Source organism: Adiantum capillus-veneris, chromosome 17, assembly GCF_014529385.1.
Source record: "Adiantum capillus-veneris isolate H3 chromosome 17, ASM1452938v2, whole genome shotgun sequence".
NCBI lineage: Eukaryota > Viridiplantae > Streptophyta > Polypodiopsida > Polypodiales > Pteridaceae > Adiantum > Adiantum capillus-veneris.
Genome location: NC_140947.1, coordinates 135,564,099 through 135,708,277, shown reverse-complemented (window position 1 = coordinate 135,708,277; position 144,179 = coordinate 135,564,099). Strand labels below are relative to the sequence as shown.

The 144,179-nt window shown below is 42.9% G+C and overlaps 1 protein-coding gene across 3 annotated transcripts; it reads left to right on the top strand.

The window, feature by feature from the left end:
- Nucleotides 1-59,095: 59,095 nt before the first annotated feature.
- LOC147438137 (elicitor-responsive protein 3-like) lies at nucleotides 59,096-123,899 on the top strand. Of its 3 annotated transcripts, none has more exons than XM_086487471.1 (7): nucleotides 59,096-59,274; nucleotides 120,211-120,315; nucleotides 120,396-120,522; nucleotides 122,558-122,629; nucleotides 122,717-122,759; nucleotides 122,961-123,330; nucleotides 123,446-123,899. In XM_086487471.1, the coding sequence occupies exons 1-6, from the start codon at nucleotides 59,241-59,243 to the stop codon at nucleotides 123,327-123,329; spliced, it is 750 nt and encodes a 249-aa protein (XP_086343597.1). In that variant the 5' UTR covers nucleotides 59,096-59,240; the 3' UTR covers nucleotide 123,330; nucleotides 123,446-123,899. The 3 variants fall into 3 exon arrangements, with proteins under 3 accessions (XP_086343597.1, XP_086343598.1, XP_086343599.1); XM_086487472.1 differs by lacking the exon at nucleotides 59,096-59,274 and adding an exon at nucleotides 59,480-59,624; XM_086487473.1 differs by lacking the exon at nucleotides 59,096-59,274 and having other exon boundaries at nucleotides 120,192-120,315; nucleotides 122,961-123,123; nucleotides 123,285-123,330.
- Nucleotides 123,900-144,179: the final 20,280 nt, after the last annotated feature.

The window sequence follows — 144,179 nt, the reverse complement described above, 5'->3', positions numbered from 1 at the left end:
AATGTCTTGAATAATGATGTTGTTGTGAATGATTTTTATGATGTTGATGATATTGCGAATTCAATCAAGGAGATTGGAAGTGCATCCTTTTCCAAGGAAGTATAGTTTCTTGATGGTATTCTTGAAGATTTGTATTCCTTATGTGGTCTAAATTGTGATATCAATGTTGTGAATGGTGTTTATAATGACAAGGAGATGGTTTTAACCAATGATGATGCAAGTCTTGTGCAAGTTCATGATGATAATCTCGGGGAGTTACTATGTATAAAAAGTGTACATCACGTGCGTTCAAAGACTTTTTATAAAACTCCTTATATGTGGATTTTTTACAAATAAAATACACCCTTTTTGTATTCAATCTATAAATTTTCCCACCAATTCCATTTTAGGGTACCCTTCTGTATGTGAAAATGCGAGAAAAATAAAAATTTAATAACCCCTGCTGTACTCACGTGATAGTAACATAATTATTAATTGATCTCCCCGAGATGATAATCAAGTGGTTTTTTCTAAAGATGCTTCTATCTTTCTAAGCAATTTTGCAGATGAAGGAGGTATGGATAATCTCATTATCTGTCAATGGCTCTATTTGTTCATGTTGAACGACATCGATAATGAGCTTGCTGATTTTATTAGTTTTCAATGTGGGAAGATGTTGTATACATGTTTTATCCAAGAAGAGAAGAACTGGAAGGAAATTCAGGGAGCACAAGTCAAAAGTTTTCAGTTTGAGGGAGATAACAGCGACTGGAGAAATTTGCATCTAAAAAGTGGATTTCTTTATATTTTTGAGAGGGAATATGATCAAGCCATATTGATGGTGTTTTTTATGTGTGAAGGAGAGTCCAATTTGTCATTTTTATGCCTTGAACCGAATCAATTTGATGAAGAAGTAGATTAGTTTAGGTGTTTTTTGAATCAAGATTTTCAAAAAAATCATTTGTTTTGGCATACTCAGTCTAAATCAGGTCTCCACATGTTTCATCTACATGTAGAGATGTTGGAGATGCTCAAGAGATAGTGTCTAATGGCTACAAAGTTTGCATCCTACCTTGAATCTTTCTTCAGTCTTTCTAAAGATGAACCTGACTGTGAATCTGAACATGAACCTGAGCCTTATCTTGAACCTGAACCTGATCATGAACTTGAATCTCAACCTAAACCTGAAACAAAAACTAAATTTGTACTTGAAAGTGTACATGAATCTGAAATGAATGTGAAGGCCTGAAATACTTGAAGAAAAGGAGAGTTTGTTGCTTTGTAGAAGGAATTTGAAGCGGGATGGAAGAAGAAAAGATCAATTTGGATATTTTTGACTAACATGAGTCAAGAAGATCAGGGAATTCTAATTCTTGAGGAAGTGGAGTCCAGAGTTGATTCTAGAATTCCTTTACAAGTTTTGAAGGTATTAAAGAAGCAATGTTTGATGATTTGCAAGATTTTGTAAAACAATGATCAAGAAACGTTTTAAACCTAATTTTGCAAAATGCTTGTGGACTTCAGAGGGATTTCATATTTTGGATGTTTTTCTTGTTAAAGTTAGAGGTCGATTAGGTGCAAGATGACACGGCTAGACTTAGTTGTCAAGCATTATTGTTGTAGTGGCAGAGAGGAGTCCATGTAATGGACTATGTCTCTTTGAGTGATGATTGATATCTATAAGCAGTTTAGAGTAGTCTCAATTGCGGAGGTGGGTTTTGATAACAAACTCACTAAAATGAGCTTCAGTTTTGCAGAGTCAAGATTCTGAGACCTAGTCATGCTACAATGTATGAGGATTTGGATTCAAGCATCCAATGAGATCTGATTTCATTACCAAATAAAATGTGACGGAGGAATAGGTCACTTGCTGGATGTTCATGTGCACTCCCCAAGCAAGCAACATTGTTGGATGAAAGGGGACAACATTCACACAACCAAGTCTCCCACTAGAAAACTATTAAACCACTCATTACATGGAAAGCAATGTTGCCATCTAGTAACCAATGTGGAGAAAGTATGTTATCCACAAACATATAACACCATTTTAGATGAAATGGGAAAATCCCACAACTTTGGGACTAATTTCAACGCCTATGGATTCCTATTTCCCATTAAATTTGGAAAAATTTCATTTAATTTGGGAATGTGACAAAGAGATAGATTCTCAAGAAAATGATGGTGTTGAGAAACACCTTTTAAAATTTTTATTTTTATGTGGGTGTTTCAAAACACTTCATAAAAGAGATAGATTCTCAAGAAAATGGTGGTGTTGAGAAACACCTTTTAAAATTTTTATTTTTATGTGGGTGTTTCAAAACACTTCATAAAAGAGATAGATTCCCAAGAAAATGGTGGTGTTGAGAAACACCTTTTAGAATTTTTATTTTTATGTGGGTGTTTAAAAAGACTTCATAAAATCATACATAAGCTGGGGAAATAAAACAATGAGCAAGATATTGAAATGCTATTCAATTTCTCCTATTAAGCTAGCCTGTGCCTTCTCCATGACATTTGATGGGATCTTGATTGTTTCCGCAATTCTTCCACCCCTTGGAGTCCATGACCATCCAATTGTATCAACACACTCCCAGTGCTTTGGGTCAGCAAGATTGCAGCACCAAATCTTTTTCCAACAATCCTCATACTGTTCTTGGATTGTGGGATTTCGTTTTCGATGTTTTGGTGCCCAATACTGAATCAGAACTTTCTTGTAGTTAGGAGATGATTTGTCTACATCAACGTTTGACTCTGCCACTCCTAGCCATATCGGATATTCAGGATCTGCGGGTCTCACAAGAACAAGATCCTCTTTTCTTACATCAATTTGAGGCCTAAAGGCCTCTTGTGGCCTTGCACTTTGAGGACCAACATAGTGATCATTCAATTCTTCATATCCTTGAAACTCATCTTTGTCTTCCTCTATCTCTTGCATTCAATGACTCCCTATAGTCTTTGGCCAAAATGTTGTATATTCACCAATGTGTTTATTGGTTGGTTGTTCAAGCTCATTGATTATGTTTTGCCAATAAGTGATAACAGGCTCCATATATTTTGTGGAGTCATGGTCCTTTCCCTTTAATAGAGAACATCTTTTCCATAAGTCAAGATATGATTTAATCCCTTGAATAACAAGCGGACTATCTCTCACATAGTCTGCTATAGGCACCACATCTGGACAGCCTGTTGGTAATTTTGGTTTTCCCTGGTCATCTTTTTTCCACAACTCAATTCCTGACTCCTTTGGCATCCAATCGGGTGATTTGGGATGAATTTTGTACTGCATTACTGGGACTTCACCTTGCATATAGAAACGAAATTAAAGTGGCTTAGAGTGTCCGACTAGAGCATCTTGTCCGTCACACATGTACCCTTGCACAAAGGATTTAAAGTCGGGAACTTGTGTCATCAAAAATGGTGCTGGAGCTGAGCTTTCACATTTCTGAAAATGTTCCATCAGATGTGGAAAAGTGAATGTCATTCCTGTTCGCAATCTTTCTGAGAACCTACTAAACATTGCATCTATGTCCTCATGTGTATGACCCACCATTAAGAATCCCAAATGCACGGTTTTGAAAACTCCTTTTGCTACTAACAAGGATAAGTATGCAAACAAATATCGATTTTTATTCTCTCCTGCACAATTATCTAGCTGTAGCAAAAGATTCTCATGCAATTTTTGAAATACAGGAGTGGATATGGTATCCACAACACATTGAGAGGAAGTTGATTGTATGTGTACAATCTCTTCATTACTTCCTTGGATGGACAACGGTGGTGTCATTGTTGATGCATTCCTCTCACGCTCTTGCTTCATTTTGTTTTGGAGGTCTAGAGCTCTCCTTGAGTTCAATGCATTGAATAACGTTACATTGCTGCGTGGCATACCGTCATGGCATAAATCTCCTAGTCCATGGTTTTCTGTTCTTTCCAGATTCTGTAAGCATAATGCAAGGGAACCAATTGTAGCATTGGGATCTGAAGGCCATAGACCATTAAGTGAGAAGTGACCATACATTCCATGACCATGTCCATGTGTTATCATACCGGTTAATGATACTTGCAATTGATATGCATTTGCATAATCTTTTGAGTTCACACGCAACCTAGGTATTGCTGTCTTTTTTTGATCCATTTTATCATGTATAATGCATAAATACTTATCCTTTTGCAATTGGGAGAACTTACGCAAGGTGTAGTACACATTCCTACAACTTTGTTGTTGCAACATGTGAATTCGACGTTCATCCTTCAAACGTGCAATCATCTCGTCATCCTTTGTTGACTCTAGTTGAGACTTTATCCGACTACACACAACACATTTGGAGAACTCACTTGTTTTTGACAATGTCACATTAGCAAACTCTGTATTCCAAATCCTATTGAATGTCGTGCTAGACATTGGCTTGAGACTCATACTGTCAAGTGTTTTTTTGACATCATGTAAAATGTCTACTTGCTTGTACGTGTTTCGTATTGCAAGCAAAGTCTCCCTAGTACCATCTTCCATGGTTCTACTCTTATGTGGCATTCTCTCCGAGTTTTCATCAACAAAAGAGCGCATCAATGCCCTTCTCATTTCTGTATGGTCTCTTCCTTTTCTCATGACACCATCATTACCATGCACTGAGCGTCTAACCCCATTCTCAAAATGTTCACGGTAACGATAAAATGAAGTTTTTGGAATGCCATGAATTTTGTACCAAGCTCTACTGCAAACCTCGGTGCCATTAAAAGAAAACACATAGCATGTCTTTGTAGTTGTTTTGTTCTCACGCCATGCAGTCAACATTGTATCATACACATAGTTTGTTCTATTTTGCAAACTCTGTCCCCAAAATTAATTGCACATAGCCATGACCTTATCTCGATTGGCATATTGACAACACCTTTTGGAACAACAATCTATGGTTGAAACAAGCTGGACAGATGCTAGAGATGCTTGATTGGATCTCTTAGAAGCTTTCACTGACATTTTTGGCTTCCTATTTACAAAGCAATATTTCCGCTTTTTTGACATAGGCTCTACCAAATAAGCTGATTCAATGCATGTGTCTTGTAACGCATGCATAGCATGTAGATCCTCATAGCATAACAATTCTTTTCCATCCATAGTTGTCACTCTCTTGATAGGCCAACAAACTAGATTAATGCTGCATACACTAGCTTCTGCAGAAATAGTAGCCTCATCTGCATAGGATGTTTCGATACCAATACCAATGTTATCTTCACCTAGCTCACCAAAGTTTACAGAGTCAAACGGACACACATACATGACAACCCCTTCGGCTACTACATGTGTTTTGCTTTCATCCCAAAGTTGAACCCTCTTATCCTTCCAAACCTCTCTGTAGCTCATTCCATTACATTGTGCATCCAATGCTCCTTCTGTTTTGTTAGCCTCATGCATAGAAGCCCCTTTGTACTGCATCTCATTTATATGTTGCAACAACCCACTACTCCATTTCACAATACTATGAAAAGCATCTCCCACTGTCAATGCATCCATTGTTGGAAAAGGGATGAGTGCTTTCTTTTCAAAACACAAATCAACTAACACCGATACATTGCCTTCCCCAATAAGCATGCCAGAACAATATGCACTTGGATTTATTTCAAATACAGTCCCAATGGCAACCTTTTGTGTTGCTACAAACATGCACACTCTATCACCATGATTGAAATTAGCCATACCTGCAAGAAGATTTTCAAGAATAATTGTTAAACAAACCGCTTGCAGAGTATATTGATTTACGTAGCATAAAGCATAACAAGTATGTATGTGGGTGTTTCATGACAAGCACCCTGTGGCCTTAAGGTCATAGGGTTCCCTCTATGCTACTAAGAATCTCTTTGTGCTCTATGCTCTATGCTCTATCGTCTATGCTCTATGATCTATATTGACTTCCTATGGCCCCTAGACCACAAGGCGCCCTCATTGTTTCCAAAAAACCCTCATTGTTTTGCTATGGCCCTAGGGCCATAGCTCTCTATGCCGGTATAAAGCATATTTGCTCTATATTAGCTCCCTAAGGCCTGAAGGCCATAGGGTTGTCCTCAAGATCACCTCACGGAGTTTCATGTCAAGTATATATACATCCTATGGCACCCCATGACCCTAGGGCCATAAGATCTCCAAACGGAACATACGGCAATCTATGGCCCTTGAGCTTATACATTGCAACCCCATGACCCTAGGGCCATAGGATTGGCATATGAAACATACGGCAATGTATGGCCCTTGAGCTTATACATTGCAACCCCATGACCCTAGGGCTATAGGATTTCCAATGGAACATAAGGCAACGTATGGCCCTTGAGCTTATACATTGACACCCTATGGCCCTAGGGCCACAAGACTTCAAAACATACAAGAAGACAACCTATGGCCCTAAGGCCAAGGGTGTGAGCATTGACACCCTATGGCCCTAGGGCCACAAGACTTCAAATACAAAAACATACAAAAAGACAACCTATGGCCAAGATGTCAAAGGTGGCCAAGATATCAATGCAGCCCCATGGCCCTAGGGCCATAGGATCTCTATATGGAACATGCGGCCTTGAGCTTATACATTGCCACCCTATGGCCCTAGGGCCACAAGATCTCACAACATACAATAAGAGAACCTAAGGTCCCCAAGCTCAAGGGTGCGGGTGTAAGGGTGGCCAAGATATCAATGCAGCCCCATGGCCCTAGGGCCATAGGATCTCTATATGGAACATGTGGCACCCTATGGACCTTGAGCTTATACATTGCACCCCATTACCCTAGGGCCATAGGATTTCCAAATGGAACATGGGTAATGTATGGCCCTTGAGCTTATACATTGCCACCCCATTACCCAAGGGCCATAGGATTTCCGAATGGAACATAGGCAATGTATGGCCATTGAGCTTATACATTGCCACCCCATGGCCCTAGGGCCGTAGGATCTCCATATGGGACATGTGGCACGCTATGGCCCTTGAGCTTACATATTGCCACCCCATGACCCTAGGGCCATAGGATCTCCAGCTAGAAAGTAGGGCAACGTATGGCTCTTGAGCTTATACATTGTCGTGGACCTAGGGCCATAGGATCTCCAACTGGAACATAAGGCTATGTATTGGAGCTTATCCATTGTTGCCCCTAAACCTAGGGCCATAGGATTTCCAAATGGAATATAGGGAAACTTATGGCTCTTGAGCTTATACATTGCCACCCTATGGCCCTAGGTCCACAAGCTTTCACATTGCCACCGTAGGGCCACAAGGATCTCACAAGATAGAAGAAGAAAACCCTAGGACATAGGATTTTCACGCTTCGATTCCTTGACCTCTAACATTGTCGTCCTATGGTGTGAGCCTAGGGGTGGCTGAGGTGTCTTCATAATAATTTCGGCCATTCAAGGGATATCCGCAAGTGGCATAAATTTAAAAAATAATTTAAATTTTTTTAAAAAAAAATACGCTACGACAAACTTTGTCATAATGGTTTTTCAAATACACTTATTGATATCGGACAAAAAAATAGCGCACAATTTTCGGGATAATTTTTTTAAAATTTAGCTATTTTAGTGTATTTTTTACTATGCAGATTTTGATTCCGAAGTCAAATTTTGCTTCATGGGTGTCGTTCCACTCGTACTACAAAGATATGGACATTGACAAAGCCTAGCACCAACTTTTTTTTTTCCATACTCTTTTTTTAATTATTTGATAAAGCTCTTTCAATTTCGGAGCCGACGAGCTATGTCTCATTTTGAACAAAGCCTAGAACTCTAGTAATCTCGACTGCAAACCCGTGAGAACAGCCCCTACATTCAAAATTTGAATTTTGAATTTCTAACCTAACCTAACTAACCTTATCTCTCTCTTTCTCTCTCTACCACAATTTTTTCGCACTGTCGCTCTCTTTCTCTCTCTCGTTTCTTGCTCGAAACCTACACAGAAACCTGCACAGAGCTTGTCTTTCTCTGTCTCTCTCTCCCTCTCTCCCTACGCATACAGTTCTACGCCATCGTTGCGACGCGCACACAGATCTACGCGAAGCCATTGCCACAACCTTCAACAGAAGGACTGTTGTCGCGACCTCCCAAACACACATTTGTTACCATCATCGTCGCGGCCTCAACACACCTAAGTGACTGCTTGCTACTGCTGCAGCCGGTTTTCATCAAACACAGATTTACTCAGAGGTAACATGTAGAAACCCTAATCTTTTTGCTTAATTCGGTTTTAACTGTTCTTAATCTAATTACGTTTTAGCTAAGTTGTGAATCACCTCTCTCTAAAACAATAAACAAAAATCATTAATTACCATCTCTAAAACTGTAAAACTGTAGACTGTAGAACTATAAAACAGAAAAATCTCTAATTAGAGATCTAAAACTGTAATACAGAATACTCTAATTAGAGACCTAAAAATATAAAACAGAAGACACTAATTAGGGACCTAAATTTGTAAAACGAAAAACTCTTATTAGGGACTTAAATCTGTAAAACAGAAAACTCCTCATAAGTGACCTAATACTGTAAAATTGTAAAACTCTAACTGCAAAAATCTCTAATTACAAAAAACAATTATAAACCTGCAAATACAAAAGACAATAACTACAAAAATGCTGAAACTATGGATACCTGTAATTGGGTTGTGGGGAGTTGGGCACACGTTGTAAGAGGACGAGTAGAGCGCGCTGTTGTATGAGGATGGATAAGGGTTCAGTTGCAAGAGGATGGAAAAAAAAAAGAGGCAAAAAGGTGGGAAAGAAAGTGTACACTATATGTGTTTGTAAGATATGGTGTAATATAGTTTCTTTAAATTCATTTGTAGTCACTAAAATAAAACTAGACATCAAATCTTTAGAAGGGTAGACAGGGTGTGCCTACATAGGGTTTCACCTCATACTAAAGAGTAACATATGGCCCTAAGGCACCCAATGACCATAAGGCCATAGGGTGGTCTCACATCGTACTACAGGGTGACCAATGTCCCATCTGGCCATAGGGTGCCAATGTACAATCTCAAGGGTCATAGGGTTCCCTATGTTCCTATTGAAGATCCTATGGCCATAGGGCCATAGGATCTCCAAAACGTATATATGGCACTATGGCCATAGGATCACATGGTTCTCTATGTCCAATCTAGAGACCTTGTGGCCCAAGGGCCTTAGGGTGGCAATGTACAATCTCAAGGGCCATAGGGTTCCCTATGTTCCTTTTGGACATAGGGTGGCACTAGGGCCATAGAATCTCCAAAAGCAACATAAAGAACCCAGGGCCATAGGATCAAAGGGTGACCTATTGGAGACCTTGTGGCCCAAGGGCTATAGTGTGGGAATGTACAATCTCAAGGGCCATAGGCTTCCCTATGTTCCTTTTGGAGATCCTATGGTCCTCGGGCCATAGGATCTCCAAAATGAACATATGGCCCTACGGACATAGGATCACAGGGTTCCCTATGTTCCTTTTGGAGATCCTATGGTCCTCGGGCCATAGGATCTCCAAAATGACATATGGCCCTATGGACGTAGGATCACAGGCTTCCCTATGTTCCTTTTGAGATCCTATGGTCCGCAGGCCATAGGATCTCCAAAAAGAACATATGGCCCTACGGACATAGGATCACAGGGTTCCCTATGTTCCTTTTGGAGATCCTATGGTCCTCGGGCCATAGGATCTCCAAAATGAACATATGGCCCTACGGACATAGGATCACAGGGTGCCCTATGTTCCTTTTGGAGATCCTATGGTCCTCGGGCCATAGGATCTCCAAAATGAACATATGGCCCTACCGACATAGGATCCCATCAAGAGACACAGTGGCCCAAGGGCCATAGGATGGCAATGTACAATCTCAAGGTCCATATGTTCCTTTTAAAGATCCTATGGCCCTAGCGCCATAGAATCTCCAAAAGGAACATAAGGAACCTATGGCCATAGGATCAAAAGGTGCCCTATGTTCCATATTGAGACCTTGCGGCCCAAGGGGCATAGGGTGTATTTGTACAATCTCAAGGGCCATAGGGTTCCATATGTTTTTTTTGGAGATCCTATGGCCCTATATCCATAGGATCACAGGGTGCCCTATGTCCCATTTAAAGACCTTGTGGCCCAAGGGCCATAGGGTGACAATCTACAATCTGAAGGGCCATAGGATTCCCTATGTTCCCTAGGGTCACAAGGTGCCCTACGTTCCATCCGAAGACCCTATGGCCCAAGTGCCATAGGGTGGCAATGTACAATCGAAAGGGCCATATGATTCCCTATGTTCCTTTTGGAGATCCTATGGCCCTAGAGCCCTAGGTGCATGGGGCTGCCATGGTGCCCGTTAATATGCACCATGGTGTACCCTATGTACGTAGGCCACCCTGGGCCCTTGGATGCCCTCTGTCTCATCTAAAAGACCTTGTGGTCCAAGGGCCATAGGGTGACAATCTACAATCTCAAGGGCATAGGATTCCCTATGTTCCCTAGGGTCACAAGGTGCCCTACTTTCCATTTGAAACAATGAGGGCACCTTGTGGCCTTCGGGCCATAGGATCTCTATGTAGAGCATAGAGCAAAGAGCATAGAGAGCTTCTTACTACCATAGAGGGAACCTATGGCCTTCAGGCCACAGGGTGTCAATATAGAGATAACAGAGGTACTTACTAGCACAAAGGGGACCCTATGGCCTTCAGCCGACAAGGTCTCCTCAATATAAAGAAAATAGTATTTTTTACTGGCATAGAGAGCACCCTATGGACTTGGGTCCATAGGTTTCTTTAAAACATACTGCACCTTGTGTCCTTAGGGTCATAAGATGTGTAGAGCATAGAGAGGTTCTTACTAGAATACAGGGGACTCTATGGCCTGAAGGCCACAGGCTCCCAATATGGAGCATAGATCGGTTCTTACTAGCATAGAGAGACCAAATAGTGCTTTATACATGGGGCCATAAGGTGTCAAAACAATGAGGGTTTTTTCAAAACAATGAGGGCACCTTGTGGCCTTGGGGCCATAGGATGTCATTATAGAGCTAGAGCAAGAGCATAGAGCATAGTGCATAGAGAGCTTCTTACTACCATAGAGGGAACCCTATGGCTTTCAGGCCACAGGGTGTCAATATAGAGATAACAGAGGTTCTTAGCATAGAGGGGACCCTATGGCCTTCAGCCCACAAGGTCTCCTCAATATAGAGAAAGAGTGTTTTGTACTGGCATAGAGAGCACCCTATGGACCTGGGTCCATAGGTTGCCAAAAAAACTGTCATGAAGGTTTCTTTAAAACATACAGGGCACCTTGTGCCCTTAGGGTCATAAGATGTGTAGAGCATAGAGAGGTTCTTACTAGAATACAGGAACCTCTATGGCCTGAAGGCCACAGGGTCCCAATATGGAGCATAGATCAGTTCTTGCTAGCATAGAGAGACCAAATAGTGCTTTATACCTGGGAGCATAATGTGCCAAAACAATGAGGGTTTTACAAAACTATGAGGGCACCTTGTGGCCTTGGGGCCATAGGATGTCAATATAGAGCATAGAGCATAGAGAGCTTCTTATTGTCATAGAGGGAACCCTATGGCCTTCACGCCACAGGGTGTCAACGTAGAGAAAACAGAGGTTCTTACTAGCATAGAGGGGACCCTATGGCCTTCAGCCCACAAGGTCTTCTCAATGGCATAGAGAGAATCCTATGGCCCTGGGTCCATAGGTTGCCAAAAAACCCTCATGAAGGGTTTCTTCAAAACATATAGGATGTGTAGAACATAGAGAGTTACTTACTAGCATAGGGGGGACCCTATGGCCTTCAGGCCATAGGGTGCCAATATAGAGCATAGATCGGTTCTTACTAACATAGAGAGACCAAATAGTGCTTTATACATGTGGCATAGGGTTCCAAAAACAACAATGAGGGTTTTTCAAAACAATGAGGGCACCTTGTGGCCTTGGGGCCATAGGATGTCATATAGAGCATAGAGCATAGAGAGCTTCTTACTAGCATACAAGGAACCCTATGGCCTTCAGGCCACAGGGTGTCAACGTAGAGAAAATAGAGGTTCTCACTAGCATAGAGGGGAACCTATGGCCTTCAGCCCACAAAGTCTCCTCAATATAGAGCAAATAGTGTTTTTACTAGCATAGAGAGCACCCTATGGCCGTGGGTCCATAGGTTGCCAAAAACCATCATGAAGGGTTTCTTAAAAACATAGAGGGCACCTTGTGCCCTTGGGGTCATAGTATGTGTAGAGCATAGAGAGGTTCTTACTAACATACAGGGGACCCTATGGCCTCAGGTCAAAGGGTGCCAATATAGAGAATAGATCGGTTCTTACTAGCACAGAGCGGACCCTATGGCCTTCAGGCCAAAGGGTGCCAATATAGAACAAAGATCAGTTCTTACTAGCATAGAGAGACCAAATAGTGCTTTATACCTGGGGCCATAGGGTACCAAAACAATGAGGGTTGTTCAATGGCATAGATAAACACCCTATGGCCCTGGGTCCATAGGTTGCCAAAAAACCCTCCTGAAGGGTTTCTTCAAAACATAGAGGGCAACTTGTGTCCTTGGGATCATCGGATGTGTAGAGCATAGAGAGGTTCTTACTAGCATACAGGGGACCCTATGGCCTTCAGGCCATAGGATGCCAATATAGAGCATAGATGGTTCTTACTAGCAAAGATCGGACCCTATGGCCTTCAGGCCAAAGGGTGCCAATATAGAGCATGGAGCGGCTCTTACTAGAATATAGGGGACCATATGGCTTTCAAGTCACATACTGCCAATATAGAGAAAATAGTGTTTTTACTAGCATATAGAACATCCTGACCTAGGGGGATTGGTTGTCAAAAATCCATCATAGAAGGGTTCCTATGGCCTTCAGCCCACAAGGTCTTCTCAATATAGAGCGAATAGTATTTTTCATTGGCATACAGAGCACCCTTGGGGCCCTTGAGGCCAACCCTATGGCCTTCAGGCCTTAGGGAGCTAATATAGAGCATGGTGCTTTTATCGGCATAGAGAGCTATGGCCTTGGGGCCATAGCAAAACAATGAGGTGTTTTTGGAAATGATGAGGGCACCTTGTGGTCTTGGGGCCATAGGAATTCAATATAGATCATAGAGCATAGACGATAGAGCATAGAGCACAAAGAGATTCTTAGTAGCATAGAGGGAACCCTATGACCTTCAGGCCACAGGGTGCCATTATAGAGTAAACAGAGGTTCTTACTAGCATAGAGGGGACCCTATGGACTTCATCCCACAAGGTCTCCTCAATATAGAGCAAATAGTGGTTTTTACTTGCATGGAGAGCACCATATGGCCCTGGGGTCATAGGTTACCCGAAAACCCTCATGAAGCGTTTCTTTAAAACATTGTGGCCACCTTGTGGCCATAGGATGCCAATGTAGAGCATAGAGAGGTTCTTACTAGCATGCAGGGGACCCTATGGCCTTCAGGCCACATGATGCCATATGGTGTTGGTGTAGAGGCTCTAAAGGGGTATTTAGGCCATTCAAGGAATACTTCTTTGAGGGTCCTCTAATGTCATAAGGGAACATGTGATCAGACTACCATAGAGTGGCCTAGGTACACTTGTAGAACCATTTTGTTAGCACCCTTTGGACCTAGGACCACATGGTTTAACGTAGAGGTGACTCTATGGCCCTAGGTCCATATGGATGTAATAATATCCATCTTGTCTAAATATATGTCATTCTTTTTACAGAAAATGTCTCAGAAGAGAAAGTCAAAGTCAGTTGATGCAACAGACTCAACACCAAGTTCTTCGTATCTAGATTTTCACTTACCAAATGGTGGAAGTGATGATAAAGTCCACTTGTTCTTTCAAGATAAAGAGCAATTGCCCTTCAAGGACTGTGGTATTGTCAAGGACATAAAGAAAGATTGTTCAGATCTTGAAATGTCTCCATGCCTTGGAGTAAAACTACTCAATGGTGACTCCTACTTGTTGGAGCCTGTGGCATTTGCTCAAAAATTGATGAAGGTTGATTATGAAGGAGTGACAATGACAAAAGCAGGGTGGGTGGAGCTTCAAGACAACACTCCAAGTGAGAACTTTATAGACTTATATATTGAGGGCTTTAAGAAAGTCAAACAATATTTAGGTAAATTGAGCAGCACAAAGAAGAATAAGAAGCGAAAGAATGAAGACACAGGTACAGTAAATCAATCTAAGACACTCAAGGAGAGTCAGACTCCCTCACTTGGAGAAAATAGTGGAAATGTGGCGAAAGAAAATCTTTCAGTTATACCCTTACAGACTCAAGAAGCAGGAGATTCTAGTGGACTTGCAACCCTAACAGTTGGAACCCCCTCAGTGGCAGTGGTTGTGGACTCAGCATCCTTAGCTGTGTTGGACTCTATTATACAGCCCAAAGAAAAAGATCTTGATAAAGAAGTTGCCAAAACTTCTAAGAGTGGGCTAGATGGATACGTCGGAATTGACCACTATTTTAAATTGGTGTACAATTTATCCAATTGATCCCAGTTGAGCAATGCAACCTTGCACCAGATGGCTATAGATGCAGACCATTGTCAGATGTATATGTGAAATATCTCTTGAAGCAATTTGCAGGGCACTCTAGGCCAGTCTCCAGTGCAGCAGACTTGATGCCGTATAACCCAATTACAAAAATGCCTTTACAAACAGCTGAAGTGCATGGAGACAAGCTATCAACATACCACTACTGGATTCTAGCTGGTCAGCATTCCATCATAGCGGCTAGAGCTTTTTTGCGTAACAACAGCACTAAGTATGCTTTGAGAAAAGAGTTCTACAAGTTTAGAACTGCAAGGATAGTGGTAGACGCTCCGAAAGAGGTTGCTGTACGAATTTCCAGAATGGAGAACATGGAGAGAATAACAGCAATGAAACACCAGCCTTATGTGGAGGTCTTGAAGCATGGCCGTAGTCAATGGCTTGCATATTCTAAACCAACAAAACCCAAGGCAGGTGTTCCTGTCGGTCATCCGAGTCGAGCAGGTTGGGATGTAAGTTCCACTTCCCTATGCTTGTTTTTGTTACAAATATGTCTTGAAATAAAGTTAATTTTCTTTTCTTTATTTTGAAGGCCTTTGTAAATGTGGCGAACATCGTGTTCAACCATAAATCATTTGCCAACAAAGAAGCACACATGGTCATGTACGATGATGAAATCTATGATCAGTGGATACACATCTTGGAGAAGCATCAGACATCAACTGCTCGTGGGCGACAACCAAGCATAACAACCTTTAGATGCCTAAATGGTTTAGAAGATAATGATGTCAAGCTACTACAACAAGAGCTGGCAGATGAGAAGATCTGCTTAGTGAAGCAACCAGGTCAAGCGGGCATGCTCGACCTCACTGCACGTGCAACGGTCTTAAAGAAGACCAGGGTTTTTGAGCCTCAAATGTTGATGGCATTTAAAGAGATAGATCCATCAGCAATAGCAGTTACTTCATGGGATCAATGTAAGTCTCATTATAACATTACAGATGAGATTTACAAATTTCTCTTCACGAGTTGTACGCAATGGCTAAATCTCCTACTACAAAAAGGAAAGGAGAAAGAGCCAATTCCTGAGATCACTAGGGGATATGTGCAGTGGATCATTGCACAAAAGAATGGGACTTCTAGTTTGGAATTCATTTTACCATGGACAATCAAGTGTGTTGGAAAGAATCTGGAAGGCATTGAGTTTCTCTGCAGTGAGAATAGCTCTAAAATTCGTGTTGGTGTTTGCATCATAGACACAACACACAAAAGTCTTACATCTAGTGGTTGGAGTGCTGCCCAATTTGGTAAAGTAATTGATGGAGTATGTGGGGTAGCACATCAACCATCAGAGTTTTTAATTGCCGGCTTAGTCAAGTATCAGCATGCTGCTTCCCTAGAGAAGGCAATTTCTGAAAAAGCTAAATGGTATGAAATGCACGTTCTACCTTTGAGCTCCTTAATGGGATTAGAGACCATCCAAACATGTGCTCTTCGTGAAGTAATTTTTGGGGTTTGGGCATTTTTCAGTCAAGGAGAGCAGTACACCAACTACTCTAGTGTTAAAGAGTCATTGTTGGAGCCAATGCATACTCTCTGCATCAATGACGACGAGTATGATGCTGTGACCACGGCCAAATCCTTTTTTATACGTCGTGAAATCAAATGCATCTATCTCAAAGAAGATGATCAAGTGATAGACATCTTCTCATTAGGCTATGGGACTAAAGAGGCACTACAACAACAGAGAAAGGTGATATCGGTTGCATGTAGTAGTGATCAAATGACGCAATTGGAATCTCTTTGCCATTCCATAGTGGAAGAAGACCTTGATCTTAGAAGGTGGGCAGGTGTGGATAACACAGAGAAAGTCAATGTCAAGGATTCAGAGGAAGAAGAAATTGAAGAACCATTGGATGCAAGTGCTGAGGCCATTCTAGAAATTCTACAGGAAACAGGTTAAGCTAGCTACCCATGATATTAGATTACTGATATTTAGATTATTATTGTTGTCATTTTATTTTATTTGTACCATCTCAAATCTACCATGATGTTAAAAACATTGATGTTTGGCTCGTTATTTTTCTCAATTTATTTTCTTTGAAAAAATGTGAACTTGTGAGTTTGAGTTTTTTCACAATAAATGAATTAGACTTAAGTGTATGATATTATATGGACATGTTTTGGTAAATAGAATTCTACATTTATATATGGTCATAAGATATATATTATGTAATACTTTAAAGTTAATTGATCATATGAGGTTTGGGAAGAATACACTATGACTTGAGGATCATAGAGTTCTTTGTAGACTTGAGGATCATAGAGTTCTTTGTAGACAAGACACCCTATGGCCCTAGGGCCATAGAATCCCCCAAAAGAAAATGGGATACCCTAAAACCTTACAGATGTAGGGTGATTACACTGAGTCTCTAAAAGGGCACATAAGCATCTGGGTTACTCTATAGCCTTAGGCCCATAGGGTGTCAACATAGAATCCCCCAAAAGAATTTGGCTACCCTACAATCTTACGGATATAGGGTGATTATATAGAGTCTTTAAAAGGGTACATAAGCATTTGGGCTAGTCTACAGCCTTAAGGCCATAGGGTGTCAACACAGCTATCCTACAATCTTATGTATATAGAGAGATTACATAAAGTCTCCAAACGGGCACATGAGTATTTGGGATATTCTAGAAGGAAACATAAGTTATCCAAGAGAATTTGGGATACCCTAAGGCCTTAGGGCCATAGGGTGGTGACATAGAATCTCCACAGGGGCACTTAAATCACCCCATGGATGCAAATCACCTAGCTCTTATGGACACATCTTATAAAACATCACATGACACCCTATAACCTTTAGACCATAGGTTGGTTATTCTAGGTCACCTAAAGACTCTTTAAGTGTTTCAAGAACATTTTTTGTTGGCCTTATATCTTGTGTCCATATCTAGGTGTCTATTGAGAATGAAATAAGCTAGAAAAAACTAAAAAGTATTTAGTCCTCAAAATTCCAAAATGAGAGTTTGAACAATTGATGTATGATCATTTTTTGTTGGGTGTAAGTCTTCTATTGTGAATTGATGGTGTAAGCGTTTGAAATAATCATCTTTGTATTGCAACTAACTAGATTAAACATATTCGCTTTGAAATAATTATCTTTGTATTGAAACTAACTAGATTAAACATATATTCAATATTTTTTGTAAATGCCAATGATTGCTTAGATAGTAAACATCGAGTATAAATGGTTATTGAAGAATTTGTCCTTTGGATTATGTGAAGATTTTTTCTTTGATTGTAACAAGATTTTATTCAAAGATATAAAGTGCGAGTATTTTGTTCCAAACTATGATTTTGTTTCTCTTCTAGATGATGCAGAGAATTGGAATTTATATCTTGAATTTTTTTCAATAGAGGGAAGCTAGGACTAGTAGAATTTTTTAGCTTGTCATGTAGCAATCGGAACATTGTATCAAGGTTTATTGCAAAGAAATGATTGTATAATGTATAACCATTGTTTAAGTTTGTGAATTAGAAGTAGAAGGCAATGCAAGTTCCAAAACATGTGCAATGCCATAAGGAGAATCCAACACAAATACTTTTGCCCCTCAGGATTGTAAATCAAAGTGCATGGTGAGCCGGACCTTCCATCCACCAACAGATCAATGCATTTGTGAATTACAGTACTTGCAAATTTGATTTAAATGTTTGAATGTTATGATGATATTTGAAGGCAAAGACCCCTTCAACTGTGTGGCAAAGCAACAAATGTATGATGTATGATAATGATTCAATTTTGTATATCGTGTTGCATATTTATCGCAGTATTAACTTACACATTTTGCTAGCATAGAGGACACCCTATGGCCCTAGGACCATAGAATGCCATCATATCCCATGTACAATTTCTCTTTTACCATAGAGGACATCTTATGGATCTAGGGTCATAAGACGCCAACATAGTGCATAAATGGCTTCTTATAAGTATACACGTAAACATAGTGCATAGAGGGAATTTTACTAGCATAAAGACCGCCCTATGGCCTTGGGACCATAGGGTGCCAACATAGAGCATAGAGGGCTTTTTATTAGAACCTTGTTGCCCTTGGGACACCATAGTGCCATAAAGTGGTTTTTGTATATATAGTAGAGAATTCTCACACACATGATACCTTGGTCACTATCTAGCCCTTGGACCATATGATAGTAGCATAGAGAACACCCTATAGCCCTAGAATTTCCTTCTATCCCTAGGCCATACACTGCCAACATATAGTATACATGGTTTCTTCATAGAGCAAACCTTTTAGCCCTACACTATAGAGTGTAAACCTAGACCTATAATGTATCTACTAGCATAGAAGGCACCCTATGACCCTGAGGCCAAAGAGTACCAATTTAGGGCATAAAGGGTCTTTTCCTAAGTTGAAGGGCACCTTGTGGGCCTAGGCAGCCCTATGGCCCCAGGGCCATAGGGTGTCAACATAGTCAAATGGGGTGTTAAACTTAGAGCATAGAGGGTTTCTTACTATCATGGAGGACACCCTATGTCCTTGGTGCCATAGGGTGCAAACATATAGCATGGAGGGTTTCTTGCTAGCATAGAGAGCACCCTATGGCCTTGGGGCCATATGATTCCAACAAAGAGCATAAACGGTTTTTTGATAGCATAGAGGATAGCTTATTTCCCTGGGGCCATATGATACAAAAATAAAAGAGTCTTAAGAAGGGCACCTAGGCCACTAAATCACCATGGGGCCATAAGGTGGTCTTTATGGGGAATGCTCCTAAAGGATTCCTTGGCTATCCGATGGCCTTTCGCTACCAACATAGAGTTTAGATGGTTTCTTACTAACATAGAGCTCACCTTGTGGCCTACTGTCTTTAGATTCTAATATAGAGTTCCAATGGTTTCATACTAGGCGTAAGGGGCACCCTATGGCCTTGGGGCCATAGAGTGTCAATGTAGAGCGTAGAGGTTTCCTTTCTAACATAGAGGGCACCATGTGGCCTAGGAGCCATTTGATACACCCTATGGCCCGAGGGTTGTAGGTTGCCAATGTAGACAAGGTTTCTTAGTAGCATTATAAAGGGTACCTTGTGGCCCTCAAGTCTCCATAGGGTGCCAACATAGAGCGTAGAAGGTTTTTCTTACTAGCATAGAGGACATCCTATGGCCTTGGGGCCATTGGGTTTCAATATTGAGCATAGAGGATTTCATACTAGCATAGAGGCTACCTTGTTGCCCTAGGTCCATAGGGTGCAAACATAGAGAATAGAGGATTTCTTACTATCATACAGGGTACCTTGTGCCCTAGGTCCATAGGGTGCAAACATAGAGCATAGAGGATTTGTTACTAGCACAGAGGGCACCCTATGGCCCAAAGGCCATAGAGTGACAACATGTAGCATAAAGGGTTTCTTACTAGCATAAGAGGTAGACCTTGTGGCCCTCGGGTCATAGGGTGCCAACATAAAGTTATATGGTTTCTTACTAGTGCTCATAGAGGGCATCTTGTGGCCCTATGACAACCCATGGCCTTAGAGCCGTAGGGTGACACATAAATAAAGTACCATATGGCTTTGAATCCATATATCTATTTATATGTTGAGACCTCCCAACAATCCTAACCCTATGGCCTTGAGGCCATAACGAGACATATTTTGGATTATCTTAAAGTCATAGAGATATCTACAAAGAGAACAGTATGGCCTGAAGGCCATAAGAAACTTAGTCAAGGAAATCATCCAATGCAAGAAGATCATGGAAATAGAAAATGAGACTTCTGCTCTAGAGCTTAAAGGCATAAATGTTTCTCCAAGTATACTTCTAGGGCCACCATCATGGACAAAGAACTAATGTAGCTAGATAAAGATTAGGAATCTCTAGACAATAAGGAGCATAAAAATAAATTCATTGTAGATGTTGTTGTCAGTTAGTAAATTTGCTATTTGCGATTAGTTTTTCTAAGAGTGTGACAAAAAAGAGTTATCAAAATGTAGATACTTTGGAATCTAAAATTAGGTGTTCTTTAAACTTGCAGTCCTTCAACAAGATATTGCGGCTGACAAAGTTTTACTCGAGATTGTTGGTATAGAGGATGCTAATGCCATTGACCCTACTGAGAAAGATTCTATCAATCTCCATGTCAACGAAAAGAGTTTCTGACGAGATGACAAGAATCTACAAGTCCTTTGAAGGTCAACTGCTACAACGACTGGAGATAAATTTAAAGAGTAATCCAATGGAAGAAGACAGTGAAAGTTCCAGAACATGTGCAAGGGAAGAAGAAGAATCTAATGAAAATATTCTAGTAGCCCAAGAGTTGGAATTGGATTGCATGACACCACAATGGAAGTAGAAAGGTTTTTTTTTTCTTTTTTTTTCTGAAAAGCTCTTTCAATTTCAGAGTATTAACTTACACATTTTGCTAGCATAGAGGACACCCTATGGCCCTAGGACCATAGCATGCCATCATATCCCATGTACAATTTCGCTTTTACCATAGAGGACATCTTATGGATCTAAGGTCATAAGACGCCAACATAGTGCATAAATGGCTTCTTATAAGTATACACGTAAACATAGTGAATAGAGGAATTTTACTAGCATAAAGATCGCCCTATGGCCTTGGGGCCATAGGGTGCCAACATAGAGCATAGAGAGCTTTTTATTAGCACCTTGTTACCCTTAGGACACACATGATACCTTGGTCACTATCTGGCCCTTGGACCATATGATAGTAGCATAGAGGACACCCTATAGCCCTAGGGTTTCCTTCTATCCCTAGGGCCATACACTGCCAACATATAGTATACATGGTTTCTTCATAGAGAAAACTTTTAGCCCTACGCAATAGAGTGGAAACCTGGACCATATAATGTATCCTACTAGCATAGAGGGCACCCTATGACCCTGAGGCCAAAGAGTACCAATTTAGGGCATAAAGGGTCTCTTCCTAGGTTGAAGGGCACCTTTTGGCGCTAGGGAGAACCCTATGGCCCTAGGGCCATAGGGTGTCAACATAGTCAAATGGGGTGTAAACTTAGAGCATAGAGGGTTTCTTACTATCATGGAGGACACCCTGTGTCCTTGGTGCCATAGGGTGCAAGCATATAGCATGGAGGGTTTCTTGATAGCATAGAGAGCCCCTATGGACTTGGGGCCATATGATTCCAACAAAGAGCATAAACGGTTTTTGATAGCATAGAGGATAGCTTATTTCCCTGGGGCCATATGATACAAAAATAAAAGAGTCTTAAGAAGGGCACCTAGGCCACTAAATCACCATGGGGCCATAAGGTGGTCTTTGTTGGGAATGCTCCTAAAGGGTTCCTTGGCTATCCTATGGCCTTTGGCTACCAACATAGAGTTTAGATGGTTTCTTACTAACATAGAGCTCACCTTGTGGCCTACGGTCTTTAGATGCTAATATAGAGTTTCAATGGTTTCATACTAGGCGTAAGGGCACCCTATGGCCTTGGGTCCATAGAGTGACAATGTAGAGCGCAGAGGTTTCCTTTCTAGCATAGAGGGCACCATGTGGCCTAGGAGCCATTTGATGCACCCTATGGCCCGAGGGCCGTAGGTTGCCAATGTAGACCGTAGAGGTTTTCTTTCTAGCATAGAGGGAACCTTGTGGCCTAGGGGCTATTTGGTGCTCCCTAGAGCATACAAGGTTTCTTAGTAGCATTATAAAGGGTACCTTGTGGCCCTCAAGTCTCCATAGGGTGCCAACATAGAGAGTAGAGGGTTTTTCTTACTAGCATAGAGGACATCCTATGGCCTTGGGGCCATAGGGTTTCAATATTGAGCATAGAGGATTTCTTACTAGCATAGAGGCTACCTTGTGGCCCTAGGTCCATAGGGTGCAAACATAGAGAATAGAGGATTTCTTACTATAGAGGGTACCTTGTGGCCCTAGGTCCATAGGGTGAAAACATAGAGCATAGAGGATTTGTTACTAGCACATAGGGCACCCTATGGCCCAAACGCCATAGAGTGATAACATGTAGCATAAAGGGTTTCTTACTAGCATACGAGGCAGACCTTGTGGCCCTCGGGTCATAGGGTGCCAACATAAAGCATATATGGTTTCTTACTAGTGCTCATAGAGGGCATCTTGTGGCCCTATGACAACCCATGGCCTTAGGGCCATAGGGTGACACATAAATAAAGTACCATATGGCTTTGAATCCATATATCTATTTATATGTTGAGACCTCCCAACAATCCTAACCCTATGGCCTTGAGGCCATAAAGAGACATATTTTGGATTATCTTAAAGTCATAGAGATATCTACAAAGAGAACAGTATGGCCTGAAGGCCATAAGAAACTTAGTCAAGTAAATCATCCAATGCAAGAAGATCATGGCAATAGAAAATGAGACTTCTGCTCTAGACTTAAAGGCATAAATGTTTCTCCAAGTATACTTCTAGGCGCCACCATCATGGACAAAGAACTAATGTAGCTAGATAAAGATTAGAAATCTCTAGACAATAAGGAACATAAAAATAAATTCATTGTAGATGTGTTGTCAGTTAGTAAATTTTCTATTTGCGATTAGTTTTTTCTAAGAGTGTGACAAAAAAGAGTTATCAAAATGTAGATACTTTGGAATCTAAAATTAGGTGTTCTTTAAACTTGCAGTCCTTCAACAAGATATTGCGGCTGACAAAGTTTTACTCAAGATTGTTGGTATAGAGGATGCTAATGCCATTGACCCTACTGAGAAAGATTCTATCAATCTCCATGTCAACCAAATAGTTTTCTGACGAAGATGACAAGAATCTACAAGTCTTTGAAGGTCGACTGCTACAACGACTGGAGATAAATTTAAAGAGTAATCCAATGGAAGAAGACAGTGAAAGTTCCAGAACATGTGCAAGGGAAGAAGAAGAATCCAATGAAAATATTCTAGTAGCCCAAGAGTTGGAATTGGATTGCATGACATCACAATGGAAGTAGAAGGCAATGGAAGTTCTAGAACATGTGCAACGCCAGAAGGAGAATCCAACACAAATATTTTAGCACCCCAGGATTTGGAAATCGAAGTGCATGGTGAGTCAGACCTTTCATCCACCAACAAACCAATGCTGACTATAATAGTGAGCTTGTGTGGATTGTTCCTGAGGAGATGCTGGCAAAAGTCCAAGAAAATGAAGAGCTTAAAGTTTGGACATGAGCATATTGTTCTTCGTCCAGGATGCATTGAGTTTTTAAAGGCTCTATTTAGCAATTTCAATGTAGGGATATGGTCAGCTGCTAATGACATGCATGTTATGGACATCATCAAGATTTTAGAAAAAGAAGCGAAAGAAAAATTTCCATTCTTTATGATCTGGGGGCAAAGCCAATGTCAACCATGCGTAGAATCAAGGATCACTCGCTTAGATAATCTAGGAGTAGAAGCACTTTTCAAACCGTTGGCTATTGCATCATCAAAATTTGGGCTTGATGCAAGAAGATTGCTTCTTGTAGATGATGAACCATTAAAGGGATGTGTGAATCCTGCAGTGAATTGTATTTTTCCACCATCATTTAATGTTGATGATGAGGAGGATAATATCCTCCTTGGGGAGCTGCTACCATATATCAAAGCTCTCAATCATGTTAATGACATTCGCACAGTTACAGGGTCTCATTTATATGGACAAGCACCCATTGCTCAAGGTCATGAGCTTTATAACCGTATACACAAGGTTGTTGCAGAGTGGGAGGAGAGAAATCTAATTTTTCTAGGAAAAACCTACTCCACGGGAAGGCTACCAGAAGTTTCTCGTCCTCTTCACGATGAGAAAGTTACAACATCTAGCACTAGTGGAATGTCCACTCGAAGTCAAGACAAGAAACTTTCAGCACGTGATCGAGAAAAAGTAAGGGTCTTAAAGAATATCAAATCATTATCAGCCTTGAAAGGTACAGAAGCAATCATGCTTGCCCAAAAATTGGGATACAAGGAGCCTGTGATCAAAGTACATGAAGCCAGGAATTATATAAAGCATCTAAAAATTCAGTATGATCTCAAATAGCCCTATATCAAGAAATGATGGAGCAATGTTTTGTAACATTTTGTCATTTACAAAGATCTTTATGTACTCAGAGACTTTGTTAGAGTGCTTAGGGTTTCAAGATATATGAAGATGTAAATGATGAATAGTTTTTTAAATTGTCTTTCAATACTATAAGTAACTTCTGAGTTTCATGTGCCAAATGCTCGTTTTTTAAAAAGCTTTTATGTTGTTTGCTTTGAAATTTGAGTTCATTGTGCCATCAAGGACAATATACATGCTCATAAGGTCAAATCTTGCTCTATAACCTTGGGGAATTTCACTTTATGGTCTTAACACCCTATGAATCTAAGGCCATAGGGTCATAGTTTGGCATGTGTTCTTGCATAGGACTTACTAAGTGTAACCACAAATTAGCACCCTATGTCCCTAAGGTCTTCAACACACTTAAGATCTCTATATTAACTTTTTTTTTTAATCATTTCAGAGCTTCTAAGAAAAAATGTTTTGCTATTAGATTATCACAAAATAGAGGAGCTCCCTTTCATATTACATCAAATATCACATTCAAACCAAGAGCAATGGTTTCATTATATACCAACATCTTTCAAACAGGACAAAAGAACGCTTATCTTGGATTTAGAGGGTGTGCTTCTTGCAACATTTGAACTTCAATCAAGGCCAACTTGGACCAAGTACATGTGCATTGTAGAAGATAACAATGAGGTGTATGCGGTGCGTCCAGATGCAGAGTATTTCTTAAGATTTTGCTTTGAGTTCTTTGAGGTTTGGATTTGGAGCTGTCATCGTTTACAAAAATCTCAACACATAATCAAGACCTGTTTTCCTACACAAAGTCACAAATTCAAGATGATTATGGATAACTTTCAACTTTCATGATCGGTTACAAAAGAGCCTATCACAAAAATCTTTCGACCATATGGAAGCTATTTGATTATTTAGATGGGGGCAACACTATAATATTTGATGATAGTCCATATCGAGTGATGTGGAATATGCAAGGAACTTATATGATTTTTCCAAAGTTTTGGAACCAACCTACTCAATTGCTTCAAAGTTTTTTAAAAGATGAAATTGTTCCATGGTTATGTGGATGGTTGTATGCTAAAGACAAGAGAGTATATATCATAAGAAATTTTGTAATGTTCCATCCTGATCCTGAGACTCACTATGTAATGCAATGTTATATGTCTCAAAGGACTCAAAATCTCAAGAGAAGGAGGCCATTTTAAGTGTACTAGTTAAGTATTCTAAATACCATCTACCAAGTATTTGGCAATGTGTACTTTTCAAAATTTAAACTTGATGGAATGTTGTGGGATATCTTGAAACATCTTTAAACTTTTTTTTTAATGAAGTGCATCCTATTGTCAGGAGACTTCTCTCATTCAAGTTCTTTGGTTTCATTGTTTGATGCTTCTATGGTATTGTTAACTTTTTCTTCTTATTAATTGTCTTTATTAAGTGATCCAAACAATCAGAATGTTCTTGACATTTGGTAGTGTTACAAAACGGTGTTTTTTGAACACCCTCAATCTTGGAGATATCATACTCTTTCTAGTTAGTACTTTATTGTACATGCAATAAAGACCATCATTTTTATGAAACTGTCAAGTTGGTGGTAATCTTTATGTTTATACTTTATACTATTTTGACATAATCAATGTATACAATTCGTATTATTCACATCAAATGGTGTTTTTAAACACCTCCTTTTTTTGAGACACCATCTCTAAAACCTTTGAGTGAAGTTTTAAAGCATGTACTTGATGTACAAAATCTTCATCTTAACATTGATTCTTTGGCACAAACTTATATTAGGAGTTTTTATATTGTAGTTTTATGTTAAGAAATAATTTGAAAGTTAGAATTATGATAGTTTATCTAAGTAAGAGCCTCATCTAACTTTGTATAGTTAAATAAAATACCAAATGGAATTATAGGTGCAATAGATGACATCTTATGGTCTTAGGGCCATAGGATACTCTATAGTATTGTTTAGATTTTTTAATTGTTTGTGAACATAGATCATAGAGGGTTTTTCTCACTACCATAGAGGATATCCTATGGCTTTGGGGCCACATGGTCTCAATATTGAGCGTAGAGGATTTCTTACTAGCATAGAGGGTACCTTGTGCCCTAGGTCCATAGGGTGCAAACACAGAGTATAGAGGAGTTCTTACTAGCACAGAGGGCACCCTATGGTCTAAGGCCATATGGTGACAACATATAGAATAAAGGGTTTCTAACTAGCATACGAGGCACACCTTGTGCGCCTTGGGACATAGAGTGCCAACATAGAGCATAGAGGGTTTCTTATTGGCATAAACAACATCTTGTGGCCCTAAGACAACCTACAGCCTTAGGGACATAGGGTGGCACATAAATAAAGTCCCATATGGCTTTGAAGGACTGGATCTCTTTATACGTTGGGACCAGCTAACAATCCTAACCCTATGGCCTTGAGGTCATAAAGAGACATATTAAAGTCATAGACATGTCTACAAACAGCACCATATGGCCTTAAGGCCATAGGTGCAATAGATGGCATCTCATGGTCTTATAGCCATAGGATACTATATAGTATTGTTTTGACTTTTTAAGTGTGAAATATTAGTTGAATGTTGTTTAAAGTATCGTGTATTTAAAACTTGATAGCATGCTACAAAACCATGACCAAGTATTTTGTTATACATGGATTAAGGTCACCAAATTATGACAAGAGTGTTTAATAGTATTTGCCTTTACATATTATCTTTTTTAATTGTTGTAATCAATCTATATGCTGCTTTAAAATCATATCAATATATTGGTTTTTTTGACACCTCATTTTTTGAGAAGCTACTTCTAGAAGCATTTGTTGAATTTTGAAAAGCACTGATGTCATACAAATCCTCTTTCCAAAAACTATATTGGAGGTTTATTCTTAAATTTTATAGTAGAGAAATTAAAATAGACTCATACAATCATGATAATTTATCTAAATTAAAGGCAACTAGAGCTTTAAATTCATTAAATAACACAATCCTAGCATACACATTTAGAATTTGGGAAACGGGATTTTCTCAAATTATCTAAAATAGTGTTATATCTGCAAGAGATATACTCAAGCCAAGCATGACATCACCGTCACTGGCATATACCACCATTGTAACTGCCTCTCTAACATGTATCAAAGCTGCATTTGCATCTCACATACATCTCCTTATTTTCTCATGCATCTAAAGCAACGTCATCTTATGTGCCTTGTGTGATCATAAGGCCAACATCTCAAGTATTGACACGAATGAGACCATTGTTTCACATGAGTCGTCATCGTGGACTCAGAACTATCACACATATCAACTACCATAAGTGAATGTCAAAGCTGGAGATCAACTTGTCCACTATCACCAAAATAATGGCAAATCAAAATCGCAATGGATACGATGCTATCAAATCATAAACAAGAGTTATGGCTCTACAACATGTACAAGGGCAATGTGCATAAACCAATGTCGAGGAGAAGTGCACCTACTAACTTGGACTGAAAGGAGATCCCTGCAGGGAGAAAATGCTCTTAGGAGAGCTCACCAACACTCGTAGTGCTCAAGACATCAATGCATAAAATCTCCCATCGTGGTGTAACCACATTGTGCTATGCAATCGTCACATTGATTCAAGTCTCAATTGCAAATATACCTAAAACCTATGCTTGGAACTTGCAGAGCGAGTGGGAGAATGACTCAACCACTACCAAAGCTCAAGTCTAGCTATTTGTAACTTGTAGCCACATGAGCATACATCTCATACGCACTCCTATAAGTGTGGGTGTGAACACTTGTCCGTGTCCCAAACAATTGTATGTCCATCAGTGTGGGAGTGAAGTTGACCATTATGTGAGAGAGGTACAAACCTAGGGAAATTTTGGCAAACTTTCCCTAGTACGAGGAGCATAAACTCAACTCAAAATGGCATAACAATGTAACAACATCATAACAAATTCCTTGTGCCTAAACTAATCATAAACAAATCAAAAAAATTGAGTATATAAATGTCAACGATGGCTCCACAAAAGCTTACAATGGTAATAACTGCATATAACATAATAACTACAAAGGTAATGACTGTGTCATAATAATCAACATCTAATTCTCCTAAATGATTTTCTCATGTTAAACTGATCATTTAATATGGGGAAGTGTCAGGGGAGAAAAAGCTAGAATATTGGTTAAGCTAGCAGACCGGCCACAGTAGGGATCCAAAGGAGGGAAAATAGGGATCCAAAGGGGGGGGCATCTGCAAAAGATCCATGTGAAACAATGGGCTAAAAAGACCCTAAGGTTCAGCCCATTAAGACTTCCAAAATGCTAAGGTTCCAAAATTCAAAGGTTATGTCCAAAGGTCAACCCTAGGGGAATTGGTTGCTTTGTGTGTGTAATCAAAAGTCTTTGCATATCCCTACATTGGGAGGGGGCGAGCCTTTCTTCTGGGATGAGAGAGTAAGCCACACACAACACCCACACAAGCTCCCTTTACACAAAGGAATGAGGGTAACATGTCAGCTCCCTAGCCAGATGCCCACAAGGTGTACCCAATTCCTATTGGATGGCCATTAGAGGGTGGACCAATGAGAATTAGGCTAGAGTAAATCAGTTTAATTAAAACACTTAATAAAATGAACCAATGAAAATTATGTCTCCTGGATGATTATTGGACAGCCCGTTGACACCCCCCGTGAAGGGGTCCAATAGGAATTGAGGCAACCCAATGGGCTAGTTAATTCCCATTGGTCAGAATGGGGAAAGGTCCAATGGGATTTAATTAATTTAAATCAATTAATTTTAATTGATTAAGCTCTCACAAAAGGGGAAAGGGGTACACATATCATAAGGCTATCACTTATGTGCTTAATAGCCATTGGCTTGACTTGGGGAGGTCCAATGGCGAGCCTGTGAAGAGTAAATAGCAAGAGGGGCTCGCCCAAGAGAGAGAGGGGGCTGATTTTTGCAAGCATTATCACACAACAACACAACACACACACACACTCACACACTCATGTGTGAAGAAGAGAAGACTATCTCTTCCCAAGCTTTTAATGGAGAGCTCATCACCTACTCCAAGCTTGTGAGATAGAAGCCTACATCAACACAATCTTGGCATGTGGATGCAAATCCAACCAAGAGCCAAGCTTCAATGCATGCTTCATCTCCTCTACCAAGCGAATTACTAAGCTAAGCTATGCTAATATGAGTGATTATGTGAGGACATGTACATCTTTTCGTTAAGATACTCCTTTTCCTCTCAATCTACTCTCATACCCTGCTAGCTCTCACCATCTTTCGAAGGTGTGTGAGGTCTTGGGTCTGAGAACGGGGATAATTAAAGTTGTGTTTGCTAAGTTTTGCTTAGTGCATGAAGCTTTCATCTTCATTGCACTAGCTAGTCTTGAAGGAACCAAAGAATTGTATTGTACAATGTCTCTCTTGATGGGAGAAACCATAATACAAAGCCTTTTGGAGGGGGGACCGGCTCCATGCAAAATCCGGTCCTCAACTGTTGTCAATAGCTTAATTTCTCTCTCTTTGAAGTATTGTTTATGCTATCTAATAGGTGTTATGCTTTTTGTTGCTCTCTCCACCCAACCCACTTGTTAATTCTCATTAGGAAATCTATTCTAATGAAATGCCCACTATGTTCATGCTAATTTCCGCTAACCACAAGTTTTTAGGCCTTAAATGTTTCATTGGTTATCAGAGCACAAGGTTTTCTCTTTTCTTGCTCAAGAATGGAGGTCTTCATGCTAGCTATAAATGGTTGGTATTATTAATTGCTTGTGAGTAAGTAGAAATAGGGATTTTTCAGCCTTGCAGTGCGCCTGCCTTCGTGTGCAGTTAACGGCGGGCATCACGTCGAGAGCTATGGTCCTTAATAGTGGAGTCCTACGGGGCTTGCCTACGGCTTAACCACTATTGAGCTATTAGAAGCTTGACAGGAGCCGGTGCTGTTTTGGTGACGAAAGACCCTCTCTTCTATTCCTTGCAATTAATGGTATTCGAACCACTTGTATAGTAGCTTGAGTGCTTTTTCTAAAGGGGTAAAGAGGAGTAGCAACTAGGGCTTGAAGTGCCAAAGTACACCTAAAAAGTTTACACCTAAAAGTTGTTAGAATGGCTGACAATAGTAAAGAGAGTGAAATTAATGTTGATAACTTTGATTTTGCTCATGAGCAAGCTACTAATGATGCTTCAATGCTTGTTAACTATCTTGTTTCTAGGCTTCAACAAGCCATGGGCAATCCATCTCTCCAAAGTGAAGTGCGACGGCAACTCCGTGCTCACGGGATTCTCCAAGCTCATCACCATGACAAGAGAACACCTAGGAAGCCTCCTTGTGAGACTCCCAAAAGAGGTCTCTCTCCGATTCGGGAAGAAGAAGAGAATCCATATGAAGGGCTCAAGAATTTACTTCTTGATGATGCATCTCCTTCCCAAAGGAGAACTCAAGAGCCTCCACCGAAGGAACAAGAAAGAAGTGAGTCTCCCGCCACCTCGGCGGAGATGGCTCCACGAAGATGGAGGGCTAAACGCTCTCCATCACCACCAAAGCGGAGAAGACCATCACACTCTTCTTCACGCCATAATTCAAAGAGGGATGATAAAAAGCAAGAGAAGAAAAAGGCGAGAAAGAGGACACCCTCTTCTCCATCTTCTTCATCCTCTTCCTCTTATGAAAGTGATGGTAAAGACGACGAAGATCAAGACAAGAAAAAGGCGAGAAAGACGTCACCCTCTTCTCCACCTTCTTCAAATTCTTCACCTTCTGAAGAAAGTGATGGTGCAACCTTTGAACCATAAAAAAGAAGAGGCCATAGGAAATCCTATGCCGCATGGAAGAGGTCATCCAAGCTAAAGAAATTCAAAGAGGGAGGGAAGAGAATCTCTTTCCTTACCTATGATGGTACCTTTGGTGCTACAGACAAAGTCTTGGCCTTTATCCAGCAATTCGATGCAGCGTTTGGAGATGAGGGCTTCACGGAGTCCTCTAAGCTACTCCATGTAGCTATGCACTTTCAAAAGTCCGCCAGGGAATGGTGGTCTAGCCTACAAGCCAACAGTGAAGCTCCACGAACATGGAAAGCTTTAAGAGCTTCCATTATGAAGCAATTTTTGGCCACCGATGCCAAAGACAAAGTACTCACCGAATGGCGAAGCTTAAAGCTCTCTCCCTATGAATCCATCCACAAATATGTAGACAAGTTTTGGGACCTACATCTCAAAGCCACTGTCTTTAAAAAGTTGGATTTTGGAGAGCAAAAGCAACAATTTTTGCGGGCTTAACCGAAGAAATGGCGGAGTATGTCAACTCCGAAAGGCCACGTACCATATCGGCGGTAATACACCATACTATGGTGGCCTCTCGAATCAATTTCCAAATGGGGGCTAAAAGAAATAATAAGCCCCCTGAAAATAAGGGTTCCAATGAGCCTAAGGGGAAGGACAATGTCCAAAAGTCTCATAAGGGCAACTCCAACAAAGCTAAAGAGAAGGGAGTTTACAAAGGTAAGAACAAACTCTCTCCTGAAGAGCTTGAGCATTATCGCAAGGATAACCGGTGTTTCAAGTGCGGCGAACAAGGGCATGCGTACAACGCTTGTCCCCAAAAGAACAACCGCCAAGATCCTTCTAGAGCTTCCTTGGTTGAAATCCAAGAGGAGGAGACTCACCAAACTCACCACAAAGGATCTCCTCTATGCCATGCTTGGGGAAAGGTAAGAGAACATGATGCTTTTATTCTCTTTGACCCTGGTTCTACTCACAATTTTATATCTATAGAGTTGGCTACCAAGCTAGGCATACAATCCTACGAGATGGGAGATGTCATACCTGCAGACAGTGCCTTCAAGGGGCAAGAAGCTTCAGTCACTCCCTTAATCGGGAAATTGAGGCTTCATGTCCGAGGCTATGTGGACAAAGAGGACTTCTTTATCTCTCCTCTCAAGCATGAGGATGTAATCCTAGGGGCACCATGGTTTGACCGCCTGGCTGCTGATGTTAAATTTCCTGAAAGGAGAATCTCCTTTAAGTTCAGGGAAAAAGACATGTATATAGATGCTAAGGAAATGGGTAACACTATCCCCATTGTACATACACCAGCTTTTAACAAGTCAATAAAGAGCTCTATTTCCGTGTACATGATTTTTGTTAAAGATTCTCAAAATGAACCTAATGCTTTAGCAAAAGAAAATAAAAGCAACCAAAAGGAATTAGAGTTATCCAATTTTCTCAAGGGGTTTCAAGATGTTTTTATTGATGACATCCCTTGTGAGCTACCTCCTAAACGAGGTAATGATGACCATGCAATTGAACTTCTTCCAGGAAGTTCACCGCCTAACAAACCTCCTTATAGAGTTTCTCAAGCTCAACAAGAGGAGATTATGCGGCAAGTGCATGAGTTAGTTGAGAAGGGCATGGTTAGGCCTAGCTCATCTCCATTTTTCTCACCAGTGCTATTAGTGCAAAAGAAAGACGGCACATATCGTATGTGTGTCGACTATAGAGCACTAAATAGGATCACTATCAAGAATAGGTTTCCCGTTCCACAGGTAGAAGACCTATTTGATAAGCTACAAGGATCGACCTACTTCAGTAGGATTGACCTAAAAAGTGGCTATCATCAAATAAGGATAGTTGATCAAGACATTGTAAAGACCGCATTTCGCACCACATTTGGTCTTTACGAATACATTGTCATGCCTTTTGGCTTGACCAATGCACCATCCACATTCAATTGCTTGATGGAGAAGCTGTTCAGGCCTCATCGAACCTTCATTGGAGTGTTCTTTGATGATATTATCATCTACTCTAATTCATTAGATGAACACAAGCAACACCTCCAGGTAATATTTCAAGTTTTAAGAGAGAATAAACTTTATGTTAATCGAAAGAAAAGTGAATTTTTCTTGCAAGAGATTCAATATTTAGGTCACATTATCTCTCAAGATGGCATCCAAATGGATCCATCAAAGTTAGAGGTAATAAAAGGATGGCCTAAACCAAGGAATCTTCATGAACTAAGAAGATTTATAGGTATGTGTGCATACTATAGATGCTTCATAGAAAAGTTCTCACAAATTGCGGGACCATTACATGGCCTAACAAAGAAAAGAGTTAGGTATACATGGTCTGCTAAGGAGAACAATGCTTTCGAAAAGCTTAAAGAAAAGCTTATCTCTCAACCTATGCTTACACTACCGGATCTCTCAAAACCATTTGAGGTCCAATGTGATGCTTGTGGTGATTGCCTTGGAGCTGTTTTGCTCCAAGAAGGGCACGCCATAGGCTATGAGAGTCGAAGGCTCGACCCTGTTGAGCAAGCTCTAGGCATATATGAAAAGGAACTCCTTGCAGTTCTACATGCCTTAGACTCATGGAAGCACTATTTATTGGGGACTCCTTTCATTCTGCGAACGGGTCACCAAAGTCTTAAGTACTTCATGACGCAGACCAAGCTCTCCCACAAACAAATGAGGTGGGAAAATTTCATTTTCATATTGCTCACATTGCTGGCAAGCATAATCAAGTAGCTGATGCACTCTCAAGACGACCGAGAGTGAATGCGGTTTCCATAGCAACTCACAATGATCTATCTTCAATGATAGATGAGTACGCTATTGATCCCGATTTTAGAGATGTGATTTCAGCCCTTGCATTAGGGAATAAAGAAGAACCATTTACTTTACAAGATGGTTATCTTCTCTATGGCAATAGACTATGCGTTACTAACTCACTATGTGAGAAAGTAATGTATGAATCTCATGCTCCACCATATGCGGGGCATAGAGGGATTCAGTCTACCTTAAAGGGAATTGAAACATATTTCTATTGGCCTACCATGAAAGTGAACATACAAGAGTATGTTTCTAAATGTGTGGTTTGCCAAAAGACAAAATTTGATAGAGGGAAGCAACTTGGATTGCTTCAACCCTTGCCAATTCCTAATTCACCATGGGAGAGCATATCCATTGATTTTATCTTTGGATTGTCTAAGTCTATCCATGGGAATATGGGAACATGGACGATAGTAGACAGGTTCAGTAAACAAGCTCATTTTATACCTGTCAAAAAGACTATCAAAGCCCATCAAATGGCAACCCTCTTCATTTCACAAATTTTCAAGTACCATGGCTTGCCAATGTCCATAGTGTCGGATAGAGATCCTAGAATGACTTGTAATTTCTGGAAGGGTCTCTTTGAGAATTTAGGGACAAGGCTAAACTTCTCTTCGGCCTATCATCCACAAACGGATGGCCAAAGTGAAATAGCTAACAAGCACAAAAGAGCCCAAGCCTTTAAAGAAAACGATTGGGTCTTGTTAAAGTTTCCCAAGGCTCGATTAAGGCACACGACGGGCAAGAATCCTACCGGCCACCAAAAGTACTATGCTAAACTAGCAAAAAGGTACTATGGTCCCTTCCAGATTCTTAGGCCAATCAATGAGATGGCCTATCAACTCAAGTTGCCCGATCATTGCTCATACACAATGCTTTCCATGTGAGCCTATTAAAGCCTTACAAAGGAGAGCCACCTCAAGAACCAACTATTGAAGACCCACCGGAGATCAAGGACCAAGAGGAGGTGCTGCAGCCCGAGTCCATTCTCCGACATGAAGACAAGGTACTAAGAGGCGGTAAGACTATCCGACGATATCTTATTAAGTTTAAGAATTATCCTTTTGAAGATGCTATATGGATGCAAGGCATACAATTAAAGGATAACCTAAACCTTGTCAATGCTTACAATGCTTCCCAAGAGTAAGCAAATGAACAAAATGTTAAAAATGAACAAATTTTTTGTCTTATAAGACTCTCTTTTTCTTTATTGTGCACAAAAATGAAGTGGTATGCATGCTTAGATCAAGTTTGCGGAGACGACGTCTCCCAAACACCAAGTAGAGCTTGTCACTCTACTATGGAAGACTGATAGGACTAATGTGCAGACATTCTTGCGGCAGCCTCAGGCTCTCAAGCGCCAAATGGACTAGTCATACATTGTGGAATGATGTCGTAGGGTAACATAGGGATCCTCTACCCGCTAAGAAAAGGACTCATGAATATGCGTTATCTTCTCTACACCATAGTCGAGGACGACTATGATTTCAAGAGATAGGTAATGTCATAATAATCAATATCTAATTCTCCTAAATGATTTTCTCATGTTAAACTGATCATTTAATATGGGGAAGTGCCAGGGGAGAAAAAGCTAGAATATTGGTTAAGCTAGCAGACCGGCCACAGTAGGGATCCAAAGGAGGGAAAATAGGGATCCAAAGGGGGGGCCATCTGCAAAAGATCCATGTGAAACAATGGGCTAAAAAGACCCTAAGGTTCAGCCCATTAAGACTTCCAAAATGCTAAGGTTCCAAAATTCAAAGGTTATGTCCAAAGGTCAACCCTAGGGGAATTGGATGCTTTGTGTGTGTAAACAAAAGTCTTTGCATATCCCTACATGGGAGGGGGCGAGCCTTTCTTCTAGGGGATGAGAGAGAAAGCCACACACACACACACACAAGCTCCCTTTACACAAAGGGAATGAGGGACACATGTCAGCTCCCTAGGCGAGATGCCCATAAGGTGTACCCAATTCCTATTGGATGGCCTTAGAGGTGGACCAATGAGAATTAGGCTAGAGTAAATCTAGTTTAATTAACTTAAAAACACTTAATAAAAAGAACCGATGAAAATTAAGTCTCCTAGATGATTATTGGACAACCCGTGAAGGGGTCCAATAGGAATTGAGCAACCCAATGGGCTAGTTAATTCCTATTGGTCAGAATGGGGAAAGGTCCAATGGGAATTTAATTCATTTAAATCACTTAATTTTAATTGATTAAGCTCTCACAAAAGGGGAAAGGGGGACACATATCATAAGGCTATCACTTATGCTGCTTAATAGCCATTGGCTTGACTTGGGGAGGTCCAATGGCAAGCCTGAAGAGTAAATAGCAAGAGGGCTCGCCCAAGAGAGAGAGGGGGCTAATTTTTGCAAGGCATTATCACACACACACACACACACACACACTCACACAATCTCATGTGTGAAGAAAGAGAAGACTATCTCTTCCCAAGCTTTAATGGAGAGCTCATCACCTACTCCAAGCTTGTGAGATAGAAGCCTACATCAACACACTCTTGGCATGTGGATGCAAATCCAACCAAGAGCCAAGCTTCAATGCATGCTCATCTCCTCTACCAAGCTAATTACTAAGCTAAGCTATGCTAATATGAGTGATTATGTGAGGACATGTACATCTTTCTCGTAAGATACTCCTTCTTCCTCTCAATCTACTCTCATACCCTGCTAGCTCTCACCATCTTCGAAGGTGTGTGAGGTCTTGGGTCTGAGAACGGGGATAATTAAAGTTGTGTTTGCTAAGTGTTTTGCTTAGTGCATGAAGCTTTCATCTTCATTGCACTAGCTAGTCTTGAAGGAACACAAAGAATTGTATTGTACAATGTCTCTCTTGATGGGAGAAACCATAATACAAAGCCTTTTGGAGGGGGGACCGGCTCCATGCAAATCCGGTCCTCAACTGTTGTCAATAGCTTAATTTCTCTCTCTTTTGAAGTATTGTTTATGCTATCTAACTAGGTGTTATGCTTTTTGTTGCTCTCTCCACCCAACCACTCTTGTAATTCTCATTAGGAATCTATTCTAATGAAATGCCCACTATGTTCATGCTAATTTCCGCTACACACAAGTTTTTAGGCCATTAAATGTTACAAACTGCATGTATATACACGACAAAGTTGCTACTAAACATAGAAAGACATGCACTCAAGTTGGCTCCATGTGATGCAAACACTATTTGGGGGGATCACGCTCTCAACAGGGCTCAAACCACACTGCTTAATGCCATATGCATAACATCCCACAACTGTGAACTACTACAAAAATCATAATCTACCAAATACCTTTGAACCCATAAAATACAACGGCTGCGCTGTCTCAGTTGAGACGAAGCGTCTCCAAAGAGAACGTTGTGGGTGCTTGTCCACATGCATGGGAGGATGCAGGCCTGTTACATGGCTCCTCTAAAACCGATCCAAACTACAATTACATGCGGCTCCCACTTGTGGCAGCTAGTGGCTTTGATAAGCACCCATGCAGGGAAAAATTTCTCGCTATTTAACACATGTAAATACAACAAACAACTAATTAACACCAGCACATAGCCACATGAACTTGCAAGATACGCTTTCAACGATGCTCCTCAACCACACACATAGTGCTGAATAGCACACTCTTGTGCTCCTCAGATGTGCACCTACTCTGCCAGCTTAGTAGATACAAAGAATTGGGGCTCATGTTGACCCACTTGCACTTCACCAGTTAGGACCCTTGCAGTTAATATACAATCTGTGTAATCCTCATGCTCTCACAATTATGACCTGCTTGGCCAAGGCTATAACAGTAGCACACATGATTGCTCTCAAAGCTATATGCACAATCTCACGACAAGATCTGGGGTACCAAGATGCAAACAATTCTGCACATGCCATCCCACACTCGCATCAGCCTCCACTCCATAGGATTGTATGGTCTCATTTTCTCTATTGATGAGACTAGACTATTACTCTGTAGTCATGTCTAGTCTGTGCCCTTGCTTGTCGAAGCAATTAGCATGCATTCATAGGCAGCTAGCTCCAAGACTACCCGTGAATTTACATACAACACAACAAACCCAATAGTAATCTACTCCATAAATCCTTTTGCAAGACAAATTGTATGCTCCTTGAACTTCTAAGGTCCTCTCTTGCAAATGCAAGTCTCTCATAAGTTCATAGCCAGATGCTTTCTCTCTAAATTTTCACACATATTTGCATGTACTTGCCTTTTTAGATCTGAGAAACACCAAAAGGAAAAGACAAGCTTCTCTCCAAGCACCCCCTTATTCTTCTATCTAGTAAAGAATAAGGTGTGTACAAATGATGGGCGATCAGATGCCTCTAGCATATCTGGCTGAGGTAAGAGGCATACAGCCTTTACCCATCACGTTTGTGGTTTTTGGGCATAGAACTCGAGCTAAGCTTAATTATGGGTTGAAGGGAAAACCATATCTATAAATTCCATTAAGCCCTTTCTCTAGCGTGCACGTGCTTCTACATTTATGGATTTTTTTGTGAGAACAAGTTGTTGTAGACGATATGATTCGGAGTCTGAAGGGTCAGCATTTGTACTGAATTTGTCAATATCTTTTTGAAGCACATCGTATTGAAACTATTTTCCAACAAAATCGCTTGCTTTATTTCGTACATAATAAGCAAGTAAGAGACATGAAGAGTGAAGATAGATAAGAATGTGCCGACTCTCATCTTGATGTAATCACAAAATTTTGTGTGTCGTCATAGCTACCCTTGTCAAAAGGGAACATATAGGCAAAGATCTCTTTCTCAATGGTCAGGATTTGATAGGTTGAAGTCACAAGTGGAAGGCCATTGGTTTGAAATAAGGGTGTCTTCTCAATAAGTTTGATTGGTGAAGATCACAGCTGAATTGATGCAAACTTGTCTGTGTCATTGGTTCTATATGCTCTGCATTGTTCAAGCTCTGAGGCATGCTCTAATATTGAAAGTATTTGCAGGCTCCATGATCGTGAAAGGTGAGCTCTCATGGTGATTTTTCATAATGTAGTCGACTGTGTCAAAGCTCCATGGATGAAGGCCAATGTGGCCGTAAGTGGCAAGATTACTAAAGCTAGTATGTACAATTGTGAAACACAGCAGCTTCACCCTTATATAAATATGTTCACTTTACACCCATTAACTTGATACAATGTAAAAATAGCTCCATATCCAAGCTCTTCATGAGAGAATCTACTAGCTTTTCATCATTATGGACCTTGATAAACTCCAAGTGCTTATCCATCAACACATCCCGAATGAGATGATACCTCACCTCAATGTGTTTTGACTTGGAGTGAAACACGAAATTCCTTGCCAAAGCAATGGCACTCTATCACAGTGCAAAATTGAAACCTGATGAATGTCTAACTCTCCCACTAAATGGGCCAACCATATAGCTTCCTTGCTGGCATCTACTGACGTTGCAATATAGTCAATCTCTGTAGTAGTGGAAGAAGACGTACAATCTTGGAGAGATGATCTCCAAGAAATGGCTCCTCCACAAACATGAAAATATAGCCAGATATTGCTCTCCTACTATCTTTGCAACCCACAAAATCTGCATCTATGTAACCAACAATAGATGCATTGCTATTACCAAAGCATAAACACCTTCTCACTAAAACCTTCAAGTATTTGAGGATATGTTTGACCACTATCCAATGTTGCTTGCCAGGATTAGCCATATACCAGCTAACCACCCCCACACCAAAAGCAATGCATGGCCTTGTAGCTACCATAGCATACATAAGACTGCCTACAACTGAAGCCTATGGCACACTTGCCATTTCTATTCTCTCAATATCTGATTTCTTGCTTTCTAAGTTTCAAATATGATGGTAGTGGGGAACTAACTGCCTTTCCCCCTTGCATATTGAAACAATGCAAGACCTTGTTGATATAATATTTCCAAGACAACTCAAGAATTCCCTTTTCCCTATCCCTCTTGATATGCATACCACTGAATGATTTGCTTTGCCCAAATCCTTCATAGCAAACTTTGTCAACATTTGCTTCATTTGTCTATCTCCTCACTAGACTTTCCTACAATGAGCATGTCATCTACATATAAAATGAGAATGAGTAAAGAACTATCAGTGAGTTTCTTTATATATAAGCAGTGATCCTCTTGACTCCTTCTAAGACCTTGGGACTACATAAAAGCATCAAAATTTTGATACCACTGCCTTGAACCTTGCTTTAAACCATAAAGTGCTTTCTTGAGGTGCAATTGAGTGGTGAGCAATTGGACACGGACTGCCAACTTATGAAATTGATCATCAAAATTTAAAAGATCATGTCACGTAGCGTACTCCTTTGCTACGAGAAAATTAATGGTATCCTCTAGAATTTCAAGCACACTCTAGGGAGGTGGAGTGGATACTTGTGGAGAAATCTCAAAATCGAAAAGCTGATTTTCAAGAAGCTCCATGTGCAATGCATCAAACACAGGATCCATGAAGTACTACATCCTAGAGCAATATAAATAAATACCTTGAAAAAATAACGCCTTGCAAAATCAAAGAATAACCGCCAAGGAAATCGATTAGCCTTGCTAAATCAATACTGTCAGATTGTAGGCAACGTCGATGTCAACCACAAACTTGCAAAAATATCGTTGTTGTATGGCATGGCCCAAGTTTGATCTTTGCCATTACTTGAATGCTCATCAGATGAGACCATGTATAATACGATGGAGATAAACATCCAATTTGTAAATAGCAAAAAGATTTGTTAGATTTTTACCCTCTTCATGTGGGCCACCCTTTGTTGAGGCCGCTTTGCGAGCTTAAAGCTTTGCCGATGAAGAAGATGGAAAAAGTGATTATGCTTGCAATTCTCTGAAATTTTTGAACTTTTTAAGAATCTTACTAAGCTTTTGCTTGCCTCCGTGACCTTCACTTGGTAGCTTGTTGAGCTTATGCTAAAAAAAAAAAGAAGGTTGGGGAGGGGGGGAGGGGGGGGCTGGGCACCCTCCTTAGGGGATTAATTTTCAAAGTTTTCTTTTCTTTGGGTGCTCCTCTTGGGTGCTTAAGTGAGAAAAATCTAATTTTACATGGCAATGGTGGCAGAACGCAGTGAGAGAGGGAGAATATTCGAGTAGCACCGCGCATAAGGGTCAAGAGAGAAAGCTACAGAAATAGGATTTCCCCCTCTCGTCGGTGCGATCAAGATGAGCCCACCCCCTTGTGGTTTTTTTGTGATCAAACCAGCCTCTACTTTGTTGTGGTCCAAGAAGATGCACTACAACGCTTGCATGTTGCATGCATGGTAGGCTATGCGACTCCTAAACCACGACAAGAGTTTGTCGCAAAGTTTCTTCTATTGGTGGTTATGTGGGACAAGAAAAAAGAATGGCAGTTGTGGCAGATTCCTATGGAAAAGTATATGGAAAAGCTACTTGTAAATGGCAATGCTGATCAAACCACTTTTGACGAGGTTAAGACTAAATGCCCTGAGAGAGAAAGCATTTTCTTCAATTCTAGTGTGCTAGTGTGTAAACCTCCAACCATTGATAGACTGTTTAGGGATTTTGTATCAGGTTATGCTCTCATGTATAGGGTGGCATAAACATGAATTCCAGTGTGGACTTCAAAAGGCATGACCTGCATAGTTGTCTTAATAAAGAACTTGAAGCAGTTTGGCTTGCTAGAAAATGTTACTACTGATAAAGTAAGGTTGAATTTTACAAATGTAAAGGTAGAACCATTCCTTATGTGCATCACTATTGTTATCTCCTTGCATGAGCCAATCATGGAGTGCAGGTTGCACCAATGAATATGTTCAAGTGCCATGCAAATGTGTTCAGAGGATACAAAGAGTGAATACCTGAATGACATCCAAGCTATTATTTCTTTGAGAGATTGTGATCAATGTGACTCAAAGATTGTATCACTAACAAAAATCAATTCTAAGCTGGAAAGGGAATCTGACTTGCATATCAGCTCAAGTCCAGAAATAAAACCCTCAAGGCCAAGTACCTCGTCCTATAATGATGTATCCTGGAGTGAAGAGGACACAAATGAGGATAAACCCAGTGATTCCACGCCAGAAGCAACCAAAATAAAAAATTAGACAAGAGGAGTAAGAGATATAAGAGGCGATGATATCGAGAGAATGTACGTGCTAGGATAAAAGAAAAGAGATCCACCGGGGAATGGCTCAGTTATGTGGGGGCATGTGATGCTCATCAAAAGTTGGTAGATAATTGGGGCGAATACCTTCACAGTGTCATGTGGTGTAGTCCACAACCCTTTGACGTTGCATAATTAGAGGTTGTAGAGAAGCTAAAATTAAGTCGTATTGTAAGGAGAAGCCAAAACCAAGAGTTAGCTCAGCAACAAAGGGAAGCAAAACTGAGATCACAATCCACGGCACAAGAAGATCCCACTGACTTACACCCTACACCTGAGAATTTCAAATCCTACACCATGAAGGAGTGTAAGGTTATGTACATGAACTCCTAAAGAACAACTACTGATTGAAGTAATGGATCTATGATGCTCTCACGATAGTTAAGGAAATAGAATTAGCAGACTCGGGTGAGGAGTTCAAACCTGTTTTCATTGCCAAGACCTTACTAAGACTGAAGAGGTTGTACTTAGAGAGATTCTCAAAGAATTCAAGGATATATTTTCTTGGACTTAAGATGATATGAAAGGTGTTCCACCTTCCGTGGCACAACATACAATTCCCATGATTAGCATTGCTAAACGAGTTCAGCAACAACCCTACCCACCAATGAATCCTAAGTATGCAAAGGTTGTTCAAGAAGAGATTGAAAAACTTATCATATACCCTATTGAGCACTCAGAATGGGTGTCTTTAATAGTCATTGTGCCAAAAAAGAATGGGAAACTCAAAGTATGTGTGGACCTCAACAAGGTTGATACAGCCCCTAGGAGATATCATTATCCCTTGCCACGTTCGAAATATGTGCTTGAAATATTTACAGGAAAGAAAGCTTATATCTTTTTAGATGGATACTCTAGTTATAATCAAATCCTGATTGCACTAGAGAACCAAGCTAAAATTGCTTTTATAATCGAATTTGGAGTGTTTGCATTTTCTATCATGGCCTTTAGCTTGACAAATGCCCCTACTACATTCCAACGGTTAATAATCACTGTGTTCAAAGAATTTTTTAGAAAGAGTTTTGTGAAGCTTTCCTAGACGAGCTTTGTGTTTATTCCTCTTGGGAGAAACATCTATCATGTTTAGGACAAGTGTTTGAAAAGTGCAAATTGTATCGCATCTAATTGAATCCTTTCAAATTCCAATTTTGGTGTAAGCATGGAGTCATTTTAGGGCATATAGTGTCCAAGAATGGGATTTCCACATATAAGAGCAAAATCAAAGCCATTGCCAATTTGTCACCACCTACAAACTATAAGGGAGTTCAAATATCCATGGGCCATCTTGGTTATTATCGATGGTTTATTTTAAAATTTGTTGAGATAGCTAGTCCATTGTATAAGCTTCTTATCGAGTTTCACTAGATCGAGGAGTGTGACCATGCAAAAAAGGCCCTGACAAGTGCCCCAATTCTACGAGTTCTTGATTGGAACGTAATTTTCCATGTGCATATTGATGCATCAAACTTTGCTATTGGGTGTGCTCTAACTCAACCAGGAGAACATAAATTAGACTACCCTATTAGCTTTGCAATTCTCCAATTAAATGATGCCGAGATGAACTACACCACTACAAACGAGAAGGTTTGGCTATGATTTATGCTATAAAGAAGTTTTGTTATTACCTTCTTGCTACCAATTTTGTGTTTTATGTGGATCATCAAACGTTGTTGTATCTACTAAACAAGCCATTTCCACGGGGAGAATTATGCGATGGTTGTTAATTCTACTCAAGTTTGATTTCACTATTTTTGTAAGGCTTGGCAAGAAACATGTTATGGCAGATCCCTGGGGGTTTCACTCTAGAAAACTTACCACACCACGTAAGTGCAAAGGGAGGGTTTTTTTTTACAAGTTACATAAGCGTATAAGTTAGAGGAAGACCCCCAATAATTTATCTCCCAAGCTTAAAAATAAGGGAGGGGGTATCATATTTATTGGTTGGAGGAGGGGGGGGGGGGGGGGAAGAAGTGAGGAAAGGAAAAAATAAGAGGAAGTTTTTGTGTTTCAAAATCATGGATTCCCAAAAAAGTATGCCCTTGAACTTTTTAGTCAATAGCTATAAAGATCCATGCAAGAACTAACACTGCTTTGTATCAGTTGCTTGTTGTGTGATTATAATTCATTTATTGAGAGATGAAATCTATAAAGAGTTTGTACATATGAAAACTTACACAAAGAACCTAGCACAACTTTATGAGCATGTTTTTTGAGTAATTAAGATGGGGCACAATTGGATGAGTATCTAGAGTGCAAGCTGAGCGGGTACATAATTTGAAAGTCAAACTAAGGTACATTGAGGGTACATCTAGTTCTCAACATAAGTGGTCCCTTAGTATGTTGCTAGTCACTATGCTACACTCTCTTTGACTAGTTTTAGTCAATTAGATCATGTTAGACCTAAATTTTATATGCAAGATAGGGGTATGATAATTTTTTGCATTGATGGTCGTATAAGCGTAGAAAGGGGGGTCATATTTCCTAGTATGAGTCCTATATAGGGGTTTTATCAAAGTTGTCCACTCGCAGGTGGCGTCCCATTTTATATATAGAGTGAATCCACCGGGGGCAGATCATTTGTATGACATACCCAATGGTGAATCCCCTGTTGGAGTTGATGATGAATTGCCATACACTTTCCTATTTATAGTCGAGACAATGCCTAAATGGATTGAAAAGATTGTCAACTTTTTAGTTAATGGGTTTCCTCCCAAGGTAGTATCTTGTGTAATGCCACATGAGTTTGATATGAATATGTAGGTGATTGCACTTGAAGAGATGCCCTCAGTTCGCATCTACTGAAAGCAGCATAACGTTTTGTGGTCTACTCATGTTGGGCATACCCCGCAATCAGTGCACTCCAAGAGATGACATTTTAGAGAGGAAGCTTGTCAAGGACTTGTTGTGCTCTGACATATTGACTAAGTATGTGTTCTGTTCAAGTAACCCACAATCACAAATATCAACATGTATCCTAATGCCCTGGTACAAATCCTTCTTCTTTGTACAAAGTTTAAGTGAGCTCACAAAAGAAAGACTCATTCTCTTCCTCTTGGTTATTGCTACTTTCTTGGATCCTTCTTCTTTGTAATGTAATGGAAATGGCCTATGAACATTGAGAATAGCAGAATTAAGAGAATTATAGTGAGCATTTTTAAGAGACTACTTTGAGAACATAGAGGGTGAACTTAATTAGCGGTAGCAACACAACCATTATACTTAATTAACTTGGCATGAACAATACTTTTGCAAGAAAGATAATTAGAGAACATGACAACATTTGAGGACCAGATTTATGTGGAGTCAATCCCCCCTCCAATAGGCTTTTGTATTATAGGTTCTCCCATAAAGAGAGACTTGGTACAATACAATCTTTGTGTTCCTTGTGACCTAGGTGATGCAATGAAGATGGAAAGCTTCAAGCATCACGAGCATAACATAAACTTTGTAAAAGCATTAACCATCCCCGGCCTCAGTCCCAAGGCCTCAAACACCTTTAAAGGTGGAGAGAGCTAGCGGGGAAAGGGTAGGGAAGAGGAAAAGGAAGTAACATACGAGAAAGAGATAGTTCCTCAGTTATTATCACTCTTCTTGCATATCATAGCATAATAGCATAATAATGATGATGAAGAAGTTGGCAAGCTTAAGCATTGAAGCATGTCTCTTGGTTGGATTTGCATTCCATAGCCAAGAGTGTTGGTGTAGGCTGTCAACTTTGCCACAAGCTTGGAGAATGAGATGGAGCTCTTGCACTTTGCCAAGTGAGAATCACCTTGTGAGTGTATGTGTGTGTGTGTGTGTGTGTGAGAGAGAGAGAGAGAGAGAGTATACCCCCCAAGCACACCCCTAGCTTCCTTGGTCAACCCCTCATTGTAGCTCAAGCTTCAATTTGATCGGATCCCTACAAGCTTAGCCAATCACATGCATAGTGCATATCAAGCAACCACGCTGTCCCCCTTTTCCCTTTGAGAGAGAGGACTTGATAAATGCATAAAAAATTAATTTAATTAGCTAAATTATCATTGGAAACCTTGAGAGGACAACCAATAGGCTTGAGGAATCTTGTTGCTTCTTTAGACAAGGCTTGCCTTGTGTGAGGGTGTGTGTTCTCTCTCATGCCCCTAAAATTAGGGCTCGTGCCCCCATGAGAGAGAACACACACCCCACAATGCAAGTAGGGATGTTGGTTGACTTTTGAAACACATTAAGCAGCTCAAGCACCTTAGTCATGGAGCACCTTAAGCACCTTAGCCATAAAGCACCTCAAGCACCTTAGTCCAGTAAGCACGACAAGCACCTCAAGCTTAGACCGGGTTCCCACCTCAAGCACAACTCTAGCTTGCCTAAGGTCTAAGGACTTTTACACTAACCATTGGAGGTCTTTAATGAAGCTAACCCTAAGGTCTTTCAAGCTCCATTAGCTAGCATTGCTCTTTCACAGACCATCTCTCATTTGGACCCATTAACTTTGGCCCCGTGTTGAGATAGATCTTTAAGCACATGTCTATATTCTAACTCTTGTTCACGTTCATTCTCCCACATTAAATGACCAGTTTAATATGAGAAAATCATTTGGGTTAGTTAGATATTAGATTTTATGACAATACCTCCCTCTTGCAATGATGGTCGTCCTCGACTATGAGGTAGAAGAGATAAAGCCTTAGTGATTAGTTGATGTTTCTTAGCGGGTAGAGGATCCCTTTTTACCCTACGACATCATTCCAAGATGGATGACTAATCCATTTGGGGCTTGGGAGACTTAGTTGTTACCATATACATGTGGTAGTGATGTGTGTGAACACACTAGGACCGCCGGGGCATTTTTTCCCTCTTTAGGAGGTTTTTTCCCCCGTGCATTGTATATACGCCCGTCACTCTAGGGCTATCTATCTTTCCATTGCACACTAAGCAACATACTCTCTATTGTATGCCTTGAGCTTCCTTCGTCTTCTCCAAGCTGTGTGTGTTTCTCTGCAACCCTAATTCCAACAATTGGTATCAGAGCAGGTCACGTCCTCCCGGGCTTAGTCGCCAGCTGCTCCAGCACCCGCCTGCTCACTTTCTTCGATTTCAGTGAGCTTTGGCAAGCGTTTGCAAGTCGACAAATATTTTGGGAAGGCTCAAAGAGCTTGGTCTGCTCAGAATTTGATTTGGGCTCATTTCGGCCTCCGTTTCCACTACAGGCAGTACTGCACAGGCTATTTCGTCATTTTGTGCAGAATTTCTGTGAGTGCCGTTTTCTGCATAACAGGTGCCTTATAGTCTTCTATGGTTTGTGCTATATAGCACAGGTTGTTCCCGCTCCGTTTCTCCTATTTTCGGGCAGTTTTCACATCAGGTGCAGCATTTACCATGGCTGACAACAACAACACAGATGTGTTCAAGATGTTTACTGCTGAGGACAGGTTGGATGGGGACAACTACCCTATGTGGGCTTATATGATGCAACCTGTTCTTGTGTCAAAGGGTGTCTGGAACATTGGGCAGGGCATTGATGTACGTCCTGGTTCTAAGGATGTAGGCGATATTAAGGATGTTGCAGGTCTTGCTGCAAGGATTGCAGCTGTTAGAGTTGTTTTGCCTACGGCAGAACAAGCTCATTGGGATGTTAAGGATGCGCAGGCTCATGCATTGATTGCGTTGTCTATGAAGCGCACCATTGTTCCTCACATCTGTTCAACAAAATCTGCAAAACAGGCTTGGGATATTTTAGCAGGTCTTTATGCAAGCCGCAATGAGGCTAAAATTGCTTTGCTGCGTAAAGAGCTGGAGTCGAAGATTATGCATGAGGAAAATGATATGGACACTTTCCTTGCTAGTGTCAAGGATATCAATGAGCAGCTTATTTCTGTAGGTGAAGTCATTTCAGACAGTTCCCTTGTGCAGACTGTTCTTGATGCCTTACCAGATTCCTACCAGACTTTTGCTAGTACTTGGAGATTGATGACCCAAGGAAATATTGAAGTTGTCAATTTTGATGCATTATGCGCATTGCTATTGCAAGAGTCACTTTCTAGAAAAAATAGGACTAGGCAGCGTGCAGTTGAATAGGATTTTATTGCTTCTCAAAGAAAGGGTGGTAACAGTAATGCAGCCACTTCTTATGGTTCTGCTACGAGTGGCAAAAATTATGTTCCTAGTACTTCTGCTGGCAGTACTTCGTCTGGCAATTCTGGTGATAAGGGTAAAAAGAAGATGCGTTGCCATTATTGTAAAGCCAATGATCACTTGATCAAGTCGTGTCCTAAGTTGAAGGCCAAAGAGGCTAAGAAGAAAGAGGGTGGTTCCACTGCAAATGCTGGTTCCACTACAAATGCAGCCATTGTTGAGTCTTCTGTGAAAGGAGACTGTGTTGCTAATGTTGATGCAGAATGGGCTTTTAGCGCAGAGTGCACTTACAATCTTGTTGTCCATGATGCATGCTTGTCAGTTGCTGCAGATTCACATGTGTGGTATTTTGACAGTGGTGCTACAAAGCACATTACCTCACATCGTGAATTGTTTACCTCTCTTGAGTCTGTCCCTCATGGGAATTCAGTCACTTGTGCCAACAACGCCTCTTATCTAGTTCAGGGAGTTGGAAAGATTGTGCTCACTGCTGCTAATGGCAGTTCCTTCACACTTGTTGATGCACTTTATGTACCTGGGATCAAGAAGAATCTCTTGTCTATATCCGCACTTGCTAGACTTGGACTTATAGTCAAATTTGTGGATGACAGATGTATAGTTCATGATCTCAGTTTTGGTGATGAAATTGTTGCATCTGGGCTTTTGTGCCGTGGGCTGTATAAGCTCACTTTGTATGACAAGTGCGGACAAAATTTTGCAAATGCTGTTGCAGATTCAAGGGCTATTTCAGATGCAAAACTTTGGCATGCACGTTTTGGTCATCTGAATTTTGCCAGTTTGCTGCGTTTGCAGAAATCGGATATGGTTGCTTCTTTGCCACCTCTTGAAGCACCTATCAAACATGTTTGTGAAAGCTGTATTTTGGGTAAGATGCAGCGTTCTAAATTTCCAAAGGATGGTTCAGTTCAGGCCACATGCAGATTGCAGCTTGCGCATAGTGATGTTTGTGGGCCCATGCAAACTCCGTCCTTGGGCAATTACCTGTACTTCGTGACTTTCATTGATGATTACTCTAGGCATGCATGGGTATTTCCGCTTAAAGCGAAGTCCGAAGTTTTTATGTGCTTCAAACAATTTCTGGCTATGGCTGAAAATGTCTCAAAATGTACTATGGGCACCCTCCGTTCCGATCGAGGGGGGGAGTATATGTCTCATGAATTTAATGCATTTATGGCTAGTCGTGGGATAAAACACCAATGTACAGTGCCTTATACACCTCAGCAAAATGGTGTTGCTGAGAGGAAAAACAGGTCACTGATGGAAATGGCACGATGTATGGTCAAAAGTCAAGCTTTGCCGCATTCTTTTTGGTTTGAGGCCATCATGTGTGCCACTTATGTACTTAACAGGTGTCCTACGAAAGCTTTGCAGTCTATTACTCCATATGAAGCATGGCATGATAGAAAGTCTTCTATTGAGTACATGCGTGTTTTTGGCTGTTTGGCATATGCTTTGGTGCCACAAGTGCAGCGCAGAAAATTGGATGATAAGGCTGTCAAATGTGTTTTTGTTGGTTATAGTGCTGAAAGCAAAGGTTACAGGTTGTATCATCTTCAAACAAAACGTATTCTAGTTTCTCGGGATGTAGTGTTTGTGGAAGATTCTGTTCAACCCTTGCTGTCATGTACTAGAGACAGTAATGTAAGCTCACAGGACATTTATCACACTTTGTTGCCTCTTTTTAGTGGTGGAAATACGAATGTAAGTTCCAATGAGGCAAATGTACAGCCTATGGGGGTTTCTGAAAATGTTTTAGATCGGCCTATTACTGATGCAGATGTACATGATGTACTTGATGAGGAAAGGGCTGAAAATGAGCAGGCTAGAGGTATGCCAAAATGGCTGGTGCACACTTTGCGTGACAGTAAATTGGATGCACCTTTGTCTAGTTGTACTCGTTCAGGCTCTCGCCATGCATCTTATGCATTAGATTGTTATGCTTTGGCTGTGTCTAGCTTACATGATGTTGAGGAGCCTCTGTCTTTTGATGAAGCACAGAATTCAGAAAATTGGATGGCTGCCATGCAATCAGAATATGATGCACTTATAGAAAATGACACATGGACTTTATGTGATTTTCCTCCTGGCAAAAAGGCCATTCGTACGAAGTGGGTTTACAAGTTGAAACGCAAGCCGGATGGTGAGATCGATCGCCATAAGGCTCGACTTGTTGCAAAGGGTTATGCACAGCAAAAAGGCATAGATTATGAAAAGACTTTTGCTCCCACTTGTCGTATGACTACTATGCATTTTCTATGTGCATTGGCAGCTCATTTTGGTTGGGATGTACATCAATCAAACATTGTTACTGCTTTCTTGAATGGTGACATATTTGAGGAAGTTTATGTAACGCAGCCTCGCGGTTTTGTCATAAAAGGACAAGAGGAAAAAGTGTGCAAATGTAACAAGGCTTTGTATGGGTTGAAGCAATCTCCTCGTGCTTGGTATGAGAAAGTTGACACTCATTTGGTCAAACAAGGCTTTCGTAACAGTCCAACAGAAAGCACATTGTATGTAAAGCGTGAGGGTGATGTACTTCTCATCGTGGTTCTTTATGTTGATGATTTGCTGATCACTAGACCAAATGAGAGACATATTGCTGAATTTAAGGCTGATTTGAATGCTACTTTCAAGATGAAAGATTTGGGGCTGTTGCATCATTACTTGGGTATACAGTTTAAGCAGTGTGATGGTGGTATTGCCTTGTGTCAGAAAAGTTACATAGAGACATTGCTATGCAAGTTTGGACTTGAGGATTGCAAACCTATTGCCACTCCCATGGAAACAGGTTTGAAGTTGAGTCTACATGATGCTGGCGATCCTGCTGATGTCACTCTTTACCAAACTGTTGTTGGCTGCCTCATTTATGTATGCAACACGAGGCCGGATATTCAGTTTGCAGTCTCACAAGTCAACAGATTTATGCATAGCCCAGGGTCTAAGCATTGGCAGGCTGTCAAGAGAATTTTCCGCTACCTTAGTGGCACTTTACATCTTGGCTTGTTTTATCCCAAGGGGGGATCACTGCCGCCAGACTTACATGCTTTTTCGGAATCAGATTGGGCTGGTTGTTTTGACACGCGAGTGTCCACAAGTGGTTTTTGTTTTGTGCTTGGCAGTTCATGTATATCATGGTTGAGCAAGAAGCAACCTATTGTGGCCACTTCGAGTTGTGAGGCTGAGTACATGGCAGTCTTCACAGCTACGTTGAGTGTGTATGGCTCAGATGCCTTATGGCTGATTTGGGTGTTGGACAGGACACTGCCAACACTATCTACACTGACAGTCAGAGCGCATTGGCAGTTGCGAGGAACCCAGTTTTTCATGCTCGCACAAAGCACATTGAGGTGCATTACCACTATGTCAGGGAGAGGCTCTCAGCAGGAGGGATCAGCTTGGCTTATGTGCCAACACAGGACAACCTTGCAGATCTTTTCACAAAGGCATTGTCTCATGAGAAGCTTGAAGCTTTCCGCAAAGCTTTGGGCTTACTCCCCTTTGTGGACTGATCGTGTCCTCAGGGCATGGCACTTCCCTTTACTCATGTGCCAGCTCTCGTTCACCGCATCACTCCAGGGGGGATTTGTTACCATATACATGTGGTAGTGATGTGTGTGAACACACTAGGACCGCCGGGGCATTTTTTCCCTCTTTAGGAGGTTTTTTTTCCCGTGCATTGTATCTACGCCCGTCACTCTAGGGCTATCTATTTTTCCATTGCACACTAAGCAACATACTCTCTATTGTGTGCCTTGAGCTTCCTTCGTCTTCTCCAAGCTGTGTGTGTTTCTCTGCAACCCTAATTCCAACATTAGCTGCCGCAAGCATGTCTGCTCTTTAGTCCATATCATAGTTTCAAAGTAGAGTGACAATTTCTACTTGGTGTTTGAGAGACCAGTCAACACAAACATGATTCTAAGCATGCATTCGTGACTTAAATTTGTGCACAAGAAAAAGATAATTAGTCTTATAAGACAAAAACATTGATCATTTGAAAGAAACATGTACATTTGCTTACTCTAATGTAGCATTGTAAGCATTAACAAGGTTCATACTATCCTTAAGGTGTATTCCTTGCATCCATCTAGCATCTTCAAAAGGACAATTTTGAATTTAATAAGATGCCATTGGATAATCTTACCATGTCATAGTACCTTGTCTTCATGCCGAAGGATAGCTTCGGGTTGTAGCACCTCTTCTTGGTTTTTGACTTCTGGTGGGTCTCAATAATTGGTTCTGTTGATGGCTCTTCTTTGTAGGGCTTAATTAGTCTCACATGAAAAGCATTGTGTATGAGACAATGGTTGGGAAACTTGAGTTGATAAGCCATGTCATTGACTGTCTTCAAGATTTGAAAAGGACCATAGTATCTTTTTGCTAGTTTAGCTTAATACTTTTGATGGCCCATAGGATTTTTGCATGTCGTTTGCCTCAATTGACCCTTGGAAAACTTAAGTAAGTCCCAATCATTTCCTTTGAATGTTAAGTCCCTTCTGTGCTTGTCAGCAGCAACCTTTTGCCTTTGTTGAGAGATGGATAGAGAAATTCAATCTGGTACCTAGATTTTCAAAGAGACCTTACTAGTCATTCTAGGATCTCTATCTGACACGATGGATGTTGGCAATCCATGGTGTTTGAAAATCTGGGATATAAAGAGGGTTGCCATTTGGTGTGCCTTAATAGTCTTTTTGACAGGAATAAAGTGTGCTTGCTTGCTAAACATGTCTACTATTGTCCATATTCCCGTATTCCCATGGATAGACTTGGGTAATCCAACGATAAAATTCTTGGATATACTCTCCCATGGTGAATTAGGGATTGGCAATGGCTGGAGTAATCTAGGCTGCTTCCCTCTATCATACTTGGTCTTTTGGCATACCGCACATTTTGAAACATACTCTTGTATGTCTACTTTCATGGTAGGCCAATAGAAGTACATCTCTACTGCTTAAATAGTAGGTTGAATGCCTCTATGTCCCGCATAGGGAGGAGCATGGGATTCATACATGAATTTCTCACAAAGGGAGTGGGTAACACATAGCCTATTGCCATGGAGAAGATAACCATCCTGCAAGGTGAATGGTTCTTCTTTCTTCCTCAAGGCAAGGGCTGACAATATGGTCTATTTAAAGTCAGGGTCAGTAGCATACTCATCTACCATAGTAGATAGATCACTGTAAGTTGCTATATACACCGCATTGACTCTTGGTCGTCTTGAAAGTGCATCGGTCACTTGATTATGCTTACTAGCAATGTGAGCAATATGAAAATAAAATTATGAAAGAAAATTTGCCCACCTCATTTGTTTGTCAAAGAGCTTGGTTTGCGTCATGAAGTATTTGAGACTTTGGTGGTCCATTCTCAGAATAAAAGGAGTCCCAATAGATAGTGCTTCCATGTGTCTAGAAAAATGTAGAACAACTAAAAGATCTTTTTCGTATATTCCCAAGACTCGTTCATCGGCATCGAGCCTTCGGATCTCATATGCTATGGCATGCCCTTCTTGAAGCAGTACTGCTCCAAGGAAATCACCACAAGCATCACATTGGACCTCAAATGATTTTGAGAGATTCGGAAGCATAAGGTCTGGTTGGGAGGTAAGCTTCTCTTTGAGCTTATCAAAAGCATTTTGCTCTTTAGCAGTCCATGAGTACTTAACGTTCTTTTTTGTTAAGTCATGTAATGGTCCTACTATTTGAGATAATTTTGCTATAAAGTGTCTAAAGGGATATCATCGATAAAAACATCTTGGAATCCATTTAGAAAATTATACAAGTCTAACTCTTCTTGATTCCTACCATTTTCATTTGATAAAACATTAGGACCTTTTATGGGTTGTTTGACAAAAATCATGTACGCAGAACTGAGCTTTTCATTGATTTGTCAAAAGCAAGAGAATTTACAAGGGGTATGGTACGACCACGCTCATTAGCATCTATGTACATGTTCTTTTCCCTATACTTGAAATACAATATTCTTTTGGGGAACTTTACATTAACAGTCATACGGTCAAACCATGGTGCCCCTAGGATGGCATCTTCATGTTTGAGAGGAGAGATGAAGAAATTTTCTTTGTCAACATAGCCTTGGACATGAAGCCTCAATTTCCCAATCGATGGACTAAATGTGGCTTTCTGCCCCTTGAAGGCTCCATCGGCTACAACAACATCTCCCATCTCATGAGCTTGAATGCCTAACTTGGTGGCCAACTCCATGGATATGAAATTGTGAGTAGAGCTAGGGTCAATCAAGATGAAGGCATCATGATCCCTTACCTTTCCCCAAGCATAGGAGAGAGGTGATCCTTTGCAATGGGCATCCTCTTTTGGAGCTTCGATCGTGGAAGCTCTATGAGTCTCATTGTAGGCATTTATTTTGGGGCTAGAAAGATAGCCATGTCCTTGCTCCCTGCACTTACATCATTTGTGGTCCTTACGAAAAGCTTCTAGATCTTCAGGAGAGAGTTTATTTTTACCTTTATAAACTCCCTTCTCCTTGGACCGATTGTTGTTATTGTTGTTGTTGTTGGAATTGCCTTGGGAAGAGTTTTGGGCATTGTTCTTCCCCTTTGCTTCATTTTGATCTTTGTTTTTCATGGGCTTGGCATTCCTTTTAAACCCTTGTTGGAAATTGATGCGCAAAGCAACCACAGTGTGCTGGATTACAAAGACAGTAGCCATGAGATGTAAATGCCAAAACTTATCCACATATGTGTGGATAGACTCATTGGAGAGCAGCTTCAAACTCCGCCATTCGGTAAGCACTTTGTCCTTTGCATCGCTTGCAAGTAATTGCTTCATGATGGAAACTTGTAGAGTTTTCCATGTCTTTGGGGCTTCGCCGTTGCCACGAAGGCTAGCCCACCATTGGCGAGCAAATTTTTGGAAGTGCATAGCTACATGTTGTAGCTTGGAGGACTCTGTGAAGCCCTCATCTCCAAAGGTCACATCCAATTGCTGGATGAAGGCCAATACTTTGTCGGTAGCACCAAAGGCGTCATCATAGGTGAGAAAAGAGATACTCTTTCCTCCCTTTTTCAACTTCTTGAGTTTTTGGGACCTTCTCCATGCAGGGTAGGATTTGCGATGTCCTCTCCTCTTGTATTCTCTAAGAGAATACTTGTTGCTTTCATCAGAAGAGGAGGAAGGTGAAGAAGAAGGAGAAGAGGGTGACCTCTTTCTTGCTTTTTTCCCTTTGTTTCCTCTCTTCCAAGGACTATGGGTTGAGGAAACTCTTTCTTGCCTTTTTCTTCCTTTGTTTACTCTCTTCCCTTTCGGAGTGACAAGGAGAAGAACTATGGGTTGATAGTTTCCTCTTGGGAGGAGTTGGTGATCGTCTAGACCACCAACTTCGTGGAGCCACATCTTCAGAGGAACTTAGTGATTCGCTTCTTTCTTGTTCTTTGGATTCCTCCTCTCTTATGGGAGAGAGTCTTCTTTTGGGAGTCTCATCAAGAGGCCTCCTAAGCTCTATCTCCTCTTGGAGAGGAAGGGAAATCCCATAAGCACGAAGTTGTTGAGAGTAACTTCGGCTTGCAAAGCAGGGTTGCCCATAGCTGGCTAAAACCTAGTAACAAGATAATTAACAAACATGGGGACATCATCATTAGCACCTTCATGTGCAAAATCAAAGTTGTCAATATTCATTCTACTCTCTTGATTATTGTCAGCCATGCTAATTAAACTTATGTATAAATTACTTTGTGCTTTGTTACCCTCAAAAACCTTACTCGCTACTCTTCTTTACCTTTGAAAATTAGTTCTCAAGCAGCCACACCTGTGGTTTAGAGACTGTTGATTGCAAAGACTAGTGGAGAGGGTCTAACATTGTTCGGTTGATTATGGTTCGTGTTGAGCTTGCTAATAGCTCAATAATGGTTAAGCCAAAGGCAAGCCCCGAGAGACTACATTATTAAGAATATAGTTCCCAATGGTGTACCCCAAACTAAGTTCTTTTCAACCAAGATAATAGATCCTGTCCCACTTACCCTATTGCAATGAACAGGTTCAACCTTTCATGGACAACTTAAGGATCTCTCTTCTTAAGTAAGAAAAAAGAAATCAAATAGTTGTGATACCAATGTAATGGAAATGGCCTATGAACATTGAGAAAAGCGGACTTAAGAGAATTATAGTGAGCATTTTTAAGAGACTACTTTGAGAACATAGAGGGTGAACTTAATTAGCAGTAGCAACATAACCATTATAATTAATGAACTTGGCATGAACAATACTTTTACAAGAGAGATAATTAGATAACATGACAACATTTGAGGACCGGATTTATGTAGATCCGGTCCCCCCTCCAATAGGATTTTGTATTATAGATTCTCCAATAAAGAGAGACTTGGTACAATACAATCTTTGTGTTCCTTGTGACCTAGGTAATGCAATGAAGATGGAAAGCTTCATGCATCATGAACATACCATAAACTTTGTAAAAGCATTAACCATCCCTGGCCTCAGTTCCAAGGCCTCAAACACCTTTGAAGGTGGAGAGAGCTAACGGAGAATGAGGGTAGGGAAGAGGAAAAGGAAGTAACATACGAGAAAGAGATAGTTCCTCAGTTATTATCACTCTTCTTGCATAGCATAGCAAAATATCATAATGATGATGATGAAGAAGTTGGCAAGCTTAAGCATATTGAAGCATGGCTCTTGGTGGGATTTGCATTCCATTGCCAAGAGTGTTGGTGTAGGCTCTCAACTTCTCCACAAGCTTGGAGAAGGAGATGGAGCTCTTGCACTTTGCCAAGTGAGAATCACCTTGTGAGTGAGTGTGTGTGTGAGAGAGAGTATACCCCCCAAGCACACCCTAGCTTCCTTGGTCGACCCCTCATGGTAGTTCAAGCTTCAATTTGATTGGACACCTACAAGCTTAGCCAATCACATGCATAGTGCATATCAAGCAACCATGTTGTCCCCCTTTCCCCTTTGAGGGAGAGGACTTGATAAATGCATAAACACTTAATTTAATTAGCTAAATTATCATTGGACCCCTTGAGAGGCCAACCAATAGGCTTTAGGCACCTTATGAGGGCAACATGGAGAGGAACTTGACATGTGTCCTTGTTGCTTCTTTAGACAAGGCTTGCCTTGTGTGAGGGTGTGTGTGTTCTCTCTCATGCCCCTACAATTAGGACTCACCTCCCCATGAGTAGGGATGTTGGTTGACTTTTGAAACACATTAAGCAGCTGAAGCACCTTAGTCATGGAGCACCTTAAGCACCTTAGTCATAAAGCACCGCAAACACCTTAGTCAGCAAGCACGACAAGCACCTCAAGCTTGGACTGTGTTCCCACCTCAAGCACAACCCTAGCTTGCCTAATGTCTATGGACTTTTACACTAACCATTGGAGGTCTTTAATGAAGCTAACCCTAAGGTCTTTCAAGCTCCATTAGCTAGCATTGCTCTTTGACATACCATCTCTCATTTCGACCCATTAACTTTGGCCCCGTGTCGAGATAGATCCATAAGCACATGTCTATATTCTAACTCTTGTTCACGTTCATTCTTCCACATCAAATGATCGGTTTAATATGAGAAAATCATTTAAGTTAGTTAGATATTAGATTTTATGACATTACAATGTTGAAGTGAGCTCACAAAAGAAAGACTCATTCTCTTTCTCATGGATATTGGTGTTTTCTTGGCGAATCCAGTAGTGCTTAAAGAGAAAACAAATCGAGTGTGTTAGTCAACATCACCTCTCTCTCTCTCTCTCTCTCTCTCTCTCTCTTCTTTACCATGATTCATACACACACAAAGAGGTATGTAGAGATTGCCTACCTTCTTTGTGCTTTTGGTCTAAAGGTCGCGTTGTTGCTCCTGTTGTTCAAATGGGGCTCGCTTTATTGATGGTTGCTTTGTTCGTGGGTCATTTTTAGTCGCGTGAGGTTTTCATGCTTGGGCTTAAAGGGTAAAGTGGCCAATAACGGGACACTCTCCAGATGTAAACCATACCCATCCCCACAAATCACACGGGCAAGAATTAGTAAGTGGACATCGTAGTCTTAATTGGCTTCATTTGATTAGCAATCTATGAGTTCGATACTCGAGCAAAACTAAACTTACATTGGAGTTGAATAGTCCCGTTCACTCTTACTCATTGTTTTTGCATCGATTTTTGTGAATGCATGCCCTCCATCTACAGTGTGTCCCAAGTGAGGATCACAACGAATGGTGGAAGATCTCAGTGTCACACATCTGCGAAACCCCAAGTTTCAGTCAAGCACAGCTCGTCATCGGCTCACCACCTTTGGGCAATTTGGGTGTCCCTAAGGCCTGTGTCAGACGCATCTGGATGGACAAGCTTAGTGATGAGGTGGGCGAATCACAATCGGCACTTCTTGCCTCGCCTGTCACACGCATCCGGTGGACACAGAAGCAGCGTCTGTGCTGGCAGCCAGGTCATGGGCATCTTCCTCTTGTTGGTGGGCGACCCCCCCAAGCCGCCCTTCCCTCGCCCGTATGAAGAAAAGCGCAAGTGATTGGCTGAGCTCGCTGCTTGGATACCACCTTGTGTGACTGCAACAAGCGGAAACGCCTTGAGCTGTGGAAAAAGTAGCCGCCCACAAGAAGCCAGCTCACACTTGTCCGCCGGACTTATGTGACGGGGGCCTAAGTTGGCCCCTTTACCCTATTCACATTCCACATTTGACCCGATCGTCCAATGTAGCGAAAGGGGACCCATCGTTGACTACTGAACAGATGCAACCCACGGCGACAGAGTACGAGCGCCAGTGCTTTTCTACGTTCCGCGTTCCTGCCTATCTCCTACAAGTCCAAGGCGGCCATCAATCGTGCACATTTTCAGCAGGACCTTCGCGCCATGTCCGTTCAAGGCCAACTCCTCGAAATCACAGGCAAGCATGTCTCAAGGAGTGTGCATGTGACACACACACACAGAGAGAGAGAGAGAGAGAGAGAGAGAGAGAGAGAGAGAGAGAGAGAGAGAGAGAGAGAGATTACTCTGCCGTCGCCATATATTTGTTCTGTACTTCTCCCCACAGATCTGCAAGCTCAGCACTGGAGTATGCACTATGATGGGCCAAAACAACAACGCCCCATGATTATTCTATGTTTTTGCAGAATTCAGTCTCTTTCTAACTCAAGGGAGACTCGAAAACATGTTTCATATTTTGCCATGCGTGCTCTATAGGTTAAAGCTATTGTTGTGCAGAGAAGGGGGATTGTCTTCTCAGCCTTATCCTAGGTATTCATTCGGATATACATCTTGGAAACAACTTGAAACTTTCATATATCCAAGCTACTTTTTGCTAGTAGGTTATTCATGTGTTTATGTTGAATCATGTGAGTCCTTTACTGTTCAAATTGTTGCATTGTAACTCGGTATGTGTTCAAGAGTTACCCTATTGGAGTGCTATTACCTGTAAACATGATCTTCGATCTCTATCATCTCTCGTCGTTAGAGGCGGGGTGTTCGAAAACCAGGTACAACCTGACTCCAACTGGCGGTGAGGGTCTCTCCCCTCTGGAGACGGGCCCACTCTATGGCCGAAGGAATGGGAGGACATTGTGCACGCGCTTAGGATATCAACAAGAGGGACCACCCCCCTTCCTCAAGCTTGAAGAGCCGGGAAGGATGCCATGAAGAAGAGGCCCTCATCATACAATTTCGAGATGAGGAAGCCCGTATGACATTCTTGAAGAAGCGTGTCGTAGTCCAAGACTTGGAGGGAGCTCCCATTTTTGTAATAGACTTGGACACTCCAAGTCGAGAATCTACCATGAACCACAAATAATCACTTCAAACAGCTCACATTTACAAATGATTCGACGATGGCCCGGCAGAGTTCCGTGCCTAGAGATATTGGCCCCAAAGACTGGCGCCCCTTTCGGTATTTCTTTTCACATTAATCTGCAACTCAAAGTACAAGCGAGCCTTCGGGTCTCACTCTCAGACTTTGCGTCCAGATGCTCTGTAGAGTGAGAGCCCAAAGACCCTTTTAAAGATTTTACAAGGGATGCTAAAAGCAAAGCCCAAAAGCTTCCAAAAGCTGTCCATAAAAACTGCCTCAAAAAAGTATTCACAAAAATAAAGCAACTTTTAAATATACTCTCAAGCTTGCGTGGAAGTGAAAAGCAACAATTGCATAAGATTCCAGCCTGAGCTTTGCGTAAGAAATTTTCCCAGCCTTGCGTAGCCAAAAACTGTGGCAAGTTGTCTACGCAAAAGGCTGTATGGATTTGGCCTTGTCCGTACCATTTCTACCAGCCACGTCCGTACCATTTCTGCCAGCTACGTCAGCACTCCTGTAGTCGCAGTTCAGCCGACCCTTGCAAGAGTATGTGTGTACCATGGGCAGCCAGGAGGTTATGTGTGTACCGGCAGCAGCCATGTCACCAGTTTATGACATACCCCCCTCTTAAAAGCATTGTAATTGCCCTCGATTACGCCAGCAAAACAGACAGAGGCCATAAACTGTCTTAGCAGACATTGACTGTTAGTACCGATGCACTAGGAACACATATCTAGCACATGTACCAATCGACAGTCACATCACAGGACATCTCTTGACATCACATGACAAATCACATTCAACATTCATTTGGATCTCAGACCATGATTTATCGGCAATGCAATTAGCAACCGCATCTAGATCCACTCAGGACCTCATAGATGCCCGATTGACTAATCCCTATTGCAACCATGTCTATCGAGATCACTCAGACCAAAATGCTGCTTATTTCGTCTATCAGTTCCTGCACTTAAATAAGTCAAGAACAAATCAGTTTCATATTATCCGGAATTCCATTTCATAAAGTCAAACAACAGAATACTATCATCTCTCAGTATCCCTGAAGCTCAAAGAGACATCAGTGACTCTAGTATTCAAAAATCAAGGCATCTGTTGACAAAGGAGCGGAGTAACTCCCCTCTTGTGCAACCCACTACACCATATCTCCGGCCAAGCTGAATTCTCGGTTCCATTTGGAATAGACTATGCTAAAGCTTCAAGGAAAAGTTTCACAATATGAGGAGTATCTGCTAGGTCGTCCTCCTCCATCCACTTCGCATCCAATGCACGATAGTTCTTGAATTTAACCAAGAACCGCCTTCTTACTTTACCCTTATTCTTTCTTCCTTATGTGCCAAAATCTGTTTAGGAACAAGGATCTCCTCGTTTTCTTCCACTTCGGTAACTCATCAGGCTCCCCATTTTCAGGTACATCACCTTTAAAAGGTTTCAAGAGACTCACATGAAATATTTTGAATCCTCCAAGTGTCAGGCAGTTTCAGTCGGAAGGAGACATCATTGATCTTTTCGGAGATCTGGAAAGGTCCGTAGTATCTCATACTAAGCTTTGGAAAAAGCCTCTCCTTTTCCTTTTTCTTTCTCAGGCGTGCCTTCTTAAAACGTAAGAGCACCCAATCATCCTCCTTCAATTTCAAATCGTGCTGATGGCGATCTGCTGCCGTTTTCTGTCGTTCTTGAGATTTCTGCCAAAGCCTTGTGGACCTTGGCAAAAGCCATATCTAAGTCGCGTGTGTATTCATCCGCTTCAAAAATCTTATCTTTCGTGCTTAGGAAGGGTGGAACCTTCGCAGCACCTTCAATAATCTCAAATGGCGCCTTCCCCGTCGAGGAGTGTATCGTGTTGTTGTAGGCAAATTCCACCAAAGGTAGATACTTTTCCCATTGAGTCTTCTGACCCGAGATATAAGACTTCAATAAATCTAAAACCACTGAATTGGCAATCTGAGATTGCCCGTCAGTCTGCGGGTGGAAAGATGACGAGAACTGCAACCGCGTGCCAATGTTCTCCCAAATTGCCTTCCAAAACAAACTCGTAACTCTGGGGTCCCTGTCGGAGACAATCGTCTCGGGCATGCCATGTAATCTGAAAATATGGGCCACAAACAATCTCGCTAAGTGATCCGGCTTGACTGTTTTCTTCACTGGAATGAAATGAGCTTGCTTGCTAAATTTGTCAATAACTGTCCAGACAACATCGTGACCACTCTGTGTTCTCGGGAGATCAACAATGAAATCCATTGTAATACTTTCCCATGGGCGGGTGGGTATGGGCAAAGGTTGTAACAATCCCTGTGCTTTATGCTTGTCAAACTTGACCTTCTAGCATACTAAGCAACTGCGCACAAACTCGTCCACATCCTTCCTGAGTCTCGGCCAAAAGAAGTATCTCTCTACCCCTTTCAAGGTGGTAGCATGCCACGGTGACCCGTAAAAGGCGGACAGTGGCATTCAGTTATAACCTTTTCCCTCAATGGCTGTGTAACACACAACATGGTTTTCCTCATCAAGTAGCCATCCTGAATGGAATATCCGCTACTGTCTCCCCATCCTGTATCCGTGTGAAAACGTATGCAAAATTTGTATCCGTGGCATACTGATCGACCATATCCTCCAAGCTCCTATGGTGTATTGCGGAAATAGCCAGAATCAACGGCTTCCGAGACAAAGCATCTGTCACCAAATTCTTCTGTCCTTGCACATGGACAATCTGGAAGTGAAACTGTGACAAGATGTTAGCCCACCGCATCTGCTTTTCCGATAGCTGCTTCTGTGACAAGAAGTAGCGTAAACTCTGATGGTCTGTGAAGATAGTAAAATCCTCTCCGAGCAGGTAGTGCCTCCAGTGAGTAAGAGCATGGATAACCGCCAAAACTTAAAAGCTCTCTCTCATAAATCTGTGCTGTCAATTATGGCCTTGAGAACAATCGGCTCTCGTAGGCAATGACATGGCCTTCTTGCATTAAGACCGCACCCAGACTACGACCGCAAGCATCACAATATACTTCAAATGACTTCTGCAAGTGCGGCAAAGTCAAAACTGGTCCCGTAGTCAATTTCTCTTTCAAAGTCTGAAAGGCAGTCACCTCTGTGGGTCCCCACGAGAAAGGGACTCCTGCCTGTGTCAAGATATGCGAAGGGGAAGCAACCTCTGCAAACTTTCTAATGAACTGCCTATAGTACGAACACAATCCCAAGAAGCTTCTAACTTCATGGACATTCTTCAAATCGGGCCAATCACGGATAGTCTCTATCTTGGCCGGATCCATGTGCACTCCCGCTGCTGAGACAATGTGTCCCAAAAAGTGTATCTTTGGTAGGAAAAATTCACTTTTCTTCCCATTAATCAGTAACTTGTGATCTCGTAATGCCCGAAAGACTTGAAGCAGATTTTGATCTCTATGTTCTGCCTCATCCTTGGAGAAAACAATGATGTCGTCAACGAAAGTGCCAACAAATAGTCTGTACTCTTGAAAAATCCTGTCCATCCTCCGGTGAAATGTTGCAGGAGCATTGGTTAAGCCAAAAGGCATCACCAAAAACTCAAATAACCCAAAAGTTGTCCGAAAGGCCGTCTTCTAGACGTCTCCGTGCGCGATTCGGATCTGATGATATCCACTCTTTAAATCAATCTTGCTAAAACACGAGGATCCTTGTAATCTGTCGAGTATATCATCGATCCTAGGAATCGGAAATCTGTTCTTGATGGTGATTTTGTTGAGAGCTCTATGCACATTTACCAAGATCCATCTTTCTTCAAAACCAACAACACTAGAGAGCAGTACGGTGAAGTACTAGGTTGGACAAGACCCTTTTCCAAGAGGTCTTTCACTTGGTTCATAATCTCTTCGTTCTGGGCTCGGCTCACACGATAAGGTGGCCGGTCCGGTGGTCTGCTTCTAGGTATCAAATCAATGGTATGATCTTCAAGACGAGTGGGTGGTAACTCGCCTGGGAGGCCCTCTGAGAAGCAATCGGCGTGAGAGTGGAGAAAATCTTGGCATTCTTTATCAAGTTCAGACATATTTGTCCTATTCTCATCACTCAACTCTTTCAAAAAGATCGAATAAACAAACAGACTGGATTTCATCAATTTAGAAATGGTCGAAGTTGATACAATAGGACAGACTCACCCTTAAGTTTTATATCGAGTACAATGGTTCTGCCCTTCTCTGTGGTCAATGTCGCTTTCCTCGCCCGATAGTCGACCACGGCGTTGTTCTTGTGGTACCAGGGAATTCCTAAGAGAACATCACAACTTCCAAAGGCATTATGTAAAAGTCCTCATGCCCCAAATACCTCTGCCAATGCAACCGAAGTCTGCGAATGACAAGTTGTAATGGCTACGTCTGTCACAAAGTGATGACGTGGCGGACAACAAAAACCCTAATTTCTGCCAGAAACCCTAAAATTCTTGCAAATCCTAAATTTTGCCAAAAACCCTAATTTCCGAAAATCGCGGAGGCGGATTATTAATTTTTTTTTTTTTTGGAAAATGATGAGCGACGCGAATTTTGCTTTTGCTTTTTAAAAAAAAAAAAAAGAGAAAAGACTCTCTAAGAGAGAGAGAGAACTGATGCTTTTGATTTTAAAAGCTTTTGGGGCTCTGCTTTTGGGCATCCCTTGTAACCTTTAAATTAGTGGTGAGGGCCTCACTTCTCAGAGCATCTGGACGCAGAGTCTGAGAGTGAAACCCTAACCGGTCTCTTGTACTTGGATGATTGATTAATATAAAAAGAAATACCGAAAGGGGCGCCAGTCTTTGGGGCCAATATCTCTAGGCACGGAACTCCGCCGGGCCAGTGCAAATCTATTGTGATCTGTGAATTGTTTTGAAGTGGTTATTTGGTGCTGTCGCGGTTGATTCTTGACTTGGAGTGTCCAAGTCTGTTACATTGGTATCAGAGCACGGCCGATTTCTCTTTTACGGGAAATCCGATCCCCGAATTTTTTTCCGCGGCACCTATGGCTTCAGGCAATGATCAGTCGACTCCCTCTGCATCTGGAGATGCGGGTTGGGATCACAACGAAGATTCAGACAGAGAGTATGGCCCGCCTCGGCCTACTCAGGCGGAGCAAAGAGAGATGGAGCGTCGTCAATTGATTGGTGATGCAACAAAGATGATGCTCAATTTTGCCAAGGACCCGAAGATGGCAAAATATATGAACCAGACCTCTTTGAAAGAGGTACAGATGGAGTGGCAGAGAACCACAACATGACTCCCGAAACCCGCTCTCAAGAAACCTTCTGCCTCCAAGAAATATACGGAGAAGGAACTGGAGAACGTGGTTGATGCACGGATTGCTCAGCTTTTCGACGTGCAAAAGAAAGACAAAAAGCACGGCAAAAAGCAGAACAAAGGTACTGACTTCCCGGGATATTTGGGTCGTCAGTCGACATTCGACAAAGCAAAGAAACGGAAGAAGCGTGTTCGATTTGAAGGAGTACCCAGTTCTTCTTCTTCTTCTTCTTCTGACAGTTCTTCTAGCTCCTCGGATTAGAGCGAAGAAGACAGAAAAAAGCAAAAAGCGAAGCAAGACACAAAGCTTCGGAACGGGCAAGAAAAAGGCAAAGAAGGCTACATCTCGCCCAGAGACTGACAATTCTACTGAGGACTCGTCTACAGACAGCTCAGATTCCGATGACGGAAAGTTTTATGCGAACAAGAAGAATTTTTACAAAGCCAACCAGTATGACTTTCTCGAAGATAAAAGCAAGAAAGTCCGAGAGTTTAAGGAAGGTGGCCACTCGATCAAGTTTGATACTTTTCAGGATACTCAGATGCTTCGAAGGCTTTGTCTTTTATACAGCATCGCTTTCGCGGGAGGACGTTATTCAGCGCACTCCAAGATTCGAAGAGCTGCCTCTTACTTTAAGGGGAATGCTCGTACTTGGTGGTCCACGCTTCTATTAAGCAAGACTGCCAGTTACATGGCTGAAATTCAAGAGGCTTTTTATTTCTTCTTGGTTGACTCAAGAGTTTGAGCAAGATATACGAGCTGCTTGGAACCATCTCCGGATGACCAAGAGAGATACAGTGAATTCTTATTGTGAAAGATTCTGGAGCTCTTTTCTACCCGCCTTTTCATTCAAGAAGATCTCGTTCAGAGAACAGATTGAGCGGTTTACCTTGAGTCTACCTACAGAGATCCGAGATCACTGCTTGGAACAGAAGTCAGCTTCTATTCAGGAGTTGATGAGTCATGCGAAGCGAGGCTTTGCCATTCACTCTGGCAGTCATACCTACCCCACAGATGAGGCCATGACACAACGAGCCGAACAGACTTCTAGGAATGAAAGTAGAATGAAAAAGAGCAACCCAGAGAAAAAAAAAGGATGCACGACCCAAGCTTACTCCTGAGGAGAGAGCTCGCTTCATCAGAGAGGGGAAGTGCTTTGGATGCGGGAAACATGGACATATTTCCGCGAAGTGCCCTGATAAGGCACAGAAAGAACAGAATGATAAAGACGATGACAGGTCTGAGAGTTCGAGAGCAGCTGAGGAATGTGGCAGAAAAGGCGAATAGAAAAGCAGAACTGGTACCACATGGCGTGGGACTTGCACCGAATCAAATGAATGAAAGTACAAACTTTGCCACTTTTTTTTGGGGCAAAGTGAAGGATCAGGAAGCTCTTTTGAAGGAGCCAAGGCCAACTTCTTTTCACTTGGAATTGGCGGCTTGATTTGGAACTACGCCCGACAGACTGACGCCACAGGCGGAGGTAGTTCCACTGGTACCCGGATGGGATGTTGCCATTACACCGAGCATTGGCAAACTTTGTTTGCAATGACAGGGGTGTTCAGGGCACGTGAGTGACGTTCTACTCGGGATCCCTTGGTACCACAAGAACTACGCCGTGGTTGACTACCGGGCCGAGAAAGGGACTTTGATAAATGAAGGGCTTAGAGATTGTACTTGATGAACTTCAGTTTTCTTACTCATTCTTTTGGGAGAACTGAACGATGGATAAAGGTTGACTATGTTTTGACTAGAAGAAAAGAACGCCAAGATTTTTTTTCTCCACGCTCATGCCGATTGCTTTTGAGAGGGCCTGAAGATCATACCATTGATCTGATATTTGGAAGCACGCCACCGAATTGGCCACCTTATCGTGTGAGCCGAGTACAGAATGAAAAGATTATGAACTCAGTGAAAGACCTCTTGGAAAAGGGTCTTGTCCAGCCTAGTACTTCACCGTATTGCTCTCCAGTGTTGTTGGTTTTGAAGAAAGACGGATCTTGGAGAATGTGCATCGATTATAGCACTCTCAACGAAATCACCATCAAGAACAGATTTCCGATTCCTAGGATCGATGATATACTCGACAGGTTACAGGGATCCTCGTCCTTTACCAGGATTGACTTGAAGAGTGGATATCATCAGATCAAGATAGCACCAGGAGATGTCTACAAGACAGCTTTCAGACGACTTTTGGGTTATTTGAGTTTTTGGTGATGCCTTTTGGCTTAACCAATGCTCCTGCGACATTTAACCGGATGATGAACAGGATTTTTCGAGAGTACAAGCTATTTGTTGGCACTTTCTTTGACGACATCATTGTTTTCTCCAAGAATGAGGCAGAACACAGAGATCATCTGCTTCAAGTCTTTCAGGCATTACGAGATCACACGTTAGTGATTAATGCAAAGAAAAGTGAATTTTTCCTACTAGAGATACACTTTTTGGGACACGTTGTGTCAGCAGCAGGAGTGCGAATGGACCCGGCCAAGATAGAGACTATCCGTGATTGGCCCGATTTGAGGAATGTCCATGAAGTTAGAAGCTTCTTGGGACTGTGTTCGTACTACAGGCGGTTCATACGAAAGTTTGCAGAGGTTGCTTCCCCTTTGCATACCTTGACACAGAAAGGAGTACCTTTTTCGTGGGGACCCACAGAGGTGACTGCCTTTCAGACATTGAAAGAGAAATTGACTACGTGACCTATTTTGACTTTGCCGGACTTGCAGAAGTCATTTGAAGTATATTGTGATGCTTGTGGTCGTAGTCTGGGTGCGGTCTTGATGCAAGAAGGCCATGTCATAGCTTACGAGAGTCGTTTGTTCTCTAGGCCGGAGATGACAGCACAGATTTATGGGAAAGAGCTTTTGGCGGTTATCCATGCTCTTACTCAGTGGCGGCATTACCTACTCGGAGCGGATTTTACTGTCTTTACAGACCATCAGAGTTTGCGCTACTTCTTGTCACAGAAGCAGCTTTCGGAAAAGCAGATGCGGTGGGTGAACATCTTGTCACAGTTCCACTTCCAGATTGTCCATGTGCAGGGTCAGAAGAATGTGGTGGCAGATGCTTTGTCTCGGAAACCGTTGGTTCTGGCTATTTCCGCGATACATCATAGGAGCTTCGAGGATATGGTCGATCAGTGTGCCACAGATACAGATTTTGCAGATATTTTCACATGGATACGGGATGGGGAGACAGTAGCTGGATACTCCCTTCGGGAAGGCTACTTGATGAAAAGGACTATGTTGTGCGTTACACAGCCGTTGAGGGAAAAGGTTATGACTGATTGCCACTGTCCACCTTTTACGGGTCATCGCGGCATTGCTAGCACCATGAGAGGGGTAGAGAGAGATTTCTTTTGGCGGAGACTGAAGAAGGATGTGGAAGAGTTTGTGCGCAGTTGCTTGGTATGCCAGAAGGTCAAGTTTGACAGGCATAAGGCACAGGGATTGTTACAGCCTTTACCCATACCCACCCGCCCCTGGGAAAATATTTAAATGGATTTCATTTTTTTTGATCTCCCGAGAATACAGAATGATCATGATGATTTTCCAATTACATGGCACGCCTGAGACGATTGTCTCTGACAGAGACCCCAGATTTATGAGTTTGTTTTGGAAGGCAATTTGGGAGAACATTGGTACGCGGTTGCAGTTCTCGTCATCGTTCCACTTGCAGACTGACGGGCAATCTGAGATTGCCAATTCAATGATTTTAGATTTATTGAAGTCTTGTATCTCGCATCAGAAGACTCAATGGGAAAAGAACTTACCTTTGGTGGAATTTGCCTACAATAACACGATACACTCTTCGACGGGGAAGACGCCATGTGAGATTGTTGAAACTGCGAAGGTTCCATCCTTCCTGAGCACGAAAAATTAGAAATTTGAAGCGGATGAATATTCGCGAGATTTGGATACGGCTTTTGCCAAGGTTCGCGAGACTTTGCAGGAGTCTCAAGAACGACAGAAAAAGGCAGCGGATCGCCATCGTCGCGACTGGAAACTGAAGGAGGATGATTGGGTGCTCTTACTTTTGAGAAGGCACGTCTAAGAAAGAAACAGGGAAAGGAGAGGCTTTCTCCAAAGCTTAGTATGTGATACTACGGACCTTTCCAGATTACTGACAAGATAATGGTCTCCTTCCGATTGAAACTGCGAGATACTTGGAGGATTCACAATGCATTGCATGTGAGTCTCTTGAAACCTGTTAAGGGTGATGTGCCTGATGATGGGGAGCCTGATAAGCAACCCGAAGTGGAAGAAAACGAGGAGATCCTTGTTCCTGAACAGATTTTGGCACATAAGGATACGAAGAATAAGGGTAAAGTCCGAAGGCGGTTCTTGGTTAAGTTCAAGAATTATCCTGCACTTGATGCGAAGTGGATGGAGGAGGAGGACCTAGCAGATACTCCTCAGATTGTGAAACTTTACCTCGATGCTTTTGGTTTAGCATAGTCTACTCCAAATGGAACCCAGAATTCAGCTTGGCCGGAGATCTGGTGCAGTGGGATGCACAAGAGGGGAGTCACTCCACTCCTTTGTCAACAGATGCCTTGATTTAGATACTAGAGTCACTGATGTCTCTTTGAGCTTCAGGGATACTGAGAGCTGACAGTATTTCTGCTGTATGACTTTATGAAATGGAATTGTTGATAATGATACTGATTTGTTCTTGACTTCTTGCGAGTGCAGGAACTGATAGATGAAATGACTGCAACATTTTGGTCCACTTGATCTCGAATAGACATGGTTGCAATAGGGGTTAGTCAATCGGACATCGATGAGGTCCCGATTGGACCTAGATGTGATTGCTAGCTACATTGCCGATAAATCATGGTTTAAGATCCGAATGAATGTTGAGTGTCATGTGATGTCTGGTGATGTCCTGTGATGTCGTGTGATGTGACTGTCGATTTTGTACATGTGCTAGATGTGCGTTCCTAGTACGTAGGTACTAACAGTCAGTGTCTGCTAAGACGGTTTATGGCTTTTGTCGGTTTTGCAGGCGTAATCGCGGTCGATTACAATGCTTTCAAGAGGGGGGTATGTCACAAAGTGATGATGTGGCGGACAGCAGAAACCCTAATTTCTGCCAGAAACCCTAAAATTCCTGCAAACCCTAAATTTTGCCAAAAACCCTAATTTCCGGAAATCGCGGAGGCGGATTATTATTATTATTATTATTATTATTTTTTTGTGGAAAATGATGAGCGACGCGAATTTTGCTTTTGCTTTTTTTTTTAAATAAAAAAAAGAGAAAAGACTCTCTAAGAGAGAGAGAGAACTGATGCTTTTGATTTTAAAAGCTTTTGGGGCTCTGCTTTTGGGCATCCCTTGTAACCTTTAAATTAGTGGTGAGGGCCTCACTTCTCAGAGCATCTGGACGCAGAGTCTGAGAGTGAAACCCTAACCGCTCTCTTGTACTTGGATGATTGATTAATATAAAAAGAAATACCGAAAGGGGCGCCAGTCTTTGGGGCCAATATCTCTAGGCACGGAACTCCGCCGGGCCAGTGCAAATCTATTGTGATCTGTGAATTGTTTTGAAGTGGTTATTTGGTGCTGTCGCGGTTGATTCTTGACTTGGAGTGTCCAAGTCTGTTACAACGTCCCTGTCGGGTGCCGCTAGAACTGTCTCTGCAAGTGGTCCCATCCGATCGGGAGTGATCTCGAGCCGCGCCGCCAATTCCGGTGAAATGAAGTTGGCCTTGGCTCCTCCATTAAAGAAGATCAGGGCTTCTTGGTCTTTCACTTTGCCCCAAGCTCGGCAAAGTTCTGTACTCTCGTCCATCGTGCTGGGAGCGGTACCCACGCAATCTGGAACCAGTCCTATTTTCGTCTTGCCTTCTCTTCCACGGTCCTCAGCTGCTCTCGAACTCTCAGGCCTCTCGTCGTCCTTGTCGTTTTGTTCTTTCTGTGCCTTTTTAGGGCACTTCACGGAGATATGCCCAGTTTCCCCGCATCCAAAGCACTTCCCCTCCTTTATGTAGCGAGCCCTCTCTTGAGGAGTAAGCTTGGGTCGTGCATCCGTGTCTTTCTTGGGTTGCTCTTTCTCTTTCTACTTTCATTTTTCGAAGTCTATTCTGCTCTTTCCGTCATGATCTCATCTGTGGGGTAGGTCAGATTGCCAGAGTGAATGTCAAAACCCCGTTTCGCATGACTCATCAACTCCTGAATGGAAGCTGACTTTTGTTTTAAGCAGTGATCTCGGATCTCTGTAGGTAGACCCAAGGTAAACCGCTCAATTTGTTCCTTGAACGAGATCTTCTTAAATGAAGAGGCGGGTAGAAAAGAGCTCCAGAATCTATCGCAATAAGCGTCCACTGTATCTTTCTTGGTCATCCATAGATGGTTCCAAGCAGTGCGTATATCGCGTTCATATTCTCGAGTCAACCAAGAAGAAATAAAAAGCCTTTTGAATTTCAGCCATTTAATTGGTGCTGTCTTGTTTAATAGAAGCGTGGACCACCAAGTTCGAGCATTCCCCTTAAAGTAAGAGGGAGCTCTCCGAATCTTAGAGTGCTCTGAGTAACGCCCTCCAGAGAAAGTGATGTCAAACTGCTGTATAAAAGACAGCCTTCGAAGCATCTCTATAACCAGAAAACGTGTCAAATTTAATTGACTGTCCACCTTCCTTAAACTCTCGGACTTTCTTGCTTTTGTCTTCCAAAAAGTCCTACTGGTTGGCTTTATAAAAATTCTTCTTCTTTACATAAAAGATGCTGACATCAGAGTCCGAACTTTTCGAAGACGAGTCCTTTGTAGAACTGTCAACCATAGGGCGAGATTTAGGCTTCTTTGCCTTTTTCTTGCCCTTTCCGAAGCTTTGCTTTTTGCTTCGCTGTAACAGACTTGGACACTCCAAGTCAAGAATCTACCGCGACAGCACCAAATAACCACTTCAAAACAGTTCACAGTTCACAATTGATTCAACACTGGCCCCGTGGAGTTCCGTGCCTAGAGATATTGGCCCCAAAGATTGGCGCCCCTCTCGGTATTTCTTTGTATTAATCTGAGTTCAAAGTACAAGAGTGCGGGCAGGCGCTCACACTCAGACTCTGCGTCGAGATGCTCTGAGTTGTGAGAGGCGTGCTCACATATTTAAAGGTACAAGGGTTGCCAAAAGCAAAGCCCCCAAAAGCTGAAAATCAAAAGCTCAAAAGCTTTGTAAAAATAAAGCAAAGCTTTTTTCTCTTTCTCTTTTATGCTTTATTAAAATAAAGCAAAAGAAGTATCTCTCTCACTTGCGTAGAAAAAGCAACTGTCCAAAAAGCACTGCTGCCGCAAAGTTGCTGTCTGTAAATTGTGTTGCAAATTGCGCTGATGTCCGTACAATCTGCCACGTGGCATCATTTTTCGGGTACAGCCAGCCACGTCAACGTTTCCGGATTGGGCAGCCAGTTAGGGTTAGGGTTTTACCACATATCACTTTGTGACATACCCCCCTCTTGTAATCGCCCTCGATTACGCCTGCAAAACAGACAAAGGCCATAAACCGTTTTAGCAGACACTGACTGTTAGTACCTACGCACTAGGAAACACACATCTAGCACATGTACTAATCGACAGTCACGTCACACGACATCACAAGACATCACATGACATTCAACATTCATTCGGATCTTAGACCATGATCTATCAGTGATGTAGCTAGCAATCGCATTTAGATCCAGTAGGGACCTCATAGATGTCCGATTGACTAACCCCTATTGCAACCATGTCTGTTCGAGATCAATTAGACCAAAATGCAGCAGTCATTTTGTCTATTAGTTCCTGCACTTACAAACAAGTCAAGAACAAATCAGTTTCTTATTCAGGAATTCCATTTCATAAAGTCATACAACAGAATATTGTCAGCTCTGAGTATCCCTGAAGCTCAAAGAGACATCAATGACTTTAGTATACAAAAATCAAGGCATCTGTTGACAAAGGAGCGGAGTAACTCCCCTCTTGTGCATCCCACTACACCAGATCTCTGGCCAAGCTGAATTCTAGGTTCCATTTGGAGTAGACTATGCTAAACCAAAAGCTTCGAGGTAAAGTTTCACAATCTGAGGAGTATCTGCTAGGTCCTCCTCCTCCATCCACTTCGCATCCAATGCAGGATAGTTCTTAACTTAACCAAGAACCGCCTTTGGACGTTACCTTTATTCTTTGTGTCCGTATGTGCCAAAATCTGTTCAGGAACAAGGATCTCCTCGTTTTCTTCCACTTCGGGTTGCTCATCAGGCTCCCCATCATCAGGCACATCACCTTTAAAAGGTTTCAAGAGACTCACATGGAATGCATTGTGAATCCTCCAAGTGTCAGGCAGTTTCAGTCGGAAGGAGACATCATTGATCTTTTCGGAGATTTGGAAAGGTCCGTAGTATCTCATACTAAGCTTTGGAAAAAGCCTCTCCTTTCCCTTTTTCTTTCTCAGGCATGCCTTCTCAAAATGTAAGAGCACCCAATCATCCTCCTTCAATTTCAAATCGCGACGATGGCGATCCGTTGCCTTTTTCTGTCGTTCTTGATATTTCTGCAAAGCCTCGCGGACCTTGGCAAAAGCCGTATCTAAGTCGCGCGTATACTCATCCGCTTCAAAAATCTTATCTTTCATGCTTAGGAAGGGTGGAACCTTTGCAGCACCTTCAACAATCTCAAATGGCGCCTGAAACCGGCCTGTTCAATCCAAAAAGGGCGGTAGACTTTACTTTAAACCTTGATTTAGCTTTCACCCATTATTAGTCGTCTATTTTACCTGGACTTTCAAGACACCACAAAGGGGAGAGGGATACAGGCTGCTAGATTGCACCTGTATGAGTAGACGGACACCAGATTGGCCCCTAACTTAGGCGCCCCTTTCGGTATTTCTTTATTGTTCAAAAGAGGGAATAAACGCAGTGGTTCCCTACAAGCTGCCCCGCACAAACTCGGCTGAATTCCCCTGTTCCAGCCCGATTTCGGCAGCATAACTGTACTAGAACCCTTCACGGTCAGTATTCCCACGCATTGGCCGACTTTCCCAACGCATACGGGCACTTTGCAAAACCTGGCGAGAATCTGCAGCACGCTGAATTCTCTGTTTTCAGCCCTGAAAATGCGCCAAATCACCTGTACAGCGGTCCCCTTGCGTCCCCGAACCTCTTGGGGGTATTAGGGTCCGTTTAGGGCCAAAACTCTAAACCTGCAAAAATACACAGCAGGCTGTAATTTACTGTTTCGGGCTCCGTTTCGCGTGCCGGTCGCATCCGTAGCAAGTCCTCGAGCTCCCGCACCTGTAGGGCTACTTGCCCTTTGAATCGGACGAGATTTCTGGCGTGAAACCTCTCCGAATTCACCTGTACCTGCGGGGGAATTAGCCGCTAGCTAATCCAGTACCTGTGCAAGAGGCTCTTGCCTCGGCAATCGCGCATGAACCCACACAACTGTACATTGGTCAAATGAAGAGCCCACTAGAGGGGCATAACATACTGCCAAAGGGGAGAGAGAGGGCAGTGCGTAGCGTGCAGGGCATCACTCCTGGCACCGCACTGTGCATAAGAGGGAAAGCAAGCACTCCATAGCTCTTAACCTGTGACAAATCTGAAAATGAGGCTCTCCCTCTCCTAAATTCAGCGCCACTTCTTGTTGCATGAGGCAAGTGCACCAGAAGGTGCCACTTGGCACATTTATAAGCATTTTCCTGTTTCGGGGTTGCCGTCTAAAAATATCCCAACCGGTTGCCCAGTTGACTTCACGGCAGAGTAAGAAAATGTTCCCCTTGTCATTCCGGAGGTAATGACGCCAACACATTTTCAGGTCCCAAAATAGCAGTTCCCTAAATTTTAGGAGATGCTGCCATTGTATCTTTCTAGGTCATCCGACCCTCTTTGTACACTGCGGCCACATCCAGAACTGAAATGTAGCCTCTGTAGCAAAGGATTCCACTTTGGCTAGTCAATGACCCCACTTGGCTAACCATAGTCCTTGTCCAACCTTAGTGCTCTCTTGCCCTCAGGCCTGGACTCCCTCTGGACAGTTCCACACTAGCTATGCAATGCAGGGCAGTTAGATTTCCCGAGGGGTGTTTCCAAAAAGTGAAAGTAAATAGATAATAAGAAAGAAATCAACAAAAAGGATAGATAGTAGTCACACGTTGGTGACATACCCCCCTCTTGAAATCTCAAACGTCCTCGTTTGCATCTATGTCGTACATGCTTACTGTCAACACTCATGTATTCAACACCTGTTGACACATATACGACACATACATGCTCATTGTCAACCCTGGTGTATTCAACACCTTGTTGACTCATGTATTGCCTGCGTGTGAACCCTGTCCCAATGACATAGTGGTAGCTTCGCACTCTGCCATTGCTTTGAGTCACTAACTTTCCAATGACAAAATGGTAGCTGCACATTTTGCCACTGTCTTATAGTACACGTTGGATCCCGTAACACTTTCGAGCATACCCAAACCGATAGTTTAAGAATGCAGTTACACATGTACTCTTTAATAGAAGCAATCACTGTATCCTTGACAAACTGACAAGAAATACTCACTTCTATAGCACTAACCAAACTTTTGGACATTCCATAAGAGCAATTGCCAAACTGACAATCTGTACAGCTCTAACATTCATGTAACAGGTATTTCATTTGAGCTCACTTTAAATACCTTGTACATCATTTGTTTCAGAAGCCATTGTCACACTGACAATCCATGTAGCTTTGAAACTCAAGGGGTCAAGGTAGGTTGCAAATCGAAGGCTTTAAGGTAAAGTGATAACACAGTTGGTGACTCTGCAAGTTCACCTTCTTCCATCCACTTAGCATCCATTGGTGGATAGTTTCTGAATTTTACCAAGTAACGCCTAGCAACCTTGCCTTTCACTTTCCTTTCTTTGTGTGCCAAAATCTGTTCCGGGACCAAGATCTCGTCAAGTTCCTCGACTTCCGGCTGATCTTCAGTTGGCATATCTTCTGGCACATCACCCACATAGGGTCTGAGAAGACTCACATGAAACGCATTGTGAATCTTCCAACTGTCAGGCAATTTCAGCCTATATGCAACATCACTGATTATGTCGCATACTTGAAAAGGCCCATAGTAACGCATGCTGAGCTTTGGAAACAGTCTTTCCTTGCCCTTCATCTTCTTTAACCTTGCCTTTTCAAAGCGTAAAAGCACCCAATCACCAAGTGAATATACCACTTCACGATGGTGACGATCAGCTGCTTTCTTTTGTTTTGCCTGAGTCCTTTCTAAGGCCACTTTGACCTTCTTGTACATTTCATCCATGTCCTGAACATACTTATCTGCTTCAAATATCTTGTCCTTTGTATGCAGTATGGGAGGAACTTTCTTGCCACCTTCAACTATCTCAAAGGGTGCCTTGCCAGTTGATGAATGCACTGTATTATTGTATGCATACTCCACCAATGGCAAATACTGCTCCCACTTTCCTTTATGCTCTGACACATAACACTTCAGCAGATCTAGGACAGTAGAATTTGCCTCTTCTGACTGCCCATCTGTTTGAGGATGAAATGACAAAGAGAATTTGAGCGTGGTGCCCATATTCTCAAACAAACCTCTCCAGAACAAACTTGTCATGCGTGGATCACGGTCGCTAACAATCGACTGTGGCATGCCATGATACTTGAAAATATTGCTCATAAACAAGCGTGCCATCTGATCTGGCTTTATCTTCTTCCTGACAGGAATAAAATGAGCCTGTTTACTGAATCTGCAAATAATGGTCCAAATACCATCGTTTCCTGTCTGCGTTCTGGGAAGATCAAAGATAAAATCCATAGCAATACTTTCCCATGGTTTATCTGGAATAGGTAGTGGTTGCAATAACCGTGGTGCCTTTTGCCTGTCAAACTTGACCTTTTGGCATATTAGGCATTCTCGCACAAAGGCATCCACATCCCTTCTCAATGTAGGCCAGTAGAAGAATGTCTCAACCGCTTTAACTGTAGCATCGATACCACGATGCCCTGCATACGGTGGGACATGACTCTCTTCCATAACTTTGCGTCGCAATGGCTTTGTGACACACAATCTGCCATGCATCATCATGAACCCGTCTTTAAGAAGATAGTGTTCATGACGTTGTCCTTGCATTAGCTGCTCGAAGACCCTTGCAAAATCTTCTTCATTTTCATACTGTTCTCTCATATCATCAAGTTCATGATGATAAGGAATTGACACAGCTGAAATTTGTGGCTTCCTTGACAAGGCATCAGCCACAACGTTCTTCTTGCCTTCCACATGCACAATCTGAAAATGAAACATGGACAAAATATTTGCCCATCGCATATGCTTCTCAGATAACTTTGTCTGTGTCAAGAAGTATCGCAAGGTCTGATGGTCCGTTTGGACAACAAAGTCTGCACCTAGCAGATAGTGTTTCCAACTTAAGAGCGCATGAATCACAACCAGTAACTCTTTCTCATAGACCTGCATGGTCATCTCTGGCCCTTGCAAAATTCTGCTCTCATAGGCTACTACCCTGCCATCTTGCATTAGCACTGCACCAATGCTACTACCGCAGGCATCACACTGGACCACAAATGACTTCCTAAGATCTGGCAACACAATGACGGGATCTGAACTCATCTTTTCCTTTAAGAGATTAAAAGCTGAAATCTCTTTCTATGTCCATCTAAAGGTGACTGCCTTCTTTTGAAGAGCATGTAAAGGTGAAGCAATCTCAGCGAAATTTCGGATAAACCTTCTGTAATAGGAGCATAGTCCCAAAAAGCTTCGGACATCATGCACCGTCTTCAAATTTGGCCATGACTTGATCGCTTCAACTTTTGCAGGATCCATTCTGACACCATCCTTTGAGACAATGTGTCCCAGAAAGTGAATCTCTTCCAGAAAAAACTCACTTTTCTTTGCATTGATGAGCAACCTATGACTGCGTAGCTCTTTGAACACAATGGCCAAGTGATGCCTATGCTCCTCTTCATTCTTTGAATAGACTATCATGTCATCAAAGAATGTACCAACAAACTGCTGGTGTGGACGGAAAATTCTGTCCATCATCCTATTGAACGTAGCAGGAGCATTTGTGAGACCAAAGGGCATCACTAAAAATTCGTAAAGGCCAAACGTCGTTCTAAAAGCAGTCTTGTGCACATCCTCTGATCTAATGCGGATCTGATGGTACCCACTCTTTAGATCTATCCTGCTAAACATAGCTGCTCCTTCTAATTTGTCCATAATATCATCAATTCTAGGTATAGGGAACCTATTCTTGATGGTATTCTTGTTCAGTGCACGGTAGTCGATGCACATACGCCATGAGCCATCCTTTTTCTGCACCAACAACACTGGAGAACAGAATGGAGATGAACTGGGCTGAATCAGCCCCTTTTCTAACAACTCCTGTACTTGGCCCGTTATCTCTTTCTGCTGAGCCGCACTAACCCTGTACGGAGGCTTATTTGGTGGGCTACTGCCTGGCACCAAATCTATCGCATGGTCCTCGGGTCTCTCTGGCGGTAATTGAGACGGTAATGAATCGGAAAAACAGTCACTATACTGTTGTAAAAACATTGACCTTTCTTTATCTAGCACAGATAAATTTGATTCATCACAATCTGACACTTCACGTGCAAAAACCAAGTACGCAGAAAGATGCTTTTTCATTACAGAAGTAATAGGAGAAGCTGATACAGTAGGAATAGACTCCCCTTTAAGCTTTACATCCAGAATGTGAGTCTTTCCCCTGCTCTGTACAGTGATCTTTTTGTTGTAGGCATCCATGATTCCCTGTACACGAAACAACCAAGGAATACCTAACAACACATCACATCCGTCCAGCGGCATGATGTAAAATTCTTCAACATCTACATAGGACTGGATATGTAGACGCAACTTTCCAATGATGGGTGTCACAGCCTCTGTATGGCCAGGACATGCCAAACCTGCCTCTGCTGTATACCCCATCTCTTCAGGTCTGATTCCCAACTTTGAAGCCAATTCTGGGGAAATGAAGTTGGCTTTGGCACCTGGATCAAAGAAGATAAGCACTGTTTGATCCCTGACCTTTCCCCATGCTCTGCAAACCTCACTTGCATCTGAATTTGACTTGTCGCCCACCATATCTCGCACTAGACCGGCCATGGGCTTCTTTTCTTTCCTGTCCTCCTTGTCTTCAGAATCAGCTGGCCTTTTCTTTGTAGGACAGTTGTAAGCAATGTGGCCAGGCTGCTCACATATAAAGCATTTGTTTTCTGTTCTCAGGACCTTCTTTTGCTCTTCTGACTTGCGAGGAAAACGTCTTTTCCATTTCTTTGCTGGTCCTTTTTTTGATTCAGCCGTAGCTTTGTCTTTCCCTGCGTTGGCTGACTCCTGAGTCCCTTTAGGAGCCTCATTGGGAACGTGCTTCTTGGCTGAATTTTTCTTGCCTGATCCTGCCTTGACGCCAGTGTTAAATTCACAATCTTCTCCCTTGAGCAAACCATTGCCAGTGTTTGCTACCTCGATGAGCTGCGTCAAAGTAGTGACTTTTGTCTTCGTACAGTACTTTCTCAATCCTTTAGGTAGGCCACAACAGTATTTTTCAATCTGTTCTGTCAATGGCACAAACCTATAGGAAGTTACTGGAAGTAGAGCTTTCCAAAACTTCCGATTGTAATCATCCAGATCTCTGCAAGTGGCAGTATTTAGCTGGTGCCATTCTGTCATGACATCTGCTTCAAAGTCATCAGATAACCATGCTGCTGCAAAAATCTGCTTGAAGTAAATCCATGTGGACGGAGCTTGCCCTTGAAGCAATAAAGTTGTCCACCATTGTCCCGCATTCCCTGTCAAGAAAGTGGCTGCCTTGCGGACCTTTGAAGCCTCTGTAAAGTTTCCCCCTGCATAGGCCTTGTCAAACTGCTGGAGGAATGAGAGAGCCTTCTTCCTGTCATCAAACCCTGTAAAGGTCGTGAATGTCACACCTTTGCCACCTTCTTTGTACGGAGTTGGCCTCTCCAGCGGCGTTAAATTGTCATATGGAAGTGACTGAAACATGGGAACACTATTAGGGTTCATCTGTGTTCCTTGGCCGCTATTAACTTGACCTGGAAATGCCATATTTGGCTGCTGATTTGTAATTCTAGCCATACCAAAATTTGCCTGTGGCATCCCAAATTGGCCCTGAGTGCTCTGAAACCCTGGTTGCATACCCATGACACTGTACATGGGGTTAGGTATCATCGTTTGAGCACCGCCAAACACTGTTCCTGGCGTATAAAACTGATTTCCAGGTGCATGACCAGCCATGCTCTGGAATACCGATCCACCTCCAAAATAGCCAGGCTGTACTGAAGGTGGTGGGAAGACCTGTTGCATAGCCTGTAGGTTGCTTCCCTGCCCATTAGAACCAGCTATAGGCTGCTGAAAGGTGGCTGGCTGAATTGGTAGAGCTTGGAATACTGGCATCTCAGCCACCTGTTCTTGCACCTTAGGCACAGGTTGTGGAGACTGCATGTTCTCCGTCAAGTGTACAGGTGTCTCCATTGACTGTGCAGTATGAATCACCTGTGCTCGAGCCTTAACAGGCTTTTGAATATGATCCAGTGACTCAACTTGCTGAGACGGAACAGGAGGTTGCAGAAAGGCTAAAAACCTCGGGTTTTGCATTACTTGTGTGAACATAGCCACAACAGTAGCCAACTGGGTCCTGAATATATCGTCATCTGTCTGTGGTGGTCTTGACGACTCACCCACTTCATGTGTCTGTTGACCCTGTGAAGAGGAAACCTCTTCAGTCACATCATCTGGTCTGTCAGCCATAATTGCTATTCCCTGTGTATAGTCTATGATCCCCTGTGTCTTCAAGCCCAAAACTGCCCAAGGCTCACTTCTATGGGAAAAAGTGATTTAATCCCGTCGATGGAACCATGAAACCGGCCTGTTCAATCCAAAAAGGGCGGTAGACTTTACTTTAAACCTTGATTTAGCTTTCACCCATTATTAGTCGTCTATTTTACCTGTACTTTCAAGACACCACAAAGGGGAGAGGGATACAGGCTGCTAGATTGCACCTGTATGAGTAGACGGACACCAGATTGGCCCCTAACTTAGGCGCCCCTTTCGGTATTTCTTTATTGTTCAAAAGAGGGAATAAACGCAGTGGTTCCCTACAAGCTGCCCCGCACAAACTCGGCTGAATTTCCACTGTTCCAGCCCGATTTCGGTAGCATAACTGTACTAGAACCCTTCACGGTCAGTATTCCCACGCATTGGCCGACTTTCCCAACGCATACGGGCACTTTGCAAAACCTGGCGAGAATCTGCAGCACGCTGAATTCTCTGTTTTCAGCCCTGAAAATGCGCCAAATCACCTGTACAGCGGTCCCCTTGCGTCCCCGAACCTCTTGGGGGTATTAGGGTCCGTTTAGGGCCAAAACTCTAAACCTGCAAAAATACACAGCAGGCTGTAATTTACTGTTTCGGGCTCCGTTTCGCGTGCCGGTCGCATCCGTAGCAAGTCCTCGAGCTCCCGCACCTGTAGGGCTACTTGCCCTTTGAATCGGACGAGATTTCTGGCGTGAAACCTCTCCGAATTCACCTGTACCTGCGGGGGAATTAGCCGCTAGCTAATCCAGTACCTGTGCAAGAGGCTCTTGCCTCGGCAATCGCGCATGAACCCACACTACTGTACATTGGTCAAATGAAGAGCCCACTAGAGGGGCATAACATACTGCCAAAGGGGAGAGAGAGGGCAGTGCGTAGCGTGCAGGGCATCACTCCTGGCACCGCACTGTGCATAAGAGGGAAAGCAAGCACTCCATAGCTCTTAACCTGTGACAAATCTGAAAATGAGGCTCTCCCTCTCCTAAATTCAGCGCCACTTCTTGTTGCATGAGGCAAGTGCACCAGAAGGTGCCTTTTGGCACATTTATAAGCATTTTCCCGTTTCGGGGTTGCCGTCTAAAAATATCCCAACCGGTTGCCCAGTTGACTTCACGGCAGAGTAAGAAAATGTTCCCCTTGTCATTCCGGAGGTAATGACGCCAACACATTTTCAGGTCCCAAAATAGCAGTTCCCTAAATTTTAGGAGATGCTGCCATTGTATCTTTCTAGGTCATCCAACCCTCTTTGTACACTGTGGCCACATCCAGAACTGAAATGTAGCCTCTGTAGCAAAGGATTCCACTTTGGCTAGTCAATGACCCCACTTGGCTAACCATAGTCCTTGTCCAACCTTAGTGCTCTCTTGCCCTCAGGCCTAGACTCCCTCTGGACAGTTCCACACTAGCTATGCAATGCAGGGCAGTTAGATTTCCCGAGGGGTGTTTCCAAAAAGTGAAAGTAAATAGATAATAAGAAAGAAATCAACAAAAAGGATAGATAGTAGTCACACGTTGGTGACAGCGCCTTCCCCGTCGAAGAGTGTATCGTGTTATTGTAGGCAAATTCCACCAAAGGTAGATACTTTTCCCATTGAGTCTTCTGATCCGAGATATAAGACATCAATAAATCTAAAACCACTGAATTGGCAATCTTAGATTGCTCGTCAGTCTGCGTGTGGAACGATGACGAGAACTGCAACCACGTGCCAATGTTCTCCCAAATTGCCTTCCAAAACAAACTCGTAAATTTGGGGTCCCTTTCGGAGACAATCGTCTCAGGCATGCCATGTAATCTGAAAATCTGGGCCACAAACAAGTCTCGTTAAGTGATCCGGCTTGATTGTTTCACTGGAATGAAATGAGCCTGCTTGTTAAATGTGTCAATAACAGTCCAGAGACCATCGTGACCACTCTGTGTTCTCGGGAGATCAAAAATGAAATCCATTGCAATACTTTCCCAGGGGCGGGTGGGTATGGGCAAAGGCTGTAACAATCCCTGTGCTTTATGCCTGTCAAACTTGACCTTTTGGCATACCAAGCAAGTGCGCATAAACTCTTCCACATCCTTCTTGAGTCTCGGCCAAAAGAAGTATCTCTCTACCCCTTTCATGGTGGTAGCGATGCCGCGGTGACCTGTAAAAGGTGGACAGTGGCATTCAATCATAACCTTTTCCCTCAACGGCTGTGTAACGCACAACATGGTTTTTCTCATCAAGTAACCATCCCGAATGGAATATCCCGCTACTGTCTCCCCATCCCGTATCCGTGTAAAAACGTCTGCAAAATCTATATCTGTGGCATACTGATCGGCCATATCCTCGAAGCTCCTATGATGTATTGCGGAAATAGCCAGAACCAACGGCTTTCGAGACAAAGCATCTGGCACCACATTTCTGTCCCTGAACATGGACAATCTGGAAGTGAAACTGTGACAAGATGTTCGCCCACCACATCTGCTTTTCCGATAGCTGCTTCTGTGACAAGAAGTAGCGCAAACTCTGATGGTCTGTAAAGACAGTAAAATCCGCTCCGAGTAGGTAATGCCGCCACTGAGCAAGAGCATGGATACCTGTCAAAAGCTCTTTCTCATAAATCTGTGCCGTCATTTCTGGCCTTGAGAACAATCGGCTCTCGTAAGCAATGACATGGCCTTCTTGCATTAAGACCGCACCCAGACTACGACCACAAGCATCACAATATACTTCAAAAGACTTCTGCAAGTTCGGCAAAGTCAAAACTAGTCCCGTAGTCAATGTCTCTTTCAATGTCTGAAAGGCAGTCACCTCTGTGGATCCCCACAAGAAAGGGACGTCAAGATATGCAAAGGGGAAGCAACCTCTACAAACTTTGGAATAAACCGCCTGTAGTACGAACACAGTCCCAAGAAGCTTCTAACTTCATGGACATTCTTCAAATCGGGCCAATCACGGATAGTCTCAATCTTGGCCAGATCCATTTGCACTCTTGCTGCTGACACAATTTGTCCCAAAAAGTGTATCTCTGGTAGGAAAAATTCACTTTTCTTTGCATTAATCACTAACTTGTGATCTCTTAATCCTGGAAGACCTGAAGCAGATGATCTCTATGTTCTGTCTCATTCTTGGAGAAAACAATGATATGGTCAAAGAAAGTGCCAACAAATAGCCTGTATTCTCGAAAAATCCAGTCCATCATCCGGTTAAATGTCGCAGGAGCATTGGTTAAGCCAAAAGGCATCACCAAAAACTCAAATAACCCAAAAGTCGTTCGAAATGTTGTCTTGTAGACGTCTCCCGACGCGATTCTAATATGATGATATCCACTCTTCAAATCAATCCTGCTAAAGCACGAGGATCCCTGTAATCTATCGAGTATATGATCGATCCTAGGAATCGGAAATCTATTCTTGATGGTGATTATGTTGTGTCACGTGACACATCCAACCTTATGTGTTCGTGGACAAGCTACAACATGATCAGGGTTCAGTCAGTCTAGATTAGAAGTGATTTGGCACTTTTGTGAGTCTATTCAAAGACCGTGCATGTCCAATCACTTAGTGTAGAGGCATATCCTCTGGTTGTACACAGCATGATCATAAGCATTCCCATCAAAATCCTTCAGGGGAATTTTCCAGTGCATTTAGCCTATTTTACCTATTTTTGATATTTTTCACTTATTATTTTTAAGTGACTTTTGTTGGAAAGTATGCAGGGCAATTTTGCTAAGTTTGTATATAAGCAAACTAGAGCTAGCACTATTTGACAGAAGAGGCAAGAGGAGCCAAGCTCAGCAGGCAACTTCTCAGCAAGACCCCTTGGTGGACCTTCCCTCCAAGCAGCAGACCTCCCCCATCCTAGCGTCACTTCATCAGCCATTGCCTGGCGTTTTTGCACCAGCACACCATCGCCAGAACCCCAAGCATACCTAGCGTTTTGCATCAACAAGGATCGCCAGCAGAGACTAGTTGACCTAGCGTTTTTGTCACCATCAGCCTAACGTTTTTGACAGAAGCAGCCCTGGCGTTTTCATCAAGATTTAGCCCTAAAGAGGTAGCAAATTCAGCCCGGAAGAGCATTAGTTTTCAGCCTAAAGACACCTCAGTTTTCAGCCCTAAACCTGCAGATTTTCAGCGACAAAGACCCACAGAAAACAGCCTCCAAATCAGCGTTTTTGGACAGCAGTAGAAAGATTGCAGAATTCAGCCCTTAGGTCGACTTCATCATCACCGTCGTCATCGTCGACATAGCCTAGACTTGCATCAGTCACATGCATTCAGTTTGTACCAGTTTGTGCAATCATAAGTAGACCACTCTCGTCGGTGAGAGTGGGGCCTTTGGAGGAGGGTTTTACAACGTCTCTGGTGTCGTATCTCTCTTCTCTCTCTATCTTTGAGTCTCATGCACTTTCACGCACAGTATCCATTCACTTTGTTTGTGTCCATTGCACTCTCTCATTAAGAATGGAAGGCTCTCCCTTCCATAAGAACAAAAGGAACCTTGAGCACAGTTCGGAGCACTCATCTTGAGCAAAGCGCAAACATTCATTCCGCTACACCTAACATTGGTATCAAAGCTTTGGCAGTGTTCTGTATCACTTTAGGAAAGAACCACAAGAATCACAAGAAATTTTTTTGCTTGTTGAGGTTGCACGAACCCAAGTTCGCTTGGGCGTGTCGATTCCTAATCGTGTTTTTGAAGAGTGACAGAATCCCAAGAAAGAAGGGCTTGTCCAGCCTCCCATTGTGTCTCTTTTCACTCATTGAGAGTGGACCATGCACTTAGCTACCGGCCAATCGACGTGAGGTGGGAAAAAGCAACCTTGGTGTGAGCGCAAGGCCGCCAAGGGGTGCGCTTGCAAAAAGGAGTAGAACTCGGGTGAAGAGAAGATCCTTCTTAAACGCGGTTTGCAAGCGAAAGAACCCAAGAACCCAAGACCCTCAAGAACCCAAGTTCCTCGTGAACTTAAGAACCCACGACCCCAAGAACCCACAAGAACCCACGACTTCAGAATGGTCATCACTCGAAGCGGAATGGATACTTCGCTTGGAGGCGATGAGCATGAGAGAGGCGAAGAAGAATTTTCCCCACCAGGAGGTTTTTCCGACCCTCCCCCTTCTCTATCTACGCCAAGGATTGCACTAACTCCTATGGAGGCCTTGGACCAGATGTTTTTGAAAGGAAGTTAGAACACGACGCAAGAAATGCAGAAAGAATGGCAGAAATGGAACGCAGACACGCAGAAAGAAGAGCAGAAAGAAAAGCAGAAATGGAGCACAGACACCAAGAAAGAATGGCAGCCGTCGTCAAAGGAAAGAGCGACCAACACATGAAAGAGTTCTTGCGACTCTTTTCTCAAGCTCAGGCACAGATGCAAGAGATTCGGGAAAAGGAGACTCTCTCAGTCTCTTCTTCTCCAAAGCGTGACACACAGGATTTGCATGATTATGAGAAGCATGATGAGTTGATTGAAAATGATGAGCATGATGATTTGGATGCCAATGATTTGCATGATGATTTGAATGACGATGATAATCATGATGATTTGAATGATGATGATAAGCATGATGATTTGCATGATCAAGATGTGATTTCTGACAAGCATCATGATTTGCATGATCAAGATGTGATTTCTCACAAGCATGATGAGTTGCATGAAGATAATGTGATTGTTCACAAGGATGATGTGTTAGTGGATGCTTTTTCTAGTGAAGCTAACATCATTGCAAAGACGATCAATCACGAAGACCCGATCTTGGCTTTCGAGCCTAGGTCCAAAGAACCCCCACAGGACGATTCGATCATTCAGGAAGAACCGATCTTGGCTCTCGAGCCTAGGTCCAAAGAACCCTCACAAGAAGTATTATATGTTCGCATGATTGATACGCACGCATTGTTCGAGTGTTTCTTTCGTGATCGTTTCTTGTATTTTAGTCAACGTCTTTATGTGATCCCTTTTTTTAGGCATGACATATTGTACGTTGAGCACGTTTCGCTCATAAATGAGCACAATGTATGCGGATTTTTCATGAAAAGGTGAAAAGTATGTATGTAAGGAAGTCACATTCCATGTCTCTTCCTTGGCATGACACATTTGAAGAAAGAGCACATAAAAGTATGTCATTATGTATGAGCACCAAGCATGGGCATTTCCGTTGTGAATTGCCACAGTTGATTGCTCTAGATCAGAAGAGAAAGATTCGATCTCATTGTTTGCATGTGTTTGATGAACGGTTTGTCAATCCGTCTATTTGTTCATCAACATTGCATGCACAGTCTTTGAGGAAGACAATATTTTTTCCATTCACTTTACATGGAATAGGTATGTTCATGGTTTGGTGTTGGAAATGGTTTCAGGAATTTTCAGCCATGGAGATTCTTGAAGAAGAAAGAAGCATGACTCTCGACGAAGTAGAAGCATTGAAGGAGCCACAAAAGACTTTGTGTCGCTTTCGGCACGGCCCAGAGAAGCAAGCGTTGCAGACCTTTATGAAGTTCAAGTACCGCACGACCCACACATCGGAGTGGGCCGGCGAAGAGTCCCTTCAAGGATTTCGGATGCTAGTGGCGATCTCCCTCGACGCCATACAGTTCGGTACCAATACCTCACTTTGAAAAGGAGGGGATGTCACGTGACACATCCAACCCCATGTGTCCGTGGACAAGCTTCAGCATGATTAGGGTTTAGTCAGTCGAGTCAGTCTAGATTAGAAGCGATCTGGCACTTTTGTGAGTCTATTCGTTGACCGTGCATGTCCAGTCACTTAGTGCATATCCTCTGGTTGCACACAGCATTCCCATCAGATTCCATCAGAATCCTTCAGGGGAATTTTCCAGTGCATTTAGCCTATTTTACCTATTTTTGACATTTTTCACTTATTATTTTTAAGTGACTTTTGTTGGAAAGTAGGTAGGGCAATTTTGCTAAGCTTGTATATAAGCAAACTAGAGCTAGCACTATTTGGTAGAAGAGGCAACAGGAGCCAAGCTCAGCAGACAACTTCTCAGCAAGACCCCTTGGTGGAACTTCCCTCCAAGCAGCAGATCTCCCCCATCCTAGCGTTACTTCATCAGCCATTGCCTGGCGTTTTTGCACTAGCACACCATCGCCAGAACCCCTAGCATACCTAGCGTTTTGCATCCACAAGGATCGCCACCAGAGAGCAGTTGACCTAGCATTTTTGTCACCATCAGCCTAGCGTTTTTGACAGAAGCAGCCTTGGAGTTTTCATCAAGATTTAGCCCTAAAGAGGTAGCAGATTCAGCCCGGAAGACCATTAGTTTTCAGCCTAAAGACACCTCAGTTTTCAACCCTAAATTTGCAGATTTTCAGCGAAAAAGACCCACAGAAAACAGCCTCCAAATCAGCGTTTTTGGATCCGCAGCAGATTTCAGCCCATAGCGTTTTTGGACAGCAGTAGAAAGATTGTAGAATTCAGCCCTTAGGTCGACTTCGTCATCACCAACATAGCCTAGACTTGTATCAGTCACATGCATTCAGTTTGTACCAGTTTGTGCAATCATAAGTAGACCACTCTCGCTGACAAGAGTGGGGCCTTCGGAGGAGGGTTTTACAACCTCTCTGGTGTCGTATCTTTCTTCTCTCTCTATCTCTGAGTCTCATGCACTTTCACGCACAGTGTCCATTCACTTTGTTTGTGTCCATTGCACTCTCTCATTAAGAATGGAAGGCTCTCCCTTCCATAAGAACAAAAGGAACCTTGAGCACAGTGCGGAGCACTCATCTTGAGCAAAGCGCAAACATTCATTTCGCTGCACCTAACATGTTGAGAGCTCTATAATCGATGCACATCTCCAAGATCCGTCTTTCTTCAAAACCAACAACACTAGAGAGCAATACGGTGAAGTACTAGGCTGGACAAGACCATTTTCCAAGAGGTCTTTCACTTGATTCATAATCTCTTTATTCTGTGCTTGGCTCACACAGTAAGGTGGCCGGTTCGGTGGTGTGCTTCCAGGAATCAGATTAATAGTATGATCTTCAGGACGAGCAGGTGGTAACTCGTCTGGCAGGCCCTTTGAGAAGCAATCGGCATGAGAGTGGAGAAAATCTTGGCGTTCTTTATCAAGTTTAGCATATTTGTCCTCTTCTCATCACTCAACTCTTTCATAAAGATCGAGTAAACAAACAGACTGGATTTCATTAATTTAGAAGTGGCCGAAGCCGATACAATAGGGACAGACTCGCCCTTCAGTTTAATGTCAAGTACAATGGTTTTGCCCTTCTCTGTAGTCAATGTCGCTTTCCTCGCTCGATAGTCGACCACGGCGTTGTTCTTGTGGTACCAGGGAATTCCCAAGAGAACATCACAACCTTCCAAAGGCATTATGTAAAAGTCCTCATGCCCCAAATACCCCTGACAATGCAACCGAAGTTTGCCAATGACAGGTGTAATGGCTACGTCCCTGTCGGGTTCCGCTAGAACAGCCTCCGCAAGTGGTCCCATCCGATCGGGAGTGATCTCGAGCCGCGCCGCCAATTCCGGTGAAATGAAGTTGGCCTTGGCTCCTCCATTAAAGAAGATCAGGGCCTGTTGGTCTTTCGCTTTGCCCCAAGCTAGGCAAAGTTCTGTACTCTCGTCCATTGTGTTGGGATCGGTACCCACACAATCTGGAACCAGTCCCGTTTTCATCTTGCCTTTTCTTCCACGTTCCTCAGCTGCTCTCGTAATCTCAGGCCTTTCGTCGTCCTTGTCATTCTGTTCTTTTTGTGCCTTTTTAGGGCACTTCGCGGAGATATGTCCAGGTTCCCCGCATCGGAAGCACTTCCCTCCCTGATGAAACGAGCTCTCTCCTGAGGAGTAAGCTTGGGTCGTGCATCCTTCTTTTCTGGGTTGCTCTTTCTCTTTCTACTTTCATTTGTAGAAGTGTGTTCTGCTCTTTGTGTCATGACCTCATCGGTGGGGTAGGTCAGACTGCCAGAGTGAATGGCAAAACCCCGTTTCGCATGACTCATCAACTCTTGAATAGAAGTTGACTTCTGTTCCAAGCAGTGATCTCGGATCTTTGTAGGTAGACCCAAGGTAAACGGCTCAATCTGTTCTCTGAACGAGATCTTCTTGAATGAAGAGGCTGGTAGAAAAGAGCTTCAGAATCCCTCGCAATAAGCGTCCACTGTATCTTTCTTGGTCATCCGTAGATGATTCCAAGCAGCTCGTATATCGCATTCATACTCTTGAGTCAGCCAAGAAGAAATAAAAGCTTCTTAAATTTCAGTCTTGTTTAAAAGAAGCGTGGACCACCAAGTTCGAGCATTCCCCTTAAAGTAAGAGGCAGCTCTCCGAATCTTATAGTGCTTTGAGTAGCGTCCTCCCGCGAAAGCGATGTCAAACTGCTGTACAAAAGACAAAGCCTTCGAAGCATCTCTATATGTCACAAAGTGATGATGTGGCGGATAGCAGAAACCCTAATTTCTGCCAGAAACCCTAAAATTCCTGCAAACCCTAATTTCTAGAAATCGCCGAGACTGTTTTTAAAAATAAAATAAAATAATATTATTTATAATGATGAGCGACGCGAATTTCGCTTTTGAAGAGAATGCTTTTTTTTAACCAAAAAAAAAGGAGAACTTGAGAGAGAAGAGCTTTTGAGCTCTTATGCTTTTTTATTTTAAAAGCTTTTGGGGCTCTGCTTTTGGGCATCCCTTGTACCTTTAAATACGTGGTGAGGGCTTCACTTCTGAGAGCATCTGGACGCAGAGTCTAGAGAGTGAAACCCTAGCCACTCTCTTGTACTTTGATCTGATTAATATAAAAAGAAATACCGAAAGGGGCGCCAATCTTTGGGGCCAATATCTCTAGGCACGGAACTCCGCCGGGCCAATGCAAATCTATTGTGATCTGTGAATTGTTTTGAAGTGGTTATTTGGTGCTGTCGCGGTTGATTCTTGACTTGGAGCGTCCAAGTCTGTTACAGTGGTATCAGAGCACGACTGATTTCTCTTCTACGGGAAATCCGATCCTCGATTTTTTTTTTTCCGCGGCATCTATGGCTTCAGGCAATGATCAGTCGACTCCCTCTGCATCTGTAGATGCGGGCAGGGATCACAACGAAGATTCCGGCACGGAGTATGGCCCGCCTAGGCCTACTCCAGCGGAGCAGCGAGAGATGGAGCATCGAAAATTGATTGATGATGCAACAAAGATGATGCTCAATTTTGCCAAGGACCCGAAGATGGAAAAATATATGAACCAGACCTCTTTGGAAGAGGTACAGACAGAGTGGTAGAGAACCACAACATCACTCCCGAAACCCGCTCTCAAGAAACCTTCTGCCTCCAAGAAATATACGAAGAAGGAACTGGAGAACGTGGTTGATGCACGGATTGCTCAGCTTTTCGACGTGCAAAAGAAAGGCAAAAAGGGCGGCAAAAAGCAGAAGAAAGGTACTGACTTCCCGGGATATTTGGGTTGTCAGCGACATTCGATAAAGCAAAGAAACTGAAGAAGCGCGTCAAGTTTGAAGGCCTACCCAGTTCTTCTTCTTCTTCTTCTGACAGTTCTTCTAGCTCTTCAGACTCGAGCGAAGAAGAAAGGAAAAGCAAAAAGCGAAGCAAGAAACAACGCTTCGGAAAGGGCAAGAAAAAGGCAAGGAAGTCTAAGTCTCGCCCAGTGAGTGACACTTCTACAGAGGACTCGTCTACGGACAGTTCAGAAACTGACAACGGAAACTTTTATGCGAACAAGAGGAATTTTTACAAAGCCAACCAGTATGACTTTCTCGAAGATAAAAGCAAGAAAGTCCGAGAGTTTAAGGAAGGTGGCCAAGCACTTAAGTTTGATACTTTTTCGGGATACTCTGATGCTTCGAAGGCTTTGTCTTTTATATAGCAGTTTGACATCGCTTTCGCGGGAGGACGCTATTCAGAGCACTCCAAGATTCGGAGAGCTGCCTCTTATTTTAAGGGGAATGCTCGCACTTGGTGGTCCACGCTTCTATTAAGCAAGACTGTGCCAGTTACATGGCTGAAATTCAAGAGGCTTTTTATTTCTTCTTCGTTGACTCAAGAGTTTGAGCGAGATATACGAGCTGCTTGGAACCATCTCCGGATGACCAAGAGCGATACAGTGAATTCTTACTGTGAAAGATTCTGGAACTCTTTTCTACCTGCCTCTTCATTCAAGAAGATCTCGTTCAGAGAACAGATTGAGCGGTTTACATTGGGTCTACCTACAGAGATCCGAGACCACTGCTTGGAACAGAAGTCAGCTTCTACTCAGGAGTTGATGAGTCATGCGAAGCGGGGCTTTGCAATTCACTCTGGCAATCTGACCTACCCCACAGATGAGGTCACGACACAACAAACCGGACAGACTTCTGGGAATGAAAGTAGAAAAAGAAAGAGCAACCCAGAGAAAAAGGATGCACGACCGAGACTTACTCCTCAGGAGCGGACTCGCTACATCAGGGAGGGGAAGTGCTTTGGATGCAGGGAAACTGGACATATCTCCGCGAAGTGCCCTAAAAAGGCACAGAAAGAACAGAATGACAAGGACGACGAAAGGCTTGAGAGTTCGAGAGCAGCTGAGGACCGTGTACGAAAAGGCAAGATGAAAACAGGACTGGTTCCAGATTGTGTGGGTACTGATCCCGACACCATGGATGAGAGTACAGAACTTTGCCGAGCTTGGGGCAAAGTGAAAGATCAAGAGGCCCTGATTTTCTTTGATGGAGGAGCCAAGGCCAACTTCATTTCACCGGAATTGGCGGCGCGGCTCGAGATTACTCCCGATCGGATGGGACCACTTGCAGAGGCAGTTCTAGCGGCACCCGGCAGGGACGTAGCCATTACACCTGTCATTGGCAAACTTCGGTTGCATTGTCAGGGGTATTTGGGGCATGAGGACTTCTTCATAATGCCTTTGGAGGGTTGTGATGTTCTCTTAGGGATTCCTTGGTGCCACAAGAACAACGCCGTGGTCGATTATCGGGCGAGAAAAGCGACTTTGACTACAGAAAAGGGCAGAACAATTGTACTTGATATTAAACTGAAGGGCGAGTCTGTCCCTGTTGTATCGGCTTCGGCCATTTCAAAATTAATGAAATCGAGTCTGTTTGTTTACTCGATCTTTATGAAAGAGTTGAGTGATGATGATAGGACAAATATGTCTAAACTTGATAAAGAACGCCAAGATTTCCTACACTCTCACGCCGATTGCTTCTCAGAAGGCCTGCCAGGAGAGTTACCACCTGCTCGTCTTGAAGATCATACCATTGATCTGATACCTGGTAGTACACCACCGAACCGGCCACCCGACCGTGTGAGCCGAGCACATAATGAAGAGATTATGAACCAAGTGAAAGACCTCTTGGAAAAGGGTCTTGTCCAACCTAGTACTTCACCGTATTGCTCTCCAGTGTTGTTGGTTTTGAAGAAAGACGGATCTTGGAGAATGTGCATCGATTATAGAGCTCTCAACAAAATCCCATCAAGAACAGATTTCCGATTCCTAGGATCGATGATATACTCGACAGGTTACAGGGATCCTCGTGCTTTAGCAGGATTGACTTGAAGAGTGGATATCATTAGATCAGAATAGCGCCGGGAGACGTCTACAAGACAGCTTTTCAGACGACTTTTGGGTTATTTGAGTTTTTGGTGATGCCTTTTGGCTTAACCAATGCTCCTGCGACATTTAACCGGATGATGGATAGGATTTTTCGAGAGTATAGGCTATTTGTTGGCACTTTCTTTGACGACATCATTGTTTTCTCCAAAAATGAGGCAGAACATAGAGATCATCTGCTTCAGGTCTTTCAAGCATTATGAGATCACAAGTTAGTGATTAATGCAAAGAAAAGTGAATTTTTCCTACCAGAGATACACTTTTTGGGACACATTGTGTCAGCAACAGGAGTGCAAATGGATCCGGCCAAGATAGAGACTATCCGTAATTGGCCCGACTTGAAGAATGTCCATGAAGTTAGAAGCTTCTTGGGACTGTGTTCGTACTACAGGCGGTTCATACGAAAGTTTGCAGAGGATGCTTCCCCTTTGCATATCTTTACGCAGAGAGGAGTACCTTTTTCGTGGGGACCCACAGAGGTGACTGCCTTTCAGACATTGAAAGAGAAATTGACTACGGGACCTATTTTGACTTTGCCGGACTTGCAGAAGTCATTCGAAGTATATTGTGATGCTTGTGGTCGTAGTCTGGGTGCGGTCTTGATGCAAGAAGGCCATGTCATAGCTTACGAGAGCCGTTTGTTCTCTAGGCCGGAGATGACAGCACAGATTTATGAGAAAGAGCTTTTGGCGGTTATCCATGCACTTACTCAGTGGCGGCATTACCTACTCGGAGCGGATTTCACTGTCTTTACAGACCATCAGAGTTTGCGCTACTTCTTGTCACAGAAGCAGCTTTCGGAAAAACAGATGCGGTGGGCGAACATCTTGTCACAGTTCCACTTCCAGATTGTCCATATGCAGGGACAGAAGAATGTGGTAGCAGATGCTTTGTCTCGGAAACCGTTGGTTCTGGCTATTTCCGCGATACATCATAGGAGCTTCAAGGATATGGTCGATCTGTATGCCACAGATACAGATTTTGCAGATATTTTCACACGGCTACGGGATGGGGAGATAGTAGCTGGATACTCCCTTCGGGAAGGCTACTTGATGAAAAAGACTATGTTGTGCGTTACACAGCCGTTGAGGGAGAAGGTTATGACTGAATGTCACTGTCCACCTTTTACGGGTCACCTCTGCATTACTACCACCATGAAAGGGGTAGAGAGATATTTCTTTTGGCCGAGACTCAAGAAAGATGTGGAAGAGTTTGTGCGCAGTTGCTTGGTATGCCAGAAGGTCAAGTTTGACAGGCATAAGGCACAGGGATTGTTACAACCTTTACCCATACCCACCCGCCCCTCGGAAAGTATAGCGATGGATTTCATTTTTGATCTCCCGAGAACACAGAGTGGTCACGATGGTATCTGGACTGTTATTGACAGATTTAGCAAACAGGCTCATTTCATTCCAGTGAAGAAAACAGTCAAGCCGGATCACTTAGCGAGACTGTTTGTGGCCCAGATTTTCAGATTACATGGCATGCCTGAGACAATTGTCTCCGACAGAGACCTCAGATTTACGAGTTTGTTTTGGAAGGCAATTTGGGAGAACATTGGCACGCGGTTGCAGTTCTCGTCATCGTTCCACCCGCAGACTGACGGGCAATCCGAGATTGCCAATTCAGTGGTTCTAGATTTATTGAAGTCTTATATCTCAGATCAGAAGACTCAATGGGAAAGATATTTACCTTTGGTGGAATTTGCCTACAATAACATGATACACTCTTCGACGGGGAAGGCGCCATTTGAGATTGTTGAAGGTGCTGCGAAGGTTCCACCCTTCCTGAGCACGAAAGATAAGATCTTTGAAGCAGATGAACGCGAGATCTGGATACGGCTTTTGCCAAGGTTCGTGAGACTTTGCAGAAGTCTCAAGAACGACAGAAAAAGGCAGCGGATCGCCATCGTCGCGACATGAAATTGAAGGAGGATGATTGGGTGCTCTTACGTTTTGAGAAGGCACGCCTACGAAAGAAAAAGGGAAAGGAGAGGCTTTTTCCAAAGCTTAGTATGCGATACTACGGCCCTTTCCAGATTACTGAAAAGATAAATGAAGTCTCCTTCCGACTGAAACTGCCAGATACTTGGAGGATTCACAATGCATTTCATGTGAATCTCTTGAAACCTTTTAAAGGTGATGTGCCTGATGATGGGGAGCCTGATGAGCAACCCGAAGTGGAAGAAAACGAGGAGATCCTTGTTCCTGAACAGATTTTGGCACATAAGGATACGAAGAATAAGGGTAAAGTCCGAAGGCGGTTCTTGGTTAAGTTTAAGAATTATCCTGCACTTGATGCGAAGTGGATGGAGGAGGAGGACCTAGCAGATACTCCTCAGATTGTGAAACTTTACCTCGATGCTTTTGGTTTAGCATAGTCTACTCCAAATGGAACCCAGAATTCAGCTTGGCCGGAGATCTGGTGCAGTGGGATGCACAAGAGGGGAGTCACTCCACTCCTTTGTCAACAGATGCCTTGATTTAGATACTAGAGTCACTGATGTCTCTTTGAGCTTCAGGGATACTGAGAGCTGACAGTATTCTGCTGTATGACTTTATGAAATGGAATTGTTGATAATGATACTGATTTGTTCTTGACTTCTTGCGAGTGCAGGAACTGATAGACGAAATGACTGCAGCATTTTGGTCTGATTGATCTCGAATAGACATGGTTGCAATAGGGGTTAGTCAATCGGACATCGTTGAGGTCCCGATTGGACCTAGATGTGATTGCTAGCTACATTGCCGATAAATCATGGTCTAAGATCCGAATGAATGTTGAATGTCATGTGATGTGACTGTCGATTTTGTACATGTGCTAGATGTGTGTTCCTAGTACGTAGGTACTAACAGTCAGTGTCTGCTAAGACAGTTTATGGCTTTTGTCGGTTTTGCAGGCGTAATCGCGATCGATTACAATGCTTTCAAGAGGGGGGTATGTCACAAAGTGATGACGTGGCGGATAGCAGAAACCCTAATTTCTGCCAGAAACCCTAAAATTCATGCAAACCCTAATTTCTGCCAAAAACCCTAATTTTCGGAAATCGCGGAGGTTGATTTTTTTTGATAATTTCTTTTATAATATTATAATGATGAGCGATGCGAATTTCGCTTTTGAAGAGAATGCTTTTTTTAAAACAAAAAAAAAGGAGAACTTGAGAGAGAAGAGCTTTTGAGCTCTTATGCTTTTTATTTTAAAAGCTTTTGGGGCTCTGCTTTTGGGCATCCCTTGTACCTTTAAATACGTGGTGAGGGCTTCACTTCTGAGAGCATCTGGACGCAGAGTCTGAGAGTGAAACCCTAGCCACTCTCTTGTACTTTGATCTGATTAATATAAAAAGAAATACCGAAAGGGGCGCCAGTCTTTGGGGCCAATATCTCTAGGCACGGAACTCCGCCGGGCCAGTGCAAATCTATTGTGATCTGTGAATTGTTTTGAAGTGGTTATTTGGTGCTGTCGCGGTTGATTCTTGACTTGGAGTGTCCAAGTCTGTTACACTATATCCCGAAAACATGTCAAATTTAATTGACTGTCCACCTTCCTTAAACCCTCGGACCTTCTTGCTTTTATCTTCTAGAAAGTCATATTGATTGGCTTTATAAAAATTCTTCTTTGTTGCATAAAAGTTGCTGTCGTCAAAGTTTGAATTGTCTGTAGACGAGTCCTCTGTAGAACTGTCACTCACTGGGCGAGATTTAGACTTCGTTGCCTTTTTCTTGCCCTTTCCGAAGCGTTGTTTCTTGCTTCGCTTTTTGCCTTTGTGGTCTTCTTCCTCGAGTCAGATGAGCTAGAAGAACTGTCAGAAGAAGAAGAAGAAGAAGAACTTCTTCAAATCGAACACGCTTCTCTGTTTCTTTGCCTTTTCAAATGTTGACTGATGACCCAAATAACCTGGGAAGGTAGTGCCTTTCTTCTGCTTTTTGCCGTGCTTTTTCGCTTTGTTTTGCGTGTCAAAAAGCTGAGCAATCCGTGCATCAACCACCTCTTCTAATTCCTTCTCTGAATACTTCTTGTGGACAGAAGGTTTCTGGAGAACGGGTTTTGGGGGTGGTGGTGTGGTTTTCTGCCCACTGCTGTCACAAGACGGGCACCACGTGCCAATAGAAAGGAACAGATTGAACAGACTTTTAGCACTTCAATAACAACTGTTCAATAACAACTGAACTGAGAGAGAGAGAGAGAGACGCCACGCGACACGGAGTGGCGGAATTCCACCCCAGAGAGTATTGGCGCCCCTTTCGGTATTTCTTTATATTACTGCTGATTCGTAAAGTACAACAGTCGGGGAGCACCTCCTCTGCAATCTGCGCGTTGAAGAGTGCCAGAGAGGGCCCCCAAGGCTCATATTTAAAGGCCCAAAGCCTAAAAGCATCAAATATGAAAAGCTGACCCTAAAACATCACTTTCCTAAAGTCACGGGATTTCCCTAAAAATCCGCCGCGAAATCTGGAACGTCCGTACAGGTGCCACATCATCATATTTTGATGTGCAAAGTCTTTTGAGTGTGTTCTGCTTTATTTTTAATGCCTTTATGTCACTTGGGCCCCATCGGACGGGGCCCCATAAGTTAGTGGGAACTCTTCTTTAAAAATAGGCCACTCGTCAAGACTTTGTAAGTCTGTAAAACTTCTTCTTCTTCTGCTGCTTCTTCGTAGGGATTCTGATTTTAGGGTTATGGTTTCGGACAGAATTAGGGTTTTTGATTTTAGGGTTAGGGTTTCGGCAAAATTAGGGTTTCGGGCAAAATTAGGGTTTTTGATTTTAGGGTTAGGGTTTCAGCAGAATTAGGGTTTCGACATGTCAGCAATTTGTTACATCTCCCCTTCTTGAAAGAGAGTAATCGTCCTCGATTACAGCATATCTGCAAAACAACTCAAGTTAGCTCAAAAATTTCTGAGGGACAATCTGTTTGCTCTTTTTATTAAGGAGTTAGCTTCTCCTTTCGGCTGTTTTGATCAAGGAGTTAGCTTCTTCTTTTTGCTCTTTTGATCAAGGAGTTAGCTTCTCCTTTCGTCCAGATCGAAACTCTTGATATTCCGGCGTAGTAAAATTAGCCATCACACCCAGGCCGTACTGATCTTCCACGGGTGTTTTGATGCACTAAAATTACATAGCTAGGCAATCTCATCCAATTAGGAATATTCAGTAATTGGCACATCACAATGTAACACAAATACTTACATATGCATGTTACAAGACACAACAAACAACGCCGATGAGCACTCCCCCGAGACAAACGGTCTGCGGTATGAAGCTACTCAATGACTACCTTTGGAATTGGAGCTGATCTCTTGAGACAGCTAATTCCAATGTTGGAAGATTTCAGCTACTAATGTGGGAAGATTTCAGAAAAAAGACTGGACAGGAATTAGAGACTAGACTGAAATGTGGATACTGAAATAAGAATCAGACTTATGTACTGGAAATAAGGATCAGATTCAGATTCAGATTCAGAAGAGTGGACGAGAAGTAAGTATAACTGAAATATATGCCATGATTGGGATTATAGATCAAGATTACAACGAATATGATTACAGAGTGAAAGTACAGCCGACAATATTGCCAATGATTCTCAAGTACAAGTATAGCCAAGGCGCTAACCCAAATGATAATAATTGCCAACCCGATTACAATGTAATGGGGCCTATTTATACACTTCGGGTTTACTGTAGTAATTATCATAGTAATTACTAAGTAATTTGCTGCCCATCTTCTAAGAAGACGTTCCCACATAGTGACTATCCAGCTGTCTACATCCTTCCCTTCTTTCTTGAATTTTGGCAAGATTCCAAAATTTCTGAAAAATTCCCTTGTCTGATTCTGATGTGAGACTGAAAAATCCATTGTCTGGTTCTGATGTTGGGATGCCAGCTGGACCATTGATAGAATGGCCATTCAAAGATTACGAGTAGGAGTTCAAGAAGGACCAAGGATTGGACTTGACCAATGATAGAATGGCCATACAAAGATCAAGAGAGGCAGCTAAAAAGGCCAAGGTGGAGCTGTTAGCAGGCCAAGGTAGTTATACGAACGAGACCTCAGCTTGCTAACTAGGTACACGAAGGATCCTCTTTGTGGCCAACTTCTTAGAGGGACTATGGCCGTCTAGGCCATGGAAGTTTGAGGCAATAACAGGTCTGTGATGCCCTTAGATGTTCTGGGCCGCACGCACGCTACACTGATGAATTCAACGAGTTTACCGGCGCGGGTAATCTTTTGAAATTTCATCGTGATGGGGATAGATCATTGCAATTATTGATCTTCAACGAGGAATTTCTAGTAAGTGCGAGTCATCAGCTCGATTTTCTTGGCTCTGTACTTCTGACACAACTCCTTCGGCTTCAGTTCCTTTTTCCAACTCGTGGTATTGTTGGTCTGAATTTGGATTCTGCCACTGGCCCCTTCTATGGTCAAAGTTTGGTTTGCATAGTCATGAACAGCATGTGCCGTTCTTAACCATGGGCGCCCTAGTAGCATCTGCACATCCAGGACTAGGAAATTGGTTTTGAATTTCTCCCTCCCAACTCTTATCTGCATGTTTTCAATCATATCCGTCGCCTGTACGACTTTATGATCTGCCATTCTTACTTTGAATGGTGTTGGTTTCATATTAGTGATACCCATTCTTTGCTGAAGATGGGCTCCCATTATGTTGACTCCTGCCCCTCCATCCAGGATAACGCTTGAGAGAGGTTCCCACTGCTTCCTGACCTTGTAGTCTACCTGAATAAGTGGAACTTCATCATCCCGGACAGCCGTCAGGTCCACTGTTTTGGCCTCTGCCTCAGTCTTCCTGCGTTGTCTGATAAAGTTAGCCACTTCAGGCAAGGTCTTTCTTATATCCTCCAGCTCTACAGTCAGCTTCTGGATTCTATCACAAATTTTCACATGAATTTCTTCTCTCTCTTGGTCAGACCGATTGTTAGAGCTTGAAGAACTGGTATCTTCACACTGCCATTCTTCTTTTACAGTGCTTCTACTCTTTCCATCCACTCCCATTTCATCAGCTAGTCCATGTACCACAGCCAGCATGGTCTCTGTCATGGCCGGTACTGACTGATCTTTATCAGTTGATTGGGCTGGTATCCTCTGAATGACTCTAGCTTCGGAACTTTCTGGCTGCTCTGGCAGCTTCTTAGCTAAATCCTCCGTGATTTTAGCTGCTAGTTCTCGCTGCTCTTGCCACTCATCTACCACCTTTTCTTTACCTTTGGCCTTCCAAACTTCCCTTTGTTGAGCCCACTTGCTGCTGTTAGGATTGACTGGTACTTCTAAAATGTCTGGGATTTCTTCAATGACTACTCCCTTGCTCCTGGTAACCACTCTGACTGGGACTGGCTTTGGTGCCTTAGCCTCAGTAGTAGTCGTTACAGGTGCATTTGGACATTGGGCTGCAAAATGACCATACTTCCCACAAGTATAGCAGTTCATGCTCCTGTTCTGGAAGTTGCCTCTTCCTCTTCCTCTGCCCATTCCTGGTTGGTATCTGCCACGTCCTTGACCAGTACCACTGGTACCTGGTCTCTCCTCTTGAGCTACTTTGACTGGTTCTACCTTCAGTGGTTCAGTGTAGGCAACCACTGACAAATCCTTTCCTTTCTTAAAATGGTGAATTCTGATGTCACAATTATTCTATAGGTGACCAAAGGCCTTGCAAGTAGGTATATTGTGGACATTCAGTGGAGATATGGTCCTTGGATTTGCATCTTGAACACCAAGTCTCCATCTTTCGGACCGGCTGTCTTGTGTGGCTAATTTCTGCAATCTGCCTAGCCATCTCTTCAATTTTCTTGGTCCATGATCCCTTCTTTGATTTCTCTTTTGCTCGTTCATTGGAGCTGCTCTCGGAGCTACTGGACATTTTACTGGAATCAGAAGTTTCAGTAGCAGAGCTACTGCTACTAGTCCTTCGCTTCTTGTGGCTCTTCTCCTTCTTAGCCTGCTGTTCCAGCTTTAATGCCCTTTGGACCAGATCATTGAATTTTTTTGTAGGGGTTGGTACTTCTTGTTCCCTAAGCTTCTTGCTTCTGAACCCATTCAAGAACCATGCCCTCAATCTCTTCTCAGATGGCGGTTCTTGCAACTGCCTGGTTAGCTCTTTTTATCTTTTCCACATAGGTGCGGACTGACAAATTCCTCTGTTTGATCTTATCTAATTCACAGAGAATATCTTCGTCTCCTCTATTGTCGGAATATTCCAACCTGAAGGCCTTAAGCAATTTGTTATATGATCTCAGCTGGCATGCATGGTAATGGTAATACCATTTCCTCGCTGCCTCCTTCAAGGTTTGTGGAAAATATTCCCCCCAATCATCTTCATCAATGTTTTTTAGTTCAGCATACTGCTCGAAAGCTTGTATGTGAACATCTGGATTATCCTTTTTTCCCCCTTTGAATATTGGAAAGGAAATCTTCAGGGAAGCTGTGTAATCATTTCGATTACTATTGATCCTGCCACTTCTCTTCTTGGCTTCAAAATGACGCTTGGGAGCCTTCTTGCAATTGTCAGTGTCAGCATCCCAATCAATCTCTGTTTCTGTCTCAGTATTAGTGTCTTCTCTGGTTTGTCTGCTAGAAGTACGGTGACTTCCCTTACTGCCCTTGGTATCCTCATCTCTCTGGCGAAACTGAGAATTCTTGGAACTCTTTGCCTTCCGTGCTTCCCGTTCTGCCTGTCGGCGTCGAGAATGACTGGAGTGCTGTGAGTCCTGCGCCTCATCAGCCTGACTATGCTCCTCTTGAGCCTCAGTGTCAGTCATTTTCTCTTGCTTAAGGTCAGACTCTCTTCCTGACTCCTCAGGAATGGGGTCCACACGAATGGTAGATTTCCGGCCACGATTGGATTTTGGTGCCATTGCTGAAAACTTCAACTGGGAGAAGAGTCTTTCAGTCAACGAGCTTCAGCTCGAGCCACCGTGATCGCCAAAATGGAATTGGAGCTGATCTCTTGAGACAGCTAATTCCAGTGTTGGAAGATTTCAACTACTAATGTGGGAAGATTTCAGACAAAAGACTGGACAGGAATCAGAGACTAGACTGAAATGTGGATACTGAAATAAGAATCAAACTTATGTACTGGAAAGAAGGATCAGATTCAGATTCAGATTCAGAAGAGTGGACGAGAAGTAAGTATAACTGAAATATATGCCATGATTGGGATTATAGATCAAGATTACAACGAATATGATTACAGAGAGAAAGTACAGCCGACAATACTGCCAATGATTCTCAAGTACAAGTATAGCCAAGGCGCTAACCCAAATGATAATAATTGCCAACCCGATTACAATGTAATGGGCTCTATTTATACACTTCGGGTTTACTGTAGTAATTACTAAGTAATTCGTTGCCCATCTTCTAAGAAGACGTTCCCACATAGTGACTATCTGTTGGGGTATAAAGCCCAATGTGGTCGCCCAGGTAAGTGGGCGGGCCGCTAGGTATACACACATATTCTTTTGTAAAAACCTAATAAGAACTCACTATGCTCTACACATTACAGTAGAGCGAGTTCACCATATCGTCGTACTCTTCTTCTCGCACTCTCTCTCGCGTCGCACTTCCGCTCGTACTCCTTCAACTGGTATCAGAGCTCAGATCGAGGCTCGGGACAGCACTGCAGGAGGCTAGAGTCACCAGCTCAGATTGGAGTGAAATTCGAAAGGCGAAGACACGGCCCCAAATCTCGTGGGACGTTTCGAAGGGCTTGGTGTTGTCAGAATTTCATTCTGAGGTCATCTCGGCCACCGTTCGGCTTCGACAAAGGTCTGCGTAAGCCATTTTCGACTACGTGGTCTCGACGGGTGCAGATCCGACTCTGCAAATTTGGGGGTTTCGGCCTACGACTGCAGGTGCTGAGGATATAGACACTCCCAGAGTGTTGATTTGTGGCTGTCTACACATCGAAGGACGGCTCACAGTTCTTGGAGGCGTGTCACATACGACACGGGCACATCTACACACAGACTGTAGGCGACATCCACTAGTTCATCAGGTAGCTTGTGTTTGCTGCTTGATATTCCAGATTTCATCCTGACATTGCAGGTACTTCCACATGGGATGTATTGTCAGAGATGATGTATGTCTGTTGAGGGTTTGCTGGCTGTGAGTCACGCAGCAAACAACCGCCGCAGCGGTTACAGCATACAGTGGGAAATTTGTGGATGTATGACTTTGTGGGAAGTCTATGTACTGTCAGATTTACTGCAGCCTTTGTTGAGGGTCGAGTGAGGTTTTATTGAGCTGGGGGATTCTCGAATGTTGAGATCCTTTCGGTGATACAGGTCTTGGAGCGATCCCTCGAGCACCCTTAGATGGGCAGCTAGGATGTATTGACTGTGAGTTAGAGAGTTGGGATTGCATCTTTGCTTTACTTCCGTTGAGGCATTGTCGCAGTCTATGCTTACAGGACAGTGACAGGACAGTGAGAGACAGTACAGGTGCAGGATAGGTTTACCCGCAGCTTACTGTGTCAGAGAGACAGTGTTTTTGAGCTGTTTTTTGGTCTGTTTTTAGTACACCAGAGCCATTTTACAAAGGAGACTCTGCCGAAATTTATGCAAAATCTGAAGCTTTCTTGCTTCATTTGACAGGTTGATATTGGTTCAGAGGTCAGTTTACAGGGGAAACTCTGCCGAATTTTTCCCAGGAAAGTAAACTACTGTAAAGCGTAGCTATGGCTGGATCACAGGACACTGCTCTTTACAATATCAAGAAGTTGGATGGAACCAATTTCCCATTGTGGAAGAAGCAGATTTGGCACGTGTTGGTACAAAAGAAGCAGATAAAACCTATAAAGCTCAAGGAGATAAAACCAAAAGATATGGACGAAGATGAATGGAGCGAAATGGATGAATTGACACTTTCTACCATTATGCTGACTTTGGCAGAAAGCGTTTACTTCAATGTAGCAGACGAGATGTCGGCTTATCAAGCATGTTTAAAGCTGAGTGATCTTTATGAGAAGCAGAGTGCAGCTTCACAGGTATACTGGCTTAAGAAGCTTGTTGACTTGAAGATGAAAGAAGGGACACCTATGTCCAATCATCTGAATGAATTCAACACAATCTATAGTCAGTTGTCAGCTCAAGGTGTCAAGTTTGATGAACCTGTTAGAGCTATGTTCCTGTTGATCACATTGCCGGAAAGTTGGGACACTTTTCGCACAGCTTTGAGTAATTCTGCACCTCCAGATGGTTTGAACATAGCAGGTGTAGAAGGAAGTCTGCTTACTGAAGAAACCAATAGAAAGACAATGGACAAAGGCAAAGGAACAGCCTTAGTTGTCAGGGGAAGGACCAAAGAAAAGTACAAAGGTGGAAAGAGGATTCAGTCTCGTAGCAAGAGGCCCGCAGTGCTAAAGGCAAGAGTGACATAGAATGCTACCATTGTGGCAAGAAGGGTCACATGAAAAGAGACTGCAGAGAATGGAAAGCAGAAAAAGGCAAAGAGAAAGCTGAAGACCATGGTGAGAAGAACAAGTCCTCAGTGAAGATTCAAGAAATAAATGTGACAAACACTGTTGCAGAGGATGACAGTTTAGTGTCAGGAGACATCTACTTCTTGAAGAATACAATGGACTCAGCTCTTCTTACAACATCTGATGGAAATGCAGTGAGTGACTGGATTATAGACTCAGGGGAATCACTTCATGTGTCTCCAAACAAGGAGTGATTTACCTCTTATGTGACCACTAAAGATCATGTTCGGCTAGGCAATGGGCAGACATGTGAGATCTTAGGTGTTGGAGATGTTCAATTGAAGTTTCAGAATGGCTCTTCTTTCACGCTGAAAAATGTGAGACATGTTCCCGCAATTACAAAGAGCTTGATCAGCACAGGTTTACTTGATGATGCTGGCTACGTCACCACTTTTGGACAGAACATGTGGAAGATATCCAAGGGTTCTATGACAGTAGCACATGGAGTAAAGTCTGGAGGACTTTACATGATTTATGTATCAAATGTCTCTAAAAATGTAATCAATGTAACCGAGCAGCCGAACGTTTCTTTGTGGCATAGCCGGTTAGGACATATGTCCAAGAAGGGAATGGAAATCTTGTCTCGTTCTGGTTATTTGCCTGGCTTTTCATTTAATGATTTTGAATTCTGTGAACATTGTCTGTATGGTAAGCAAACACAGCAGCCACATAAGCATAGAAGCAGTAGAAGAGATACACAGTTGGCACTTGTTCATAGTGATTTGTGTGGACCTATGCCTAACCTATCTCTAGGGGGAGCTTCTTACTTTATGACATTTATAGATGATTACTCGAGGAAAGTATGGGTTTACTTTCTCAAGCACAAGGATGAAGCGTTTAGTGTTTTCAAAACGTTTGTGACACTTGTGGAGAATTAGAGTGGCAAGAAGCTTAAATGCTTACGCACTGACAATGGTGGAGAGTATGTTTCAAAGGCCTTTCAGGACTTTTGTGAGTCAAAAGGTATAAAACGTGAACTTACTGCTCCTTACAATCCTCCTCAAAATGGTGTTGTTGAGAGGATGAATAGGACCATACAAGAGAAGGTCAGAAGTATGTTGTCTAATGCACAACTGCCAAATGGGTTTTGGGCTGAAGCTGTATCAACAGCTGTTCATCTTGTAAATAGATCTCCTAGCAAGGTTTTGCAGAAGGATTCAGTGCCAGAGATGGTATGGTCAGGCAAAATGCCCTCATACAAGCATCTCAGAGTCTTTGGCTGTGAGGCATATACTCATGTTCCAAAGGAATTTAGGAACAAACTTGAGCCAAAGAGTAGAAAGTGCATCTTTCTAGGCTATGGTAATTCTGGTGAGATGGGGTACAGACTTTGGGATCCCGAATCTAGAAAGGTTGTCCGCAGCAATGATGTTCACTTTAATGAATCCAAATATCATTCTAAACCAGAGAGGGTTGAGGAGATTAGAAGAGTTGTCTTCCAAGAAGATGGACCTGCACGTGCAAGACAAAATGTCAGGGCTCAAGAGGAGCAAGGACAGGATACAGTGGAACCACAGGTTGTGGCTGAGCCTGAGCCACCTATTGTGCGTAGATTTGGACGTGTCACGCGACCTCCTGATAGGTTTGTTCCATCTATGAACTATGTCATGTTGACTGATTGCAATGAGCCTTCATGTTACAAGGAAGCAGTGCAAATGAAGGACTCCGGGAATTGGCAATTGGCCATGCAGTCAGAGATGACAGCTCTGCATAAAAACAAGACATGGAAGCTAGTTAAATTACCACAGGGCAAAAAGGCTCTACCTTGTAAATGGTTTTACAGGTATAAGATCACCGCTCATGATAGTCAGCCAAAGTACAAAGCAAGGCTTGTTGCCAAGGGCTTTAAGCAAGAACAAGGCATTGACTTTGATGAAGTCTTCTCTCCGGTGGTCAAGATGACTACATTGAGATGCTTTCTTGCATTGGTTGCCATATTAGATTTGGTGTTGCACCAAATGGATGTCAAGACAGCGTTCTTGCATGGTGATTTAGATGTGGAAATTTACATGCAGCAGCCAGAAGGGTTTGTTGAGAAAGGCAAGGAAGATTGGGTATGCCAGTTGCTAAAGAGTCTTTATGGCTTAAAACAATCACCGAGGGCATGGTACCATAAATTCCACAAGTTTATGCTTTCTCAAGGCTACAAACGTAGTGAGTTCGATCACTGTCTATATACAAAGAAGGCTAAGGATGGCAGTTGGCTGATCCTTATTTTGTATGTGGATGACATGTTGATTGCTGGCAAGCACTTGGAAGAAATTTCAGCTTTGAAGTCAAAGATGGCAAAATCGTTTGACATGAAAGACATGGGTGAGGCAAGTCATATACTTGGTATGCGCATTGAGAGAGACAGATCAAAGAAGTTGATTTGGTTATCTCAAACAGAGTATATTGACAAGGTTTTGCAACGTTTCAATATGGAGAAGGGAAAGGCACTGAGTGTTCTATTGCCACCATATGTGAAACTTAGCAAACAAGATTGTCCTGTGTCTGAGGAAGAACAGGCTGAAATGGATAAGATTCCATATGCGTCTGCAGTGGGTAGTTTGATGTATGCAATGATTGCTACTCGCCCAGACATTGCATTTGCAGCGGGAGTAGTAAGTCGATACATGTCAAACCCAGGCAAGAAACATTGGGAGGCAGTGAAAGGAATATTGAGATACCTGAAAGCTACAAAGAGTATGCGTATATGCTATGGGAGTCAGGAGCTAAGTGTAAAGGGTTTTACAGACTCAGATTATGCAGGTGACTTAGACAACCGAAGGTCTACGTCAGGGTATGTCTTTACATTGGCTGGTGGAGCAGTATCATGGCGTTCTAGATTACAAGATTGTGTTACTCAGTCTACTACAGAGGCTGAATATGTTGCAGCATCAGAGGCATGCAAAGAATCAATTTGGCTTAATCGACTAGTAACAGATTTGGGAATCAAAGAAGAGATGCCTGTGTTATATTGTGATAGTCAAAGTGCTGTACAATTGGCTCGCAATCCAGTTTATCACTCAAAGACAAAGCATGTGGATGTGAAGTATCATTTCATCAGGGAAATGCTCGAGGATAAGCAACTTCAGCTTGTCAAAGTTCACACCACAGAAAATCCTGTTGATCTACTTACAAAAGGACTTCCCTCAGAGAGCTTTGCGCATTTTCGCAAGCAGTTAGGTGTAGGGTAGTACATCACTTCTCTACATCTCTTGTATATTAGCTTGTATAGTAGCTTCTCTCACACTTAAAGTACCACATTGGACTTTAAGTGGGAGGTTGTTGGGGTATAAAGCCCAATGTGGTCGCCCAGGTAAGTGGGCGGGCCGCCAAGTATGTACACATATTCTTTTGTAAAAACCTAATAAGAACTCACTATGCTCTACACATTACAGTAGAGCGAGTTCACCATATCGTCGTGCTCTTCTTCTCGCACTCTCTCTCGCGTCGCACTTCCGCTCGTACTCCTTCACTATCCAGCTGTCTACAACCTCGTCACTCCCCCCGCAAATAACCTAACAAGGTCCGGGCCATGAGCTCAGAAGACTGTACAACCAAACGCTCCCCAGACAGCAGTCTGCGTCGCTTGGAGGTTCAAGCATACAACCAAACGCTCCCCAGGCATTGGCTTGCGTCGTGCGGAGGTTTTCTAGCATACAACGAAACGCTCCCCAGGCATCGGCCTGCGTCGTTCCGACGTTTTCATACATACAACGAAACGCTTCCGAGGCATCGGCCTGCGTCGTTCCAAGGTTCAAACAATACCAAAACAGTATTTCTCACTTCTCCATCCGGGAGTAAAATCACCAATCATTGAAACTAGTATCAAACCAGAGTCAAACGATTCAAATCGGCACCAAAACAGGTTCAAAACAGATACCATCCATTTCAAACAAATTCCAAACAGGATCACTAAACAAGATCGAACAGAACTCAAACTTAAAAAGCAATCTCGACATCAGCCGAGCTCGAAAAGTCGACTGACTTTCCATCTTGAAACGTGCACCAAAAATTAGGGTTAGGTTCTTTCCATGAGGTCGTAGCCGAGCACGACATGATCCATCAGCTCTTGGACAAATGGTGTTGCTTTGCCGGCGATGGTAGTCCCAAGATAGCAATCGCACTAAACCTCCAAGGTCATCTGCTCGTGAAGAGACATCTACTGAGAGATGTCGAGAAATTTCAAGATATAATCTGCTAGGGTTTCCATGGTAAGCATTTTAGGATACCCCACTCTGCGAGAAGTTGTACTCCGAAGGAAGATGTCAGAAACCATATAACTTCGGGCAAATTTTTTTTTTTTCTTGAAAGCTTGCCAAGTACTGGGAGTATGCTGCTTGGTAGCTGTAGACATCAACATCTGTATGGCACTGCTTCTGAGAAAAACAGTGATTTGAAACAAATCTGGATCCTTCTCTTGCAAGGGATCTTAATTGGCTTATGCCCTATAAGACATGAGCGGTGAAGACGGGAGCACGGGAGCGCGCCCGATGCGCGATGAAGTAAGGGTGAGAGTGGCTGATACTTTAAATATAATTCAATTCCAATAGCTCTGCCTGCTCTTTTGTAGGACTGGTCTGCTTTCAGAAAAGCACACGCCTGATGCTCTGATGCCACTGTCACAAGACGGGCACCACGTGCCAATAGAAAAGAACAGACTGAACAGACTTTTAGCACTTCAATAACAACTATTCAATAACAACTGAATTAAGAGAGAGAGAGATGCCACGCGACACGGATTGGCGGGATTTCACCCCAGAGAGTATTGGCCCGAAACCTTGGCGCCCCTTTCGGTATTTCTTTATATTACTGTTGATTTGCAAAGTACAACAGCCGGAAAGCACCTCCTCTGCAATCTGCGCGCTAAAGAGTGCCAGAGGGGGCCCCCAAGGCTCATATTTAAAGGCCCAAAGCCTAAAAGCATTAAATATGAAAAGCTGACCCCAAAAAAGCACTTTCCTAAAATTTTGGAAGTTCCCTAAAAATCCGCCGCGAATTTCGGAACGTCCGTACAGATGCCACATCATCATATTTTGATGTGCAAAGTCTTTTGAGTGTGTTCTGCTTTATTTTTAATGCCTTTATGTCACTTGGGCCCCATCGGACGGGGTCCCATAAGTTGGTGGGAACTCTTCTTTAAAAATAGGCCACTCGTCAAGACTTTGTAAGTTTGTAAAACTTCTTCTTCTTCTTCTGTTGCTTCTTCGTAGGGTTTCTGATTTTAGGGTTAGGGTTTCGGGCAGAATTAGGGTTTCTGATTTTAGGGTTAGGGTTTCAGCAGAATTAGGGTTTCAACACGTCAGCAGTTTGTTACAACTGCGCATGCACTTCCTGAAAAGAAGTCTCGCTCAGATATTTTGCAAATTTTGGGTCCTTCGCAAAATTGAGCATCATCTTTGTTGCATCGCCGATCAATTGACGACACTTCATCTCTTGACGCTCTGCCTAAGTAGGCCGAGGCGGGCCATACTCCTTGCGGAATCTTCGTTGTGATCCCTTGCCCCATCTCCGGATGCAGAGGGAGTCGACCGATCCTTGCGTGAAGCCATAGGTGCCGTGGAATTTTTTTTTTGGGATCGGATTTCCCGTAGAAGAGAAATCGGCCGTGCTCTAATACCACTGTAACAGACTTGGACACTCCAAGTCAAGAATCTACCGCGACAGCACCAAATAACCACTTTAAAACAGTTCACAGTTCACAATTGATTCAACACTGGCCCGACAGAGTTCCGTGCATAGAGAGATTGGCCCCAAAGACAAGCGTCCCTTTCGGTATTTCTTTTTGTATTAATCTGAGTTCAAAGTACAAGAGTGCGGGCAGGCGCTCACACTCAAACTCTACGTCGAGATGCACTGAGTTGTGAGAGGCGTGCTCACATATTTAAAGGTACAAGGGTTGCCAAAAGCAGAGCCCCCAAAAGCTGAAAATCAAAAGCTCAAAAGCTTTGTAAAAATAAAGCAAAGCTTTTTTCTCTTTCTCTTTTATGCTTTATTAAAATAAAGCAAAAGAAGTATCTCGCTCTCTTTCGTTCACTTGCATAGAAAAAGCAACTGTCCAAAAAGCACTGCTGCCGCAAAGCTGCTGTCCGTAAATTGCGCCGCAAATTGCGCTGATGTCCGTACAGCCTGCCACGTGGCATATGCTCCGCATTTTTCGGGTACAGCCAGCCACGTCAACATTTCCGGATTGGGCAGCCAGTTAGGGTTAGGGTTTTGTCACATCATCACTTTGTGACATTCGCTTTAGAAGAAGAAGAAGAAGAAGAAGAAGAACTGGGTACTCCTTCAAACCTAACACGCTTCTTTTGCTTTCTTGCCTTTTCAAAAGTAGAATAACAACCCAAATAACCCGGGAAGTGAGCGCCTTTCTTCTGCTTTTTGTCATGCTTTTTAACTTTGTTCTGCGCGTCAAAAAGCTGAGCAATTCGTGCATCAACCACCTCTTCCAATTCTTGCTCTGTGTACATCCTGGGCGTAGGAGGTTTCTTGAGAGCCGGTTTGAGGGGTGGTTCTGTGGTCTTTTTCCACTGTGAGTCACCTCATGGAAAGAGGTCTCGCTCATATATTTTGTTGGGTCCTTTGCAAAATTGAGCATCATCTTTGTTGCGTCGCCGATCACTCGTTAACGCTCCATCTCTTCGAGCTCCGCCTGAGTAGGCCGAGGCGGGCCATACTACTCGCGTGAATCTTTGTTGTGATCTCTTCCCACATCGCCGGATGCAGAGGAAGTCGACTGATCTTTGCCTGAAGCCATAGGTGCCGCGAAAATAAAAAGGTATCGGATTTCCCGTAGAAGAGAAACCGGCCGTGCTCTGATACCACTGTAACAGACTTGGACACTCCAAGTCGAGAATCTACCACGACACCACAAATAATCACTTCAAACAGTTCACAGTTCTCAAATGATTCGACACTGGCCCGGTGGAGTTTCGTGCCTAGAGATATTGGCCCCAAAGACTGGCGCCCCTTTCGATATTTCTTTTTACATTAATCTGCAACTCAAAATACAAGCGAGCCTTCGGGTCTCACTCTCAGACTCTGTGTCCAGATGCTCTGCAGAGTGGGAGCCCAAAGACCCTTTTAAAGATTTTACAAGGGATGCTAAAAGCAGAGCCCAAAAGCTTCCAAAGGCTGTCCATAAAAACTGCCTCAAAAAAGTTTTCACAAAAATAAATCAACTTTTAAATATAAAGCTCCTTCTCTCTCTCAAGCTTGCGTGGAAGTAAAAAGCAGCCTGAGCTTTGCGTAAGAAATTTTCCCAGCCTTGCGTAGCCAAAAAGTGCCGTAAGCTGTCCATGGCGCTCCACGCAAAAGGCTGTACGGATTTGGCCCTGTCCGTACCATTTCTGCCAGCCGCGTTAGCATTCCTGTGGTCGCAGTTCAGCCAACCCTTGCCAAGAGTATGTGTGTGTACCATGGGTAGCCAGGCGGGTATGTGTGTACCGGCAGCAGCCACGTCACCAATTTATGACAATTTTCCTAGATGATATCTCTTGAAGATGCTGGATTCGATGAAGCATAGGAGAGCACATGTATGCCGAGGGTGTTTCAAGAGAGGAGAGAAGGCAAAAAAGCCTTCTACATAGATGGTTAGCTCATCAGTGATGGTCGACCCATGGATTGGTGATTTGGGCCGATGGGATGCAGGTTGATCCACCTACAAGCTACATGTTGCAGACTGTAGTCTGGAAATGCAATGGATCATTGTGGGCATAGCTTGGATGATTAGAGCATGTGATGGAGGGCAGAGTCAGAGACATACTATTTCTGACATAGACACATCAAAGCCTAGAGAGGACTGTGAAAGTGCGCGTGTGCGGAAGCGTGAGAAGAGAGGAGAGTAATGAAATGAAATGAAATGATATATTAACGTCTTCAAGAGGCCAAAATGACCTATGAGACCATCAGATACAAAGTGGTGAATCTAATACAATGTCTGAAGTACAAGTACAAAAAGTACTGAAAGTAAAAATGAAAACTGAAATGAAGTGTGAAATGTGAGATGTGAAAATGTAGAATAGGCCCTCAATGACAATCTGGGTGTCGTGCTAGAATGCCTCTGATCCTCTGCTGGAGTCTCCGTCGATGTAGTGTGCTCCTGTGTCTCGGTCGTGGTCGTCTCGATCTCCCGAGCTCAATCGCCCTGTCAATGAGGGTGCCTCTGGTATGAATGCGGGTACAACCCTGTGCTGGTGGTTGGTCTCTTGGCTCCCTCGATCCAAAGAAATCTGTGATCTGTCTCTGCGACTGTCGTACTCCATGTCTCCCCAACAGACTGTCTCTATGTCGGTGTAGCTCAAGTAGATATAAGGCAAGGCATCTTTGGTCCTGATACCTCATGACTCTATCTAGGGGTCCAAAACCCTCCCTGAATAAGCAATGGAAGCGCCCTCGTATCTCATAATACACAGTGCAGTGGCATATGTAGTGTAGCTCTGTCTCTGGCTCTCTACCGCATAGTTGACATATCCTAGCCTCTGGTGGTATCCCTCTGAATCTACCCGTCTCAATCTCCAGCTGGTGTGAGGATGTGCGAATCTGACCAATAGCACATCGCAGACCATGAGATAAAATGAGTGTCCATGTAGTTCGGACGAGTCACAAACCCATCCCCTGAAAGTTGGAGAAGGTGCTCTTTGTAGAAAGCCATTTTCGTGCCCAACTTCTGTATCGGCTCTACCCATGTCCTCTTGGTGTCCAACTGTATAAGATCCTGACGAATGAGTCTAGTGATCTCCGTCCGTGTGACTGGCAGGGAGGGTGCATCCAGGGAATACTGAAAGGGAGGCAATCTATCCATGCTGAGACCATGCCTCTGAAACCATGAGGTCATCTGTGCATACCAACATCATGCATCTCCCTGCATCGCTAACTGTCTAGAGGACTCAAGAGCCAGTCTAGTATATCTGCCTCTATGTGTATCCCATAGACTGTGCATAAAGGACACTGATCTGGTAAGAGCCTCAATCTCTATAGGAGGGGCGGCTACCTCCGCTCGAATAATCGCATGTGGTACCGAGGCCTTGGCTCTAATCATCCGGGATATCATAAATACCAAGGGTCTCTCTATGTTCCTCCAACTGTCATGATTCACAGATGGTCCCCAAACTTGGACCCCATAAAGCATAGCTGAAGCAACCAAAGTATCAAAGAGCCATAGTTTTGTTCGTGGTTCTTGAAACTGAACCTGCGAACACATCCTCTTTAGCCCTCCTAATGCCGCATAGGCTCTGGATAGTCTAGTCTCTGCTGCTCTCCTCAGGGTAAACCTCGGTCCCGTGAATACCACCCCCAGATATGTATATTCATCTGTGTACTCCACAGTGTCCTGGCCATATACGAGTGTAGGTGCCGATCTCTTGACCCACTGTGGTGTGGTGTTAAACACCATAACCTTGGTTTTACCAAGGTTCACAGACAGTCCACTATCCTCTGCAAAGTTGTGCAATGCATCCAAATGTCTTTGCATGCCCTCTGGCGACTCTGACATTAACACAATATCATCAGCATATAATAATAAAGGGATCCATGTCCCTGCCAGGTGAGCGCCTCTGTCACCCTCTCTGTCAATGTAGTCAGAGACCTCATCTACATACATACCAAAAAGTGTAGGGGACAAAGGACACCCCTGTTTCACTCCAATAGTGGAATGAACAATGTTAGAAATCTCCTCAGGAGTGCGTACCTGGCCAGTCACTGAGCCGTATAAAGCCATGATCCCCCATATGATCTTTGTGGGTACTCCCAACTTCAGTAGCCTGTGCATCAATCTGGCCCTCGGCACTGTGTCAAATGCCTTGCGGAAGTCCACAAAGCAACAATACATCCGTCTCCCATGTGCCCGACCCTCCTCAATAATGGCTCTGAGTGTAAGAATATGGTCCAAAGTGGAGAAACCCCTCCTGAATCCAGCCTGTCCTGCTGCTCGTATGCCCTCATTTTCTGCCCATTTACTCAGTTGCTGTTCAAGAATGGATGCATACAACCGTGCCAATGTGTGCCCTATCATAATAGTACGGTAGTTCCTTGGTACTGTGGGGTCCCCTGCCTTGAAAAGAGGTACAATAGTAGATAATCTCCAGGACTCGGGTAGTCCCTCACACATGACACGGTTAAACAACCGCGCAAGAACCTCTGACAGTAAATCTCTAGCATGTATCAAGTGCTCTGCCACCAAACCATCATGATCATATGCTCTCCTAGTCCTCATCCTGTCAATGGCGTTCTTCACCATCTCAGTGGTAAAGAAGGTACTAGTGGCTGGACATGGCTCTAGAGGGTCTGGTAATGGTGGTTGCCTAGGTAATGTATATAATGATGCTGCATATTGACCCCAAATCTCGGGAGAGGTAATCACTGTAGGAGGTGAGTGCTCATGGAAGAGACGCCAGGCCTCACCTGAATCTCGGCTCAAAAAGAGCTGATACAAATCACGTTCCATCTGGGCTAAAAAGGCCCGCTTCTTCCGTCGCACTAAACGCCGAAGGGCAATCCGAGACTGTCTATATGTAATGACTCCAAGTATAAGCTCGCTCTGAATCTGAACTCTCATCTCTTTGCACTCCTCATCATACCAACTATTCTGAGGCATGTTCCCAATACGTCTTCTCTGATCTGTTTGAGTGTGTGGGTATGCCTCTGCTGCTGCCCCATGCAAGATCTCCGTCAATAAAGTGGTGATCTCCTCCACTGTATATACAGGCTCGGCTGCCCCCATCCGTCTGTAAATCTCTTCCACATAGACTGAATCTGTCTCTGGTGTAAAAGTATACCGTGTGTGTGCAATCCTCCGTGGTGTCTGAGAGACACTATACTGGAAAGAGACTGAAAAAGTCAGGAGAGCATGGTCCACTGCTACTCCAACATGCCTAGGGCCCACACTGAGATCTTGAATATGAGAGATGAAGCTCGGTGAAGTCATGACATAGTCCACTGTACTGGCCCCATGTCTGTGTGGAAAGCATGTGAATCCCCAAGACGAAGGAAAAATCTCTAGACCATTAAGTATGGCCAGACCATGCGTAGTTGTCATCTCCATGAGATATCTCCCATACTCTGTGTGCTCTTTATCTTGTGAGTGTCTGTCAAGTCCCATCTCCGATATATCCATCTCTCTAAGCATCTCCTCCGAGGTATCATAAAATACCGTTTGGGAGTTGGCCGTCCTGGCATTAAAGTCTCCCAAGAGAATGATATCTCTATCTCTAGAGAACTCCCATATGTCAGCATCAAGTATAGAGAAAGGGGATTGCCCTCTAGGTGAGGTATAGACTGATGTGCTAGGGGGAAAGTAACATATAGCAATGTATAAGAATCTGCCTGTCTCAGCTCTCAGTCTCACCCACATGTATCTCGCCTGGTCATCTCTCCGGACAATCTGTAATAGCGGCTGCAACTCTTCCTTGAATAAGACTGCTACCCCTCCTGAACCTCGACTTCCATGCTGGGATCTAGCGTCTGGCCGACAAGCTGTCTCCCATAAATAGCCAGTCACCAACTGTCCAGATTTTTGATGTGTCTCCGAGTAAAAGACAATGTCTGTATTTCTGAAACTATCTTCAAAGGCACCCACATCCAGCCTATATGATCCATTACAATTCCATGCCGCCATCCGGAGTGTGGTCCCATATGTCTCGCACCGTCATGCTGTGCGTTTTTCCAAAACCACTACTTTCCCTCCTCTGTAAAAGGCAATTTTTCCCTTCTCCCTTGCTGCCTTGATCTCTGGCATCAACTCTTGCATATGTGCTATTTGTGCTGAAGTAAGGTCATCCCCCATAAATATTCCAGTTTTCTTAAGTGCTGGTCTCTTCTTCAGGAATTCCTTCCTTGTTTCCAAAGTTGGGAAACGCAAAATAAGTGCTTTCTCTTTGACGTTTCCCTTCTCATCCACTCCCTTCTTTCCTACTCTCCAAGCACCTGTGTGCATAGGTTCCGGGATGCCCATGCGCTGCAAGAGTTCCTTCACTTCGTCTTCTACATTTTCGGTGTCTTTGATACCAGTAATACGCACATGGAGGGCTCTAGTCCTCCTCTTCTGTTACTCCTCAATGGTCATATTGATGATGGTAGAAGTCTGTGCGGCTTCTGGCATCCGGGCCTTTCCTTTCTTTGCACCTTCAATCCATTTTTCTGCTTCGTCAACTTTATCCTGTGTTTTAGAAAGGCACTCCGCCCATGAGGAAGCCTCTTTCGAGTTTAGTTCTTCCCCTTCGCGCAGAGTTTTCACCTGCTCCTTAATATCTTCGAGCTCCTTTAACACCGAGGGCTGATTTCCCCCTTCCGTTTTGGGCATAATTTTGCACGCTGCAAGTTCCCCTTTAAGCTCTTCAATCACTGCATCTTTTTCCTTCATGCACTTTTCCACATTGGTTTTCCAAGATTCAAAGCTTGCCTCATCCAACTTTTTCTGCATAATACATTCCATTACATTCACTTCTGCCCGCATTAGAGCCTGCATCTCCCCTTTCACAAATAGATACATCTCATCATGCTTACCAAGCATCGCTTTATCGAATTCTTTCCTCATATCTGCATACATAGAATTCTTATAACTCTCTGCGTTTGCGTACATCTCTTTCCTGATGTCATCTCTCATAAAGCTGAGCTCAGATTTAATCATCACTTGAACCCTCTCCATCATTAAATCATCTTGGATTCTGACGGTTTTCCCTGCCCGCAATGAGCTTGGCGAGAGTATGCTATCTCTGTTCCTCCGCTTGAATGTCGCTTTCATTTTTTGTGGCGTGGTGAAACCACTTGCATCACCATCCTCGACTGGTTGGTCCATCCGAGAGAGAAGAACAAAGCGAGCATTGAGTCAAGGCCCTCACCAGCTGAGGTTTGGCCTCCGCCCTGGTTGGCCTTGCCCTCGTCACCAAGTCCTCGCCCTCGTCCTGGCTGACTTGACTGCTCTCTCCTCGCCCTGGCACTGGTCTCGTATGGTCGCCCTTGGCTCTTCTAGCCCTCTCCCTTGGTAGGCAGCTAGCTCTCACCCTTGGCACAGCTCGCCCTCGTCCTTCAGAGGTTAGGGCCCTCGTCCTCGCCCTTGGCAAGCTGCTCGCCCTCTTGACACAGGACCAGCAGCTCGACCAGGTCCACCTGCTCGCCCTCGACCAGGTCCAGCAGCTCGCCCCGCCTTCGACCAGCAGCTCGCCCTCGTCCCTCGTCCAACAGAGAGAGAGCTTGTCCCTCGTCCTTCGTCCAGCAAGTTGGCAGCGCGAGAGGGTCCTTCGCCTCAGTCTCCTCCCCTCAGGCCTGCTCGTCCTCGTCAGCCTGCTCGCCACATAATGCTCGCCCTCCTCAGGCCGCTCGCCACAGTCTGCTCGCCCTTAGGCTGCTCGCCCTGGTCCAGCTGCTCGCCCTCGTCCAGCTGCTCGCCTCAGGCTGCTCGCTCTCGCCTCAGGTTGCTTGCCCTCGCCTCGGCTGCTCGCCCTCGTCCAGAGAGAGAGAGAGAGAGAGAGAGAGAGAGAGAGACAGAGAACACAAACGCCAGAGATGGTGAAGAGGAGGGGGCGATCAGACCCCCATGACTACCATCAACCACAAGACCTGTCAGTACATCAAATTATCTCTGTGAGATGAGATGTGGAAGTGGGTACCCCCCTGCCCCTAAAAATAGGTGCCCAAGGGGAGGTAGGGCAAGGCTTGATAAAAATCCCGACACTGTTTTCGCCAAGTTCGCGAGGCTCTAGAAAAGTCTCAAGCACGGCATAAGAAGGCAGCAGATAAACATCGACGCGACTTGAAGATGAAGGAGGATGATTGGGTGCTCTTATGTCTTGAGAAGGGACATCTAAGGAAACGGAAGGGAAAGAAACGGCTTTTTCCAAAGCTCAGCATGTGGTATTATGGCCTTTCCAGATCCAAGAAAAGATAAATGATGTATCCTTCAGACTCAAGTTGCCGGACACTTGGAAGATTCACAATGCTTTTCATGTGAGTCTCTTGAAACCTTGTAAGGGTGAGGTGCCAATTGATAGGGAGCTTGATGAGCAGCCTGAAGAGCGCGAGGGGGGGATCAACCGATCTTCTGGTCCCCAACACTGTGTTGATCTTCTCCCTTCTATCTCTCTGTCAAGTTCTATTTATTTTCAGCTTATCAATTGCTCGTGTGCACTCCCGTTTGTGACCCTTTACATCTATACATCTTGTGATGGCATCGTCTTGGAGATTTCTTGGCTGTTGGTGTTTCCAAGACTGCTGCTACGCATGTGGAGTAATGTCCTCTTGTGGATATCATAGCAGACATCTTCATTTGAGGCGTCACATCTTTGGCTTCTTTCGGTTTGTTGAGCAACAGTTGCTGAGAAGGGTGTTAGAGATCTGCATTTCTAAGCTGCATTAGGTCCGGGCTGAGCCACTTTGGCTGGCTGGACATGGTCCATTTGGTCCACACTACTGGGCGCCCTATTTCTCCTATTTTTGAGGTCGTGGGGCCGTAGGGAGGGCTGGCCGACCTGGACCTTGGGCATCTTTATAGGCAGTTCCTCCTTTTGTCATTTCCGTTTGGGGCCCCCTTTCGCTCTCTCTTTGGTGGGTCACAGTGCATGCTTATGAGCCTTCCTTACCTCTAGCGTCTCTCTCTCTCTCTCTCTCTCTCTCTCTCTCTCTCTCCCCCCCACACATTCACATACGTGGTATTCTGAGGGCGATCACATTTTCACACAGTTTCCTCCAATGGAGGGATTTTCTAAAGAGAATGTAAGAAAGGGTTAATCTCTTGGATTATCCTTGTTGTAAGTTTAAAGGTCCTTCCTCAGATGTAATGGGCATTGTATCTTTTAGCTTGGGTCTCTGAATTATTCTAATGAGTTTTTTATTGAGAGAAAAGGTTTGAAGCCCTTTTTCTAGTCTTACTGACTTTTTTTCCTTGTTTTGGTGCTCCTGTGTGATATGGTGGCATCACGAGCAGTTATTGGATGCAACAAATTAAAAGACACTGAGTGGCTATCCAGACAAGATCCATATGTGGTTCTTGAGTATGCTGGCACCAGGTATCGAACCAAAACTGATACAGGTACAGTTCTGTAGTCTATATCCTGTTGCCCTTCTTGTATCTTTGCATAGAAGTTGAATATGCTGAATGCAACTATGCAGATGGTGGCAGGAATCCTACATTCAATGAAAAATATATGCTACCATTGATTGAAGGGCTTCGTGAAATCATTTTGACTGTCTGGAACAGCAACACAGTCAGCACAGATGATTTTATTGGATCTGGAAAGTAAGCGAAATGAAGTTTAGTCTTGGCATTACTGTCTTTTGGACACCATTATTCTATTTCTTCGGGCAACCTTTGATGGTGTGCTACGAGTGTCGATTTAATTGCTTTTGTTTGTTACTTATGAGCGTCTTTAGTTGCCTTCCTGCATTAGTATTAGGATCTATTTTTTCTTTATCTCAATGAATTGCATTTAATTGCTATTGTTTGCTTTAGTGTGCCTATACTTATGCGCGTCTTTAGTTGCCTTCCTTCATTAGTATTAGGATCTATTTTTTCTTTATCTCAATGAATTGCACATCTGAAAAAGAGGTAATAAACAAAAGGAAAATACCCCTCAAATTTCAAAATTTATTAAAAGGAAAAAAGAAAATCATAGCGAGTGAGTCTTGCGAAAAAGGGTAGAGACAAAGGAGGTGGGGGGTGGGGTGGTAGAAACAAACACCAGTTTTACACCAAACGCGTTTCGCTTGAATTAGCTTATCAATGAATTGCACATCTGAAAAAGAGGTAATAAACAAAAGGAAAATACCCCTCAAATTTCAAAATTTCCTGAAGTACCCTTGTATCAATCTTGTTCCGAATTTTGCATAGTCAAGTCTTTTTGACAATAGAGATCTATCTTTAAGTGTCGTATATATATAAATCTTTAAGTGTCGTTCACAAATAGAGGCATTTGTGTCTACTAATGATAAGCTATTTCAGCTTGAGAGCCCACAATACCATCCAAAATCCTAGTTCTATCATCTTTAGTTGAGGGAGAACTAATCTTTCTATGAAGAGTTGCAAAAAGGAAATTGTTTGGAGACGAACAAGGGGTATTTTGGGAATTTCGGAAAAATTTAAGGGTATTTTGGGATTTTTTTTGGGCAAAATAATAGGGGTCTTTTGGGAATTCACCCAAATTTCAGTAGTTATTTGGTAATTTTTCCTAAACAAAATATAAATACTATGTAGCAACCAAATTTTGCTTGAAGGAGAACCATCTTTTTGACTTGTGTATGCTACGACAAAAGACATACGTATATTTTGAGGCTTGTTTTCGGGCGTGTGTTGTCTTTCCAAGCCATGCCTGAGCTTTTTCTTTGCTTCTATAGAGAGATAGGAACTTGAAATTACAACTCACATGCCCAACTCTGTGAGTTGGAACTTGGAGCATCCCCCCATCCTGTTGATAAGCAAAAGCCTCATGTGTCCCAGGTCTTGGGTTCAAACCCCCTTGACAGCTCGTGTGACAAGCCATGCCTGAGCTTGACAGTGACACTCACACTTATTCAGAAGACCATCCTTCTCTTGGTCAGACCTGTCAAGGCGCTTGTTATTTATTTTGGTCCCAGATTGGATCACTCATTGACACGCTTAACCTGTTAGGTTCCTCCTCTAATGTTTTGAAAAGGCACTTACTAGCTGACTGAGGCCAACTGAATTCCAGCAGCTCCTGAGTAGATAAGACTCTTGCCTTTTGCTTCGTGATAGTGTTGTCTCCAACGGCTAATTAGTGCTTGGCTTCAGATGGAAACTTTCAATCAATAGCTGACCTGTCAATTTGTCATGACTGCACTCTGAGTGGCTTATCTGATCGCCAAAGCAGCAAATCTGGGCAGCGGTGTGGATGCATTCAGGGAGAAAAAGAAGTGCGAATCTCTGGGCTCCCATGGCTCTTGACCATTGTGGCGTTGGAGCTAAAAGTGCTTCACTGCTACTCTGTCCATGTTAGAGGGATTGGCTATGGTAGGAATCAGGTGGACGTGCACTGCTGAGTTGGCCTAAAAGATGTGTGGCAGATATTGTCGATATTTCAATTCTTAATGCTGTCATGCATCCAGCTCTTTTCAAATGTGAGCATTAATTAGTTTATAATGCATTCTAGTTTCTTGCAGCATGTGGCACAGGGGATTGTTCCCCCCCCCCCATGTATTGCTTGTCAGAGAGTAGTTTTATATTTTATGGAGAAAGTTTCATGGCTGCATAAGGTTTATTTGTTTGCGAAGGTCTATTCTTTCTGTAACTGGTATCATTTTTGTTTTGGACCGTCCAGAATACTCCTGCAGAAAGCTCTCACAGATGGTTATGATGACACTACATGGCCATTAACGACTAGAAGTGGAAAGTAGGTGATTCAAGTTCTGTTGATACATAAGTTAGAAACTAGCCAGTCTTGCAAGGAGTACTAGTAAGCTATTATCCATGTGTACAGGAGAAGCGGTGAAGTGAGAATCATCATGCATTATACAGGGCCGGTGAGTGGCAACAACTTCAATGCTCCTGGTGCATGATGCATGTCAACAAGAGGACTATGACAAGTGCTAGCTTAACACAACATATGCTTGATGCGTTACAATGCACTCGATTTCACGCACCGAAATTGGGTTCTTCAGTTAAGCAACTTGCCTGCAGGATCGAGGCAACTTCTGCTCATGCTTTTACTCGTTTGATTTCAGAGGGGGAAACAGAATTCATCGGCTCCAACGGCACCACCAGTGCCCGCACCTTCACAACCTTCAGGACATGCAGGTTATCCTCCAGCTTATCCAGCCTACCCGCCAGCAGGAAACTCTCCATATTGTCCCTACCCTCCACCCGGAAACACTTCATATGGTGGAGGTGGGTACCCACCTCCACCTCCCACTGCACATGGGAATCAGCCTCCATATGGAGCATGCCCTTCACAACCTTACCCGCCCCAACCATACCCTTATCCTCCGCCTGCTGGGGCTTATCCCCCTCAAGCCTACCCTTATCCACCTCAAGGATATCCTCCCCAGCACGGATATGGTGCTCCGCCTCCTGGTTCTTATCCACCTTACTAAGGTGGGGAGGAAAGTTTAAACTTCACTTTATTTTTGACATAGCAGAGGGCTTATTTCAGTGTATTTTTCTTCTAGCTGATCATAGGTGTAATTGTTTTCATCTTGATTGTCTGCAGGGGGCCTAGTGCTTCTCTCCCATGTATATTCGTCTTTGTGCTATAGACACAAGGTAAGTTCTTTCCAAGTCTCCTCCTTTGCACAAGATAAATTCTTTGCAAGTCCTTCTAGTTGAAACTGTTATCTGGTGTAGCGGCCATCCTGCGACCCCTTTCATCGTGCCACTGATTTAATGCACCTATTGATTTTAACCGCACCGCCTTTTTTTGTCATTTGATCACAAAGCATTTCATTTGTAGGAAATTTGTAATCCTCTCTTGCCTGATACATATTCTTAAGTGAAGTCTTGTGAGCTTTTGCTTATGCATTATTGTGTTAATTTGGGAGAATCGAGGACATCTATGTACAATTATAATTTGAGCAGTGGATTGATATCCTTGTACAAAAAAACATCAGAAAATGTAATGAGTCTCTGGCCTTTTCAGATTTGGCATAATTGATGCTCTATCCCTATACCTTCACCTCTGCTTGCCTCTATCCTCAATTGATCTGGTTGTAATGTGGATGCCTTCCTCATGTGCAGAACTCATTGTTTCTAAAGTATTACTTAATGATACTACCTGATGCAAAGTTAATATTGAGTTTCTAGCGGTATACTTTGCATGCAAACCAGACTTTACGTAATAGAAGAGAAAATACAAAGCTGAAATGATTGTCTTGCCCACTAATGATGCTTAAATAAAAGCTTGGTAATGTAGTCATCATTTACTTAAATGGGAATTAATCTCATGCATACTGCGAACAAGCCAAAAGCCAGTAAACAAAATGATAACCCTGGAATCCTTGAACTCGGTCGTACTGTTTTCTCTCTCTATAATTTTTCAAGGCGTGCTTATGGCTGAAAAAAAGAAGCAGCTAATAGACGCCAAGAAAGGCTATAAATTACGTGAAAGGTGGTAGATCAATAAAAGTGATACACTCTCTTAACACGGTAGTTAATGATCAATGTGTGTGCTTTGAAGCAATATAGTGATTATATCTTCTAGTGCGGGTTGGTCAAGTATGGTTTTCTCATCAATTTTTATCGGGGTTTGTCTTGACCAAGTTTATATAGGTGCTATTTAGAAAGACTTTTGCATTACTACCTCTTTGTGTTTGACGTTTTGTAATCTTGCATATTGCTGAGGAGAAGAAATAAAAAATCCATGAGCTTTCAAGATTTCCTCTTTTGCTTTAGGAACAACAAGAATGAAAGAACACCTTTGTCTCTGTCTAACAATGAAAAATGCCTTGATTGTGTGCATTAAAGGCAAGAATGTGAAGCATACTAGTCATTATCAAACAAGTTCGAGAGTGGGTCATCACCTAATAAGAAGTCTCAACCTTAAAATAGAAGACAAAAAGGTAACATCTCCATCATAGACGTAGACATTACATCAATGAATGTCAAAAGAGGCGTGCTAAAGAGAAGAAAGGACACCCTCTAGCACCCCCTTCTTGTTCAATATTTGTATGCACCCTGAGCACTACCCTAAATCCAACATCTCATATGAAGGCAAACTTTGGCACCAGGGGCTCTTGTTAGCAGATCTTAGATTGAGGTGGTATCTATTAAGTATTTGTAAGGTGACATAAACCCTAGCTTGTAGAGTATGATTTTCTCATCAATTTTTATCGGGGTTTGTCTTGACATTCCCTTCCACTACGCTCAACACCCAGTCCAAAGAGGTTTGGCGTTCTCAGAAATTTACTTGGGTAAATTTCAAACTTCATTTTTCCTATACACATGGCATTGTTTAGACGTTTTTACCTTTTTGTGCAAAAATTTCGAGTGTGAAAATATATTCAAAGTCGGTACTTTATAATCCTTTGTGTGTCATATACAAAATTGGATTTTGAATTCTTAATTCCAGCTTCAGTACAAACTATGGTCATTAGTTACTTGAGGTTTTGGAGCTGCATCAAAGACTAAATAGCAACCATTAATCATGGAAGAAGCCTAGGATTGTTGACCCAAAAAGTGTGCAATCCATTGTACTCTGCGTCTTGTATATATGGCTCTCAAAGGAGCAACAATCCATTGATGTCCAAAATGATCAGTCCTTGCAAACATTGTGTGGAAGATATAAGTAGTTGGAAACTAGGATGACTATTATATTTCACAACATTGTATGCTACTGGAACGCCATGTCTGCTTGGAGCAAAGGTCTATGTGGGCTTGATTATTCTTGAGGTTATCTTGTCCATTGTTGATGTCATTTGTTTTCTCAAGGCTCTCCTTCCCAACCCCTTGTGCTTCTGCAGTTTGAGACTCTTGTGTTTCCATGGCAAATGACAATTCTTTAGGTTTAGGGTCTTTTGTTTAAGGTTGAGACACTTCTTCTTGCATGGGAGATGACTCTGTTTGTGGCTTGGGAGTATCCATTGTTGAGAAAACTTGGTATCAGAATAATTTTTTGGTTGTATATATTGAAGGATGCATCAAAATTTATTGCATCACTGACTGTTGTGTAGCATTTCTTTTCAGCTTCTGCACCAATTGCCAGCTTTTCCTTCTCTTTTTTTTTTTTTGGCATCCTCAGCATGACGACCTTCCTGCTTAGCTTTGGCCCTAGTGTTAACTTCATGGGCCACTTCTATACTTTTTAGTCCAAGTTGAGCCCATGCTTGAAGGATGAAAAGAAGCTCCCTCATTTTATTGTGAATGAATTTATTAGGCACTGAGAGGTTTTTTTATCTCCACCTTATTCTCGTAAGGGTTTTTGTGTCCGTATCCATAACAATCAATTGATGTGCATTTGTAAAACAACAATGCAAATATTGATGAAATATTAAAGCAAAAAGTCCTCAGGTGCCTCTTGAATGGGTAGCAGGGCAACATTCTTCCACTTATTGTGTTGTGCATGCTTCTTCACAAAGTAACCTCACCATCCTCTAAAGTGGTAGCTTGGGTACACATGGATCAATATGTTGTTGAGCTTTCCTTATCTCCTTGAACAACCCCAAGCTTATTTGCAATTTTCTCTCTCTTGAACCCTTCAAAATCTTCATTGGCTTTCCATGCTAGTTTTTCTTACTAGCTGACCTACCCCTTACCTTCACACTGTAATCCTATCCCTTTGCGTGCCTTTTTTGTACAATAGCCTTGGTTTTAGCCATTATCCTAACACAACATCTACTCTCTCTCTCTCTCTCTCTCTCTCTCTCTCTCTCTCTCACACACACACACACACACACACACACACACACACACACACACACACACACACACACACACACACACACACACACACACACCATTTCTTTCTCTATCTCTAGAGACAATGGCATTATGGCACGCTATCGTGCCGCTTTGCGGACAGGGGACAAAAGACGTGAATGTGTATGCATTTTCAAAAATTTCCAAGCTTATGAACAATACAGGATCTCTTATGACAACAAGATGACTAGAATGTATGCTAAATGTGGGTTTTGAGGCCATCAAATGAGGTTTCTGCTTGCAAGCTGAGATGCAGTGATGTTGTCAAGGGCACCCCTCTCATGCCTCATACTTGGATGCTTTGTGCCTCCTTGGGCAAACCAGAAAGAATCTAGTCGTCAAGAGTGTGGGTTGGGCCCTCTACCATGGGACCCCAAGAAACAGAAGGCCTACTACCAACCAGGTGGCCTCTCTAAGTGCTAACCATGGGGTTTCAAAACAGGGTTGTCTCAAGCTCTCCTCCGTGCAAGTGGGTTGGTGCTTCTCTAGGCCACTCCTCAGCTACTCCCAAGATCGAAGTATGCTCGTAGCAAACCGATCCTCCAACCTCATGCTCATACCAACTCTGCACATCTCTGTAACGATCCACCTGATGGAAGGGATCCAAGGGCCTCCTCCATGAGGGACTCAAGCTCAAATCCGATAAAGAAAAAACTCCTTCCGAATCTCCTCCCTTGGAAGCATTCCTTTGACAACAAACTTCCCAAGAAGGGCTATGCTTTGTTGTGTTGGGTCTATGATCCCCATTCCCCCCTAAAAACATGATAAGGTGATGACTTGCCAAGCTACTTTGCCTAGGCTAATTGGGTGTTGCTCCCTGACCAAATAAAGTTCCTGATCAGCCTCTCTAGTTTTCTAATACAGGAGCTTGAGAAAATCCAACGAGACATGATCGACCACATAGTAGCCCATAACACCTAGTTGGCCACTAACTCTGCCTACCAAAGCGAGCAGTGTTGAGCTCCAATGCGGCAACTTCCACCTAATGAACAAGAGGAGGGGATCGGACTACTGCTCAAGAGACAAGTCCAAGCCAACTTGACAACCCAAATAACAAACTGCAGCCCCTGGGGGAATCGATCTAAACCCGTACAATCATGTGTAGGAGCACTACCAACCTAGAAATTACTTGTCTTCCTCTAATTGCTCAATGCTCTTGATGCACAACAAAACACCTCAAGAGCCTACTCACACGCAAATTGGCCTCTTGGCCCTCCAAGTACAAGGTCGAGTCATTGGAAAACTCAACATATCAAATAGCTCATATTCCCTAATAGGGAGCTCAAGACCACGCAAGCCAACCTGCTGAAAGGCCTTCAGAAATGGCAGTCTGTTGAGGATCGATTTGTATTAGCTCGGTTCATTTAAGTAATCCACATGTACTCGATCTACGTACATGCATTGTCATGTAGTTTTGAGTATGTACTTATAGCAAGAGTGATTTGCTCATTTATTGCATCATTGGTAGATAAAGTATGGACGATAGTATGGCATGTCCTTATGTGCAATGAAAACATCAGATCTTTTGAAAAAGAAAAATCTACAATCAACACATATGCAATAGTGGTCTCTTTCCCATAGAGAAACTACAAGATTTGTGTTATTGATCTCATGGTCCGGAGGCAGTAGATCAACCCCTACAAGTGACTTGGAGGTTGTCTACTACTCTGCCTATCTTCAACGCAGGTGATCCTCCAAAACTTGGGAGCTAACGCACTATTATGGTTGGACACACATTGGCACGGCTGTATGCTTCCATTCTTGAGTAGCAATTGAGTAATTGGGCAAAGAGTGAGGGTGAACGGGCAAAGGGTTAGGCCAATTTTAGGAGGGGTCTCTCCACTCTTGATCATATTCTGACACTCAGAGTCATCATTGAGGAGGGAAGGTCACATGGGAGATGGATTTATTGCAGCTTTGTGGATTTTCATAAAGCATTTGACATGGTACCAAGAGCTCGCCTGATGTGTAGATTGCAGGAGATGGGTATGCCCATAGTGTTGATTTGGGGGATTATGGATCTATACAGATCAATGATGGGACATGTACGCACTCCAAAAGGGGTATCTAATTTAGTTCCCTCCACTATTGGGTAAAACAGGGTTGCCCATTGTCTCCTACTCTATTTGGTATGTATGTTGATGAGGTGTCTCATTACATTGACAAAGAGGGTGATAGAGGTGCCCAACTGGCAGGGACTTTGATCCCATTGTTGTTATATGCTGATGGTATTGTGTTGATCTTGGACTCACTAGAGGGTATGTAACGACATTTGGATGCACTACATAGTTTTGCAGAGGATAGTGGATTGTACGTAAACCATGGTAAAACCAAGGTTATGGTGTAGTAACACCACACCGCAGTGGATCAAGAGATATACACCTAGTTTCACATATGGTCGGGAGATTGTGGAGTATATAAATGCATACGCTTACCTCTGGGTAGTCTTCACTGGGCCGATATTTTCTCTAAGGAAAGCAGCACATACTAGACTGACTAAAGCTTATGCGGCTTTAGGAGGCTTGGAGAGAATGTGTTCGCAGATTGAGTTTCAGGAGCCTCGGACAAAGTTATGGCTCTTTGATACTCTGGTGGCATCAGCTATGTTGTACGGAGTGCAGGTTTGGGGACCTTTTGTAGGCCAAGATGGTTGGAAAAGTATGGAGAGGTAGATTACTAGACTTATTTGTCACGACTCGATTCAACTTGACACCAAGAGGACATGGATAGAGTTAGCACAGGAGTTGGGCACGAAGATGGATTTCTATAGAGAGCATCTTCTCCACCTCACAGGAGATGGGTTTGTGATTAGAACCAGCTATATGGACACACATCTATCTCATGGTCTACGTTGCCATTGGTCAGATATGTACATCCTCACATCAGCTCGAGATTGAGACTTGTATATTCAGAGGGATGCCAGTTGATAGCAGGATATTCCGCTTATGTCATCTAGAGTTAGAGATAGAGCTACACTACATATGTCATTGCACAATGTGCTATGAGATACGAGGCCGTTTCCATTGTCTATCTAGAGAGGGTTTCGGGTCTCTATCTAGGGTCAATAAGTTTTGAGGATCAGAGATGTCTTGGACTGCATCTACTTGAGTTACACATGCATGGAGACACTTTACTGAGGAGACCTGGAGAGAGACAATCCCAGAGACATATTACAGATTTCTTTACACTAGATATTGGACAGTCAGAGGAGCAACTAGAAGAGCAAGCACCATTGCAGAGCTCTTCCCGCACTCACACTCCCACTACTGGCACTATCATAGACAGAGCACTGGAACTAGGGAGATGCACATGGCCACCAGTGAGAGAGGAGCTACACAACATCAACGAAGACTATAGCAGAGGATTTGAGCCGTACTTTCTCGACCTCTAGAGTACAAATGAGGATGGATCCTCGCTACACCCCCTCTTCTTCCATTGTACTACACCTTTTGTAACTTTTGTATTAGCTAGCACATCCATATAGTTCTAGCTTGTAGTACTTGTATTCGTTTTTAGTTATTTTTTGTATCAAGACACAGTATTAGATTCACTATCTTGCAACAACTTGGTCTCATAGGCCATTTTGGTCTTTTGGAGACGTTAATATATCATTTCATTTCATTTCTAGAGGGGATTTCTGATTTGGTTAAGTCCAGTATTGGGGTGAAACAGGGTTTCCAGCTATCTCCTACACTATTTGGCCTGTATGTGGGTGAGGTTGCTGATTACATTGAGGGGGATGGCGAATGGAGCTTAAAAGACCTAAGGTTTAGCTTCATTAAGACTTCCATGGGCTAATGTTCCAAAATTTTAAATAAAAAGTCCAAATGGTCAAAGCTGGGAAAAGTGGATGGTGGTGGGAAGACTCAAAAGTCTTCCCACATCCCTATCAAGGAGGGGGTGAGCCCTAAGAGTAGGGGAGGACACACACACACACACACACACACACACACACACACACACACACACACACACACACACACACACACACACACACACACACACACACACACACTCCAAAGCTTACCTCAAAGGGAATACTGGACACATGGCAGACTTCTAGCCCAATTGCTCCCAATCTTTCCTCAAATCCAATTGGATGGCCATAGAGATGGACCAATGAGAATTAGGCTAGAGTAAAATTAGTCTAATTAATTTTAAAATGCTTGATAAAAGAACCAATAGGAATTAAGCTCCCTAGAAGAGTATTGGATAGTCTACCAAGGGGTCCAATAAGCATCAAGTAGTCCAACGTCTTGCCTGATTCCTATTGGCCAGAAGACTAAAAGGTCCAATGAGAGTTTAATAAATTACTTAAATTCCCTAAAGCTCTCACAAAAGTGGAAAGGGGAACACATGTCACAAGGCTATCAAGTATGCTTCTAATTTGTGATTGGCTAAGCTTTGGAGGAGCCAATGAGAGGCCAACAAGAGTAGTTGGCAAGAGGGGTCGACCAAGAAGAGAGAGAGGGTTGCATTTTTTACCAACACATTGCTACACACACACAAAACTCATGTGTGCAAGAAGAACTCCATTTCCTTCTCTAAGCATTGAGAAGTAGAGGCCTACACCAACAACTCTTGGCTATGGAATGCAAATCCAACCAAGAGCCAAGCTTCAATGGCATGCTCATCTCCTCTACCATGCTAATTACTAAAGGCTAAGCTATGCTACTAGAGTGATTATGGGAGGAGAATAATTTTTTCTCGTAAGATACGTCTTCTTCCTCTCAATCATCCTCATTCCTTGCAAGCTCTCACCATTTCTGAAGGTGTGTGAGGTCTTGGGATTGAGGCTAGGGACACTAGATGTGTTTTTCAAGCATAATTTTGGTGCATGAAGCTTCCATCTTCATTGCACCAACGAGTTTTGTCAAGGAACACAAAGATTGTATTGTGCAAAAGTCTCCTTTGATGGGAGAAGCTATAATACAAAGACTTTTTGGAGGGGGGACCGACAATCCATCCCTCCAAGGTGAAGTGCTACAGCAATTGCGCACCCATGGTATTCTCCAAACTCCCCACCAAGAAGAGAGAATACCTAGGAAAGCTCCTGGTGAGACTTCCAAAAGAAGACTCTCTCCGATAAGGGAAGAAGAGGAGGATCCGTACGAAGGGCTCAAAAACTTACTACTCGATGAGGCATCTCCCTCCCAAAGGAGAACCCAAGTTTCAACAGTAGAGCCCCCACCAAAATAACGAGAAAGAAGTGAGTCTCCTGCCACCTCGACGGAGATTGATCCACGAAGACGGCGGGCAAAACGCTCTCCAACACCCCCTAAATGGAGAATACCATTGCATACTCCTCTTCACCATAATTCAAAGAGGGAAGAGAGAAAACAAGAGAAGAAAAAGGCAAGAAATTAGAGGTCACCCTCTTCTCCATCTTCTTCATCCTCTTTTTCTCCTGAAGAAAGTGATGGTGCAGACAAGGAGGAATAAGGGAAGAAAAAGGCAAGAAAGAGGTCCCCCTTTTCTCCATCCTCCTCATACCCTTCCTCTTCTGAAGGAAGTGATGGTGCAGCTCTCAAACCACCCAAAAGAAGAGGCCATAGAATCCTCTGTCGCCTGGAAAAGGTCTTCCAAGCTCAAAAAGTTCAAAGAGGGAGGAAAGAACATCTCTTTCCTTACCTACAATGACACCTTTAGTTCTATGGACAAAGTCTTGACCTTTATCCAACAATTCAATGCGGTGTTTGGAGATGAGGGCTTCACGGAGTCCTCTAAGCTACGTCATGTAGCTATGCATTTTCAAAAGTCCGCCAGGCAATGGTGGTCTCGCCTATGAGAAATGGTGAAGCTCCACGAACATGGAAAGCTTTAAGAGCTTCCATCATAAAGCGGTTTTTGGCTACCGATACCAAAGACAAAGTACTCACCGAATGAAAAAGCTTGAAGCTCTCTCCCTACGAGTCTATTCACAAATATGTAGACAAGTTTTGGGATTTACATCTCAAAGTCACTCTCTACTAAAAGATGGATTTTGGAGAGCAAAAACAACAATTTTGTGCGGGTTTATATGAGGATATGGCAGAGTATGTTAACTCCCAAAGGCCACGCACCATATCTGCAGTCATACACCATACCATAGTGGCTTCAAGAATCAACTTCCAACAAGGGGCTAAGAGAAATCTTAAGCCCATGGAAAACAAGGACCATAACGAGCCTAAGGGGAAGGACAATGTCCAAACACTACAAGAGGTACTTCACATTAGCGACGCTCGCAGTGGGACGCTCAAAAGTGAAAATCCACGGCGTCGCTATTCTATTTGTTGCATAGCGACGCAGACAGGGGTAAAAAATAAATCGAGAGCGCCAGAAACTCAGATCTTAGATTTTAGTTTTCAGCGCTCAAGCGAAAGAGGTAACCCGCGCTCTCCCTCTCCCTCTCTCTTTCTTTCCCCCCACCCACACACACACAATACACACACACACACACATACAAGGAGAGAAAGGAGAGCCAGGTATGCTCCTTCCCTCCTCTCTTTCATGTTCCCTTCCCCTCTTTCTTTCTCTCTCTCTCTCTCTCTCACACACACACACACACACACACACACATACACATTGTGTCTTTGAGAGAGAGAGAGAGAGAGAGAGAGAGAGAGAGAACATGCATAAACAAAAAACACATACACATACACACACATATGCATAAACAAAGAATGCATACACATACATTGTGTGTGTGTGTGTGTGCGAGAGAGAGAGAGAGAGAGAGAGAGAGAGAGAGAGATAAAGTAAAGAGAGAATATGAGAGAGAGATATAAAACAAAGAGAGAGAGAGAGAGAGAGAGAGAGAGAGAGAGAGAGAGGGAGAAGACGAAAGAGAGAGGTAAGGGGAGAAAACAAAGAGAGAGAGAGATTAGGTTAAGATTTAAATTAGATTTAAAATTAGGTTAGATTACATTTAGATTTATGTTTATGTTGAGTTTAAGATTATGTTAGATTTAGATTTACGTTAGACTAAGATTATGTTAGATTTAAAATTAGGGCAAGATTTAATATTAGCTAGCTATGTTAGATTTAAGTTAGATTACATTTAGCTTTAGGATTTAAGATTGGATTAGATTAAGGTTTATGTTGAGTTTAAGATTAGATTAGATTTAGATTTAAAATTAAGAGAAGACTTAAGATTAACTAGATTAAATTTAGAATTAAGTTAGATTACATTTAGGTTTAGGTTAGATTTAAGATTAGATTAGATTTAGGTTTATTTTGAGTTTAAGGTTAGATTAGATCTAGATTTATGTTCGATTTAAGATTAGATTAGATTTATGTTAGATTTTAGTGCATGTCAATGAAGGCACGCTTTGCTTAAAGAGCAAACACTAGTTACACAACAATATGTATATTCCCATCAGAATAATGTGACACCTATTAACTCACATACTAACCATATTCAATTAGCCACGAATTACCATATGTTCAATTAGGTTAGATTTAAAATTAGATTTTGGATTTAATTTTTATATTAAAGTCTACCTTCGGGATTATGGTAAAAAAATTAAAGTTAGGCGAATGGTGATCCCTCTCTTCCTCTCTATGGATGCGACCTTAAGTTGGAAATCTTTCAACGGCATGATACTCAGATTGGAGGCCAACATGTAATGTGCTAAGTAATCCCTCGAACAAAGATCTGCTGTGATTCTGCGAAGAGATGTTAAGATGATGTGAATTGCTATAGCTAGAGAAGAGGCAAAGGGGTTTTGTCCACTACATGCACTATCATGTAGACATGGGTGTGTAGATTTCTCATACACACAAATATAAGCATGGACCAATAAAGACGAGATTATAATCCGGTGGTTCTAATTTCCGTGCATCTCTAGACCAAAGTGTGCGGGGATTGGACATGACTAGAGAATGTGAGGTAGTTTACAATGTGAACAAAGAGAGAGAGAGAGAGAGAGAGAGAGAGAGAGAGAGAGAGAGAGAGAGAGAGAGAGAGATAAAAGACAGAGGATGCCAATAGAAGATTAAATTTATGTCCAGGTTATAAGTTTTTTACCTTCATTATGAGTAGTGACGAGGATGTGGGGCCGTCCAACCGAAACACCTATCTCTCAACAAGGATCTTATGTCCATGTAATCAGTGCAAGGATGTTGTGCGACGGACAAGACACATTTCTTTGCAGCACATTCGCGAATTTGGCGAGTTTGATCCATCTATTATAGATTGAGTTGTTGCGAATTATACTCCTCGGAATTTGACATTGGCCAACATGCAGCAATCTTGCAACCCAATAGACGTGTTCGCAGGCACTTTGGTCAAGCAGCATACATGAGGCCACAAGATGTAGCCTCTCACAGCTCGGAGGATGATCGTGCAGACCACATTTCCAACGAGGCAATGTTTGAGCCCAAGATCGATGAAATGATCGAGACGATCATGGATTCAGAAAGGCTTATCTATGATGATATGAAAAGTGAAGCCGTCATTGTATGATGAAGCACGTGTGTCTAGATTGAAGGCACTCTTGGTTCTTCTCAACATGCAGGCAAAGTTTGGATGGAGTGACACTAGCGTCACAACGCTTTTTAGGTGATCTATTACGATGTGTTTACTTTAATAAAAAACTCTAGATGTATAATGATCTGATAGATTACTTACACAAGTGTACCGCATTTTTTTTGCTGTGTAGATTGCTCAAAGAGCACATACTGCCAGCTGATAATGTGATGCTAAATTCCAGAGAGGAAGCAAGAAAGATCTTGCAAAACTTGGGGATGGATTGCAATTTGATTCATGCTTGTCCTAACGACTGTATTCTTTTCAGAGGGGAATACATAGACATGGAGAAGTGTCTGAAATGTGATTCCAAGAGATATCGAGTAGATCTCTACGAAACAAAAATTCCACAAAAGGTTTTGCGACATTTTTCTCTGCTTCCTCACATCAAGCATGTTTTTGAATGTAAGTCTATGGCCGCCCTAGCATCATGCATGAGGAGAATAAATCTTCGGATGGTGTGCTACGGATTCTTGCAGACTGCGCAACCTGGAAACATATAGACTAAACATGCCGGATTTTTACTCGAGCATTGTGAACAAGTAAGCATGTAAATAGTTAACATCCAATTTTAGAAGTTATGTGCTTGGAAGATCTCATGTAAGTTATGTGGCTCTGGCAGGTGATATTTCATCCTACAAAGTCTGCATCAAACTCGTGGTACGTCATAGAGGTAGCCCCTCGTAGTGCACGGACGTATGAGGGCTACCATGTGCCAATCACAATGGCATCAATGGAGGAGATTGAAGAAGATGCTCAGCCAGAAGCCGCTGAGGTGGTGTCAGACGATCATCAAGCTACTACTCTCTATGGGGTGCATGCAAAGGATCTACAAAATGGAACGGAGGACATCTGCCTAAACGGAGAACTCTATATAGATATAGGAAGTTATGCTGAGCTATGCGAGGAGATGAGAGAGACTTCTTAAAGACATAAACATTGTATTTGAACAATTTTGCTTTGTTTTATAATATATATAGTATTCACATGGCTATACTTGAGAAATATAAATTGTGTTTAATCGTCATTGTGTCCACTCAAGGTACGTATGCTCCAGGTATGTTCTCACAAGCAGGGACACTCCTCGGTGTGTTGTGAAAGTCTAATATTCCAACGAGCACTGCGCTCCAAGTGTGATGGAGATTGAGGCTGCAATCGTGAAGGAGGTGATCTGTCTCTGCTCATAGATGCTACTCGTCCCTCCACTAGATCTAGTTGATCGGATGAAAGAGACGCTAAGAAGAAGATATGGATGATGATGAGTTTCTTTCTTATTTCTACTCCTTCAGCGTCTCCTCTGTTTTGGAGCATTCAGCACGCTCTGAAGCTTCGGTGTTGACGAGATGATCTTCACACTCGTCTAGGCACCGACGCTCTAGTGGTGGCGGCGACAGTTTTTGTGGGGATGCCCCCGCTGATGCCTCAACACCGCCTCGTCTTCGACGAGGCTCTTTACCTTTCCCTTCTTTGCCCACCCCCACATCAGCCACGACATCGCTATCTACGCCAGGTTTTGCACGGCTATCAGCCGTTCCTGGCTACACACCACTATCTACTCCTCCGGAAGTCACCCCAATTGACACTCGTCGCTTCGGGGCCCAGACTCCAGTGGAGACACCTGACGTCCGTAACCCCCATCGACATGCCGCTAGAGACCCCTGCCGAGACACCCAGGCCATACTCCGTCGACATCAGCGACAACATTATCTTGGATGATGAAGGCAAGAAGGTGATCTCACGGATGTGCGGTCTTTGCTCTCAGGTGTTTAGACACTACATACTAAACACCTAGAGTGAAGTACCAAGCGAATTAAAAGAGAGAGTCATCAACATGCTGCATGACGAGTTTGCCGTGTCAACACGAGATGAGCGCTTCAATGAAGACCTGATAAAGGTTTGAATGCACGAATACTGCAAGCACAAGCGTTCTGAAGTACAAAAAGCAATAAAGCAATAAAGCATGGGTGGAACAGACCATATTGGCTGGCCAAAGAAGATTGGAAGAACGCGAAGGAAGGAGCGCGCGAGAATCTTGACAAGTGGAAGCAACAAAAGGAGGCAGCCAAAGTGCGAGTAGAGGCAGGGAGCTCGCACCACTTGGGGAGCGGCGAGTGGGCATCATTTGAGGCCGATTTTGTAGGATGTTTTTGCATTGATCTTAGGTTTGGTAGTTACGTCTATTTCTACTTTTAAATCTAATAGAATTGATTCTTTGTATCTTTTGAACAATGGTCAATGACAGGACGTGACCCCATAAGTACGCAGGCAAAAAGAGCTTAAACGCCCTGATGGACATTCTGAGTTCTCACGGCAGCATGGTTAATATTAGGGTTTACTCTTTTCTATTTGTTGTATTGTTTTGTAAATTATATGTTTATACTTACAAAAAGTTGTCTTATTGTTTTTTTCTGCAGAATTCGACAGATACGCCGCTTGGACACGATGAGATGTCTAATTAGATGACGTTAATTTAGCCGTAGCTAGATAGCATTAGTTTTCTTTTGTCATATCATGTATAATGAGATGACGTGTATACATCTTTTTGTAACTATTGAAAAACCATGTATATTTTCTCAATAATGACAATGGTGTTGTAACTATTACATTTGCAAAGTTTAACAATCAAGTGATTTTGCCTATGATGTGTACAACTGTCATTGATTTACTTTCATCAATTTACTTTTGTTAGTTTTTGTATCTTTATTCTGCAAACAATACTATGCAAACAATACTATGGATGATGGAGTTAATGTTATATTGTCTTGTGGGTGACTAGTTTGGATCTATACCTTGCACTTTCTTTCAAAGGTGAATTTGGGATTATCTTGGATTCATTTAGGTTTACTCTATTATTGAAACATTCAATATGGTTGAATGCCCTGCCACCCAAAATTTTTTACTCTCGGGTGTCGCTATAAGCGTCACTATATAAGCCTCTGCAATGTCACTATGAGCGTCGCTATAGGTAGCATGTAACCGTCGTTATTAGCGTTGCAATATAGCGATGCATATAGCGACACTCATAGCAACGTTCTCAAAGCGACGCTTTTAGTGACGCCGGGGAGTATTAAAACCCAATGTATTTTCGTCGCTAAAAACGTCACAAGTGCACACAACCTCTTGTAGTGAAAAGTCTCCCAAAGGAAACACAAAAACAACAAAGCTAAGGAGAAGGGAGTTTATAAAGGCAAAAGTAAACTCTCTCTTGAAGAGCTACAGCGTTATCGAAAAGATAACCGTTGTTTCAAGTGCGAGGAGCAAGGGCATGCCTATCGTGCTTGCCCCCACAAGAATACACGTAATAAATTGAGACTCTATGTCCAAAGCTATGTTGACAAGGAGGATTTCTTCATCTATCCTCTCAAGCATGAGGATGTAATCCTAGGGGCACCATGGTTTGATCGCATGGCTACCAATGTTAAATTCCCTGAAAGAAAAATCTACTTTAGGTATAGGGAAAAATATATGTACATAGATGCTAAGGAGTTGGGTAGTACCATACCCATTGTACACAAGCAAGCTTTCAATAAGTCAATAAAGAACTCTATTTCCGTGTACATGATTTTTGTTAAAGATTCTCAAAATGAACCTAATGTTTAGCAAAAAAAGATATAACCAATCAAAAGGAATTAGAGTTATGCTCAACAAGAGGAGATTATGCGGCAAGTGCATGAGTTGGTTGAAAAAGACATGGCTAGGCCTATCTCATCTCCATTTTGTTCACCAGTGTTATTAGTATGCAAGAAAGATGGCACATATCGTATGTGTATCAACTATAGAGCACTAAATAGGATCACTATCAAGAATAGGTTTCCCGCTCCACGGGTAGAAGACCTATTTGATAAGCTACAGGCGTTGACCTACTTCAATAGTATTGACTAAAAAGTGGCTACCATCAAACAAGGATAATTGATCAAGACATTGTAAAGAACTCATTTCACACTACATTTGGTCTTTATGAGTACATTGCCATGCCTGTTAGCTTGACCAATGCACCAGCCATATTTTACCGCCTGATGGAGAAGCTATCCAGGCCTCATCAAACATTAACTGGAGTGTTCTTTGATGATATAATCATCTACTCTAATTCATTAGATGAACACAAGCAACACCTCCATGTAATAATTCAACTTTTACGAGAGAATAAAGTTTATATTAATCGAAAGAAAAGTGAATTTTTCTTACAAGAGATTCAATATTCAGGTCACATTATCTCTCAAGATGGCATCCAATTGGATCCATCAAAGTTAGAGGTAATAAAAGGATGGCATAATCCAAGGAATCTACATGAACTAAGAAGCTTTATAGATGTGTGTGCATACTATAGACGCTTCATAGAAAAGTTCTCACAAATCGCGGGACAATATAGTGTGGACCTGCAAGAATCTTTCCAAAAGATTAAGGATTTCTCTCTCTCTCTCTCTCTCTCTCTCAAGCTCTCTTTCTCTTCCAGCTTTTAAGCTCCCTTCGTGTCACACAAGCTATCAAGCTTTCAAGCTCTCAAGTCTGCATGTTTTCCATTGATGAAAGACTCAAGCTTGCCATTGGAGGATGCCACCTCCAATGGGAACGACCTGCCCGTCAATGTCGATGTCAAAGGTGAAGTTGTAAGTGCCAACTCAAACGTCCGAAAAGGTCCCTGGTGGTCAAAATTGGGTCTTGGTGAGGGCGTGGTAAACGTGTGGGACCCTGATTGAGAGGGTGCCGGGGTAGGGGAAGGTTAAGCTGTAGATGTGCGCTGTTAGACTTGTCGGTTCTGCAATGTGTCACGGGCTTGCTGTGTGACCTCACCGTCCGTTGGCCGCCGAGTAGTCTGTACCGGTGTTAGGAGTTTTTTGGAAGAATTGATTGCACATATGTATATACACATGCATGGTGCATCAAATAAAGGATTTCCCATTCTTCAGAGCCAGGTGGTTATGTGGGGCCCATATGTGTACAGGTAGGACAACATGTACATAGTGCATCGATTTTCACTATCACCAGTACCAATGTGTTTTTCCTATAATAATGAGGAGTTGGTAGCATGTAAAAATTCTCGAGGAAACTATCCACGGGCCGAAACCATGAGGTAAGCAGGTGCATTAAATGGAATCTAGTGGCGTCAGGAGGTCAAATGGGGTCAATATTTGCACGTGGATAAGTACGGACACAACGTGGGTGTTTTCTTGTGATAATTATGCAAAAAGGTCATCATGATAATTGTATTTGGAGGCCACTTCATGTGATTTTGGGATGCATTATTGGAAAAGTTGAGTGCCAGGGTGCGGATGGATGCAGCATGGTGACAACTATGCACGGCGAGGCCACTTTTTGGCCTGTTCGAGGTCCGTTTGAGGTCAACTAAAAGGCCAAAGGTGCCCAAGTAATAAAGCTAAGTGTGGGAACTTGAAAACCTGAGAGAAGACCAGAAAAAACATGGAAAGAAGGGGAGGAAGAGCCGCAACTGAGTTTTTGCTGTTTTTGGAGCTTGTTTTGGCCATAAACTACTCATCCGAGGTTGGATTTGAGCACTTTGGTCTCGAAGATAGTCATTTCTGAGACTTGAGTATACGAAATTTGCATAAGCTTTTGTGAGAGGGTCGATAGTGTGAGGTTTTATTGAGCTGGGGGATTCTCAAATGTGAGATCCTTTCGGTGATACAGGTGGCTGGCGCACCCTTTTCGTGACCTCACCATAGGCTATATACTAGTGATTCCTACTTGATGTTTGAGTTCTATTGTTGGCAGATTATGCATACATATACAATCTATATTTTGGGTTCTCGCTGCTCTACTTCTGGGGAAACTCTATCAAAATTTTTCCAAGTTAAGATGGTTGGTTTTTTGGTCTTTTAAGCCATTTATGCTGTTATGCTAATGAAATTCTGGCAAAATCAGAGGATAAGTCAGGTGTGCCTTCTTGGGAGCTGCATGGTTGACTTTAATGGATGATCAAAATGGCCATCAATTCACTCCTTTTCATTTAACTCAAAGAATCCAGATAAATGTTTATGTGTCCAGGAAGATTTTTTTCCAGTAGTGCATAGTCTTTATGTGGCGAAGAGAAATACTGGAATGCCCTTTACCTGTTGTAATTCCGATGATTAACTATGAAAAATCATTTGATGTGCATGTGTTTGTCCTTATCTAAAGACAAGCTCCATTGAAGTTTCTAGGGATTGAATCAGTCAAAAGTTTTGGGTTCTTGCACGTGTGTTCGAAGGGGTTCTCAAAACATCGTAACTTGGATAGCCATGGCTTTCTCTTATCCAAAATTTCATGGAAGAAGTGATGAAGATGTGGAAGACTTTTTGGAAAAGATGGAGGTTGTCTGCATTAGCAACCAGATTCATGACCCGGCGTAGATGTTATGTCTTCTCCAAATCTGTTTGAAGAGTGATACATGAGTTTGGTCCAAAGCATTTGAAGAGGAATTGCGTGCAGCGGATCCACCTGTAAGATTGAGTTGGGACAATCTAAGGCATGGATTGCAAGTGGACTTTGTGAAGACAGAAGATCTTGACAAAGTGTGGTAAGAAGTATAAGGTTTGGTGGAAAAGAAGGTGAGCCAGTAGATGCGTACATACGTAAGTTTTCATTGGCATGGGAGCGGTTGTGCAAGGCCTTAGCACCACAGGTAGCCCCACCTGACATGATGACAGATTCTTGGCTGGTCTTTGGGAGAATATACGTTGGAGAGTGGAGCTAAAGAAGCCTAGAACATATGAAGATGCATTGGAGGTGGCAAGGAACAAAGAGTGGAAGCTGAGGAAAATGAGCCAGCTAGGGGTGAAGTCTTTGCCCATGAGGTCTGAATTTCAGCCTATGGACTCTTCACAAGGTTGCATCCCAGGGGTTCACATGAACCAGTTGTATCTATTACTCCTCAGGTTATGCCAGCAGTGGTCACTACAACAGTGCAAGATGATGGGCTAAGGCAAGACATGAGGCAAGTGGTAGATTTAATGAAGAATATCAGCCTAAACATGCTAGGTCAAGTGGGAAATAATCGAGGTCGAGGGAGGTTTGCAAATCATCCAGGAGGTGAAGAAAGACCCAAGAATGGTGTTGGACAAAGCAATGGTAGGTTTTGGAGGCAGACACCCACATGTTATATTTGTGGAGAGTTGGAACACATCAACCCACAATGTGATAAGCCACCAAGGATGGAGGGAGACATGTATCCATTGCCAAGACAGGTGCTAACTAGGTCAAATGATTATGGCATTGAAATTAAGGGAGAAGAAGGAACCAGTGGACTAACCCATGAGGAAAAGGGAAAGACAAAAGTGATAAGTGTAGTCACCTTGGAGAAGGCAGCAAAGTTAGAGGATACATTAGTGATGCCTATTGGGAAGAGGACCACAGAGGACAAGGAAGGAAGAAGTGCCCCAGGTCCTAGTAAGAAGAAGGGAAAGAGCCATGAAGGCGAGGATGTCAAGGCGAAGAGGAAAAGAAGGGCTCGTCGTGCAAGTTTCATGTTTCAGATTTTCCACTAGGGGATGTGCAATTAAGCTATGACTTGAAGGAGGATCTGACGAGTAGGAAAGCCGATGTTACTTTTGGGCAGCTTATAGAGATGGTGCCTAAGTTAAAAGGACAGTGGAAGAGGATGGTTAATCCAATGGAGAAAGAACCAGAGAGAGGTTCAATGAAGGTGTTGGCGATGGATGAGCTACCAGAAATTTGTCCAATAGTAGATGTGTGGCACAAAAGAAAAAATATGGGACAAGGTTATGTGGATGGTGGAGCCCAAATATGTGTTATAACACACTCATGCGTTGAGAAGATGGGTCTTACAATGACTGGGGTGTCAGGCTTTCGGATTAGATCCGCAAACCATCAAAAAGTAAAATGTTTGGGTGTTGTAAAGAGCTTAGAAGTGGAGGCGTATGATGCAAAGGTGGTGGTTGATTTTCATGTGATTCAAGCGAGGTTGGGAGCATATCTTATTATACTGGGCAGACCATGGTTACGTGCAGTGGGAGGTGTTCAAGATTGGAGACGTGGTACAATTAGCCTCTATGGAAAGACAGGTGCCAAGAAGCTATATAATATGGACACAAGGAAACGATTAGAGGAGCTTTATGAAGATGAAGATGAGTCTAGTGATGAAGACTATTCCACAGTGATTGATGAGGACAACGATAGTACTACCATCAGTGATGAGAATGTTGATGTTGCATTTCTTTTGATGGACAAAGATATCCAGGAGTCTGCTTTAGTTGCATTTGCAAATGAGATTGAAGATGAAAGTGAAGGGCCTTATGAAGTGATTGAAGGGATGATGAAAACCAAGGTTGCATTGTCAAAGAACCAAGAATTGATGACACAAATGATCAGTGGATACCTCTCAGCTATGGAGAAGGAGATATATTTGCACATGCTGGCTACTTTTCCTGATTTGTTCATTACTTCATATGAAGAGATTAGAGGGTTCAAAGGAGAAGAGATGCATATAGAGATGAAAGAAGGTGCTAAGCCAGTGTGACAAAGGCTAAGAAGGATGTGTCAAGAGCAAATGGAGGCCTTGCGGGAAGAGGTGGACAAGTTATTGAAGGCAGGGTTTATAGTCCCAATGGAAACCATAGAATGGGTGAGTCTAGTAGTAGTTAGCCCAAAGAAGGATGGAAAGTGAAGGATTTTTGTGGATTTAAAGCCCTTAGCTGCAGCCACTAAGAAGAACCCATATCCTCTTCCATTCATCGATCAGATCTTGGATTCAGTGGCAGGTTATGAGAGGTACAGTGTGTGTGATGGGTTTTCAGGCTATTTTCAATTGAAGATTGCTGTTAAAGACAGAACAAAGACAACTTTCATTATGCCATGGGGTTGTTATTGTTACACGGTATTGCCATTTGGGTTGACAAATGGACCATCCTTTTATCAAGAGAGAGCAAATTGGGTATTGGCACCATTCATTGGTAGTTGTGTTAAAGCTTTTATGGACGACTTCTTTGTCTACAGCAGTAGGGCTGAACACCATGAGAAGTTGAAAATGGTATTGGCTCAATATGATGAATGTCGAGGACAACTAAATCCA

Excerpts from the sequence above, each read along its gene's own strand:
- LOC147438137 (XM_086487471.1), top strand. The coding sequence starts at position 59,241 with ATGTCCGTTCAAGGCCAACTCCTCGAAATCACAG. Across the intron at positions 120,523-122,557 it reads GATTTTATTGGATCTGGAAA|AATACTCCTGCAGAAAGCTC; the intron begins GTAAGCGAAATG and ends TGGACCGTCCAG. Across the intron at positions 122,630-122,716 it reads TTAACGACTAGAAGTGGAAA|GAGAAGCGGTGAAGTGAGAA; the intron begins GTAGGTGATTCA and ends CCATGTGTACAG.